The sequence below is a fragment of the Notothenia rossii genome (assembly GCF_949606895.1).
Source record: "Notothenia rossii genome assembly, chromosome: 5".
Classification (NCBI taxonomy): Eukaryota; Metazoa; Chordata; class Actinopteri; order Perciformes; family Nototheniidae; genus Notothenia; species Notothenia rossii.
The window spans coordinates 54,360,265-54,484,175 of NC_136903.1; the positions used below are offsets into that span (position 1 = coordinate 54,360,265).

Here is a 123,911-nt window from a genome sequence, read left to right on the forward strand (position 1 = left end):
AATTATGAATTTTCAAAACCATCAATATCTCTTGTTTATTATCAATCAATAAAAACCCAAACAGTATAATAAGTTATCTGATTCATAATCTAACTCCCCTTCTTGGATTAAAATAACCTCTGCTGGGAGCAAGCAAGAACACTTTTCTATAATATGAAACTATTACCTTAACATTATTCCACAATCGCTCCATTTTTTATTATTATAGAACAATTGCATACCCTCTTTATTTCACCTGATCACATATTTTGTAATAAGAAGCAGTAATGGCATAGTGCTTGCTTTAATATTTGTACACTCACTTTGTCTTTTTTAGAGTTTACTCATACCAGAGATTCAATGGGAAGAGAGTGGATACACAAATGAGCATCATACCGGGGTCAATGTCCTTACGCTGAACTTCCCTCTCTCAGACCTTGAAATTATGCAACTGCAATACAACATTGATCCATTGGAAGAATCTGAATGTTTCTGAGTGGACATATATCTCAATACTGTCCAATACATTGAGAACTTAATTGAGCACCGATAGTTGTTACACATTTAACAACTATAGATTTCAGTTATTTGGCAATGATGGAAAGTTAATCATTTTATATTCACATAGCTTATGCTTGATTAAGTTAATCTCAATTGCATGATTAGACATTTTTCTTTTGACTTATAATTGGAAGAGAAATTAATGGAAGTGTTTTTAGAGATGCATTTTCAGTCAGGATCAAAAACCGTTTCAGAGCAACAGAATTCCATTCATTTTACACTCTGTACAAAATAAAAACATTGTAAAAGAACTATTCGGAGTGTACTGCTTTACTGTTCAAGGGATTGGGCATTGTTAAAGTGTAACAATGATAATGGACAAACAGTCTTTTTCCAAATGTCCTTTATTTATAAAACACGGTAGGTGTACCAACTGTAACCCTGTATCCTGTATCTCACACAGTGTATTGAATAGAGAGGCAAACCCTTCTCCAGAAAAATACAAAACAAACTGAGTCAGTGTGTAGCTACACAAGCCCAAAGCCTGAACTGATGGAACTGAGGGCCATCATCAAGTCCTGGTGGAACTTCTCAAAGGTTTGGTAGTGGCTTGGCAGCTTCAATTTTAGGAAGCAGGTGAGAGCCACTGGGTATTTTGAAGTAACAACCTCAACTTCAAGGTTTGTTGTGAGCAGCTCCCACCCGACCCAGAACTTCATGAGGTCACGCAGCACCTTCGGAGATGCTATGGGACAGAATTTGTTATGTATGCGATACCTCAAATTGAATTATATCAAAACTTAATTTGAGCAGTAAAACTTGAAGGAATATCAACGGTTAACCCATGCATAGATTTGTATTTCTACACCGATGTGTGTATATTATATTTCATCAGAACTGCCATCTCTTCAGCTGCACTACAGCTTTAGCAGTCATTACACTTAAGTAACTAGTTTAAAATAGAGATGTAATAAAATGTGTTACCTTCCTCTATGAATTGCCTCAAAAATCCAGTGACGAGACCGACTTTCTCCAATGGAACGGCGTCGTCCTCGTCCTCATCGCTGTCACTTTTGGGCTGTGGCCAGTGGATGTTCTGGATCACAGTCTATAGGGGATCAAATACAAACGTGTTCTTTGCTAAGATTGAAGCTCATGTTATATGCTACAGAATTATCTTAACATTGTAAAGCATTGATTTAAGATCTACACACCAGTTTAAGAGCCCCACAAATGAAATTGCATGATAGTGTTTGCAAACAAATCCCTTGAATAACATAAATCCAATAAAGAAAATGATACTTACTAGGGATGTCCCGATCACCTTTTTTTGCTCCCGATCAGATTCCGATCATTTGATTTTGACAATTTGCCGATACCAATTTTTCCCGATCCGATCTTTATGCAATGCATTAAGAGAAAAAAAAGCATTCAAGTTGTCCCTTAAGGTTATTTTTTTATTTAAATTTGATATTCTATCCAACATGGATATAGCTTCTTTTTTTCACAGCAGCATTGGATCAGTTCAGTTGTGCAGCATTGGATCAAAACAAAATAAAGCTTATCAGTACTCGTTAGCTTACTGCTACAATTAGACACTGCGCCCTGCCCACTCTTTTGCCAGATTTGAGAGAAATAAGCAACCAGGTCTATGAAAACAAGCCCCAAAGAAGCAACACATACATGATGTTGTTTAATTTGAAACAAAAACTAAGGCCTCAGGATGACTTTAAGACTTGAACATGGTAATTTTTGTTTTGTAACATTGAATACAAAAATAAAAAAATGTATTAAAAAAATCCGATCCCCGATTTTTTTGTCCCGATTCCGATCTTTTGAAAATCACGTGATCGGCTCCGATCCCCGATCCCGTGATCGGATCGGGACATCTCTAGTACTTACCTGTGAGTTCAGCTCGTCATTTTTCTCTCTTGGAAATAATATGGGGTGGACATCTGGCCTATTTGAAACAAGCGGCCAGATTCCCGTTTCTTTAAGGTCTTTGCGAATCTGCTTGATAGGCTGCCTAACACGGTGAAGTACCTACAAGTAAAAGGAACAATCAAACTGAGGCACTAATTCAAAAACACCACAGTAGCAGATACAAAGCAAACCTACTAATTACCTAAACATCGTATTGTTTAAATAAAAATGGTACAATATAAAATGATTACTGCATGGGAAAGAAGTTCCTGGAACAGCCAGTCATGATTGGTGGAGGTTGGAAGAGGGAGGTCCCAGGACAGGCAAAGATCAGTCACACTGGTGGTTTCTTGAGCAGTAAGTTGTGTATTCTTGAGCTAAAACAGAAGAAAAGAGGACATCATTTAAATGCATGCAAAATTGTGTACGGCAGTCTGCAAAAGTGGACAAAAAGCCTAAATCTGGAAAAATCTAAATGGGACACAAAAAAGCATTGGAAATCATTTCTAGCTAAAAAGCCCAGCCTTTACACATGAATGGAATCTTTTTCATAATGCACAAGATGACAAGTGTATGTAGCATTGTGGTGCAGTGGTGTATGACATGTCACTTTTTAACTAGGACACTCACAAAACCAATTGTTTCACGGTGGTCAAGATCATGACAGTCCAGCAGGGTAAGCGCTGATGCTGCAGTATCAGTGCTCCCACCAGTCAACAGAGTCACTAAAGGCTAGTGCTGGGGGGAAACGATTAATCGGGCGATTATTTCATCGATTAGTCGACTAATCTAACGATTATTTTTCTGTTGTTCAATTTATAAAAAACATAATGTATCTCAAATAAATACCAAAAAACATTACTTCATTCATGACATCTGCGCACCAGCTTACTTGCAGCCCTGGCCTGGACATTGCTTGGCTCCGTTAGTTGACATACATTGATACTATAAGCTGACTAACGTTAGTCTAATGTTATGTTTGACTCGTAAACGACCACAACATGAGTTAGCTCTCTGTGCAGTTTGTTCGTTCCGGTGTTACAGTACAAGTTGAGTCATGACAACTGGCGACATTCTATTATTTTCGTCATAGGAATCCGGGGCGTGTACATTGAGGACCCATTGTTGACTTACCAGGAAAGAAACATCGTTTGTCGTTTACGTTCATCTTTTGCTATATCTGCCTCCATAGGATCACTTTGATGCACATTCAGTACTCGTATGTGAGGTTGTGGGGGAGAGGTCGATATCGTGACGCTTACAGGGAGGTATCGAACATTACAAAGTAGGTGACTGTGTAGATGCCTGTTCAAAATATTGCAAACTTGAATAAATCATTTAAATTATATTATTTGTTTCCGACTTTCATTTGTTCATCGTTCTTAATGTGATGTATATTAGCTTTGATAGCTGTCCATACCTTCAGACAGCCTAAAAGTAAAACACAAGTTGTTTATTCACAAACGCTCATCGACATGACTGGATCACTCATGACAAGTTGTGATCAGCTCCGATTAAATTGTGATATCAATTCTGTAGCTATTCTCCAGGGAGCACGTTTTTTTGATGAAATACCTGTATCCCTCTCATCACAACAAGACTCTACACTCTGCAGGAAAAACAATTACATACATGAAAATAACCTTGATGCATGGGAATGAAACACACAAACTATCTTCCGTGGCTATGCTGATATGTCACAGTAACAGTCAACCACATCAAAGTAAGTCCAGCGGGGCAAACGTTGAATACATATAATACAGTAGTTCTATTATGCCTTTAAGCCTATACGTTTAACCCATAAGAACCCGGACCCATTTCTACTTTTGGGGAAATTAAGGGGAACGTCATTTAGACTAAATAGACACATTTCTGACAAGTAACCCCCCTAGTGTCAAATATCTGAAATGTGACATATATGTCACATTGGGCTTTAATCGTAAAGTAACGCTTATTTATAACTTCATTAATGAGGATGATGTTTTGGTTTACATTTGTTTGAACATACTTTCAATTGAATAATAAAGAATATGTTAACTAAATATAATTGAATCAGCTAAATTAACTGAGCAGATCATAATCATATTTGTAATTGTACATATATGTCACTCTGGGTTTACTGTGAATGTTTAGGGTTAATGTCCCGATGTGACACCAGTGTCACAGCAATATTTATGGCATTTGTTTCATATCAATTTCATCAAGAAATGTTTCTACAACATATGTATATGTAATCAGAATCAGAAAAGAGCCAAAGACAGCTTAATGTTTAACAAATGACATGTCATGTAAGCATTTTTATTCTTAAATGGCTTGAATGTTAGCTTTAGCAACAAAAAACATTTCCAAATGTAGCTAGTTCTGTCACATGTGTTAGCCTGGCACATGGACATCTTGGACATGTTGTTATGGGAACACAAAAGCAAATGACTTGGACCATGACCCACCAGACTGTTCAGTGTGTGTCACTTAGGGACTTCATGAGACAAAAAAGGCTAAAGTTGTATAAGGAACTTTCCAGAGCATTTAAAGTTCATGTGACACCTGTGTCTAAGCAATTATGTCTGCCTTCCGTGTTGCACCATGAGGACCCACTGATATAAAATGCTTAACTGTCTAAGTTGCAACCATGCACTTTTTGGAGGGCTAAGTGCCAGCTTGACATCTTTTTGGCTTCATTTATAGAAGGAAAGACAACAGTGATAGTTATGTTTCAGAATAACATTTATTGGAAATTGTTAGAACAATCTCCCTGGTCACCGGCTTGAGCTTGAGCCTAAGGATCCATGTATCTGTGATCCTCTCCAGAATGGAAGGAGTCATCACATACAGAGCATCAACTAGTTCCTGAACAGTGTCCTTCACATGCTGATATCCAAGAGAGGGAGTTCCACAGTCACAAGATGGAGGAATAGAAAGCAGTATTCAATGTTTACTTCAGATTAGCTCCACGTCAGAAATGAGCATGCTTGTCATATGTCTCTCTCCATAGAGGCTGAATCATCATGTTAATCACATAGCTATCATATGCCTCAAACAGTCCTGATGCTCTTCTAGGTAATCACACATCCTGTCATGTTCACAGCTACAGTTGATACCTTTGTTATCATGTTACCCTCATGTTGGAAGAGGACATTCAGGATTTTGCCAACAGAAATAATAAACTGTGTGTGTGTGTGTGTGTGTGTGTATATGTGTGTGTGTCTAAGAAGTGCAGCCTTTACAAAAGAAATCTGCATTGAGAGAGGGCTCCCCAACACAGTACGTGTGGTACCACATAGTGCACCCAGTGCACTCGATCTTAAAAATAAACAGAAAAACGACTTGTTAGAATATTGACAAACATTTTAACATCCCTCATCCAGAGTAAGCAGTAATCAAGTTGTTTACATTTCATTAAGCAAGCAATGTATAGTTTTAGATCTTAGCTGTTTTCCTTTCTGTTTAGAGTCCATGCTCAGAAGTTTCTTCAACTGCTTCAGTGTCATCCCATAGTGCAAAGGCATGCAAGTTTGGTGAATTAAAGTAAACATTTATAATATCTGTTATAGAGAATGTTCACCCAGTGCTGTAGAGGTAACCAATCCAGGGTGTATCCCAGTCCTCCAGCCAAATGTTGGTCAGGAAATAAATACAACTTCTTACCCATTGGTCAACCTTAGGCCCTATGCTATGTTCCCCACAGGCCCGACACAGCTCGGATAGGTCATCTGTAAAAAAAATATTAAGAAATACAGGCATTAAGGTATTGAAATGCCAAATAAGACACAATATTTATGTTTCCCCTGTCTAGTCCTGTATACCTGAGTTGTTCACCAGAGCCATTACCATCTTTAACCTCATTGAGGCCACTCCTTCCTGGTCCACTGGGTACTGGACCTGTTGTTTTTGCAGTATTTGCTCTGCAAGCTTAAAAGGTCTGTCATAAGTATCTTCATAATTTTTGTTAATTACAGATGGTTATATATACACACACACATTACTAAATGTTACCTTCAGAACCAACACACCGCAGCACGTAGAATCCATCTGTTTGGGATGATCGATTGTTGTGCAGGCCCATCTCCCAACTGAAGGTCTGTGTTTCCGGACCAGCGATCTACATAGGAAACAGATAGATTGGGTTTTGTATATAAGCCCAATTCAGATCCTTTTTTAAGTCAAGAAGAGCTGCATGTTCACACAGGACAATCTAATGGTATTCAAGTAAAACAGTAGTAATCAGGAACATGATTTATGTGGCTTTGTGTTGCTCCCTCTTAATATAATCAAAAATCCTGAATATGTCTAGTAAACACATTAGAGCTTATATTTTATTCACCTTGTTACATCTTTGCATCTGATTAATTGCTCTTCCGTGGCCCCCAATGGGTTCAAGAACAGGGACCTGTTCTCATTCAGATACATGATCTACGGAAGTGCAAAGAAATTATTAAAGTGTTGAGTGTTGAATAAATAAAAATGTCTTGACCCATTAACATTTTAGATTACTTACAATGAGGGTCCAGTGTGCCCCGTCACAGACAGCTCCGGCCGCCACCTCATGTTTTGACAAATCCAACTGAAAAATATTTGTACATACATCAGTACATACATATGTTCATATATACACTTATTTCTAGTACTCTACTCACCTTTCTTAAGCCTCCCTTGTGGGTTTCCTGCCAGAGGGAAGTCATTAGGTAGGAGTCCACAATGAAGACCCCAGCTTTGGCCCCAACCCATGCCAGATAGGCATTCACAATCTATGAATACACCAGTATCTTTTGAACCCATTTTCAGAATGATCAGTTTGCCTACTTACATTTTTCATATACAGTAGGCTTACCTCTCCCTCCAACTCCTCTCCCGGGGCCAAGACCAACAGATTTTGACTGTATATTTTGTATGGGCCATACTTGGCCCACAGTGTCTCTTATCTCCTCCCTGCCCATATGTCTCGGATTACTATAAAAAAAAGGCATGTTAGTTATTAATGAAATGCATACTTTAAGGTGTACTTTTTTTCAGTTTACTTACAAGTCTCTACATCAGAGGATGCTCCTCGTGCCTGGCACTCTGTTGTGGAGGTGGAGGTGGGTGTGGGTGTGGAGGTGGGTGTGGGTGTGGAGGGCAGTGGAGCAGCCAGAGGAGAAGGATCCAACACTTTTTGTAATTTAGCAGGGATCCTCTCCTCTGGCTGGACATAGTGTTTCAAATGATCAATGTTCACTCTCATTGTCTTTTTTCCTTTTTTTGTAGCAAGGTCCGCTACCTTCCCCTCAATTTTTAGGATCCTGAATGGTCCCAACATGTCTGCCTCTAGCTTTCCTCCTTTCCTCTGTTCCGACCTTTTGTTGCGTTTTAAAACGAAATCCCCCACTTGAAAATTGTCCACTTGCCCACCTTCTTTCCTCTTGCGGATCTTATCTTGGCTTTTTGCTATGTTACCTTTCACCCTCGCGAAAACTGCCTCCTGTTTTTTGAGTCCCTCGAAGACTTCCTCCATTTGCAACAAGTTGCTCACTTTCTCTTCCGTTATCTGCCACAGAAAAGCGTCAGAATGTTGAGAAAACATTGATGTTTGAAATAGTATGAATAATTAAAAAGGATGAGGACCTTATCAGATCTTACCTCATACTCCTTGGGCACCTCTGACGGGTACCTCGCCTCCCTCCCAAACATCAGAAAATAAGGACTGAACTTGGTGGTCAGCTGGGTTTTCGTTCTCAGACCAAACATCGTCCCTTGGAGGAGTTGGTCCCACCGTTTGGGCTCACCCTCCACCAGTTTGTTCAGGGACCTAAATTCAGATCAAGTACAAACACAAGCAGGTAGAACAGAAATTGGTTTCTAATATATGATAAAGCAGCTGATTTATTTACTTTTGTTGTATTTTTAGCTATCAATTCTGATTAGTTCATATAGGAACAGTAATGTTTGTTATTCTATGAACAAATATACCTTTGTATTGTGCCATTTAGTTTTTCCACCAAACCATTTGTTTGTGGGTGGTACGGCAAGCACAGGCTTCTTTTGATGGCCAGCTTCTCACAAAGGTTATAGTTGACCTTGAAGTGAACATTGGGACAAACAGGAAATACATTTGTTAGCACAGCAGTTACATAATGGGGAGTCATAATTCTTCACAGTAGTACCTTATTGCAAAATTCCCTGCCTTGATCTGTTAGCAGTCTTTTAGGTGCACCAAATTTGTAAAAGAAATCAAGAATACACTTGGTCACCTCATCTGCTGTTTTATTTTTAAGTGGGTATGCCTCTGCCCATTTGGTGAAATAATCAACCATTACACAAATGTACTGATTGCCACCATCGGTTACTGTGAGTTTACCCACTAGGTCCATGCCGACAAGCTCCAGAGGCTCTGTTACCTGAGATGAAAAAATTAACATGAGCATTGCAGTACATTACCTTTGGCATGTTTGAAAGCTGAAACTGTCTGCAAATGTGTCCTCTACTTCAATAGGATTGTACTCTTTCTTCTCCTTGATAGTGGCCCTCTTGGATTGGCACTGGGGACACGCAGCAATCTGAACAAAAAAACACACTATAAACCTTTATGTGTTGCACTTTTGTACCATAATGTGTAATTTACCTCATTATTTTGAACTCACCCACTTGCGGATGTCCTCCGTCATGCCAGGCCAATAGAACCGCTGAATGATGGCCAGATGAGTTTTCTCCATTCCAGCGTGTCCACCAATTAGGCTGCAGTGGAACTCTATGAAGAGCTCGTTGGCTTCTTCACTTGATAAGACCACTTTTGCAAGGTGCTCAGTCCTGTTTTTTTTCTTCCTGCATATGTAGTGCAGGTCTCCGTCTGGTATTGAAATGTCATAATTATACATGTATCAACAGTGTTATCAAAGCAGATGATGTTCTGAAGACCACATGTCTGAAATGGTTACCTTTAATCCTGAAGGACTCAGCTCTTCTTTTGATAGCAAACCTCTGTTTGTTAGTCAAGCCTTCAGGATATATATGGCGGATATGGAAATCCAACAGTTCTTTCACCATGTTTGCATCCATGGTTTGCTGGCCCTCTCTAATATTAAGCCCTACACAAATGCTGTCCCTCCAACACACACACAGGCAAACAACTACTCACTAAATTAACACACAACACACAAGGACAAACAAACAATCACATTCAGTACTCACGCACAATCGATCTTTCTCTGTCGAATCTCACTATTCTATCGCTATGTATCTGTCTCTCGCTCTAAATGTCTCTCTCGCTCTAACTCTAAATGTCTCTCTCGCTCTAACTCTAAATGTCTCTCTCGCTCTAAATGTCTCTCTCTAAATGTCTCTCTCGCTCTAAATGTCTCTCTCTAAATGTCTCTCTTGCTCTAACTCTAAATGTCTCTCTCGCTCTAAATGTCTCTCTCTCTAAATGTCTCTCTCGCTCTAAATGTCTCTCTCGCTATGTCTCTCGCTATATCTCTCTCGCTATCCTCATACATTTGTGTCATTTCCACCAGTTTATATAGCACTAGAGACAATCAAGGAGCAGATCACAGCTTGTCCCAGATGGTCAGCTGTGGCCAGCTGTAATCGATCCTGTGATGAACACGTGCTTCAGTTACAGTGTTGGGTGTAATGCGTTACAAAAGTAACGGAGTTACAGTAATGTATAACTGTTAGCTGTAACGAAGTAATGTAATGCATTACTAATAAAATGTGGGTAATATATTGCCCGTTACAATTCTCAGTAACGCAGTAACAACACATTTTAACCCGAAATTAAATGGTTTTATGTTTTTGAACCATTTACCAACATCGCAAGACATTCTGACACCAGAGAAAAATTGTTTACCCTTCAGGCTCATCAAGATCCAGGCTGTCGGATGTTCTTTTCCCCATGACTGCCTCACTGCACAAATATCCCGCTTATACACTAAACACACTACAGAGCCCATTCCGTGTTCCTGCTAGTATTTACTTCCTCTCTGCCTTCTTCTGGTGATTTATCTGACGTTCAGCGCTCCGTCTTTTAACCTCTTTTGCTTTCTCTTTCTTGATCCTCCTTAGCAACCTTCATTGTAGTCATCAACAGTGGTCTGTACTACTGTATTAACAACGTGTCACAGGTTCAATGAATCAGAATCGAGTATTCAACTAAGCCGTGTAATAAAAGTTGTGAGTAGCCTTAATGGCCTACACAGTTGTTATGCTATACCACATTGTCCTTCACTGGATGTATAATGAGCTGCACTTAACTACATTTTAGCATTTAAAATACTTAGCCATTCTTTTAAGGTTATTTTGGTAGAGTAACTCAAAAATAGGCTAATATAAAAGTAGTGTTAGTAATTACATTTCAGAGACAGTAATATTGTAATGTAACGTAGCCTATTACTTAAAAAAGACATTAGTAAGTAATGTACTGTCTTACATTTTGGAAGTAACTTGCCCAACACTGCAGATGATCCAGTCATCTCGATGTTGCTTTCGGGCTGTGAATAAACAACTTGTGTTTTACTTTTAGGCTATCAAAGCTACTATACATCACATTAAGAATGATGTACAAATGTTTTATATGTATTCAACGTGTGCCCCGCTGGACTTACTTTTATGTGGTTGACTGTTACTGTGACATATCAGCATAGCCACGGAAGATAGTTTGTGCGTTTCATTCCCATGCATCAAGGTTATTTTCATGTATGTAATTGTTTTTCCTGCACAGTGTAGAGTCTTGTTGTGATGAGAGGGATACAGGTATTTCATCAAAAAAACGCGCTCCCTGGAGAATAGCTACAGAATTGATATCACAATTTAATCGGAGCTGATCACAACTTGTCATGAGTGATCCAGTCATGTCGATGAGCGTTTGTGAATAAACAACTTGTGTTTTACTTTTAGGCTGTTTGAAGGTATGGACAGCTATCAAAGCTAATATACATCACATTAAGAACGATGAACAAATGAAAGTCGGAAACAAATAATATAATTTAAATGATTTATTCAAGTTTGCAATATTTTGAACAGGCATCCACACAGTCACCTACTTTGTAATGTTCGATACCTCCCTGTAAGCGTCACGATATCGACCTCTCCCCCACAACCTCACATACGAGTACTGAATGTGCATCAAAGTGATCCTATGGAGGCAGATATAGCAAAAGATGAACGTAAACGACAAACGATGTTTCTTTCCTGGTAAGTCAACAATGGGTCCTCAATGTACACGCCCCGGATTCCTATGACGAAAATAATAGAATGTCGCCAGTTGTCATGACTCAACTTGTACTGTAACACCGGCTTAGTAGCGGCTAGATAGCGGTGTTCTGCAGACGTAAACTAGCTATCATTCCATCCAACATTAAATGCTGACAAACGTTAACTAACACACAGCTGGCGCCGCTAGCTAGGTAGCTAACATTAACTACTAACCAACCAAGCACGAACAAACCGCACGGAGAGCTATAAGATAGTTAGCACTACCGCTCCACTTGCTTGGAACAGTCTACAGGCAAAATTGAAATTGAGCATTTTTATTTCTTTGAATGTATTTAAGGCATGTCTAAATGAAATGCTTTCTGACACTCTGGGTATTTGTAAATGTTGAATATGTAAATATGATATCCTCTGTTGTTTGTATGTTGTTTTTATGTTTCATGTGGAACTAAATGATGCAGGTCTCCCTTGTAAATGAGATCGATGATCTCAAGGGACTAATCTGTCTAAATAAAGGTTTGAAATGAAATGAAATGAAACTACCGAAGTGCACAGAACTCAAGCTGCACAACACACTAGGGCTGTTCCTATTTATGAATATGCTTTTATTTTGAAGGAGAGGTAGCGCTGTTGACAGGAAGTTGTTGTTGCTATGGATACAACGTGACAGAGATTAACGGAGAAAAGTAATATCTACATATAAAGACGGAGAAAGTAAACGATAAAGTTTATGGTTAAGTGTTAGCACCCCCCGAACAAGCTCTTACGTTGATATTGGAGATTTCAATCAATTCAATTTGAAAGACCTAGGGCGAGATGTTTTTGTTTGGGGGCTTTTTGCAGGGCTTCGTGCGCAATCCTGTGAGGAGGAGGTGGTAGCCGTTTCAGTCTCCATAGTGTTTAAAGTGCGATTGCGAACTGCTTGTTGTTGTTTTGGGTGACCCACGTGTGTGTGGCGATGCGTCGACGAGGAAATATGTCGTCGACGATATTTTGAAGTCGACGCGTCGACATCGTCGACGCATCGCTACAGTACTACTACAGGCACAATCGCTACAGCACTACTACAGGCACACTTAGTCCTGAGAAACCAAAGCCACCATGCAGGAAGAAATGGCCTATCACCCGACCTGCCATCTCAAACAGGTTGCTTTCCCGAAGCACAGCTGCTGCGGAGGGAACCCGATGTTCCATTTCCCCTTCAAAAAGGCTTGGAAGAGCTGCACAGCCTTAAGAAAAAAGGAGAAATAGTTTAGACACCATGTATTGCTATAACGTAATTTTTAGGTCAAGCTATATTGAGTGTTGGTTCAACTGTGAATATGCATGTTGTAATCTTTGTGGTTTTATTAAGATTTAGCTGCAAGTGGTTATTTCAATTGAAAGACAAATGGGGACATCCCACCTAAATTTATACTGAAGCCGATCTTCAGTTTCTGCATGGCCATTGACAAAACGTGTCGGTTGACACCTTGGCCGACTGCTGCATCCCCATTAAAAGACGACCTCATTTAGAAAAGTACAACCAACAAGATGATATTCAACATACACTTACCAAGAGACAACATGAATCATCCTTCAAGCTTTCAATACAATAAATGTAACTAGTTATTTCTTCCCTGGTCTAAGGGACATGAACTTAATCCTCAACATGCAAGTAAAAACAAACAAAAAGACAAAATTCGACCCAGATGACAACCTATAATGAAACATGAGAAGTTACACTATTTATTAATACCTCTCAGCCTGCACTTCAATGGAGCTTCCCAGTTAACATTGTTCATTTTAAACAATTAAATCAATGAACTCCGTTTCTTCTTCTGCGTCAAACAAGTCGATTGATAGAAAGAGGCGTGGACATTCATAGTTACGTTCCAGCAGTTCCTCTCTGAACAAGTGACATGCCTTCCGGGGGTCCACTTCATTGGCCCATGCTGAAAACGTAATTTGAAGGAAAAAAAAGTGGTTGGTACAATAAACTTCATAATATGTCAGCTTCAATTCTAAAATAGTACTTCATTTATTGTCTCATTTAGTAAGCCCTGTATTTTAAAGCAATATATTAAAAGGTAGTAACTTGAAATCAATTATCCTTTCCATATTACTGGATCAAACATGTAACAACATTCATTTTGGTGATCACTGCTATTTAAGTGTTTGTGAGTAGTCACTGTTTCAAACTACACCGCAGTGTAGTAATTGCAGTAATTGTTCTGAATAAATAACCTGCTGAAACTGTTGCTGGCAATCGTTGAACTGAAGGTCCTGGCATTTCCTCTGTCCTTGTCATACTGGCTGCATCGCTATGATGAGCAGGGTCCATTCTTGGAAAAGACAAAACAAAAAACCTACTCAAAGGAATGGAAAAGAGAGACTAGTGAGTGCCCTTTTTTTTTTTTACATATTTCTTCTTGCATATCAAACAAAGTAATTTAAATCAGATCCCTAATAAGTATTTTGGCTCTGTTATGATTTCTACATCTACATTTCTTAAAAATGCATCACATGCAGCTGCTATAGCTGTAACATTACAGCATTTTAAAACCCAAAAAAGGAACAAACACATTCACCAAACGATATCGTTATTAGGTTTGACACTTTGTATATGTTGTTCACCTCTCTCAAAACATGTCTATCTTCCATCTTTTGCTTGAACAAGTCAAAACATCTTACCCTTCACCACATGTGCTTGCATGAAATGAGAGGACATCAATCGGGTAAGATTCAAGACGTATAGGGCAAACCTGTAAAAAACATAAACAAATGTCAACACCTTTAAAACATATCACATTATTATAAGAAATGTTTTATGTTTAATAATTCTCTCTCTCAGATAAGTGATAGAGGAAACATAATTCTATGATAAAAAAATGAGTACATAGACACTGTGCAAAAAGTCAGTTTGGTGAAATGTGTTATACCCAACCTATATACACACCTGCAATCATACTGTCATTAATTACTGAAAACAATAAGGCTTTTATACTAAATTGCAAAGTAACTTTAACAGGAGAAGACAGCATCAACTACCTCTGACAATTCTCCCATCCCTGTGTTAGGTGGATTTGGCTGCTCAATCACTTCATCAAGAGAAGTCCCAGATTCACTCCCCTAAAAAACAAAAAAGGTACAGAGAATTGTTTCTAGACTTTGAAACAGTCATTTGAGCAAACTAAAACATTACATATTTATTTGAGAAATTAGAGAAATGTTTTAATAACAGCTTACAGTCAATATGTCATTACATTCCTCCACATGTAAAGGCAACAGCTGCAAAGGCATTTGACTGCCACATGTTATGCAGGTTGACTGTGGCATCTTTGCAAACTCTGCCGAGTCATAGGGTAGTGGTTCGGTAGAAAGTTGCTCCTGTAGTGGAATTACAAACACAATGTTTTTTCCGTTGTTGGACGCTGTTTTGAGGAGCCTTGTGGAGTACCCCTCGGAGTCAGTAGGAATTATGGACAGCTTTCGACGTCCACTACCACCTATTTTAAAATCAAAATAGGAACAACACAAGTGTGCTTTAAAACCACCTGACAGTACATACATTAATATTAGGGATATACGTAACACTTTGTCAGGCAAACTTTAGTACTGTTTTATATAACTTGAAGAAGTGATATGAATGGTAATTCAAAGTAGGGCGTCAGAAAACACATATGTGGGGCTTCTGAGTGTGAAAAACACAAAACAGCATTTTCACCAATGGAGATGAGAACAATATTACCTATATAAAACATCCAGCCTCCTTTTAATGTTTTCAGTTTTGGAAATTCTTCCTCAACCAAAGCCATAGTCTTTAAAACAAAGTGAAATAACATACAATATTCAGCAAGTGATACACATTTTAAATCTTTGAGAAATCTTCAATACTGTTTATATGATTACCTCACTGTGCAATAAGTTGTCCGGTAGATTTAGCATCCTCTTTCCAAGGCCAGCATGGGCAAGTGGTAGCTCTTCCGAGCCCTTAGGTGTAAACTGAATGGGTCCCGAAAGGACATATATATGAAAGTCCGTCCGTTTGACGATGCAAGGAGCCGGGGTGGGAAATCGTCTTTTGCCTCTTGGCTGATCAGTACTGAACATACTTGGAAATTGCCTGATGTTGGAATGACAAAAGGATCTGTGAGACATTATATTAAATGTATATTAAGATTGTTATATCATTTCCAAATCCTTGACTTGCGTTGATGGTTTTGTTAACATAGTTTGAACAAATTGTATGAATAAAAAGCGAAATCATAGTTAATATTCTGTCGGTACAAAAACAATCTTGACACTTAGCTTTATCTTACCAAAATATTTGTTTTGAAAACATTAATATGTTGTGTTAGGGACGTTTCAAGGCAAGGGGCTGCTAAAGGTTTTAAAAGCAGTAATGGGGATATAGAGGATACATACTATGGAAAAAAAATTAAAACATTAACTCAACATTACATTAGAGTAATGCGAGGGGTGGGATCAAATATCAGATGTTTACACATCTACGGGATTAAGCCACAGTTTGATCTTGAACTGTCAAATGTAAAAAAAAGTCTAAATCACCTTCTCATCGCCTGCCTCACCCTGACATCATTGTGGGTTTGGACGCTGTCTACCGCCCTGACTGCTACGCTGACCGGTGCACTCTCTGCTATGCTCACTTCTGGTGGAGTTGGAGTCGCAGACAGCTCCCTGGCTATTAATTGAACTAAAGCCTGTGCTGCTCCCTCGACCCGAGGCGTTACACCCTGTCGAACAGTCAATTAATTTTCTCTCACATTCACTTCACTGCAACATTTTACTTGGTAACAGAAGCACCTAATAAGAATCGGGGATCGTTAGACCAACCAACTCGTAAGATCGTTAGACAGACAACGCTAGCTAATGTTAGCTTATGGAGCTCAGCTACAACACAGTTAAGCAAACCAAAACAGTTCTATATAATTCTCGAATTAAACAACTAACAACTAAGCAAAACCAATCCTTCATAATTTAGGAGTATTTCATAATTTAAACATAACTTACACTTGGAGCGGGAGGCGCGCGACCACCAGACGCCATTTTACAGATGACCTCTGACCTGTCAGCTCCGGACTGCGCAAAAAGCGTAAATGAAGAGCTACGTCACGAACGCAAGAAATCCTACCCTCATGCCGGTGCGCTCATGTGATTGGCTCAGACTGGAGGAGACATCTGATTGGCTATAGATGAGAGAAATTACAAGACAATTACAAGTACGAATCGGGTGAGCGTCAGGGGAGTCTCAAAAAACCCACACACGAATGCACAGCGATCCATGCACAAAAAGTGGTTTTTGTGTTTGCAGGTTCAGGGGATTTAAATGGAAAACAAATATGTGTGGATCAAAAATACATATGTAAAACGTTTTTTTGTGTTTGGATATTATTTACATGTATATGAAACGGAACACATTTGTGTGTGCATTGAAAAACACAAGTGTGGATCCGGAAATACAAGTGTGAATCCTTTTGCAGATCATGAAATACAAGTGTGAATCCTTCTGTGTGCATGTGTGTATTATGAGACTGTTCTGATCCCATAACTCCCAGCCAACCCCCAGCTCCGCCACTGCACACGGCGACGAAACGGGTCGTATCCGCTACAGTTCTCTATCTTATAGACGGTTCGGCCACACAAGGCCGACAGGGAAACAGGGATAACGGGTCCCAAGGTGGGTAGATCTGCGGACGCAACGCTCTTGGGGGCCAAACGGTTCCGTGATTACGCCCTATACCAGGGGTCTGCAACCTTTTTAACCAAAAGAGCCATTTCGCCCCCTTTTCCACCAATTTTTTTTGTCTGGAGCCGCAAAACATATTTGATAGCTTGGTAGCTTGTAAAGTTGTATATATTGTTACATCATAGACAGAAACTACAGTTTTTTTGCATTTATTATTTATTAATTTATAGAAAACTGTTTTCTAATAATAAACAAATAACTCCTATAAGGAGAATCAAAAAAGATACACAGGCTAACTTTAAAAAAAATCTGCCTCTTCCTTCCGACTTCCTTACAGAGCCCCTCCTCCAACACACACAAACGCACACATGACCAATGAGGGCACGAGATAAGTTTGCGCACAGATGGAAGGCTGACAGGCAGGTAGGCCATCCAGTTATTTTAGCCGGGCCGACTAAAATGATTGGTCGTGCTTTTTACAGTGCTACGGCTTCCACAGATGATTTCTTTTATTGTCAACATCAGGATAACAAGAGCATTCCATGGAATATAACAAAAAGTGTTTCTGAAATAAATTACATACCCCATTGAATTATGACTGAAGATCGTCAGCTGTCCTCCTTTTCCGTACTTTTCCTCCAATACCTAAAGGCTGCAGCACCTTAACAACTTCTCTCCTAATATCAGACATCCCGGTAAGGCAGCATCGGTTGCTGTGAAAGCACAAAACTCTAACCAAGCAGAATTAAACCCTCTGTGTGCCTCCGATACTTTTATTTTCTTTGATTTATCCATAGTTTGCTCATCGAGCCGGGGGTCACACTTTTATAATTTTGTCCGGAAGAAACGTCACGAAAGTATTCATATAATCATATAATCCATTCTTATTGTGCATCCATGGGTCAAGTTAAAACTCAGGTAGTACTGAACACGTCACATGAACGTGCCGGGCAGCGTGGTCCCGTGGGTTAGATCAGCGTTCATAATGCAGAGGAAAATAACTCTCAGAATAACGTTATTAGCACATTTTACAACGTGAGGACCGAATGTTTTTATTAAGGGTTACACAAATGTTCTTACTGAGTAGTTTAAAAAAAAATCCAACGATTTACAGACGTCTCTTTCCCAATGTTAGTCAATGGGAAAAAGTATTTCCGGGACCAGCGACTGATACGGAAGCGTAGTACCGCCGTTTGGCCACAACAAATATTTTCCCTAGAGTCCGGCGCACTTCCTGGGGGCTTGGTGTGAACGCAAACCGAACCTTCTGAAAAATGAAACAATGTAACAAACTGTCGTCTGATGTGCACCAGAGAAGCGTTTTGCACCTAAATAAATAATTTAAATGAACCTTATTTTGACTTTGCCTCTTTTGTTGATATTTGTGGTTTATGCTACAATGTGCAACATTATGTGTAAAAAAAGGTTTGCCGAAATCAAATTGGATATATGGATATGTTACGGGTCCCAAAAGCTTGGGTACCACAGCAACAATAAATGATATCTGTAGAAAACAGAAAAGTGCAGCAGCAAGAATTATACACAGGATCCGGTTGATCGTCTGGATTGCTTCTGAGGAGGGGCGGAAGTGTCCCCCCTAAGATAACCCAGATGTCACCGCTCACCTGCCAAAGGTTCCACCTTGGCGCTACTTACTCTTACTGTTCCTCAAACAGTACAGATAAACCATAAAATGATATGAATGTCACCAAAATAAATACAGATAATGTTGGGCTTTTCAAGACAATAAATTCACTGTTTAGCAAAAATAAATAAAAGTAAATTCACAAATAATTGTACCGTTTTTGGGGTGTACCACAGATAAAAATGTTATTATTTCTTGATGATGGTGATCTTATGATTTTCCCATGGCTGCTTATCCTCCAGGACTTTTTCCAGGCTGCAAACAGAAGGAGATTGTTTTATGTTAGTTTAGTGGTTCTGTCCTGGAGAGATGATCATTTTACAAAATACAGTTACTCAAGTACATCTTCGATCTTAGCAAATCAGTTATGAGTCTTCAAACAAATCACGCTCAATTTAAGGCGGGGCCTTGAATATGACGCACACCTGCACACTTGCTAGCCTGCTCCATTCTTCGTTCTCCGAATGCCAGGAAGGATTCTTGCCTAGCCTCTGAAGGACCTGACTCGGAAGGACATGTCCAACCAAGGAAGCGTCCTCGACTTTGAGAAACAGCCCCGGGTGACACAGGGTGGACTATTTTGAGCTAATTGGGTCATTGGATTTCGCTCTTGAGGAAGTGTTATTGAAAATGCTGTGTCCTCCGAGCTCCGCCTTCACCTCAGCCATTTAGAATGTGGCACGCTCAGCAGCAGATTGATGCGCTGCAGAGGTTATGATTATGCGCGATCCCGCGGGGGAGAGGTCTGAGGATTTAAACATTAAACTAAATTATTATTATTTTAATATATTTATTATGCAACAACCGCGACCCGGCCCGCATCATCTTTGTTTTATCCAGAACTGAACCTGGAAAAAAGCATTTGAAAAAATACCACCCGCGAATCACTTTTTTTGCGGGTCACCCGACCCGATGCAGGACTCTGGTGTAGACTCCACTGTAGTTATTCTTCCTTGGAAGTCATTCATTGACGTTTCAATGGCCTGGATTGTCTCATCGTGCCTGATTATAGCTGTGTGGTTGGATGTTATTTGTGCTGTCAAGCTTCCAATTATACGCTCTTCCATGCCGGTGAGAAGTTTCTGTATGTCAGAGAGCGACAGCGCCTGGTTGCCGACCTCGCCATGTGCGGAGTTGTTGCTAGCTTGTGAAGCTAACTCACAGCCCTCCACGCCTCCGCCGTCGCTGTCATTGTTGTCGGTTTTCTTGGTCTTCCTCCCCATGACAAACCGCGTGCAGTCGACACCAAGTCAAAGTCACTCTTAGAAGCAGGCCTTGCAAGTTTAGATGGGAAATTAGCAGGGCAAATGACAAATAAATGTTAAAAGATGACATAGCTCTTTCGCCTAGCAGCTTACTCGTCATTCGCCAAACCGGACTCCCTGCAATTGGGCAATTTGTTGTTGTCGAATCAACCAATAATAATACTGCATAGTGGGAGCGTTTTCCAAATATGTTCTTATATAATAAAAAAAAATGTTTTGTATTTCCCGATGCTTTAGGCCCCCAATTCTGACCATTATGGAGGGGTTCGAAGATTGCATTTTTGTCAAGTGGTTACAAACGCAATTTTCTCTCGGCACAGACTGATTTATTGAGTTAGGGTTAGGGTTGTGCTGTATGCCAGTTACGTACAGAGACGGCTGGCAGATGGAACAACAGTAAACATTAATGTTATTTCTCCAACCAAATAACAGAACTCCGAAGGCTTCTTGTTCTGTTTATGTTTTTATGTTTCATGTGGAACCTACTTGAGCAGGTCTCCCTTGAAAAAGAGATCAATGATGTCAATGGGATACACCTGGATAAATAAAGGTTTGAAATTGAATGAAACCTAAGTGTCTGTAGGCTCTATTTGTTCTTTTCCTCTGCATCCGTTTAGTGTTTTGTATTCATTACAGCATTATTGGTGCATGCTCTGGGTTACATTATATCATTAGGTATATAAAGACTTCAATTATCTTCTTCTTCTATCCTGTCCATCTCTTTAACCACTTATCACATAGGTGACTAATTCCTCATTTATATATTTTTAAAATAATGTATTTAATTGTTTTAAAAGTAGTGTTTATTGCTGTTTGTTCTGTTCTCCTGGACACAAAAGGCGTTTTCACGGAATTACCCATTAGATCTAATAGCTGACACATTTGCACCACCCGACAGTTGACGGCTAAATATAGTGAAAATCAAAACCACATTGGTGTGTGAGAGACAGCCTTGTGTTGGCTGAGTTGGTCAACCGAAACTAGAACCACATGGACATTTAGTGAAATCTCAAACCAGCACAGACCTGAAGAAGAAGAGCAGCTTTCATACAGGATGAAAGAAAGCTGTTAATACATACAAGTGTGGAAAAATAAATGTTTTCCTTTTCTTGCTGACAGCAATGCAAAAAGAAACGTTGTGATAAATTGAGTGTGCTTCTTTAGAAGAAAGATAAATCAGCTTTAAATCTAAATATTTCTGATTGAGGATTATCTGTAAAATTAGGAAACGTTTAAAAACAGGGTACAGTGGGCTGTGTAACTGCATATCTTCAAGGTTGTAATGCTCCTGGTCAGTGGCGGCCGCCGCCCCCCTCTTCCCACATGTTTGATTGTCATTAAAAAAAATATATATATATATATATATATATATATATATATATTTTTTTTTTTAAATATATTTGTATTTTATTTTTAATGAACAAGGTCAATATTATATAGTATTAACTTATTCGTTATTCTCGCGTCCAGGAGAGAAGCTTTAAAAGTAAGAGACAATGGAGTCTCTGAGAAAGGTTCAAATGGGTACTTTAATTCAAATGGCGCGGTAATGTTACAAGCAGAGAAATGGTTCAGTGAGAGGGAGAAGGAAGCTGCAGCCTCCTCTCGCAGTCGCGGCAGTCCAGAAAGAGGCTCCACAAGGCTCCGTCACCTGACTATATATCTCATTTGGCTCCTCCTCTTCAATGGCGGCTGTGGCGTAATCTTCCGCCCTCCTTTCACCAATGTCCGATATCGCACATAACAGAGGATTTTGACATTGTACATTTGATACATAACTAAACACGCCTTTTCTCCTCCTTATCTCTTTCATGACTTTTCATTTAATACATTTTAACGGCTGCAATCGTTACTTTTCCCTAAAACCTGAAGTCAAGCTACTGTTGGTATTTCGGAGATCCCTTCCGGAATAGCTTTTCAAAAATAAACTTTAACCACAGGCGTAAGCTAACCGGAAGTATTTTCACAATAAAACAGTTATAAAAGTACTGGTGTTTAATCTATCTTATATCATCAAATATTGATTTTAATTTCTAACAATAGTTGGTAATAGTAAAATGTATAATCTACAATAAAATCTTGTTTAAAATTGTTTTACGATGTCTAAAGTTACTGATAAGTCACATGTTTCCTGCCTGGCCGCAGCGTGTATCATTACCCTCTCTCGTCTGGGCGGTAAGAAAGGAGCCCTCAGCCAGTGCAGCAGCAGACATTGCTGACTGTTGCTATGTGTAAACTATGCAGCCGAAACATAATTTCAGCCAATCCGCGTCGTCAGATCTGATGGTCACAGGGCGGCAATTTCAGCGCCCGATGCAGTCTGTGAGTTGTTTGGAATCGTATCCAAGGCGACGCTACAGTCAGTAGTAGGGATGGGAATTCCGGCTCTTCTTGGTGAGCCGGATCATTTGGCTCGGCTCACTAAGAAGAGCCGGCTCTTTAGGCTTCAGTTTACCACATATTATACCTTTTAATTAAATCAAATGTAGCCCTGTTTTGACTAATGAATGATTTATATGTGTACACATATATCACTTAAATTATGAAATACATCCTTTGTACTGAAGTATTCAAAAGTAAATATTACATGTTTAATATAAATAATTTGCTGTGGCCAAATGTTTTAATTGCATTTACAGACCCTTGTAACTCTCTGATACCACCCAATGAATGCACTGACTTGCTTGTAGAACTATACCTATAAAAACTATTTAAAAAAAGGGGCTACTGTATCGACATTTTTAAATTATATTTAAAGAAAAGGCCCTGACAAAACAGAAGGGCTCTATTTCAGTAACTATTAACAATAGAAAAAAAGACAGCAACAGCTGACATCAAATCTTTGCTCAGCCTAAGGATAAATATAAATAAATAACATAGTGAAAATAGATATATTGCAATGCTCAAAACAGCAGCATCCAACCGTCTCTAATCCTTGATATTACATGTCACTGCATGCATGCACGGAGCAGCTGTAGCACGGAGATCATCATATAATTCTGTCTTCTATTACTTAATTATTTTTTTTTAAAACGGCTCATTTACGGGCGCGAGCCGGCTCCCGTCGTTCCCTTAAAAGAGCCGGCTCTTCGTGACCGACACATCACTAGTCAGTAGTTGATGAGGATGGCTGCGTCTGCAGGTGGAGACTCCGGTGCTAGTGGATCGCCGGAGCTGTAGATTAACATTTACATGCTTATTGTAGTTGTAAGGGCAATGCCTGTAGCACCATGGAGCATATGTGTGGGCATGACCTGTATTTTACAGGAAAGGAGTGAGCAGAGGGTCAAGTTGTCGATTCTTGTTCAGTTTTCTGTTACTCCAGTCCTCACCCTCTCAGACTTTGAGTTGCGCGCGCTGCTAAAGAGACGCACTACCATGGAAACAAACAATGGTGTAGCTGTATTACAGTCTGAGTGGAAACAGTCGTGAGTAAATCTGATTTTGTCAGAAATCGGGAGAAATGCGGGAGAAATATGACCCCGGGAGGAAACCGGGAGAGGGCAATGAAATCGGGAGTCTCTCACAAAAATCGGGAGGGTTGGCAAGTATGACACACACACACACATAATGTTCGTATTCAGTCTCCTGATTTTAAATGGGAATTAAATCATTTGAGTGTTCCCAAAGCACCAGTGTTCTGCAGTTTGTGTGGGCCTACTGTACTGTTGCACAGTTTATACTGTAGAAACTATGTCCAGGACAAGGTATTTGGAAGTTTTGGAAGATAGCTAACCACACTGAAGATTATGGATTATCTCATATTTTTAAGCCTCAATTTGTCCTCCCCCCCCCCCACTTCTAACATTACCAGAAATCATAATTTAAAGGGTAATTTCTCAACATTTTCTTCCGGGGGAAAATCACCCCGGACCCCCCTAGTATGGTTTGGTCACCATTTCCATAGCCCCACCAAAAATATTTTCCACCAGGCACCACTGCTCCTGGTATCCTTTGGTTTCAGAACAAATGACAAAAGTGTCTGTGCTGTATCTAGAAACGGTTTTCTGGAAAGTTAACACCCCATGTAAACAGAGACAATGTTTCCAGCTTTTGTAGCTGTTCAGGTCTGAGAACAACAGCATATGTTAACGTGAAAGTGATCAATGAGCCACAAAGGCCTCAGACGTCTGCGAGAATTTACTATGTAATATATTTTTACATATACATTTAAGAGGTACTTTATAAAAAAATCACAAGTTTCAGGTGTGGGCAATATTCCATTATACTTTTTGAATGTATTGATTCAAAATGGACCACTGGCCCGATTGGCCCCCGGGCCGTAGTTTAGACACCCCTGATCTAAAGGGAGATGGGTGCACATCTATATATGTAGAACTTCCAACTGCGTACATCAAGGAAGATGTATGTTCGTAGGCCGATGCGTAAGGCAGCATCTCACCGGTTTCCTCGACAAAAAGCCACACTTATTTTTGCATTTGATATTGGATATTGCAAAAATATAAATGGTTTGTAGAGGATTTTCCTTGGTTTCGGCGTGATAACATGTTGTGTTGTTCCCAACAACTTCAGAAGTCTCATTTAGCCACCTGCAAGCACCCTCAGTCACCAGTGGGCTATATACTCAAGTATCGTTTGAAACAAAATGTGAAATCCTAATGAGCTTGTAAAAACCAAATACCCTATTTTCAATAACAAATCAATTTACAGGACAAACTAACTTTGAGAGAAGGAAGGGCAAGTTTCTTGCAGCACCATAAATAATCGCCCTCTCTGAAATAAGCTCTGATCAACAGAACTCTCCCTTCAGCGCCAAGAGTAGATGCAAAAGTCTACTCTTTTTTTAGCCATTTGAATAATAATAGGCGCTAATTCTCAGGCTTTCCTAATCCGTTTTCAGCGGCCTGAATCATTAATGTCAGAAGAACTTATTGCATTTTGAATTGGATATAATAATAGGCTTATTAAGCTTCAGGGAAAACAAGCTGTGGGGCTACTGTACATCATGAAACAAAGGCCAACCACAATGAGTAAATAGCTAAATATTGAGATGTCTTCATTTCTCAACAATTTGAAATCTGTTGAGACAAACTGGAGAGGATTAATTACTATGAATACTCTCAAGGGGCACATATACTGAAAGGTTGCTATATAAAGCCTCAGGACAAAAAAGATAACCATCATTTTTGAATTATGAAACGAGTGTGGACAATACATGGTTTAATTGTGACATCATCACGTGTCTAACTATTTGGCTTAGTGTGTTTCAAGGGAGAGGAAGTTTCATATGTTCAGAGTTGAAGAGAAAGCATTTTACTTAGGTTTCACATACAAATATGTAGAGTATAGTTTTTCTTGGATGATATTTAGTGCTATTGGATTACTGTATTTGCTGATGTTGCTGTGTCTGTTCTTTTTCTTGGTGTGTGTGTTTCATCAGTGCATTTTAAACTGAAGGAAACTTCTCTTCTGTTGATAGTTAAAGAGCCTGATGAGTAATTCCCTGCAGGGAGATTTCTACCAGTGACCCTGGTGACAAATACAAATCTACAGCACCTCTTTGTGTGGAGGGGTTAGCACAGCTCCTCCACTTAAACAATGATGGCATGTGGACAGGAAGGCAGTCATTTGATCATGTTGACTTATCTATTTCCTAACTTTGTGGTGCGTTTGATGTGTGCAATAGGCATGGGGGAAATGAGATGTCAGTGGAGTTTCGCTACAGTCAAGAATGTAGAGTAATGGTCGAGGTAGAAACATCTGGCACAAAGAAGGCCAAAAGATGTATCATTATTTTTATCGTTAAAGAATTACGTTTAATTCAGATTTAAACTATGTTTTTTGTTATTCATTGTAATTTATAAAAAATAAATAGATAGCAACAAAAATCTAAATAATTGCAACTATTTAACATTTTATTTAACAGTTTGTTCAGTGAGTCTAAAATCCAAAGATATAAAATGCCAAATGTTATATGTTTTTGAAAAGCAAGAACCTGAACATTTGAAGTATTCCCCCTTAATTACTAAGGTAGTTGAAGGAGCAATAGGGACATTGGTGGTACAATATTCCCTTTAATGACTTCTATAAGGTTAGATTTAACTTTATTGTCATCACAAAAACTAATATAAAAGATGTGAAAAGCTTAAGCATATACAGTATGAACAGTAATATTAATGTTGAATACATTCAACAGAGAGGCAGCAGGACATTTTAAGGAGTCGTGTTCATGGTATGGCGTCATAGACAAAAGAAGATATATTCTGTGTTCCAGGAGACAGATATAAGGTTTGACCACCCATGATGCCATGTTCCTTTCATCTTTACCGAGCAGGGCAATCATATCAGGGGTTGTACCTTGCTGTGAGAGCAAAGGGGGAATGAAAACAACCAAGGCAACTGAAGTGCAGTGGAGAGAGGCACAAGAACCCTGACATATGGATGTGTTTACCCACACATAGCAGGCCTGACTCTGGCTTCCATAAGACCCTCTTCAGCTGCACTGAAACTCAGCCATTAAAGGTTTCCAGCAGTAATGGTTTGCCCCGTTCCCTCTAACAATTGAACAACATGTATCAACCTTTTAGCCCACGTACTACGAACCATTTAACCGTAACAGCGCTCCTATAAATAAAGGATATATTGTCATATGTTCTTTTCTTTCTTGCATGCAGCTGTTGGCTTTCATATTTTTCATTAGAGTATAAAAAAATGTCTGCATAAACTTTAATCTCTTGTGAACATTAAACCTCCTTTGTTTTTGTTAAAGTGGACTCAGGCTCATGGTGAAGACATGATGAAGACTCAGACTCATGGTGAAGACTCGGTGTGTGTGTGTGTGTGTGTGTGTGTGTGTGTGTGTGTGTGTGTGTGTGTGTGTGTGTGTGTGTGTGTGTGTGTTGTGTGTGTGTGTGTGTGTGTGTGTGTGTGTGTGTGTGTGTGTGTGTGTGTGTGTGTGTGTGTGTGTGTGTGTGTGTGTGTGTGTGTGTGTGTGTGTGTGTGTGTGTGTGTGTGTGTGTGTGTGTGTGTGTGTGTGTGTGTGTGTGTGTGAAGCAGATGAAGTGCGTGGGAGTCCTGGTGTTCTGCCCTTTGTCAGTGTTGAAGCTGCAGCGTCTTATTAAAAAGCACTTTTAACTTCTAGTTGTCGCATAACAGCCTGTCAAAATAAGCAAAGGACTATGAACTAATAACTGTGTGTGTGTGTGTGTGTGTGTGTGTGTGTGTGTGTGTGTGTGTGTGTGTGTGTGTGTGTGTGTGTGTGTGTGTGTGTGTGTGTGTGTGTGTGTGTGTGTGTGTGTGTGTGTGTGTGTGTGTGTGTGTGTGTGTGTGTGTGTGTGTGTGTGTGTGATTCTGGTGGTCAGCTCTGAGTGCCACACACAGATAAGGATATATAGCAGAGTGTAAATATTTTGACACCACAATTCGTATTTAAAATAATCAAGGTATGGTTGAAGTAACGTTATACGTTTACATTTTTCAATGATTGAGACATTTTCTTTGCATGTTAATTAAACTTAAGGATAGCACCTTAAGATGAAGCAACTCATTTCCGAGGGGGTCCAACAGAACCAATGAGGCCAGAACCCATGAACAAGCATCAAAATAGAGCTTATTTATCCCCAAAAAATCCCCAGGAGTGTAGTCACCGTTTTCATAGACACATAGAAGCTTCAGACATTCACCAGTGGGGTACTACCTGATGTTTTGTTTTTTTGTCATGGAACAAAATGTGAACATCTGGTAGGATTGGCCCCCAGCCGGCCGAACATTTCACACTATGTCCTCCCCTCTGTATCCCCCTTTCAACTCTAACATCTCCAATAAAGGCGTTCTGGCCCAAAAAAAAAAATCATATCCTTAAATCATAACCTCGTAACCAAATATTTGGATCAGCCTTCAACAGGACACACAGATATACTCAAAAACTAAAGAGAAAAAAGAAAACAGGTTGCATATCCATTTAATTCCTAGGAGATAAGATTGAACGTGAAAGGCGAGTGTCAAAATGCATTACAGCCTAAATGCACAGAAAACGCTTTTATTGATCTGTAAGGCAACATATGTAAACTATAACAGATGAAATTGTTATCATATTTTTTGCACCTGCAAAACATATTTGGGGGGATTGTAACACAGATGAGGTTGAGGATGAAATCATGGACTTTATTAGCCTATAATTTTGCTGATAAAAATTAAAAGCACTTTGAACGTGACGTGACGGACACATTTTCGTATTAGTTTGAGAATTCGATAACGCAAACTTGGAGGGGTCATTTGCAGGTTTAGTTAGTAACAGATTACGTAATCAGGATAAAAAAAAAAAACTGTATTCCCTTACAGTTAATTAAATAAAGACGGAATTAATTTGAAACAGGGATTACTAGTAGGATTACAATGTTACTCAAAATTTGAAAGAGCATATAGTGTTTGTTGTAAAGGATCAGGGGCCTCATTTATAAAGCCTTGCGTAGGATTCACGTGGGAAGGTTGCTTACGTAGGACAAAGCAAATAAATACGCACAGATATTTTCCGGTTCATAAAACACTGCGTTTCCCTTTTATAAATCACAATCAACTCGAAATGCGGCGCAGCTTTTGCGGGCGTCGCGTAACGCCCATATTTGCCTATAAATAAACGCCCTGTATTAATACAGCTAAAAAAGACATTTCACACCGTGTCAGATTTTGGTTCTTTTGGGAAGGTCGAGACAAATCACATTGTTTGCTGAATGCAGTTTGAACCAGAGTAGCAGCATGAGTGGTCCGAAAAAAGTTAATGACAAAATACACATAACCTTCCTCAGGCTGCTGTGTGTCAGTGTGTTTGTGCCAGGGACAGGAGACCCCCCATGATGAGAAACTGTAAGAAAGTATCTGGGGATCCCTGCGGAGTGGAGTCAATTAATGTTTATTTTTTTATTTGGTGGTTTGTGTTCCAGCTGTGCGCAGCATCTCCACTGCAGCCTGTGCGTCTCAACCCCCCGCAGCAACTCTATATCCACCAGTTAAAGGAAATAAAATTAATGTGTTGTGTAATATCAGATGCCAAATCTACCAAATATATGGTGTTCTTAGTTTCCATACCTCCTGTGTTTTATGAGCGACTTAACAAGTCTTAGCAAACGGCATAAAACACGACTAAACATGATAGTAATAATAATAATAATAGATTAATTTTGTTAGCGCTTTTACAGGTGCTCAAAGACGTGGTGGTGCAGCAGGTCTGTGAGGTAGGGGGGGGGGGCTGGTTGTTGAGGGCTTTGTGAGTAATCAGGAGGACTTTGAAGTCGATTCTTTGACGGACGTGGAGCCAGTGGAGGTTCTGAACAGAGATGGGGTCGTTACTAAAAAAATCGTACATATTACTTTAAAAAAAAAAGTAATATATTACACTACTTTGTTACTATCTACATAAAGTAACTCGTTACTTTACTCGTTACTTTACTCGCCGAGCACGTAAGAACTGCGCATGCGTGAGTGGCAATAACTCTCCTTACCAGCAGGCGGCGGTAGTGTGTATTTGTCATTCAAAACAGGCAACAACCGGAAGACAGAGAAGAAGAACAGACTACGTGATATAAACAAACAACAAATAGCGTGTGTGTTAGCTTCCACTTAGCATGTGTTCTTTGCAGGTGCTTGTTGAGGTTTGACGTGGTGTTTACAGCAGTGGATAACAGCTTCTGGCTTGGACACAGTTTGCACCTCACCGTCACATTCCTGTTTATTCTTTGGACGAACACAAAATAATGGGCTCTCGACCCCTCGAAAGTTATCGCTGACTCAGCCATGTTTATGCAGCACTGCACGTGGAGATGTGGACGTGCAGATTACGTACATATATAAACCTGCGGCGGAAACCCCTCTTGTCTGTCAGTGTGATTATGACTGATTTTAGTAAGTAACGAATTAACGCGTGTAGGGGCAATGTTAGTAACTGTAGTGTGATTACTGAATTATAAAAGTAGCGCGTTACACTACTCCGTTACCGACAAAAGTAATATTATTACAGTAACGCGTTACATCCAACTCTGGTTCTGGAGGACGGGAGTGATGTGTATACATCCATGGGTACAACTTCAGATAAAAAAATGAACACATAATGAAATATGACCCCCGGTTTGATGATTGACAGGTCACAGAACGATGGGGGCTATCTACCCTTACTTAATTTAAAGTAATTCACACAGACTCTCTCCTCTTTGCTCTTCTCTCTGTGTGGAGCAGCAAGTTCAGCTGGCAGAACAAAGAGAAAAACAAACAATGGCATCAAATATTAGTAATATGTCGGGTAGCATTAGATTTATTTATTTTCTTCTCAGTGTACCAGAATGCGTAGTTTATATGTTAGTATTTCTAAAAATCTTCTGGGGGAGAATCCCCCCAGACCCCCTTCAGGGGTTGGGTTTTCAGCATGTGTGCCTTTTTATGTTATACAGTTCAGCTTTGATTATTTAAAAGCATACTTTAGTTCTGTGAAGGGATATGAGGGATCTATGCACTGTACTTCTCTTTATGCTGAAAAGCGTACGATATTACAGCACGATATTTTGTTGAATAGATTTGAGTGGTTCAAAATTCGGGTCGCGATTTATTGACAAAGGAAAAAGTGGGTCCCGAGGCCTGACCAGTTGACAACCACTGCCGTAGAGGATGCTATTGCAGTAGTCGAGTCGTGATGTGATGAATGAATGAATCAGGGTTTCAGCAGCAGAGGAGAAGAATGATAGACGGGCAATGTTTTTGAGGTGTAAAAAGGCGGTCCTGGTGATGTGATCGATATGGTAATTAAATGTGAGCTGACTGTCGAAGATGACTGAGGTTGCGGATGTGAGGGGGGGGGGATAGAGTGTTGCTGTTGTTGGGTACGTAATGGGGGGCCGATGATAATGATGTCTGATTTGGCACTGTTCAGTTGGAGATAGTTTGTTTGCATCCATGCTTTTATTTTTGAGAGACAGTTGGTGAGAGTGGAGTGTGTTGTGGGGCTGATGGTTTTTGTTGAGATATAAAGTCGGATGTCATCGGCGTAGCAGTGAAATTGAAGGTTGTGGCGACGAATGATTTTGCCAAGGGGGAGCATGTAGAGGATGAAGAGGAGGGGGTCAAGCACCGAACCCTGGGGGACGCCTTGGGACAGAGGAGCAGTGGAGGAGGTGCAGTTGTTGATGTTGATAAACTGATGTCTGTCAGTGAGATAGGATTTCAGCCTGGAGAGTGCAGTGTCGGTGATGTTGAGTGATGATTCGAGGAGGGACAGCAGGATGGCGTGGTTGATGGTGTCGAATGCTGCGGTGAGGTCGAGGAGGATGAGGATGTTAAGGTTGCCGGAGTCAGAGGAGAGGAGGAGGTTGTTTGTGATTTTCAGAAGACCTGTTTCTGTGCTGTGTTTTGATCGGAAACCGGATTGAAATGGCTCAAAGAGGTCCTTGGAGCTGAGGTGGGATTTTAGTTGTGAGGCAATGACACGTTCAAGTATTTCTGACAGAAAGGAGAGATTTGAGATGGGCCGGAAGTTGGACATGATGTCAGGTCTTTTGAGAATGGGAGTGACAGCAGCCAGTTTGAGAGAGGGGGGAACTGATCCAGATCTGAGGGAGGAATTAATGATGGTGGCGATGAGTTGGGAGATGGCAGGGAGGCTCTCTTTAACAAATGTGGAGGGCATTGGGTCAAGTGTGCAGGTGGAGCTAATTCCAGTCATGAAGTGGGACAGTTGCATGGGGGTCACAGGGGAGAAGTGGGACAGGGGCTGTGAGGTGAAGGGGGGGAGCTAGGAGGGGAGGTGGGGGGTGCTGATGAGGGGGTCAGATTACTGTAAATGTTGCTGATTTTGGTTTGGAAAAACGAGAGGAAGGAGTTGCACTGTTCGGTGGTGGAGGATGAGGTGGCGTTGTCTCAGGGTTTGAAAAGTTTGCTGATGGTGGAGAACAGACGCTTGGGGTTGCTGGAGCCAGACTGAATGAGTTGTGAGTAGCAATTAGACCGGGCTGCTTTGAGTGCGTTACTGTACTGCCCAAGCTAGTCTTTGTAGAGTTGAAGATGGACTGTTAGTGTGGTTTTCTTGTGTTGACGTTCTATCTCATATCCCAAGCTTATCAACAAGCTAATGTTGCAGCCAGCTGAAATGTTCTCCAGGTCACAAAGTCAACCTCACATGATGTGAGGTTGACTTTTTTCAAGCACAGTAAATGTTCTCTTCCCAGAGTATGATGGGATCAAAATGATGATTTAGTAGGCTACATGGTTTTAATAATACCTTTACTTTTCAATGTTTGCCATTTCAAACCATGAGCTGGTTTAAATAATATTTGCCTTGATTTACAATATGTTCTCATTTGTTTTATCAGTAGGCCTACAGTTTTGAAGCTTTTGTGCTTTTCTTTGCCATAGCCCATTTTGGACTATATGAAATATTTCAGGATTGCACTTTTAACTCACTTGAAATGTTCTCACTTGCTTGGTTTCAAAACATAACAAATGCCATAATCTGTTCATTGGGGACCATCAATGCTATTTTTCATTGCTGTTGCCGGCCACTATTGCTCATGTAAACCTACTACTGCTGCGCCCCCTGTAATCTCAGATGCACCCTGAGTCATTTTGTTCTGGAACTGGGCCTGTACATGGCCATATACTAAACAAACTACAGAGCCCATTCCGTGTCCTGTTATTGTTTACCTCTCTGCCTTCTTCTGGTGATTTATCTGACGTCCAGCGCTCCATCTTTTAACCTCTTTTCTTTTCTCTTTCTTGATCCTCCTTAGCAACCTTCATTATAGTCCTTGACAGCGGTCTGTACTGTATTAACAACGTGTCACATGTTAAGAATTTACAATCAGAATCGAGTATTCAACTAAGCCGTGTAATACAAGTTGTTAGTAGCCTTAAGGGCCTACACAGTTGTTATGCTATACCACATTGCCCTTCACTGGATGCATAATGAGCTGCACTAAACTACATTTTAGCATTTAAAATACATAGCCATTCTTTTGCGGTTATTTTGGTGAAAGTAACTAAAAACGAAAGTAGTGTAACTCATTACATTTCAGAGACAGTAATATTGTAATGTAACTTATTACTTTCAAAAGAGAGTAATAAGTAATATATTACATTTTGGAAGTAACTTGCCCAACACTGTGCACCAGTCAACAGCAGACTCAGATTTGCCAAATCGCAAAATAACCCTTTTTTTTGTGATCAACATTTTTTATTAAAGCAAAAGACACTGTGTAGCGGAGGTTCATGTAACGTTAGTTTAACGTGCTCGTGAAATGCAACAACTCTTCCGTTTCGCCAGTAGGATTTCTACGCTCTTGGTGCTGACTCATATGACTCAAATGACTCATATGATCCAGATCTCTTCAATGACTGACTCAGAAGACTCAGAGTCCATAAAAAGATCAGGATTTGCCATCTCTACAAAGAGCAAGAGGGAGCAAGAGGGAGCAATAGGGAGCAAGAGGGAGCAAGAGGGAGCAAGAGGGAGCAAGAGCGACACTGGCCCCCTCTTTATAAAAGGTTGCCCCGTGTGGTGAAAGTAATCAGGATAGATTACTTTAATATTTTTATATTCATATTAGGTTACTGATTGCACTTTTTTAACTTGTAATTGTTACGGAATACATTTTTAAAGTAATCTTCCCAACCCTAGATATTTGGTGTAAAGCTCCACCATATGAGGGAGAATAAATAAATAGCAGCTCATTAGATCCAAGCCTGTCCCAAGGTCTGCCTTCCATTTTCATTAAGGAGGATTGTTCTTATGTAACCAGATATAAGACATGGGCTTCACTCACTGACAGTTGTTCTGGAGAAGACGGGGGGATATAGGACGGCTGAGGCGTGAGCACGAGTGCCAGTTTGGCTGCAGATGTGGATCTGGTTCAGGCTCAGAGGGAGAGTAATGAGCTGTTCAAGAAGACTGTACAGACCTAGAGACTCATTAAAACTCCATCTGAGGGTTCACATCGCGGGACTCATTACAGCATCTCCACGCTCTCGCTGTGTCCCAATACAGGAGCCTCCACCAGGTTAGACTAACCTAGCTTAAGCTGACCTTTTCCTGGAAAGAAAAATACCAACAAAGTTAGAGACAAATGGCTCTGTTGGGCATTTGATAGAGATAAATAGATGATAAATGATCAACAATCTTCTGCCAATCGCCACTCTTCTGTGCCTGGACTCTGAAACCTTTTATCATCATTCAAACCTCATTGTTTCATCCTAACCTACAGGTGGATCTTTAGAGTTTAAGATAAATATATCAATTTTAAATGTTATTTATACAGCCCAATATCACAAATGTTACATTTGTCTCAGTGGACTTCTGTCAGGGTGAGTGAAGCAGGCAGGACCCAAATGCAGATTGAACAGAAAATAACTTTACTTGAAGGTTAGGTGACAAACAGAACACTAACCCGTGAACACAGTCACAGACAAACAAGGATCTAACAAAGACAGACAGAAAAAAAAGAACTTAAATACACACAGGACTAATCAAAGAAACAAGAGACAGGTGAGGAGGGAGGAGAAAACACAGGGGCACAAGGTGAACACAATCAGGAAAACAGGTAGGAGGGAAACACAACAGACAGGAAACCAAAGACAGATGTAGACAAGACAAAAAACAACGCAGACAGAAAACCAAAGACAGATCTAGACAAGACAAAAAACAACGCAGACAGAAAACCAAAGACAGATCTAGACAAGACAAAACACAACACAGACAGATCGTGACATTCCCCCCCCCCCCTCAAGGGACGGATCCCAGACGTCCTCAAAACAGCCCAGGGGCACAGCGGAGGACCCGGAAGGGGTCTCGGGCGGACGGCCCGGGGACAAGGCAGAGTTCATGGTGGGGCAAAGGCCACAGCGGACAAAGTCAGGGGGCCGGGCATGAGGGCGAAGGCAGCCGCTGGAAGAGTCAGGGGGCCGTCCCGAAGGCGAGGGCCGCGGATGGGGAACTCAGGGGGCCGGGCACAAGGACGGGCAGGAGCTGGTGGAACCCCTGGCAGGTCAGGCGTAGACGGGACCCTGGACGGAACATGGAATGGTGTCAGTGGGACCCACGACAGAGCCAGGGCAGATGTCAACCCCCAACGGGACAGGACATAGGGTTGGCAGGACCCCCGGCAGAAGAGCAGTCGGCGGGACCTCCAACGGGACAGGACATAGGGTTGGCAGGACCCCCGGCAGAAGAGTAGTCGGCGGGACCCCCAACGGGACAATACATAGAGTAGGGACTGGAGAGGGGACTTGAGATGGAACTGGAGCGGGAATTCGAGAGGGAACTCGAGAGGGGACTCGAGAGGGGACTCGAGAGGTGACTTGAGAGGAGACTTGAGACGGTCGGTTCGCCGACAGAACAAGGGGGGTTGGAGTCGGCCGGAATGCCGACAGGACTCGGGGAGCTGGCGTTGGCCGGTACGCCTACTGGACACAGGGAGCTGGCGTCGGCCGGAGAGCCAACAGGAGACGAGTACCCGAGAACGGCTCCTGAACAGGAGCAGGAAATGGGGAAGAAGCAGGGGTTGATTCCAGACGGAACACACCGAGACTTATGGTGTCAGGTTGGGAATTGGGAGGCAGGGGGCTAGCATGCCTGGGGCTAGCAGGCCGGGAATCACATGTCGAAAGGAAGTCCAAAATCCAGTCAGGTAAGAACTTCACTAAACATGGATCCACTGTTGCCACCTGGTGAGCCTCTGCCAGAGCAGCCTCTTTCTGCTGTACACTGGACGCTCACCTCCACCTACCATAGCAGCAAGCCAATGAAAAGGTAAAATTGAGTAAATTCACCTCAAATGGATCATCTGCTGGGTCCATTTCTTGTTAGATCCTCCTGTCAGGGTGAGTGGAGCAGGCAGGACACAAATGCAGATTGAACAGAAAATACCTTTATTTCAAGGTTAGGTGACAAACAGAACACTACCCCGTGAACACAGTCACAGACAAGCAAGGATCTAACAAAGACAGACAGAAAAAACAAAAATTAAATACACACAGGACTAATCAAGGAAACAAGAGACAGGTGAGGAGGGAGGAAAAAACACAGGGGCATCAGGTGAACACAATCAGGAAAACAGGTAGGAGGGAACAGCTAGGCGGGAACACACACAGACAGGAAACCAAAGACAGATCTAGACAAGACAAAACACAACGCAGACCGAAAACCAAAGACAGATCTAGACTAGACAAAACACAACACAGACAGATTGTGACAATTTCACAGTTTGTACAGAATATCAGTATGACAATACGACACCCTCTGTCCTTAGACCCTCACATCGTACAAGGAAAAACTTCCAGAGAAAACCCCACAGTTTAAAGGGGAAAATGGGAGAAACCTCAGGGAGAGCAACAGAGGAGGGATCCCTCTCCCAGGACGGATAGACGTGCAATAGATGCCGTGTGTAAATCGAAGAGATAATACATTTTACAGCGTAGGTAGACCAAATGTTTGGAAAGACCAAATGTTTGGATATGCATGTGTCTATGTGCAACTTTTCTTTTGCAAAACCACAAGCATGTAAAAGGAAGAAACAGTAAGGACTTGATTATATCCTGCAGTGGCTTTTTGGTTTTATTGGCCAGCTGCACACAAACACCTCACAAATATCACGTGGCTGAACCAAACATCTTGATTTTGTGAGTTTATGAGGATCACGCTTCATTAGAGAAACGACAATTAAATGAATTATAGCACACTCAAGGCTGCGAGGGTTTCGATAGATTTTTGGACTCAAAATCACCAGAGCCCTTGAAATTTGACAGATCTCCTCAGTTCTTTTATAAGACACTATCCTAAAATCTGGAATTCGGAGGATAAATCTTGCCGTGTGTCCCTGCCAAATAATTTTCGTGAAAGAAAATGTTTTGGAAGTAATGACCAGTCCATTTGATTTGGATTCTGCTGGAAAAATGGGCCGAGCACCTTAGCTCTTTGAGTCTTATTCAGTGTAATTATTTTTGTTTCGAGATAAGAGAAGCTTACTCAAACTAAATGTGCAATAAGTCAAGCTGATCATTTTCTATTCCAAGGATTTTACAGCTATTTTTCCTCTGGCCCTTTAAAGCAGATGTCCCCACTTTGTGTGGACTGTTAGATGTTGTGAGGTGGTTTCTGGGTAGGAAATAAACACAGAAACCATCACAGGGCTGGGTTTTCCTGCAGAATGCTGGGATTGGCTTGTTTGATTAAGAGATTCAAAATTCAAAGGCTTTATTGTTTAGTTTGATAGTAAGGCAATATGATGTCAAGACTAATTTGTTCAGCTCCATCATACACATCACTTGACCTTGCTCATTAACACTACATTTATGCTTTGGAAGCATAAATGTAATCGCCTTGAACTACAGCATGGTTACATGACTTCACGTCACCTTGCTAAACTCAAAGTGGTCACATTTAGCCTCTTGTTAGCAACCTTCATATTTAAGATGTGAACAAGCTTCAGATATCTAGAAGTAGCGTATTTACTAACATATTTTATTTCATAGAAAAAAAAACTTAAAACCTCTTAAGCTTGTTTTTACACAACCTTATCTCAGGCATTTACCAAAAAACATTTAAAAATCATGGCTTGAGCCGAGGAAACTGGAAAAGCTAAATCATTTCCTGGTTTCAGGATTGATTCCTGCACCACTCAGTACAGAGCAGAACTATCTCACATGTTGACACTCAATATTAGTATTACACAGAAATGCTTACATCATCACCAAGTTACGGAGCCCCTAAAGGGACATGAAAAAAAAAAAAGTCGGGATAACGGGTTGTTATGCGCACGAGAAAGTATTTTGTGAAAAAAAAAAGATAAAAAAGTCGGGATAACGGTTTAAGAGACATTAAAAAAAATATGACAAAAAAAATTAAGTCAGGATAACGGATTAGTTTCTCGTTCGCACGAGAATCTAATCCGTTATCCTGACTTTATTTGATTTTTTTGAGAAAGTTACCGGTGCGCCAAGGAGGAAGTGGAGCACACAGGAGACAACCATTTCATTGCAGACATTATTTTAGATATATTTCGAACTCCGACTTAATTTTATGGACATTTCGTCCAGGGGTGTAGAGCTATTTGTTTAAGCACCGGATTGGTAAAACAGGAGAGTCTGTAAACCAGTCTGCTTTGATCTATGAATTAATGTCCGTGACTCTCACAGTACCTGCTGCCAGCAGCTGGTTTATAGGGAAACAAACACTCAGAACACATGCACACGGAGCTGAGCAGAGCACAAACAGATTCACATCAATCATGCACCCTGGTGTGTGTGTGTGCGTGTGTGCGTGTGTGTGTGTGTGTGTGTGTGTGTGTGTGTGTGTGTGTGTGTGTGTGTGTGTGTGTGTGTGTGTGTGTGTGTGTGTGTGTGTGTGTGTGTGTGTGTGTGTGTGTGTGTGTGTGTGTGTGTGTGTGTGTGCAGTCTCTTAGGTCTATAATGTATTGCTTTTTATTTTTATTTTAGTGTAGGCAGTGCGTAAAGACTCTTTGCGCGCTGGTGCTGCTCTTCTCAGAGTCTGAGTTAAACATCCCGCCGCCTGCTGGAGTGAACGCAGGCTGCTACGTTTTTAAACATACCCCCCTTGCCGAAATGTCCTTAAAATTAAGTCTCAGTTCGAAATATATCTCGAATAATGTATGCACTGTCATTTCCCCACGTAAACATAACAGTCTGCAATGAAATGGTTGTCTCCTGTGTGCTACACTCCCTCGTTGGCGGGAGGGAGTATTTTAAAAAAAAAAAAATTCTCATTAAAAAAATATGAGAAAAAAAATCAGGGACAACGGATTAGTTTCTCTTTTTTTTTTTTTTCTTTTTTTTTTTTATGTCTCTTAAAGGTGGGGTAGGTAAGTTTGAGAAACCGGCTCAAGATACACTTGTTGTTATTCCATGGAATGCTCTTAACATCCCGATAGCAATGAATATCTTAAGTGCTTTGACAAAAAATCCATTAAAAAATTTCATCTGTGGACGCAGTAGTACTGTAAAAAGCACGACCAATCATTTTAGCAGGCCCGGCTAACTCCAAAATGACCTACCCCACCGTTAAGCTGTTATCCTGACTCTTTTTTTTTCTCTCTCTCTTTATTTTATTTTTTTCCATGTCCCTTTAGGGGTTCCGTACCAATGCCATCCATTCTTTGAAATATCACTCCAAAAAACTTGGAGAAGGATAACATGCTAGACCTCAGCAGACAGTTCACTTTCCTAAACGATAATTTGTTCTGCATTGGACCTGCAAGTGGTTAGTTTGGGTTGTATGTTTATTTCAACATCTGGGATTTTATTGCTTGAAGCTGAGGGACAATAAATGGTGATAATTGGTGAGGGTGGGTGTGGTGCTGGTAGGCCTACCATAAAAACCTGATGCCTCACTCAGTTTCAGCTCCAACTCCAGTGTGACTGCATGCCTTAAGAAGACATCCGAGTCCCTGTGAGAGCAGCATTAGTTTGAAAGGGTCTCATAAAGTGATGGTCATAAATCTTAATGGTTCATTATTTCTGCGTATGCATTGGTTTGTATTATAAAAAATAATTGCTCTAGACAGGGACCAGGAGGTTTTCTAAGGTAAATCAAGTCAGTCATTGAAGTAACATTGCAACATAATGTTTTTTTTATTTATGTCCTATATCATTATATTAAATTGTTGGAGCCTTTGAACAGCAGTTTTGTTTTTAATAATAATAACGAAAATATTGAGTTCAACAGGAAGGACTAGAAGCACCCTCAAGTGTTTGCTAATGAGAACTATAGTCAATAATAACAGTCAAATTGGAGGCAAACAAACGCAAGCTAGTATTTTATGTATACTCTTCATATGTCTCAGGACCACGACCATGGTATGGAGCTCAAACAGAAGAAGGACATTCTTTCAAAAGGCAATTAGAACTTTTTCTATGTTTTGTTAGAACTAAATAAATACAGACACTAATTGAAGGAATACACAATACTTTGGCACGGACCTTCCTCAATGTCTCGTAATGCTAGAATTCAAACAAAATAAGATTCTGAGATCTTCTGGTTTCGCTTCAGCCATTAATATCTCTGAATGTCCTGAAGAGATCTGCCAGGAGTTCTGGCTTCATAAAGATACTTTTCTAAATAAATATATTGTTTAATTTCTCTTCAAATGCTGTATCTGATGACATAATGCTGCTTTTGCATGAATAAATCCCTCCGCCTCTGTTGACGTCGTAACATTTATTTTTAAACTCGTATTTTGCAATCGGAGAAAATAATTGTAAATTATTTGAATGAGTTTAGCCTTTTACATTATGCGCTTTCCCCAGAAGACAGTAAAACTGCAACAAAGCTCCCCGTTAATATTGCACGTTGTCATTTAAGATGTTATGGTGTACTTAAGAGATTTGTGGTTTAGGTCTTCCAATATATCTTGTCTTCACAAATAGGTCCATCTGGTGATAAACCTGACTGGCAGCTGGTCCTCTTTCTCAAACTTCTTCCTCCCATTCTCTATTTATGCTATGAACCAAAGCGAATGAAAAATAACTTTTAAACTAACGCACTTTAGCTTTGACAGCTGTCTTTAAATTTCAGTGTGGTGGTTCTAAACGTGTGATAATGTACTGAAGTCGTCAGGAGTTTTGGCTTCATAAAGATAGCTCTGCACCGCCCATACAATGTTTATGTTTTCCGGGTGGTGGTGACCTGAAGGTCAGGTAAACAGGCTTTAGAGCAGGAGGTCGTCGTGTGCAAACTGAGCTTTTCCTCACGAAAAGGTCTCAGCCGTCAATAAACTGTAGACAATGAATACACATTTAAAAAAATGTGCCTTTATCAGTTGCTTTTGTTTTATTTCAGCCCACACGTGTATTTATTGTGGGTCAATGTGTGGTCAGAGGTAGAGTCTTACTAAATGTAAATTAAATAATATCAAACACATCTTATACCTCTGAAGGATCAAGGGTAACTTTGTGATTTTTTCAACCTGGATCCAAATTTGTCATGCTTTTGTGCAATGTAGACAATATATATCTTTTTTTTTCCCAAGGTATTTAGTTGTGTATATATATCTATATATATATATATATAGATATATATATATATATATATATATATATATATATATATATATATATATATATATATATATGATGGCAGCTGCTAAGCAGGGTGCAATATAATTGTGTTGTTCGACAATTCTGCAACGTCAATGTATTTTTACTAATCGTAAAGTCTGCCTTTGGACCAACATTTTTCATTAAACCAATCCTCTGTTTTCCGCAGGGTCTTTGGGCTTATCAAATGAGCGGGTAACATCCCTGTTATTCAACCTGGAACCTATTGTCGCTTTCTTTGTGACTGAAGGGAATAATGGGGATCCTATAGTTTTGGAATGAGTCCAGTGTTGAGCACCATCGCTGAACTGCAGCTGCTGAACAGGCTGCAATGTAACTTCTGCCGGCTAAATCCTCAATATCCGTCTAGGAAAAGTTCATTTTTGCTTCTGACAGGCTCCGATTTTTAGAATAAAAAATAAATAAATGTCTAAAGAGATAATGGAAAGAGCACTACATATAGTTAGTCTCTGACTTCACCCCTGGTCTGTTTGAAATTGTGTCACTTTTTTCTGGAAGAGGCCAAGGGAAACGTCTTTTAGTTGGAGAGAGGAGTTTGTTGTGTTCGAGTACAGAAAGTGTTGTCAAGTTTCTCTCAAACATTTCCAATGTCCCTACTGAATATTCAGCTGACTTTGACAATGTTGATACAATGCTAGATTACGGAACAACGATTATTTGAGACAAACTTGATCTAATCCAAGCAAGAGATAAAGAAAAATTTTCAATTGTTCCATAGACTCATTTTCATACTGTGTGTCAGATATTTATAAAAACAAAGAAGCACTTTGAGTGGGCGACACTGACGCTGCTGTATTAACCCGAGCGATTACATTGAGAAATTGCTCAATAATGAAACAGGAAGACAGGGGGAAGGTTACAGGCTATAAAAGATCAGGAGCAGAATTATTTATTCATCCCGGGGGAAATCCTGTTTTGCGGCACTGTCTCGATTTGAGAGTAAAATATGATAAAACATATCAAATATGCAATAAATAGAAATAAATATAATTAAAATAGTTGTATGAACCAAATAAAGTTCATTCAAAAATGTGCAACAAAAAGTTACAATTAAAAAAAGAAAAACATGTTTTATTTAAACATAAGTTCATGTGGTTTGCCCTAAATTATAAAACATGGGATTGTTTTTTCAATAATGTCAGAATAAAAAAAAAAATACACAATTTTAATGCTTAAAATAACACTTTGGTTAGATTTAGTTGCACGGTATGCAAACATAGTGAATATTCTACATCCCAGTGTGTGTGTGTGTGTGTGTATGTGTGTGTGTGTGTGTGTGTGTGTGTGTGTGTGTGTGTGTGTGTGTGTGTGTGTGTGTGTGTGTGTGTGTGTGTGTGTGTGTGTGTGTGTGTGTGTGTGTGTGTGTGTGAGAGAGTCTCTTGGGTCTTTAACATGTTGCTTTTGTTTTTTTTTAACAGTTAGCTCTACCCCTACCCCGGGGGGGGGACGACGACAGTGGAGAGTAACTGTAATCATCAGCTGAGCCCAGATGGTCCTGCGTGTTTGACCCACAAACTCAATGTGTTTTCTCCATACTCGCTGAATGCCAAATCCTCACAGGATTTCACATCCCTTCACTGACGGTGGTTTACTCACTTCTGGATTTTTTTCAAATTCAATTGAAAAAGCCATTCTCTAGCTGAGAGTATGTCCAGGCTCTTGTGGTAAACCATTAAATATACAACTTACTTTTTGTTTTGATCTCAGGCTTTGAGTCTGGGGTCATTTGCTGAACATCTTTTACATTTTTCATTACATTTTAATGAGATAATGTTATATTACCCAAAACCTTTATTTTTTACATTTACCCAACTTTAAAGAATTAAGGGCAGGTTGACATTTAAGGGTTAGTTGAAGGACCTTAATAAGGAGATTTAATGGATCCTGGTTTTATTGGGGGGTCTGTGTAGTTTATGGGGCAGCTGAAGCTTTCAGTAATCAGCTTTGATGTGTGTTCACCATCATTAAGGAAAATATGCAAGGAACTCTTATGTTGATTTATGTAAGGACTGTAATGCTCATCATAGAAATAAAAAGGTTTGATATATTTTTAAATCAGAGTATCACATTTAAAAATAAATACCAGAATTGATTTGACTTGTTTGAAGACTTCAAAAAGTCAGAAACTGCACTACTGCTAAAACAGATATTCTTTATGCACAAGTATGCAACATTTAAGATGTATTTTTTTAATCATTCAACTGATCAGTTGCAGTGACGGTGGTTTGGAATGGTGTTTCACGGCCTTTACATATAGGCCTACATATACATATTACATACATACTATACATATTTTAAAACGTGGTTCCAAAATAAAGAAAAAAGACAGATAAATATTTCAAGGATAAAGAGTGTTAGTTTGAGCCGGTTAGAAACCCACCACATGAGATCATGGCTGAAGTGCAGGATGTAAACGGCTCCCTGTACCCAGAGCTCTGTGATACGAGTGGTGAGTCCTTCACACAGACATGAGAAGATGTTTCTAAAGCTGCGGTTTCAGAGGGTTCATGCCGACCAAATATTTCTGACATTTGGACTGCAGTTCAATGTTTTGACTCATCACTTCCTGTGTGGAGAAGTCTCCCTCTCACACATTCTGATCAGAAAGCCACCCTGTGGTTTGGCTCCCGGGGCGCGGAGTCTGTGTTTGACTTTGAAAGTTGAAACTAAAGTTCAGGAAGCGGAGGGGCTTTACAGAAAACATTCCAACGGCACGGGTTCCACTCCAGCTCCGAACTATCAGACAATGCCTCCCTTCTGTCCCCCCATCAATAAAGGCACCCACAAATAAACGCAAAACGGTTGGATACATTTGTATTAATATTTTGTGACCATCATTTTGTATTTATTGTGTAGTATAGGCTTTAAAACAATATAAAGAGCATTGTTTACAGAGGACATTTAGTAAAAATACTATTAATAGCTATTCAAATTCATTATTGAAGAAAATAAATAAATGTTAAAACATATTTGCATGCTTATATATATATATATATATATATATATATATACACATATGTATATGTAACCCACATATATATATATATATATATATATAATTTAGTAAATGGTTGAACCTAGTAAGATAAGGCTAAAACAGCATTTAAAATATTGGGTAAAGAGATTAAATGTATTGAAAATGTAATTGATCAGTTGAATATTTGATAAATAAATGTTTGCATACTTCTACATTCACAAAATAAATGTCACGAGTGCAGGCTTCGTAAAGAAAATTGAAAAATATTTGGGTTTCATCGGGTCGGAATTGAACCCTCAAAACAGCTTCTCATGTTTGTGTGACCGTGTGTAATGTAATGTAATGTAATGTGTGACCGTGTGTAATGTAATGTAATGTGTGACCGTGTGTACCGTGTGTAATGTAATGTAATGTGTGACCGTGTGTAATGTAATGTGTGACCGTGTGTAATGTAATGTAATGTGTGACCGTGTATAATGTAATGTAATGTGTGACCGTGTATAATGTAATGTAATGAAATGTGTGACCGTGTGTAATGTAATGTGTGACCGTGTGTAATGTAATGTAATGTGTGACCGTGTATAATGTAATGTAATGAAATGTGTGACCGTGTGTAATGTAATGTAATGTGTGACCGTGTGCAATGTAATGTAATGTGTGACCGACTCATCAGTTAACACCACAGAGCTCGGTTACAGGGAGCTGCTACATCCTGCACCTTTTACCTTTGAAATCATTTTTAGACAAATAAGATTTTTCTCATAAATATGGGGCCACAATTATTTGATATTGACACACTGTCTCATTACACAATGGCAGTAAGCAGCATTTAAACCAAGAGCTAGAATTTATTGAAAATAAAAGATAATCGCTTAGTTGAATGATTTAATAAATAAATGGTTCATAATTTTTATCTTTGAAAGTGTATTGAAGCTTTTGTGACAAGTAGAATTAACTTTTTGTTTCTTTTATATTTTAACTTGTTACTTGTGAAACTCAATTTAAATAATTTAAGAATACATAAAAATATCTTCCTAAAAAAGCAAGCATGGCCCCTAAACATAACAGAGGAAAAGCTACCTTGCATGAAGATGAACTGATTTCTTACACACACACACACACACACATACACGCACGCACACACACACACACACACACACACACACACACACACACACACACACACGCATGCACGCACGCACGCACGCACGCACGCACACACACACACGCACGCACACGCACACACACACACACACGTAAAAACAGCCATTAAATAGAACCTTTTTCACTGGTTCATGTTGAACACACAAAGAAGAGGGGTCTGCTGGAGCTTCTTCACTCTGCGGTGCGTTCAGTGTCTCAGCGTTCCTCGTGAACCTCAGAGTCACACATGGAGTCTCTGTTCACACTGCTCTGAGCTCTTTATTTCCTCTCATGTGGAGATGTGATGGTTTCTGTCCAGGATCCTGCTGGAAGTCCCGGCTCTGACTGCATCATGCAGTGGCACAATACTATGTTAGGCCCTGAGACACTGAACCCCCCCTCCCTGATTAAGAGACAGCAGAGCAGGGTTATTTAACAATTGATGGTCTGATAGCGCTAATATAATGGCTTCCTCTGGCTGGTTCTCTTTGGCTCAGTTTCTCAGCGAGACAATTTACAATTTGCAATTCAAATAGGACTGAGTGCAGCCTGCAGCCGCTCTGCTGGAATACACTGACTTTGGATCGAACACTGATATACAAGATCATTCGACTTGAGGGTTGTATGCTCACAACTATGACTGGCTTTATCTACAAAATATAAGGCACTTTAATGCGATATTGGTATTTAAATGTTGTTTATTTTCAATAGCCCTGAACATACTTGTATATTGCATCCATATAGTGTTCTGTGTTTTTGTATATTTTGTTAGTAGGTTGGCCTATTAGTGCATTTCAACTGAACATGTTATACTTAAGCAATAGCTCACGGGGGTCGGGCCGAACCACGCCCCTTAGCTGTGATATAATGAGCATATACCACGGCCTGAAGTGAGCTATTGCTTTTATAAAACGGTTACGAAGTGTGGCAATATGAAAGAAAAATACACACTCTAATTTAAATAGTTTTTATTAGTAAATAATGATGTTCAAAATAAAATAGTCCCTCCGTTGCCTTCTGCACAAAACTAACAGCTAGCGAACATATTAGACAGAGAGCGTTGATCCATTATTTGGCTATTTATTTACATTCATTTGTATGTTGCCGTTTATTGTGCATCCACTGAAAACCTGTCCAGCATCAGTAGAATGGCTTACGTGGTCACTTGTATAGGTTGAGGTTGTTCTAGGCTGTTGCTTGGCGTGGCGAGAATATTGCTCCACTTTCTCCGGTCCCCGAGATTGGGCTTCCAGTAGCTCTGGAGAGAGCTTTCGCACCTGATGCCACTAACGGTCATAATTTCTCTGCTTTGTTTCAAGACCCGCATTAGAAAGCTTTTGAATAGGGGTACTTTTCCAGTTGGTCTACCTGCTCTTCACGTAGCTCTGCATGTCGTTGTTTAGGTGCTTTTTTTTTCTGGAGAAAGGCACTCCTCAATCCACTCCTCCATACTATAGTAAGACCCCCCCGGAGGTCGAAGTTAATCTTAAATGTTTCCATCTTATGCTTTGTAAGTTTGTTTCGTAACGGAAGAAATGTAAATATATTTATAAAACTAACAAGACAAATCAAGCAATCTGATTGGTCGATAGTGTTTTTGCGGACCTCTTTGATTACAGATTTAAAAACATCGTTGCTTGCTTTAAAAGTAGCACAGTTCATTATGTCAAACCTTGGAAAGTATCTAGATATCCCTGCCCTAATGCCAAAGGAACTGCACACTGAATATGTTTTGCAGTTTGATGTCTATGTCTGGACCGCTGCGTAAAAACGAGGTTTTCTGCCCCGTTACTTCTCCTGAGGAAGAAGAGGCCGAACTTAGAGAAAACACAGGCTATCATACTAAAAACATAGGAGGAGGTGTGTGCATGCTTCCCCCAGAGGGGTCTCCCATTGGGAGAGACCAACACATGGCCTGTCGTACCCAATCAGCGCGAGCCAGCTAGGAGACCCGGAAAACAAAAGTGTCTCTTCAGTTTGATGAAGAACAGACACCTTCGGTGTCCGGCACGACCCGACTCTGAATAACAAGTGTGTTTATCTTATCTTACATCTTGCAGCCAGCACACACACATTCTTCTATATGTTTCCCTGTCTGTGGCCACCTTCCCCCCTCAGGTTACCACACACAAGTTAAAAATATGTTTTAAGATATAGTTGTTATAGTTGGCTAAATATACGTAATACATGTAAATTACCTTCATATCAAATAATAACGAGGAAAACATTACCTTTGCTCTCAAGGAGTCCTAGAGATGCTTTTCAAATAGTCAAACTTTACACAGGCCCAGTATAGAGAACACACACTCATTTGTCCTGTAGCTTTTCCAGCCACTTGAGCTGTTATCTACACAAGAATATCCCCTCTGGGTGTAAATGAGTCTCACTCACAAAGATCATGAATACATCCAAATACAAAGTTTCACTTCTCCTATTTCCAGCTTCTTGTTACACCTATTGCTATTATTGATACAAAGTAATCAAACACACACATATATTTCAAGATACAGTATATAGACTTCCCTGATATTTTCACATGCTGTATCTAATGGAGAATGTCTCCTCCCCCAGCTCTTCTAGTCTCCTGCCATGCAGAACTGCTCTCTCTTCATACAGAGTAATAAAACATGTTTAAGCTAATTTCTCCACAATGTTTGTAGCAATTTAGTACCCACACATGAAAGAATAAACAGAGAAATCAAATAAAACACCAACACAGATATGGTTCATCAATAATCACACATATTTACTACAATAGACAGACTTCTTCCCTAAACGTCTTTCACGCACACACATTTTCACCCTTAACAGACGTTAATCGTTCTTGTAGCCTAAGGGCTTCTGTGAACTTCCTTTCACCTTGATGTCAACTTACTAGGAATGAATATATTTTATTGATAAGCTCAAAAAGACCTTTGTCTCGTTTACTGTGTGACCCAATTCTCAAGGCCTGCAGGATGTGCATCATTAAGTAACAAGAATTTAACTGTATTATCTGAGGAAAATGTATCTGGGAATTCCCCTGTTAATTGCAAGGACTATTGATAATTAACAGAGACTCAAGGGGCCTCTTCTTGGTATCTGCAAGGCAGAAGTCACTCAAGGCAGAAATCACAAGTTTAACACACATTCTATATAAGCTGACATTAAAATGAATATACCAGAAATACACTATATTAAACTTTCTGCCTCCCTCACTTGTCCGTTTTATAATGTGTAATTTATATATAGATGCAATATTATTTTAATATTGTTATAATGCTGCTGTAACAAAACAATTTCAAAATGTTGGATCAATAAACTATATTTAATCTGATCGCATCTAAGTCTTAAGTCGTAAAATAATATTAATAAATAATAAGTCACAAAACACTTTCATAAGGCAGAGTTGGAATTGTATCTTAAAGGTCTAAATATAAAAACGTACCAATAATGCAATACCTTTTCTGAACCCATAATGTAACATAGGACCACATTTGTTTATCTATTTTTTTTATTATAAAATAAAATGGAGCAACACATTAAATGATAAAAGTAGTATTCTATTGTAAACATGTTTTTATTTTGTGCCTGTGTTCTTGGCATGAAGGCAACATTTTTACTTTGTATGATTTCTTTGTACTATTCTCTCTGAACTACGTTATGGAATCTGCCGGATGAGTTGAGGTTGACTGTATTCAATGATTTACTTAAATAAAAATATTCCTTTAAAATAATTTTGCCGTAACTTGCCGTAAAGCTGAAATCTTTCGATGACAGCTATTCACTTTGAGCTCTAGATCTTTGGATCGGTGAGTGTGATGCCCGGCTCCTGCAGCGAGCTATCAGCGCTCTTTTTCCTTTTCTTCATCTCTTCCTGACACACAGGCTGAATATCTTCATCAGTCCATGTGTGTGCTGAAGCTTTCTGTTTTCTTTCTTCTTTCCTGTTTTACTTCTGTACGGTCAGCCCTGCGGAGGGAAGCTTCTGATTTGATTAAAGCCAAACAGATCTCTGTGTTGTTCTGGAAAAATAAACCGTCCTACATCATGATCTGAGTAACTTTAGGGGCTTTTGGAGCGAAGGCTACTTTCTAACCTTAGAATAAAAACACTTAAAAGGGAAATATGAAAGACAAGTAACTGGACAGGAGGTGAGAGCCAGAAAACAAAACATGTTTGAACACTCTGCATCATCTGATCCTTTTTGACCTGTTGGTAGCTTTTTATTTGGTAAATGAAACCTGCTGAATAATTCTGCAATATGTTTTCCATCACGTTGTTGTTGATGTGTCCTCAGAAGAGCCCTAAAGGGCCGTCAGTTTTCAGGGCCGTTTATCATCCGGACTCGACTGGACTTCTCCTGCTTTATATTCATCTGGAAAGGTAGACTCGACTTCATTTCATATTTTGGGTCAATATAAGTGAAACTGTAAAACGTAATTCCTGAACGAGACAGGCTTTGAATAAAATAATACTTTTCCAAAGTGCTGATTCTCTGTCTGTTACTTTAGATGACAATAAGGAGCCAGTCCCCACACCCCTCTGAGAGATATTTGGTGTAATCCAGGGGTCGGCAACCCGCGGCTCTCGAGCCACATGCGGCCCTTTAAGCCCTCTGCTCTGGCTCCCTTGAGCTTAGACAAAAATAAGAAGGAAATAAAATAAAAGTATTTGTAGGACTATTTATATTTTCTTGCATGGTTGAAAATGTTTCGTATCTTGTACTATTACACATAAATAAAAAACTAAACGGTTTTAATTAGGTCAACTAAAATATGCGTAACATCCTGCTACGGTCCCGCGCTAGCGCCTTTTCTTGCAGGAGAATAACCTGATCCCCGGCTCCATGAGCGAACTATGGATAAATCAAAGAAAAGAAAACTACCGGAGGAAAACAGGATTTTATTCTGCGTGGACAGAGTTATATGCTTTCACAGCAAGTGATGCTGGTTTACCGGTATGTTTGATATATAGAGAGAAGTTGTCAAAGGTGCTGCAGCCTTTACGTATGGAGGAGAAAAACGGAAGAGGAAGACAGCTGACGATCTTCAGTTATAATTCCATGGAGTATGCAATTTATTTCAGAAAACACTTTTTGTTATATTCCATGGAATGCTCTTTACATCCCGATAGCAATGAATATATTAAATGCTTACAATATTGACAATTGACAATAAATACATAAACAAATTAATTTCTGGAAGCCATAGCGCTGTAAAAAGCACGACCAATAATTTGAGCCGGCCCGGCTAAAATATCTGGATGGCCTACCTGCCTGTCAGCCTGTCAGCCTTCCATCTGTGCACAAACTTATCTCGTGCCCTCATTGGTCATGTGCGCATTCGTGTGTGTTGGAGGACGGACTCTGTAAGGAAGTCTGAAGGAAGAGGCAGATTTTTTCCGGTTGAGTATTTTCAAATTCTAGCGCACTCGAGCTGGTTTCTCCATTCTTACCTACCCTACCGTTAACTCTTTTTAGGGTGCAGCTACATGTTTTATTTATTTCAAAGTGGGTCCATTTTAATTATATTTGTTTTCCTTCAAATGTACAAAGTAAATAGGTAGGCCTGTGTATTATTTCTAATTCTCCTTATAGGAGTTCTTTGTTTCTTATTAGAGGTTAAGAGTTTTATATAATGTAATAAATAGCCAAATAAATGCAAAAAAAATGTAGTTTTTGTCTGATAAAACAATAAATCCAACTTTATAAGCTATCAAGCCATAAAATATGTTTTGCAGCTCCAGAAAAAAAATGTTTTGGGAAAAAGGAGCAAAATGGCTCTTTTGGTCAAAAAGGTTGCCGACCCCTGGTTTAACCCTTAGATGCATAAGTGGGTCTTTTTGGACCCGGTGGGGTGGTTTTCTTGAAGTATCTTTGTAATTACATTTTTTTCATCATTTCATATTCCAGCTATTCCTAAAAAAAAACATGTTTTGGATATCATGCCATTCACATTTTAAATGTACATGTTATATTAATTTTTTTTTTTTATCTTCTGGAGCAGAGAGGAGCTGTGGATTATTGTTATTGTTGTTATTGTACAGTAACAAAGTATGTGTATATTAAAAAAGTACAGTGTTACACTGTACTGTATTACTTGTACTCAAACTGTATTCCCTTCTTATCATGTAGCCCAGTGTTTTTCAAAGTGGGGGCCCCGACCCCCCGGGGGGTCCAGGGGGGTCACTCAAAGTTTGAGGGAAACAGGATGTTTTTTTTAAAAAGTTTAATTGTATTAATTTTTTTAGATGTTATTAATAACTGCATATCTATCAATCTATGTGTCCTTTGATGCCAATATTTTCATATATATATTTTTTTAATCACACGACCGCCCTTCAAGCCAATCAGAATCGAGCTGCCGCTACTGCGAGTGAAAATCTGCTCAGCTTTTGGAGCAAGTGAGAGCAAGTGAATGTTTCGCTCTGCAGCTGGATGAGAGCATGGATGTAGCAAATGTCACAGAATTGCTTGCATACATCAGATTTATTTCAGAAAACAACTTTGTTGAGGAAATATTATTTTGCAAAGCACTGGAAGGTAGGACCACATGAAGAGACATTTTCCAAGTTTTAGATCAGTACATCATCTCAAACGGACTTGACTGGTCTCGTTGTGTGGGTGTGTGTTCAGATGGGGCAGCGGCTATGACAGGCAAAGAAAGCGGAGTGACAGCTTTGATCAGGCAGAAGGCCCCAAATGTAGTGGCAACGCACTGCATGTTCCATCGGGAGGCACTTGTACACATCATTTTTTTTAAAATTGCAACAGGGGGGTCCCCGCCAGAGGATAATGCTATATGGGGGTCCTTGGCATGGCAAAGTTTGGAAACCCCTGATGTAGCCTACACTTCTTCCTTTCATTGATACATTTAAATCACCTGACTACAGCATATAACATACCTGCTGCAACACTGTGCTGCTGCTGCTTCTCTCTGCCTCATCCTCTATTGCTGGAGGCAGCTCCACCTCATCTTATCTCTGATATGAAAGTAATCGTGTTATGATCATATTGAGCTATTGGTGTGAGTCTAACATTAAACAAGCAATCTGCTTGTCATACATTACTGACGATACATTTTAAGAGGCAATTTGTTGAGTCACTGCCGCTAAATGCCGGTGGCATCAAGCTAGCAAGTCCTGCATTAGCCTCCCATCAACAGGTGTAGACAGAACATCCAATTATCCTGAGCTAATTTACTGAATAAACCAACTCACATCTCCTTTCTTTTTTTTCACCCAACTCATTAGACTATTCTTCTGCTGGCGTTTCATTGTTGTTTTCTGTCAAATTCAATACTGTAGTTCAAAACCGCGGTACCTGCTCACTATCTGTGAGCTATTTTTAGAATGCGCACGCTACGTTCGTTGTCGCGTTCGCGCGCGTCCACCTGGGCAGGTGTGTCCTTCTCCTGTGACGATAACGGCTTGAGGTTAAAAAATAATAATAAACAAATTTGAAACTGGGGGGGGACACAAACGGGCAGACAGCAGAACTCGGGGCAATAATGCAGATTTGTTTGACTTTTTTACACTTTGTTGTTTTCCTCCTTTCCTCCGCTCTTGTCTCTGATTGTGAGCGTGGGCATTCGTGTGTGTGTGTGCATTCGTGTGTGTGTGTGTTTGTGTGGGGGGGGGGGAGAGCGGAGGGAGAATGTGAATACGCAAAGCAGTGGACACTGAAACATGCACATACATTGGATAAATAACATAGGCGTTTAGTTTATTTAATAAAAGAGCATATACGGTGGCCGGCAGGTGCAAATGCGGAACAACGGACAAAAACACATACATAAGCAGGAAACAGCTGCAAATCCTGAAATGGAAAAAAAAACAACCTGAAAACAAACGCAACAAAAAAACGCTGCAAATACCAAAACGATATGCAAAGTCCAAAGCACGTACAAAATTCCAAAACACATACAAAAAAAAAACATTCCGGAAGTGCTCCAGGCCTCTAGGGGGCACGCTACGTGGAACAGATTGATGTCAGACCAGACATAGAAAGAACGAACAAGAGTGCTGCAAATTGAAGCCGGAGGAAACAAAGTTGATCAAAGTGGAAAAAGTCGATATATAAGAAGGTAAGTTTTGTTTTGATACAAAGAGCGTCATATTTACCCAGTTAGCTTGTTTGGTAAAAGAGTTTGCAAGTCAAGAGACAGCACTGTGCACCTAAATGTAGCTCTTGACATCATATAGATACATGGGCGTAATTTCCAGTGGGGACAGAGGGGACATGTCCCCCCCACTTTTCCAAATCCCGAATGTCTCCCCCCCGCTTTCAAATGTGTTTATTTTTAACCGCAGACTGCCCGTCATCGCCACGGAGGAGCTAAACACTGACAGCCTGCCTCTGTGGCTGCGCGCGCATGCGACTAGGAACGTTGCGTGCATAAACTATAAATAGCCCAATGAATGATGATCAGGTAGCCTACTGCGGTTGTGACAGAAAAAAACAATGACACGCCAACAGCAACAGCAGATTAGTGCTTGGGTGAAAAGAAAGAAAGGAGATGTGAGTTGGTTGATTCAGTCAATTAGCTCAGGATAATCATATTTTCTATGTACACCTGTTGATGTTCGGCTAATGCCGGATTTGCTAGCTTGATGCTGCCTACCGGGCGGCATTTACCGGCAGTTACTCTCTACACACAGCGGCTCCGCTGCCCGTTAAACAGCTTCGTCTTTATCAATCTATCTTATGTTCTTCTTTCTCCAACAATTAATGAAGGTTATTAAGCGTTTTAGCTCATTTGTTGTTAATATTGACCGCCATTTGCTCAATGAAGAAAACAAGCCTCCCTGTCAGTGTTCTCAGGCTGTCCTCACATCCCCGGGCGGACTGTGGGACAGAATCGGAGGAGTAGAGACAGGGACGGTTCTAGGGGGGGGGGCAACAGGAGCCAGTGCCCCCCCTCCAAAAAAATGTTTACAATATTACGATTTATTGGAACTAAAGCAAATCAGAGACCAGGATGTACAGTATATATTAAACTGTTCATTGCCTTATATAAAAGAAAATACTGTTTATGTTTTTAAATTAAATTGTCACTTAAAGTTACTAAGACAAATACTCCAACTGAAAACAAAGGGCTGTAACTTAAATTTACTAAAAACAAATACCTTTACAAAAAACAATAGTAATTACTGTATTTTATGTTTATTTTACACAGTTTTTACACTGTCTTTATCATGTTAACCCACTTTTATTGTGCCCCTCTCCTCAAATAACTTGCCCCATCCTATTTTTATACACTTTTATTAATGATTAATTTATTACAGTTGGCTACACAAACCACACACATGTCACTAATTTATAAATGTACTGTTTTTAAATGAAAATTGTCACTTTTTGAATAGTGTTGGATTCACACTAGTCTGGCTCCGGCCTTGACTTGGTCTCGCCCTGCCGTAGTCGTGGTCTTGGTCTTGACCTCTTAAGGTCTTGGTCTTGCCGGTCTTGGTGTTGTCTTGGTCTTAGTTGAGGTGGTCTTTATTACAACAATACCAATGGCTCAATATGATTATAACAACATTGCTTTCATAGCAGAGATCAGATGAGGTGGAGCTGCCTCAAGACACGGAGGGTGAGGCAGATAGAAGCAGCAGCAGCACAGAGTTGCAACAGGTATGTTAAGTGCTGTAGTCAGGTGATTTCAATTTGAGATGAGAGGAAGAAGTGTATAAGAAATGAATACAGTATGAATAACATTTAAAGTGTTGTAATGTAAAGCAGAACAAATACTTAGTTGCTCACAAGACTGAGTGCACTACTAGTAATAATACAACCAACATGATTTCCCAGCATTGTTCTATACATTTTTGTGTCATGCTTTCATATCAGAGATCAGATGAGCTGGAGGGGCTTCAAGACAGAGAGGGTGAGACAGGAAGAAGCAGTTTAGAGTTGCAGGTAAGTGCTGTATAAAGGGTCAGGTTATTTGGTATTTTCAACGATGTCTCATGTCAGCAACAGGCTAGCATATTGTCATATTTTATAGGAGAGACCTGAGGAGACAAACATAAGGAGAGAAGTGCAGGCAGGCAAGCAGAAAGCTGAACCAAACCATGTTGACCCAAAGCTTATTCTAGTGCAGCAGCTTATCAACAAAACGTTACGATTCCAAGAAAAGTGTTACCGTGAATTTCCGTGGCTCCACTAAAGTCCAGGAGTCAATGGAATCTCTGGAATGTTTTTTCTGTGCTCAAGCTTTTGGGCACGGAAGATCAAATTTGGCCAAGAATGCAGATCCAACCTTTTGCACAACTGGTTTCCGAAACTGGAAAAAGGCAATTCAAAAATGTGCAGAACATGTCCAAAGCAATGCACACAAAGTTGCTGTCACTACCCACTGCCAACAAACTACACCAGTTGATGTCCAGCTTTCTTCAGCCAAAGCTGCGCAGCAACAGGAATCAAGACGGTGTCTATTAAAAATTGTGAGCTCTGTACAGCTCTTAGCACGCCAGGGAGATTTGTCAGGAGTTTATCCTTGCGAATGAGTACAGGAAGGATGTGTTTGGTTCTTTTAGCTGAGAAGAGCAGAGAGGACAGTAAAGGACACATGGAGAGATGGGATTGAAGGGATAGATTGAGGACGATGAAACATTTTCTTTATATTAAAAGTTTGATAATCTGTTGTTTGTCTTAAACCTTCGACCTAAGCCATTATATTACATTTTTCTATTTCTTTTTACCTGTTTTTGGTTCGTCTGGTCATATTTTGAATCATTTGTTGTATGACCATAAATAAAAGAAGAAGAAAAAACAAAGTGGAAATTGAATCTCACATTATTTTTATTTTAATCACACAAAAATTAATTCTGAAAATGTTTGACTTTGTGAAATTATTATCTTCCGTGTTGGCTATCGGCCCCAATATTAAACAATTAAGAAAGTAAGACAGCTTTTCCTTATACATATTTTAGTATTTTTCTTTCTGGCAGAATTTATCTTTATGGCCAACTACATTTTTGCCTGTATTTTTTATCACCATAGTCCCTAAATGTTTGTAGAAATGCAGGAAATGGGATTCATATCGAGAGGTTTTATTGCGGAGAACCCCCAGACCCCCTGTTTTGTGTCCCCCCGACTTCTCAAACCAAAGTTACACCCCTGTATACTAGATATATTATAGGTGCAGAGAGGAGTTGGTTTATTGTGCCCCAATGTAAATCCTAATGTGAGAGTTAAAGGACGGTCAACAATATAATGTACCTTGGTCAGTTTGGATTTATCGTGGCATCTATTCTTAATTCAAGTGAATTTATTTTATTTCAGTCAGTCATTTGTGTGTATGCAGGTGTGGGACATTCCAAATGTTCCAAAAGTGAGCACTCCACAAATGGACAACAGTTTGCCAGGGTAAAATAAAACATTGTCAACATATTATTTTGTGCCACAAGAAGCAGAATGTTTGTTGTTTACCTTTATCAGACTTCTCAGGCACCCACAACCAGCGTCTGATCGGGTAAGACTAATTAAAAATGGAATTATTTGATATTATATATTATTTGAATTTGTGAACATGAAATCAATAAATACCTTGTGTGCACTTATTTCCTGTGTAAAAATAGGATAGAGCACCAACCCCATTCCACGAAGAGGTCCAGTCTGCCCCGGGTCAGAACAACTTCTATAGGTAAACGAGGTTGACACTTGCATCGCGACACAGTTGTTTGCTGTGTATCTTTATTTTACATTTGTTTGTTTGTATAGCCTCCAATCACAGTGGGTAACATTTCCAGGAAGCAGAACAATTATACTTTCATACATTTCCAAATGACACCTACAACATCTTACATCTTAGTGAAGACGATACAAAAAACACCCACAAATATTTTTAAAATATCAGATATTGTTTGTTGCATCCATTTCAAATGTTTACAAGGATTGTGCAGGAGTATGACAAAAGTACTGTTGTCAGTTTAGAACCCAATGTATTAGAAAAAAACAGGAATAGGATCGACATCCATTTGTAAATATGACTGTCATGCATATATTATGTATTTGAAAATAATGATTCAACTGTCTTCTCACTGCAGCAACTACACAAATGTGTATGCACTTATCATTATTGATAGCCAGTCTGAGCCAGAAGACAAAATGGAGCAAAGGTATTAATTGTTACTATTACCACTTAATTTTTCTATTCTATACTGTAAATCTTATTACTAGCTTCATCATTTAATATTACAATACATCACTTTGTCTTTCCCAGCACAGAATACCTGACTGCGGAGGACATTGTTGCAGAACTCTCTGCAAAAAGAACAAATACATCTTGCAGCAGGTTCAATATTAAAAGAGCCAATGTGTGGGATGGAGCAATCCGTGGCTTCAAAGGTGCCTCATTCGATCCCTCTCATGAGATGTCAGTTAAGTTCACTGATGATGAGGGACACACTTAGGATGGAGTGGACACTGGTGGTCCCAAGCGTGAGTTCCTGACCCTCCTTATGGAATGCCTGAGAATGTGAAGAAAACATCACGTCAGCAACTGTTTGTGCCCCATGGCGGTGTGACTTTCCCAGCCGCTCACTGTCTCAAAATCTGATTCTAAATGTATAATGTTCTCTATAAAGATAGAACTAATACACAATTATGAATGTATAATATAAGCTGTTTTGTGTATTTAATGCATTGGTCTACAATTTAATGATGGCTTCTACATATTTCACATAAACAGACAATGAAAAAATGTGTCCTTCATGCTGATAACTAGTGTGCATCTGCCAATTAGTATTTTAAACAGAGTAGTGTGTTGACTCCTTATTTCTTGCATTTGAAACAGATACAACACAAAAAAGTGAACTTACTGTTGTGTACAACTTCTGCCAAAAACTGTACATGTTTGCCACAGGAGCCACAGAACACTTGAACTGTGCCCAGATGTTGGTCACAGAAAGGACAAAACATGGCAGCCTGAAAACACATACATTTATGTAGTAAATCCATTTAATCAAGTCAATCAAAAACACATAGTCTAAATAGTGGTGAGCTAAATAAATAGAAAGATACATCATGTTTACTGTTGAATCTGTGTTTTGTCTCTCTCTCTCCTTGAATGTCTTCTCTATATTTGTTCCTGAGCATGTCTAATGCACACTACTATCCTGTCATTACTTTGTCCCTCTTTACATTTTGTCACTTCTCTCTCTCTCTTTCTCTCTCAATTCAATTCAATAGCTTTATTAGCATGACCATAGTTACAGATGTAGCACTGAATTTCAGACTCCAGCTTACAGCTTCCTGCCTACGACCTGCCAAAGACCAGTATAGAGGAATGTTAAGCCCTCCCACTATTTTCCAAGAGGGCGTTGCCAGATTTTCAATTTCAGGTTTTAACCAGGAGATGGCGCTTCATTCACAAATACAGAAAGACAAGTTTCATGGACTTTCAGTTGTGTTTTGAAGAGCATTTGAACACCAATATTTTAGATCAACTAAAGTATATCTAATCTTGTAATTCAATAATATATAGTCTTTATATATTAAATAATCATAATTATAATGTAAATGTTTACATTACACTTCTTTATTTGTTATGCTCATACTTTAACCTTTACAATCGTTTGCTTTAATATGCAGTATATTTTTTGTATATTTTTGTGTTTGCTTCCTCCTGCTCCCTTTCGGACACATACTGTATGATTTATTATTATTAATTAGGGCCGGGACTTTAACGCGTTAATTAAGATGAATTAATTACACAAAAATTAACACGTTAAAAAAATTAACGCATTTTAATCGCACTTATTTTTGCACCGCGGAACGTTTCTCACTGGATGAGTTTCAGGGGTACCGATTATACTGGAGCACCAACTAACGTTCATGACTTCAGACAAAAACAAACCACAGTGAACAATAGTCAAACGTGAACGAAGAAGCTGATGAGACCGCTTTGAGACTGGTGCACACACTCTCCTGTCCTGCCAGGCGACACGCCCGTTCTAAGCCGTGTCCCTCACTCCTAACATCCCAAGCATCCCCAAAAAGTGTATTATGTTGTTACATCTCAGATGTTATGTTTCAGTTGTGCTCTGTCTATGTTCAGTGATGCAAACTTGTCACCTTTCGGCGAAATTCGCCGTTTTGAATCCAAAATAAGTCGTTTGTGTGATTCATGTAGATCTGCAATAAAAATAGGTTTGGGGTATGGGGGGGTCTGGGACCCGGAGTAATCTGCGGCCGTGAGCTGTTATGTGCCATCATTACACGCATGGTGTTCTTTTTTTATATATTATAATGAAGTACGAGCTGTGTGCTCGAGTCTTCCTTCCTGTCGGCTCTGCTCATGGATGTATAATAAGGCTCTGCTGCTCAGAGATGATGGTCTCACTTCAGCAGCTACATTACCTACGGGTGCGTTCGTTAATATTAACTGTGCGTCCGGAGTCACTGTGGCACAGACTGGACCACTGGTGAACAGCTGTTAGAACGGGCCGTTCAGGTGTTCAGAGCAGAGCTCCCTGTCGGAGCGGCAGAGCGTGATGTGAACTGAAAAGTTTTTCTGTGGCAATACTATTTAAGGAATCGTTGAGCTAGCTAGCTAGCATACATTGTCACTATCTGCTAACATTAGCTTTAGCCTTCTATTTCTAATAGTTTTCTTCATAGGCTATAAACAGAGGTGGTATAAGTATATATATATATATATATATATATTGTACTTGAGTAAAAGTAGAAATACTCAGATCTTGTACTTGAGTAAAAGTAGAAGTACTCAGGTCTTGTACTTGAGTAAAAGTAGAAGCACACAGATCTTGTACTAGAGCAGGGATGGGCAACTTTGATGGTGGTGGGGGCCACATCATTGATGTACTGGCCACCAGGGGGCCGCAGATTCACTTGGAACACACACACACAAAAATTCCATGTGTTGTATGTAATTATTAACAAATATACTAAGTCTGACATCTTCATTGACATTTTACAATCAAAGGGAACATCCCCAAAAATTGGAACATCCTCTAATAAGCTCACTAAACAAATATCAGTTCACAGAAATGTTATTTCATTTTTACAAGTGGCATGTTTCAGTGATGCAAATTAGTCGCTTTTCGGCGCCTCCCGCTTTTTTAACGCTGATTTGGGTGACTTGTGTAATTCCTGGAGAACCGAAGAGTTTTCATTTTGGGGGGGGTCCGTCAGTCCGTCCGTCCGACTGACGGACGGACAGCTTCTCACTTCAAAAAAGAAGAAGAAATCTCGATCGCAAAATAATTAAACAAGCGAGTGCCTGTTTTTCCTGGCCAAGGACAGGTTCATTGAACACAACACGAGCGTAACGTGTCTTCACCATAGGTCTTCACGTAGTTATGTCTCGTCTGGAAGGTGTAACGGAGAGCATCGGAACGCTGCTCCAGCTCTTCAAATATTGCAGTACCCATAAGGAGCCGTACACATGCCGCAGTGTTTGCGAGGCTGTGTCTTTAGTTGTAAGCACAGTGGCGATCTGTTGTTATTAGCATCTGGTTAGCTAGCTATGCTAACGAATTTAAAGAGCTTTTCTACAACCAGGTGGAAGAGAGCTCTCTCCTGAGAGGCTCAAATAACCTCAGCTCAGTGAGGTTAAGGCACACCTTGATATGATCATTATAGTTATTAATGAGACATTAGAGACTCAATTATTAACAGGTATAAAATACTATATGACAGTAACAAAAAAAAGTTGTTAAAAATAACAACAATAGAGTTTGAAAGGGGAGTGATTTTTAAAATATCCCAAAAGAAAAATCTGTCATTGTCAGATGGTATATTACGCTGTTTTTTTTCTGCTTCGAATAGTTCTCTCTTTTTTCACCATAGCTGTGTTTGCATCACTGATTTTTGTATTGAACAGTTTATTAAACAGTGGAATAAAACTATTTTAAACTATTGGAAAGCACGGAAAATGTGTGTGTATTGAGATTAACCATTAAGATGACATACACATGAAGTCATAAACACTAACCCAGACATTAGTTGTCTAACTTGAACCTAAAACACTTGTAGCCAGTCTCTGCATTCCCCTTATTCCACAATAAGGGGAATGTCAACACAGACACCTGTCAGATCGCACTCTGCTGTTCCTCAGCACCACTCCCCCTCCCTCCCGCTGAAATTATGAATGAAAAGCGTAGTAATCATAGATAACACGGCAGGGTCCGTGACAGTTTGTTTTCATCTGATTTCAAATAAACAAAGTCTTGGTTTTAAGAATATTAAACTTGTTTCGCCAAATTCAGATGATAAAAACAACTTTTAAGCTTGTAAAGGCATAATTACAAGAGGCAACTTAACGTCACAGCAGGCATAACAACAGCTGGTGTTTCTTGTGAGGGTTTCCCCGGGAAACAAACACAATACACACAAATGCGTCACAGATTATTTCGCGGTATTTGAAATCATATACGCAGCTCGCGACGTAACTAGGAGTCTAGTGGACGGTATCAGTACTACAAGTAAAACTTTTTTATTTTTTTATTTTTTTATTTTATTAATTACTTTGGTTATAAATTAATCTGAGGGCTGCAAAAAGAGGAGGTAGGGGCCGCATGCGGCCCGCGGACCGCCATTTGCCCATCCCTGTACTAGAATAAAAGTAGAAGTACTCAAATCTTGTACTTGAGTAAAAGTAGAAGCACTCAGGTCTTGTACTTGAGTAAAAGTAGAAGCACACAGATCTTGTACTAGAGTAAAAGTAGAAGTACTCAGGTCTTGTACTTGCAGAGGCGCGGGAAGGTATTTTGAGTGGGGGTGCTGAGGTGCTGGACTCCAGTGAACACTATTACGGGCAATATAGAGCACGCACAAAAAAGCTCCCCACACGCAAACACACAGTAAACCCGCGACTGTTACAATGAAGGCTCGATAATCAGCTCACGGCATATAGGCAAGGGTAAAGTGCTATTTTTTACGAGTGGGGAGCGGACCTCACCTCAAAGTAGAAAAGCATCAATCTGGTGCACTTTGAGAGCAACATTAAGAGATCTATGGATACATCTCTCAACACCCAGATGAAACACAACTGTAAGCAGATGTTCTTTTTCTTTATGGATATTTTACAAATCACTCCCCTTTCAAACTGTATTCTTGTTTTACTGCCATATAGTATTTCATAACTGTTTTTCCTTTATTCTCTTATTTTTTTTATAACTATAATGATCATATGAAGGTGTGCCGCGGAAATAATCTTTTGAATAATATAATATTTGACTAAAGTTAACTATATAAACACTCAGAGAGTCCTTTAGCTCACCTGAGCCTCTCAGTCTGAGAGGAGAGCTCTCCTCCAGCTTGTTGTGGAACAAACAGCTCCGTATGTCCGTTAGTGCAGCTAGCTAACCAGATGCTAACAACACGTTCCCTGCTGCTGGCACCGGTCCCTCTCTCTCTCCCCCTCTCTCACACACACTAAATGCGCTATTTCCGCACACACACAGAGCCGCGAGCTTGAATGACACAAGCACACTTTTATTTCCATGCAACTCTCTGATTGGTCTGGTGTCTTGCCTCTGTTGCATTCACTGAACACGGGAAATTACAGTCCTGCCGTCCTTTCTAGTGTCTTGATGAGGTACACGTAAAACACGGTTAATGTATTATATTATTGAGGTAGAATTGTCCGGGGCTACAGAAAAAACATTCGGGGCAGGCTAAAATATTATTTTACCAACAATGTGGAATTTATTGGCTACATATTACACAGATTATGCACAGCGGGAGCAGCAATAACCGTCAAATAATAATTCAGACAGGGGAGCTCCGCACCCCCTGCCTGCCGCTAGGGGGTGCTGCAGCGCCCTCAGCACCCCCCTTCCCGCGCCCATGTGTACTTGAGTAAAAGTAGAAGTACTCACATCTTGTAGTTGAGTAAAAGTAATAGTCCCAGAGTGTAGGAATACTCTGTTACAGTAAAAGTCCTGCATTCAAAATGTTCCTCAAGTAAAAGTAGAAAAGTATTATCATCAAAATATAGTGAAAGTAGCGACAGTAAAAGTAGTCATTGTGCAGATTGGTCCATTTCAGAATAATAGATATTATATGTTTTATAATGATTGATCATGAAAGTGTTCTCAAAGCTGGTAAAGGTGCAGCTAGTTTGAATGACTTTGTATACTGCAGGGTAGCTTGTGGATTTACTCCAGGTGGAACTAAAGTCGGAATTAACACTTGATTATATTTCACATCATTCATCCACATCTGTAAAGTAACTAAAGCTATTACATACATGGAGTGGAGGAAAACTACAGCATGTACCTCTGAACTGTAGTGGAGTAGAAGAACAAAGTAGCAAAACATTGAAATACTTAAATAAAGTAGAAGTATCTCAAAATTGTGCCCAAGTATAGTACTTGTTGAGTTTATGAACTTAGTTACTTTACACCATGTGGCTATAAAGATAAAAAGACTTAAGCCTTGCACAGATGCATGAAAATACATTTTCAAAATGCTCAACAGTGCTGCCAAAATTATAAACTGACTGCTACACAATTTAAAATAAATGCTTTTATATATTTCTATGAGATGTGACTCTTTGGCGTTTCTGTTATTATTAACACTGCTGCTTTAGTTGTTCTGACTGCTAAAATCCTCTGTTATTCTGTGGGGTGGGGGAGCCGGGGGCTCGGATCCTTGTCACCTTTTTCATACCTGATGAGTTTGCATCCCTGTATGTTAAAAAGCCTCAGTCCCCTTAATTCATGTAATAAAAACACCTCAGGTCAGTAACACTCAAAGCTAAATGTGCAATACCATGTTCAGCTATGTTACTATTTATAATGTTATTGTTGTTACATCAGAAGATGTACATATTGGAATGATTTCTTAACTTACAGTAGGCTATTTTTTACAATGTGTGTTGGAAGGATTTATTAAATTACAATGAATATTGTCATTGTTGAAGGCTTTTAGAGAAGGGTGAACTATAAGCCTGAATTACATAACATGTTATACCTAAAAACATAAAAGCCACAATAAATACATCACAATTATTCTAGTTATTTTTACCTCCCGTATTGCTTTCAACCCACCAGCTTTTATGGTGTTGTTACGTCACTAACTGTAAGCTTGTCACATACAGTCTATGGTCACTCAGAGTAACCTAACGTTAATTTAGCTGCTGGAGAAGAAAGATCAGGGGGGAGGGGGGGAGAGAGCTGTGGTTGATGGGCCATTAGTTGTGTAAATACACAGCTGAGAGCTGCCGTTTCATTCAGACTGTTTAAAAAACGGTAACAACCGACTATTTTTCTTAGCGGATAAATGTCAATTTAAATCAATACATACAACTATTTTTTAAATCAATAAAAAAAAAATCTAAATCCATAAAAGCATTTAAATTAATATTGGGAGTCATGTCGTTACTTTGTTGAGAATGTGGCCATGTAATAAGCGGGATAATTTGCAGCGACTTGTTCCTTATGGGGAAAATAACACCCTTCATCCAGATGAGGATCCCTCCGCTATGCTTTGGGATCCTGATCGACCGACGAAGCTACATTAAAATATACATATTTTTGGTGAATTACTGAGTTTAGGCACGTTAATAACGTTTTAATGAAGTTGAATACAGTATATTCATATGTGTCTGTGATTTCATGTCAATTCGGCGAACATAAACATAAATGATCGTGGTGAAGATGATGATTAAATTAGGATTACAAATCGAGAGCCGGGCTGCATTTCCTCCCGTTCGTTTTTTTCGAATAACAACATTATTTTGTTAAATAACCACATGGTGATGTTTTGTAAATGATTAGATGTCTCTTATTTAGCACAGAGTATGATATCCGTGACATATGGATCTTAACAAAGTTCCGCTGTACATCCAGCGTACTGTATCTGACTTTATTTCACATGAGCTCCAGTGTGGAACCCCACTGCACCCCCTGGTGGATCAATGATCCATTGCAGCTGGCTTCATTATAATTACATTTATCTATCACGGGGGCGGTCTCAAGTCAAGCTGGAGGTTTTCCCTTGAGCAAGGGCAGATCACGTACCAATCACGGCCCTCGCGTTTCAAACTGTCTGAAATGAATCGCTACATCTGTACAGCCAATTGCTAAGGCTCTGTATAGTTGCAACATCTATACACATATACATACATATAAAGAAACTGCTAATAATTCAAATGTCCTTTTTCCGCGGTACTCACTGTGGCCCGGATTATTTGCCTGCACTTGATTTGTCATCTCTTTTAACAATGTTCTTCCCTCACTTTATCTTCTCTTCACGTGAAGCTCTCCTCTCCTCAGCTGGTGTAATAGTTAGGCACGCTAAAGCTAGTTATATTAATTACGGCTGTCAAACGATTACAAATGTTAATCAGATTAATCACAGCTTAAAAATGTTTTAATCATGATTAATCACCATTCGAACTATGTCCAAAATATGCCATTTCTTTATGTATATTGTTGTGGGAATGGAAAGATAAATGAAAGAAACGCAGATATATCCATTTAACATACAGTATGTATGTTTATTATAACATTTTCTGTGTGTCAAAATGAAAGACAGCCCACACACCTTTCAATCATCAAACCGTGGGGTCATAATTCATTACGTGTTGATTTCTATCAACGGGGGAGTACTTCAGGAAAGTCGACGGGGGGGGGGGGCTAGTGGAGTACTTTGTGACCACAGAGTGTGAACGTTGTGATCAGCTGTTTTAGCGCAGTTCTCCGGTGAACGAGGGAAGTCTCCCTCCGCAGCCGGTTGGCGTAGTTTTGGCACAATTCCGTTGTACAGACCGACGTTAACAGCAGCAGTCTGTGCACACGGAGACTGACTCTGTCGTCCGGTGATCTAACCGCCTTCTCGAAAAGCTTCACAAGTACGTCGGATACGCAAATGCGCTTTTTGACACAAGTGACGGTACGCATTTCAGATTACGCACATAACCTGCGTACCAGTTATGTGCACCCCTGTACTACACGTACTACACTACAGCAAAAGTATTCTCCGTCGAGACTTCCTGCAACAACACCACGCCGTTATCTTGATTCTGATTGGCCAGAAGACATTATCAAAGATGTTCTATTGAGAAGACGATCACTACGTGACAAAAGTTTTCAAAACCGTTTCTGGTCTTCGGTATTTCCAGACAAGTGGCTACTGAAATCAATCTTACTAACTGCTGTCTGTGCAATCCTCGGCGCGAGTTGGCGGACTTTATTTTGCTTACTTTAACATCATTTTTCATGGTGGGGCTAAGCCATTTCTTGATACGGGTGTAGCCTACCCCAGCCATACCCTGGCACTGCCACTGATGGGATGTATGGGGCGGGCCATTCTGCACATGCCTTAAATGCGTTAAATATTTTAACGCAATTAATTCAAAAAATTAATTACCGCCGTTAACGCGATAATTTTGACAGCATTAATATAAATATGACGCTCTATGTATAAAAACAAAACTTACCTTCTTATATCTTTCTTAACTTAAATGAACTTTCTTTCCTCCCGATTTCTAGCACTCTTGTTCGTTCTCTCTATGTCTGGCGCGCCCTCTAGAGGCCTGGAGCACTTGCCGAACGTTTTTTTTTTGTATGTGTTTTGGGATTTGTAAGTGCTTAGGACTTTGAATATTGTTTTGGTAATTGCAGCGTTTTTTTGTTGCGTTTGTTTTTGGGGTTTGTGTGTGGTATTTAGTTTGCATCATTTCTGTAAATGCAGCGTTTTTCTGTTGTATTTTTTTTCAGGGTTTGTTTGTTTTTCATTTCATTATTTGCAGGTGTTTCCTGCTTATGTATGCGTTTTGGGCCGTTGTTCCGCGTTTGCACCTGCCGGCCACCGTAGGTGTTCAATGTGAAAAGTGACCGTAGATGTATTACTTCAGTTGCAATTTGGTGCTATTTTATTTTAACAAAAAAAAACACCTTGAATTTCAGGCAAGACAATGGTAGGGGAAACACTGTAATATACATTTTAATAAATTGTAGTTTTTGTATTACTACCCTAAGCTTCCATATGTGGGTCAAAAATGACCCGCATGCACTTTCTATGGAATCCTCTGGGAACCTTTGATTCTTATCACCTGTGGCTGTCAGGAATACATTCACTGTGGACCACACAGACTACATCACAAGTGACACCTCTCAGGAAGATTATTTTACACGGCAAGATCTGATACCTGTCAGTATAATAATAATAATAATAAATTATATTTGTATAGGGCTTTTCAAGGACTCAAAATCGCTTTACACTATAAGGGAAGGTTAGGGGGGGGGGGGCTGGGGCTATGAGTAGACAGAGAAGAGATGAGTTTTGAAAAGGGACTGGAATACTGTGAGGTTCTCAGAATAGCGGAGATCCTGGGGGAGGGGAGTCCAGATCCTGGGAGCTGCCACTGAAAAGACTCGGTCCCCAAAGCTGCCTAGTTTGGACTTGGGGGGACAGCAGACCGGCTGAGGTGGATCTGAGGGACCGCGGGGGTTGGTAGGGGGTGAGAAGACCAGTGAGATAGGGGGTGGGGGGGGTCAGATGGTGGAGGCTATAGGTGGGGGCCAGTGTTTTGTAGTTGATGCGTTGGGAGTCGGGAAGCCAATGAAGGTCTTTGAGGACTGGTGTGATGTGGGGCCATGATCTGGAGTGTGTCAGGAGTCGGGCTGCTACAGTTTTCTACAATTTGGAGTCTATCGAGTGACGGGGAGTGGATGCTGTAGAGAAGTGAGTTACAGTAGTCAAGGTGGGGGTTACCTTGGTTGGTGATTGGCTAAGGGTTACGTCGTTATGACATCGTTATGACATCATAAAGAGGCCAAAATCTGATCAGCTCATCTTCAGACAGGGTTTTATAGAAATGGATCAGGACAAAAAGAGAGAGAATCTTTTTTCCTGAAAGTTTCAGAGTCTCTTTCCACAGAGGGGTCACATGTTTATGTAGAAGAGACATGAAGAAGAGGGGACACATGTTGATGTAGAAGAGACATGGAGAAGAGGGGACACATGCTGATATAGAAGAGACATGGAGAAGAGGGGACACATGTTGATGTAGAAGAGACATGTAGAAGAGGGGACACATGTTGATGTAGAAGAGACATGTAGAAGAGGGGACACATGTTGATGTAGAAGAGACATGAAGAAGAGGGGACACATGTTGATGTAGAAGAGACATGAAGAAGAGGGGACACATGTTGGTGTAGAAGAGACATGGAGAAGAGGGGACATATGCTGATGCAGAAGAGACATGAAGAAGAGGGGACACATGTTGATGTAGAGGAGACATGGAGAAGAGGGGACACATGCTGATGTAGAAGAGACATGGAGACGAGGGGACACATGTTGATGCGGAAGAGACATGAAGAAGAGGAGACACATGTTGATGTAGAAGAGACATGAAGAAGAGGGGACAAATGTTGATGTAGAAGAGACATGAAGAAGTGGATTTTGCATAATAGGTGATCTTTAATGTACTGATTTGATGTTGTACCTAGTAATAGATATTGCTGACTCACTCATATACTGCTTATAATGTTCACCTGTGGTTCCTCTTCAGTCAAAACATGTACTTTATTATATGTAACAATTTAGAAATTTTATTTTTGTCATCTTCATTGTGTTTGAACTGACCCAGCTGTTATTTCTATGCTGTTTATTTTTTATGTTAAAGATTCCGGACATAATCTACTCAGATTATTTTTTATTGTTTTAGTTTTTCTCTGATTCCACCTTTTGGACATGTACAAAATATACTACATGATACACTACTACTCCTATGTTTTATTATTCACTGGATTCCGTTGTAAAGTCCCATCAACTAGAGCAGATGGTGTGTTTATAATATTGCTGTACTAATACAAACATATACAAAATAAAATATGTTTAAAATAAAGGCTCTGGCCTAACATGAGAGGCATTGAGCTGTGCAGATCGTTATTTGATTTTCAAAGCATTTAAGGAATTCATCACTGGAATTTAGACTAATTAAATGCATAAAGGCAACATTTAGCTAATAATTGGATAAATGAATTCAGAAGTTTAACATGATGGCATTGTTTGCTCTGTTCAGTCAGGTTAGTTGTGTGTAGTGTGTAGTGTGAAATGAAATATTGTGTGAAGACTTTTCAGACAGGACCAATAATACATTAAGCTACTCGTATACGTGCGTGCAGAGAAGAGGTATACTGTCACTATTATTTGAATGAATAATCAACTGCTGATTTTAGTAGTCAGAAATCATTCAAATGTGTAACTCAAACCATGCCTTTCATGTGAAGCCTTTTGTTCTTTGATGAGTTGCCCATGACTCCGGTTGAATAGATTATGGATCTCAGTGGAAGAAAGTCCTGGTTAATTAAAAGTAAAAACAAACTCAAATGAAACGCCCTTTTTACTCCATTTGATTCAACTTTGTTTGAGTCAACACCTGCAGGAATTCATGATGGACTGTAGTAACAGCATGCTGTAATAAGTGTGTTATGACAAACAGAGCGGGGTCGGTTGAGATGATGCAACAAAGCTTTCATGATATTCCTATTTTCAGACCCTCGCTGTTGCTTTACATTAATTCATCTCTCCCTCAAAATGTGACTTATTGCCTCTTAGGTCTGACCCTGCTGACCAAATCTATCAAAAATGTACAGTTTATCCTACGATTATATCCATCCATCTTCTCCCGCTTATCCGTGGTCGGGTCGCGGAGGTAGCAGTTCCAGCAGAGAGCCCCAAACTTTATTTTCCCTGGCCACATCAACCAGCTCTGACTGGAGGATCCCAAGGTGCTCCCAGGCCAGCGAAGAGATATAATCCCTCCCCTTGGTCTCCAGCTGGACGTGCCTGGAACACCTCCCTAGGGAGGCGCCCAGGTGGCATCCTTACTAGGTGCCTGAACCACCTCAACTGGCTCCTTTCGACGCGAAGGAGGAGCGGTTCAACTCTGAGTCCCTCCCAGATGACTAAGGGAGCCACCCTGCGGAGAAAACCCATCTCGGCCTCTTGTATCCGCGATCTCGTTCTTTCGGTCATGACCCATCCTTCATGACCATAGGTGAGGGTAGGAACGAATATGGCCCGGTAGACAGAGAGCTTTGCCTTCTGGCTCAGCTCTCTTTTCGTCACAACGGTGCGGTAAAGCGACTGCAGTACCGCTCCCACTGCTCCGATTTTCCGGCCCATCTCATGCTCCATTGTTCCCTTACTCGAGAACAAGACCCTGAGATACTTGAACTCCTTCACTTGGGGTAAGGACTCATTCCCTACTTGGAGTGGACAGTCCATCGGTTTCCTGCTGAGAACCATGGCCTCAGATTTGAGGTGCTGATCCTCATCCCAGCCGCTTCACACTTGGTTGAGAACCGATCCAGTGAGTGCTGAAGGTTGCAGACCTATGAAGCCATTAGAACCACATCATCTGCAAAAAGCAGTGGTGCAATCCTTAGTCCACCGAACTGCAGACCCCCTCCCCCACGACTACGCCTCAAAATCCGATCCATGTATATTACAAACAGAATTGGAGACAAAGCGCAGCCCTGGCGGAGGCCAACCCTCACCGGAAATGAGTCCGACTTACTGCCGAGGACCCGGACACAGCTCTCGCTTTGGGAGTACAGAGATTGGATGGCCCTGAGTAGAGACCCCCTCACCCCATACTCCTGCTGCACCTCCCAAAGTAACTCCCTGGGAACTCTGTCATACGCCTTTTCCAAGTCTACAAAACACATGTAGAACGGATAAGCGTACTCCCAGGCCCCCCTCCAGGATCCTTGCGAGAGTAAAAAGCTGATCCGTCGTTCCACGACCAGGACGGAATCCGCATTGTTCCTCCTCAATCTGAGGTTCGACAATCTGCCTGACCCTCCTTTCGAATACCTTAGAGCAGCGGTTTTCAAAGTGTGAGGCGCGCCTCCCCTGGGGGGCGCCAGAGAGCTTCAGGGGAGGCGCAGCATGAGACACAAAAGAACGAGAAAAAGACGAGTAAAGTGACACTTGCCCACTTGTGGCTTTCTGTGGAGACCGAGTTGCCCCACCTCGCCAAAAAGGCTGTAAAAGTGCTCATTCCCTTCACCTCCACCTACCTGTGTGAGTGCAGGTTTTCCGCATTGACTTTGATCAAAAGCAAGTACCGGTAAAGGCTGCAGCCAGAGTATGATCATCAAAGACGCAGACTCATTGTTCCCACTAAAGTAGGGGTGAGTGTAATAAGGAGGCAAGGTTGACGTTCAGTGTGTTGCCGGGAGCATATAAGGATTTATCCACCATGTTGAAAATGTTAAAAAAAATATGCCTTGAGAACACAGCGTGCGGAAATATACGGGTCATGCTGCAGCTAGATGTGCCTGTCCTCTGTAAGAAGGTGTTGGCGACTGACATGCAAGGAAGAACGGCTGTCCACAGGCTGTTCCAACTTTAACAACTGTATTAACTTCCAGGGTAGTGAATTCAACATGCAATTGTAATTGGGTGTGTGGTATATTTTCATGCACGGACACGCATGTTCCACAACACACAAACTGAACAACACTCAATTTTCCGATCACTACCAGTGTCCTTGCGATCTTGTTATAATAACAAGTGCACGTTACTGATGCAATATGGTTGAGACCATTCGGGCTTATTCTTGAGGGGTGCAAGGAATAGTCCAAGTAGTGGGGGAGTTTTATACAATATGTTTAAAACATAAAAATAAAAAGGTTTTAAAAAGTTATTGTTTAATGTTTTAAGGAGGTGACGCTACTCAGCCAATCAAATCGGTGCAGTCAGCACGATAGATTCAAACACACACACACAGAGACGAGACAAGAGGAGAGAAACAGTCGGAGTAATTTCAAATGGCGGAAGGTAGACAGCGAAAACAGAACATTTAATTCCATTTTCTCTAACCGGACCTCTTTGAAATGCAATTGAATACCCCTGCATTATAGCAACAACAACAATAATAATAATAATAATAATAATAACAGCAATAATAATTGGGAGGGGGGGCGCGGCTGTTCTTATGTTCTCTGAGGGGAGGCTCACCTACCCACACTTTGAAAACCCCTGCCTTAGAGTAAACTTTCCCGGGGAGGCTGAGTAGTTTGATGTCTCTGTAATTGGCACACACCCTCTGATCCCCCTTTTTGAAAAGGGGAACCACCACCCCGGTCTGCCACTCCTTCGGTACTGTTTCCGACTTCCACGCAACGTTGATGAGACATGTCAACCATGACAGTCCCTCAACACCCACAGCCTTCAGCATTTCTGGGCGGATCTCATCCACCCCCGGGGCTTTGCCACTGTGGAGTTGTTTGACTACCTCTCCCCGGGAGATTGGTGTTGATCCCCCGTCATACTCCAGCTCTGCCTCTAACATAGAGGGTGGAGTTGTCGGGTTCAGGAGTTCCTCAAAGTGTTCCTTCCAACGCCCTAACACTCCATCAGTTGAGGTCAACAACGTCCCATCCTTACTGTACACAGCTTGGATGGTTGCCTGCTTCCCCCTCCTGAGGTGTCGGACAGTTTTCCAGAACAACTTTGGTGCCGCCCGAAAGTCCTTTTCCATGTCTTCTCCGAACTTCTCCCACACCCCACGGCCGAGGCTGCTGCCCTTCGGGCCTGTCGGTACCTTGCCACTGCCTCGGGAGTCCCCCGGGATAACAAATCCCTGAAGGCCTCCTTCTTCAGTCGAACGGCTTACCTGACCACCGGTGTCCACCAGGAGGTTCGAGGGTTACCGCCCTTTGAGGCGCCTAAGACCTTGAGACCACAGCTCCCCGCCGCGGCTTCGGCAATAGAGGCTTTGAACACCGACCACTCTGGTTCAATGTCCCAAACCTTGACAGGATTGCCCGAAAAGCTCCACCGGAGGTGTGAGTTGAAGGCCTCCTGAACTTGGCCCTCCTCCAGACATTCCCAGTTCACCCGAACTACACGTTTGGGCTTACCAGGTCTATCCAGAGGCTTCCCCCGCCACTCGACCCAACTCACCACCAGATGGTGATCAGTTGACAACTCCGCCCCTCTCTTTACCCGAGTGTCTAAAACATACGGCCTCAGGTCCGATGATACGATAACGAAATCGATCATGGACCTTCTGCCTAGGGCACTCTGGTACCACGTACACTTATGAGCATCCTTATGTTCAAACATGGTGTTTGTTATGGCCAATCCATGACTAGCACAGAAGTCCACTAACAAACCACCACTCCGGTTCAGATCAGGGGGGCCGGGCCGTTCCTCCCGATCACACCCCTCCAAGTGTCTCCATCATTGCCCACATGTGCGTTGAAGTCTCCCAGCAAGATTAAAGAGTCCCCTTCAGGAGCCCCATACAGGACACTTTCCAGGGTCTCCAAGAAGGCTGTATACTCTGAACTGCTGTTTGGTGCATAAGCACACACAACAGTCAGAGTTTTCCCCCCCATAACCCGCAGGCGTAGGGAGGCGACCCTCTCGTCCACTGGGGTAAACTCCAACAACGAAGCACCCAACCGGGGACTTGTGAGTATCCCCACACCCGCCCCGCGCCTCACACCTTGAGCAACTCCGGAGAAGAATAGAGTCCAACACCTATCCAGAAGTAAGGTTCCAGAGCCCACGCTGTGCGTAGAGGTGAGCCCAACCATATCCAACTGGTAACGCTCCACCTCCCGCACAAGCTCCGGCTCCTTCCCCCCCAGAGAGGTGACGTTCCACGTCCCCAAAGCCAGCTTCTTATGCCTGGGTTTGGTCGAGACCCTCTGCTTTCACTGCCACCCTTCTGGCAGTGCACCCGACCCCATCGCTGTTTCCCGTTGGTGGTGGGCCCTCGGGACGGAGAAGCAGAGTTGTTGCCCACGTTGCCTTTTCGGGCTGTGTCCGGCCGGGCTCCGTGGCATTCCGGCCACCAGACGCTCGCCGACGAGTCCTCCTTCTGGGCCTGGCTCCAGAAGGAGCTTCCTCCGGGCCCCGTATCCTCACTTCCTGTGTCTTCTTTCATAAGGTCTTTTCAAGGTCTTTTGAACCAATCTTAGTCTGGCCCCTTGCCTGAGACCAATTTGCCATGGGAGACCCTACCAGGAACACAAGGTTCCAGACAACACAGCCCCCAGGTTCATCAGGGCACACAAACCTCTCTACCATGGTAAGGTGCTGGTTCTTCAGAGAGGTATAAATACTAGCATCTTTATATTAATGTTGAGCACCCTGAAGAAAAGACGGAAAGTGATGACTAGGGTTGGGTACCGAGAACCGGTTCCGATTCGGAACCGGTTCCAACATTTCGATTCCAACGGCATCATTTAGACATGTGAATTTCGGTTCCGCTTTTCGATGCCTGAGGAAATGTTTCTCGCCGCTCTCCGTAGCCTACTGTATGACTGCGGCGGGGCGGGAAATGTAGCGTTGTACCTACACTTCCTACAGCTTAACCTGAGACAAGGTCCGGCCCGTCGCACTGGCGTTAGTTCGCCTAGGGTGCCAGATCTGTGGAGGCACTGCACTGACAGCTCTGGGACGGAAAAAAATGTTTTGACTGTTGGTGCTCATCCTAATTTTCGGCCTTGATGTAACAACATTCATAATTAAGTAAATGTAACACCCTTTTCATCCCGGTTACACTTTTCATTTGTCCTGATGGGCGCTGTAAGTGATGACAATGGGGGATGTTGGCTTATCTGGCACCCGCAGCTCACAGCCAAAGTGCGAGTGAGCCTGGGTGCGAGCGAGGGAGAAAGGGAGGGTGCACCAGTACCAGCGCTGTTGTTATTAGCATCTGGTGCTGCCTGCTCTAACGGATATTAGAAGAAGATGTTTCTACAATGATGTGGAGGGAGAGTCCTCTCAAGTCAGACTGAGAGGCTGATAACTACAGCTCAGTAAGGTAAAGGACTCTGAGTGTTTCGATAGTTAACTTTAGTCTAAGTTATCTCAGTGGGTCTCAAACGTTTTAACCACAATTTATGTAAACACATATTTCCAAGGCACTCCTTCATAATTATTGGGATAAAACAGGTTTGAAATCATTCCAATGTATACTATAGGACAGTAAACCAGACATATCGTTTTAAACTGGAGATAAAAAAATATGCATAAATAAAATAGTAAAATAAGATATGAATGAACAACAAAAATAAAATACGTTACAGATTGAAGCCTTTTACTTACTGTGTGTGTGTGTGTGTGTGTGTGTGTGTGTGTGTGTGTGTGTGTGTGTGTGTGTGTGTGTGTGTGAGAGAGAGAGAGAGAGTGTGATTAAAATAGCCCCATTGCTTTTACAATAAATAAACATTGAATGTGTTTAATTGAATAGGAAAGGGGTTTAACGTTAGTGGCAGGTTGTGTGTGAGAGAGAATAAATAAGACAGCCCAATATTTAAAAAAAAATCTATTCTTTTTCGCAACTTTCCGCATATTTTGCAACTTCCCACAATTTCACCGCATAAAATCACATAAAAACCCTCCATGTTTAATCGCATAATCAAGGATTTTAACCCGCATAATCAAGGATTTTTGCCCGCGTTTTTCAGGAGGGTCTAGATAGGGACGAGCTGGAAAGACATGCACGTAGGAGCACGTATGTTTTTGCGACTCCCCAGTCTTCCCACTCCCAGGAAAGTCAATTAAACGGTGCAAAAATCTAATGAGTAGTTTTAATAACTTCCGATGTGAATAATGCCAAAACAATAAACTAAATATAATAAAACAATGGACAATTTAAAACAGCCAGATCTTTAGATATAACACATGGTGTTGGGAGAGGAAGAGGTGGATAGAGGTGGATGCAGAGTGACTGACAGACAGCAGTTTAAATAGCAGAGATGTCATCAGGTGGACCAATCAGGAAGCACACACACACACACACACACACACACACACACACACACACACACACACACACACACACACACACACACACACACACACACACACACACACACACACACACACACACACACACACACACACACACACACACACACACACACACACACACACACACACACACACACACACACACACACACACACACACACACACACACACACACACACACACACACACACACACACACACACACACACAGGTGAGCAGAGAGATCTCAGAGAAAGATAGGTTCTTCCTCACATTTTAAATGGACTGCATTGACAGAGTGCTTTTTTTCTAGTCTTTTACAAATGTAACTGTAATTTGATGACGTCGTTTTTATACTATACTGTAAGGGAATACAGTTATTTTGTTGTATCACAATCAAGTAATCCCGTTAGATGTAATACGTTTCTTCCCTAGCCTGCCCATCTATCTCCTGTTCCAGATTCATTTACCAATTACAGCTACAGGGCCGCTAAAGTTTTACCGTCTTCAATAGATTTATCCTCACAACACCATTTATTCAACATACAACATCATCAATTTATCCGTTTAAATATATTTTATTTTAGCTACAAAAAGGTCAAATGTGAGCTCATGTTGGATCACAGGTCAAAGCTCGCTCCAGCTCACCTCCGTCCTATCAGCAGATGTTCAGAATGGTTCAGGAGAGGATTTGAAGAGTTGATATCTTCATCAGATCTGCTGCTCCCACATTTGCTTCCTGTTTTCTCCCCTAACTCGATTTCTGTAATGGGCTGGGAGCTGGTTGTGCTGCTGTCAGATGTTATGAGCTATTCAGCCGGCGGCCAACCAGCAGCTTCCTCTCCAGAACCCCTGGTTGGCCGCTGAAACATGAGAGCGCCATCCACTGCCACCAGAGGTGTTTCCTTACAGTTCAATGATTCAACAAAGCCACATGCTGGTTATGCTGTTTTACTGACTGATTGGTTGGGATGTAAATAAAACTGAACGTTTCCCCTTTTTCCCCACAAATCCTGCCATCACCTCGGACTCTTCAGACAGGAAACTGTGTTAGAGGACATTAAGGATGCATTAAAGCAACCTTATATCACTTTTCCCTTAAAAACCTTTCTTTTTGCATTTGGATGCTAGACGGACTTGTGAGAGGGAGAAAGATTTCTTTCAGACAGCTCTTGTAATGTAATACAACCTAGCTTTGGGTTTTCCAACGTTCTGAATCTAATTGCAAATGCCTGTAGCCTTCACTTCTCTTTTCTTGCGCTGAGTCGCTCAAGAGGAGGATGTAGGAAAGGAATCAAGGATGTACAAACCAAGACATGATAACAGCCAATATGGTCGATCTCAAGATACTTATTTTTCATTTCTTCGCTTCTCGGTCTCACTGGAAGTTGAATTTTCTGCGCCATCTTGAGGAGGGTCTCATGGCGCTTATTTGTGCCGGAGGAGCGAGGAGCGATAACCGAGGAACCACCGGACCATCCTTCAATGGTGTTGTACAGTGTGTAGGTGTGTGTGGTACAGTGTGTAGGTGTGCGTGGTACAGTGTGTAGGAGTGTGTCGTACAGTGTGTAGGTGTGTGTGTGGTACAGTGTGTAGGTATGTGTCGTACAGTGTGTAGGTGTGTGTGTGGTACAGTGTGTAGGTGTGTGTCGTACAGTGTGTAGGTGTGTGTATGGTACAGTGTGTAGGTGTGTTGTACAGTGTGTAGGTGTGTGTTGTACAGTGTGTAGGTGTTTGTTCAGTGAATAGTATGAGAGGCCGTCTAGCTCACAACTCATACTTGGTCTTACAAACAATATCAGAATCTCACACATACACAATTAAACTATTTTATACATATTACTAAACACTTTTATACGCACAATCATACTCTCTTTCACACACTTTTGTCTGGGCCATAAATCAAAGTTACTTACATCCCAAACTGTACTTTCTTAGAAACACTATTATTCCCACTTACATACAACATCATACTACAATATAATACTCTAGTAGTGTATGCAAGATGGAAAACTTTGTGTGGGAGAGAGAATGATAGTGTATGTGAGACAGGAATTGTAGTATGCATGAGGGTATAGTAGTGTGTGTGAGAGAGAATGATAGTGTATGTGAAAGACAATGCAGGGTTGCGGTCGAATAGTCAGTTTCTCTTAGGAACCTTCCTAACGGAGTGAAATGACCCGGAAGTCCCTCAGTGGCAGCCATGATAAGAGCTGTTCGAATTCTCTACATGATAGGAAAGGCGGTTTCAAACTTCCTTTATAACCCCCTTTAGCTAAGGAACCACTGGACCTCCCTTACGAAAGGAAAGGAGAAAATGCTGCCCCACAATGCCTTGCGGCCACAACATTTGCTGTCACACAACATTCGGCCATACATGGAAACAACCGATTATGACCGAGAAATAATATCATGAAAGTTACTGTACTTATTAAGCATTTTAAAACATATGTGGTAACTTGCCAAAGTGCTTTGTTTTGAAAGTTCATCAGTATTATAATCAAAAAGAGAAATATGAACGTTAGTTTTTACTGAAATTATCAAATAAAGTCAACATTTCACTGAGCTGTGTGGGGTTTGTTCAACTTTTAAAAGATGTTTGAATGGTGATGTACACAGTGATAGGTGTTACGGTACGTCCACACAGCAGCTTTGAAAAAATCTTGGAGCTGGGCGTGTCTGAGAGCTTGGGGATTTTTTGCGAGCAACGCAACCAACAACCAATCACATGAATCTCCCGCCCCCGACATACAAAGCAAAAAACCCCGGGGATTTTATGCGAGCAATATATATATATATATATATATTAGGGCTGGGACTCGATTAAAAAAATTAATCTAATTAATTCAAGGTTTTGTAATTAATTAATCGAAATTAATCGCATTTTTAATCACATATAAATATTTGACCTGAGAACAGTGAGAAGATGTCAATAAAGTGTGCCGTCACACAGAGGTAATTTGAATTGCTTACCGAGGTCCAATGATCCCCAGTCAGGGCAACACATTCGGCTTTCTCCAATAAATTCTCTTTATCTTCCTTTTCATTGTCATAAAGCTGCTGGATTCTTTTTGTCACTGTCTTTCTGCATGGCAGCTCATATGTTGTGTCAGACGATGCAATCTGTAGTACCTTTTGCAGCCCCTTATCTTCTACCACTCTAAGTGGTCTACAGTCGAGTGCAATCCAGTGAGCTGGTTATTTTTTCAGACGTGGACTTAGTTATCCTGGCCCTGAAACCAGTCATCTGGTTGAGTGTGGGTTGGGTGTGGGTCATACTTGTCAACCCTCCCGATTTTCGCGGGAGACTCCCGATTTCATTGCCCTCTCCCGGTTTCCTCCCGGGGTCATATTTCTCCCGCATTTCTCCCGATTTCTGACAAAATCAGATTTACACACGACTGTTTCCAATCGGACTTGAATACAGCTAAACCATTGTTTGGTTTCCATGGTAACACTTCTCTTTAGTAGCGCGCACAACTCAAAGTCTGAGAGGGTGAGGCAGATATTCACAGAATATGAGAACAAGAATCGACAACTACTCTACTCTCTGCTCACTCCTTTCCTGTAAAATGCAGGTCCAGTCCACACATATGCTCCGTCAAGGACGGTGCTACAGGCTGCAAGGCAGTGCACTTACAACTACAATAAGCATGTTAATGTTAATCTAGCAGCTCCGGCGATCCACTAGCACCCCCCCCCCCCCAATGTTGCATTTTGAAATGCTCCCGATTTCTGAGGGCAACTATGGTGTGGGTCCTTGTACTCGGAGTCGGGCTAACGTCCACGCTAGCTTCCACGCTAGCTGCTATATGTTTTGCATTGAGGTGATACTTGAGGCTTGATGTGCTGAGGTGATATGCAAATTCCTTTTTGCATAATTTGCATACAACCGTGCTCTTATCGACGCTTCCATCCGTGCGTTTTTTTAACAAAATGTCCCATCCACGGGGCCAACCAAAGCGGTCTCCTCAGCTTCTTCGTTCATGTTTGACTATTGTTCACTGTGGTTTGTTGTTGTCTGAAGTCATGAACGTTAGTTGGTGCTCCAGTATAATCGGTACGCCTGAAACTCATCCAGTGAGAAACGTTCCGCAGGGCAAAAATAAGTGCGATTAAAATGCGTTAATTTTTTTAACGCGTTAATGTTTGTGTAATTAATTAATCTTAATTAACGCGTTAAAGTCCCGGCCCTAATATATATATATATATATATACAGATGGAGCGATTCATTTCGGACAGTTTGAAAGGCGAGGGCCGTGATTGGTACGTGATCTGCCCTCGCTCAAGGGAAAACCTCCAGCTTGACTTGAGACCGCCCCCGTGATAGATAAATGTATTTATAATGAAGCCAGCTGCAATGGATCATTGATCCACCAGGAGGTGCAGTGGGGTTCCACACTGGAGCTCATGTGAAATAAAGTCAGATACAGTACGTTGGATGTACAGCGGAACTTTGTTAAGATCCATATGTCACGGATATCATACTCTGTGCTAAATAAGAGACATGTAATCATTTACAAAACATCAACACGTTGTTATTTAACAAAATAATGTTGTTATTCGAAAAAAACGAACGGGAGGAAATGCAGCCCGGCTCTCGATTTTTAATCCTAATTTAAACATCATCTTCACCACGATCATTTATGTTTATGTTCGCCGAATTGACATGAAATCACAGACACATATGAATATACTGTATTCAACTTCATTTAAACTTTATTAACGTGCCTAAACTCAGTAATTCACCAAAAATATGTATATTTTAATGGAGTTTCGTCGGTCGATCAGGATCCCAAAGTGTAGCGGAGGGATCCTCATCTGGATGAAGGGTGTTATTTTCCCCATAAAGAACAAGTTGCTGCAAATTATCCCGCTTATTACATGGCCACATTCTCAACAAAGTAACGACATGACTCCCAATATTAATTGAAATGCTTTTATGGATTTAGAAAATGTTTTTATTGATTTAAAAAATAGTTGTATGTATTGATTTAAATTCACATGCATCCGCTAAGAAAAATAGTCCGTTGTTACAGTTTTTTAAACAGTCTGAATGAAACGGCAGCTCTCAGCTGTGTATTTACACAACTAATGGCCCATCAACCACAGCTCTCTCCCCCCCTCCCCCCCTGATCTTTCTTCTCCAGCAGCTAAATTAACAGTAGGTTACTCTGAGTGACCATAGACTGTATGTGACAAGCTTACAGTTAGTGACGTAACAACACCATAAAAGCTGGTGGGTTGAAAGCAATACGGGAGGTAAAAATAACTAGAATAATTGTGATTTATTTATTGTGGCTTTTATGTTTTTAGGTATAAAATGTTATGTAATTCAGGGTTATAGTTCACCCTTCTCTAAAAGCCTTCAACAATGACAATATTCATTGTAATTTAATAAATCCTTCCAACACACATTGTAAAAAATAGCCTACTGTAAGTTAAGAAATCATTTCAGTATGTACATCTTCTGATGTAACAACAACAACATTATAAATAGTAACATAGCTGAACATGGTATTGCACATTTAGCTTTGAGTGTTACTGACCTGAGATGTTTTTATTACATGAATTAAGGTGACTGAGGCTTTTTAACATACAGGGATGCAAACTCATCAGGTATGAAAAAGGTGACAAGGATCCGAGCCCCCGGCTCCCCCACCCCACGGAATGACAGAGGATTTTAGCAGTCAGAACAACTAAAGCAGCAGTGTTAATAATAACAGAAACGCCAAAGAGTCACATAATAGAAATATATAAAAGCATTTATTTCAAATTGTGGAGCAGTCAGTTTATAATTTTGGCAGCACTGTTGAGCATTTTGAAAATGTATTTTCAGGCCTCTGTGCAAGGCTTAAGTCTTTCTATCTTTATAGCCACATGGTGTAAAGTAACTAAGTTCATAAACTCAACAAGTACTATACTTGGGCACAATTTTGAGATACTTGTACTTTATTTAAGTATTTCAATGTTTTGCTACTTTGTTCTTCTACTCCACTACAGTTCAGAGGTACATGGTGTACTTTGACTCCACTACATGTATTTAATACCTTTAGTTACTTCACAGATCTAGATTAATTAAGTGAAATATAATCAAGTGTTAAATCAGACTTTAGTTCCACCTGGAGTAAATCCACAAGCTACCCTGCAGTATACAAAGTCATTCAAACTAGCTGCACCTTTAGCAGCTTTGAGAACACTTTCATGATCAATCATTATAAAACATATCATATTTATTATTCTGAAATGGACCAATCTGCACAATGACTACTTTTACTGTCGCTACTTTCACTATATTTTGATAATAATACTTTTCTACTTCAGGAACATTTTGAATGCAGGACTTTTACTGTAACAGAGTATTCCTACACTCTGGGACTATTACTTTTACTCAAGTACAAGATCTGAGTACTTCTACTTTTACTCAAGTACAATATATATACTTATACCACCTCTGTTTATAGCCTATGAAAAAAACTATTAGAAATAGAAGGCTAAAGCTAACGTTAGCAGATAGTGAAAATGTATGCTAGCTAGCTAGCTCAACGATTCCTTAAATAATATTGCCACAGAAAAACTTTTCAGTTCACATCACGCTCTGCCGCTCCGACAGGGAGCTCTGCTCTGAACACCTGAACGGCCCCGTTCTAACAGCTGTTCACCAGCGGTCCAGTCTGTGCCACAGTGACTCCGGACGCACAGTTAATATTAACGAACGCACCCGTAGGTAATGTAGCTGCTGAAGCTAGACCATCATCTCGGAGCAGCAGAGCCTTATTATACATCCATGAGCAGAGCCGACAGGCAGGAAGACTCGAGCGCACAGCTCGTACTTCATTATAATATATAAAAAAAGAACACCATGCGTGTAATGATGGCACATAACAGCTCACGGCCGCAGATTACTCCGGGTCCCAGCCCCCCCCATACCCCAAAAATATTTGTATTGCAGATCTACATGAATCACACAAACGACTTATTTTGGATTCAAAACGGCGAATTTCGCCGAAAGGTGACAAGTTTGCATCACTGAACATAGACAGAGCACAACTGAAACATAACATCTGAAACGATGTAACAACATAATACACTTGTGGGGATGCTTGGGATGTGAGGAGTGACACGGCTTAGAACGGGCGTGTCGCCTGGCAGGACAGGAGAGTGTGTGCACCAGTCTGCCTTGATCTATGAATTCATGTCCGTGACACTCACTGCTGCCCACAGCTGTTTTATAGAAGGAAATTCCTTCACTTCATGAAAGTTTTTTAACCACACACACCTCTACACACACATGATGGGTGTTATTTTCCCCATAAGGAACAAGTCGCTGCAAATTATCCTGCTTATTACACGGCCAAATTCTCAACAAAGTAACGACATGACTCCCAATATTAATTGAAATGCTTTTATGGATTTAGAAAATGTTTTTATTGATTTAAAAAATAGTTGTATGTATTGATTTAAAAAATTGTTGTATGTATTGATTTAAATTGACATGCATCCGCTAAGAAAAATAGTTCGTTGTTACATTTTTTTAAACAGTCTGAATGAAACGGCAGCACTCAGCTGTGTATTTACACAACTAATGGCCCATCAACCACAGCTCTCTCCCCCCCTCCCCCCTTGATCTTTCTTCTCCAGCAGCTAAATTAACGGTAGGTTACTCTGAGTGACAAGCTTACAGTTAGACACAACACTGTCATTGCAAGTGACCCTCAGTTAGTTGACTTTTATGTTCAACTGCTAAATTCGTTACTGATAAAAAAGAGCTTCTACTGTACCTAATTACCTTAACACTAGAACCGCCAGAGGTTTTTGTATAGGCCTACCTAAACCTGTCAAATCCCGCTATTGGAATGCAATTTTTAACAACATAGGGTGCTACATAACACACTTTCAGGAAAAGTCACGGACTGGGAGACTTTAATATTTTATTGAAAAAAAGTTACATTGCGCACACACAACACACATCACACAAATTGACCCGATTGGCGGTTCTAGTATTAAATAAACTCACTAATTAATGAAACCAGTTCAATACGCATTATTCTTATTCTTATCATTCTTTATGAGCGCAGAAATAGTCTTAAAATCAGATCTGTTTTTTAAATGAAATCTGAGGGCAGGCAGTTAGCTCTGATTACCTATGACAAATGCGCCGCACCTAATCGCTGGCCATTCAGCCACAGACACTGTTCGAAATGGGGGGGAGCTAGGAGGAGCTTGGCTCCCCCGAAGAGGGAGGGAGCTCCCCTGAAGGCTGACTTTGAGATAAATAGGGGGAGCCCAAAACAGTCGTGCATATTTGTGTCACACAGATTAGAAATGTTGAGTTTCTGTAAATAACAGTTCTTGAAATAAATAATAGTTATTGTTCATTACAGTTTCTGAATATTTGTTTTATATTTGTGATTATGTCTGGGTGTTGCCATCTGTACGTGGCGGCGCTGCATTCTTACTTACGTTGCTATGATTATGGCGGTGATGCCGGCGCGGTATTTGAAATGTTCATATTGATATTTTTTTAACTCTGGCTGTGTAATAAAAAAATATGGCAAAACGAAAACAGCCAAGCGTCACAGCTTTTGGATTCACAAGCAAAGAAGCGAAGGAGTCTAAAAATGACAATGTGAACGGAAAACAACTTTTAGTTGGCCGGCTGTAAGCGGCGTTAGGGTCAAGTTTGACAGCTCCACACCGAGGGAGAGGCCTGCCGATGCGGAGCCTGAAGAGGCTTCAACAACGGCCACATCCGCCGGCATAGTGACACCGTCTGTATTAGTAGAAGAGTGTTTTTATAGCAATTGATCGCATCCGCGCTGCTGCGCCAGTCAACAGAGCGTGCGTGTGACATATTTAGTAGCAGGATGTGCTCTGAAAAATAGGGCTCCCCGAAAGCAAATGGGTAATTCGAAAACTGACAGAGCTCCCTCTATACAAATCAAACTGTAGAAGGTGTGAAAGCACCTATTGTTTTAAATAATGGTCGGAATGTGACCTGTGAGCCTTCTGAATTACCGTGGGACAGCACATTCTAAACTAAAATGTTCAATCAATAAAGTAACATCTTATCTTATCTTAATAATATCTTCATATTAATAATAATAATAAATCATACAGTATGTGTCCGAAAGGGAGCAGGAGGAAGCAAACACAAAAATATACTGCATATGAAAGCAAACGATTGTAAAGGTTAAAGTATGAGCATAACAAATAAAGAAGTGTAATGTAAACATTTACATTATAATTATGATTATTTAATATATAAAGACTATATATTATTGAATTACAAGATTAGATATACTTTAGTTCACATGTGTCAAACTCAAGGCCCGCGGGCCGAATCCGGCCCGTCTACAATTTTGATCAGGCCCGCATATCAATTTATATCATCAATACAATGTGGCCCGCTTAAATGTATGATACTGTTCTGGCGGCACGAAGAGCCTACGCCGTAAGCTACGCAAATTACGTTGTTGGTACCTGATTGGCACAGGCAGAATGCTCTCAATTCCTATGGCCAATTGCGGAGCCTACGTAGCAGCCAACACAGAAGCATTAACGGTCTGCTAGCCCGCACCTGTTAGCTAGTAACACAGAGAATGTCAAAAAAAAGGAAGATTGACGTTGAAGGGAGGCTATTTCAAGAGAGGTGGGAGATAGAATACTTCTTTACTGAGTATAAAGAGAGGCCTGTGTGTCTTATTTGCAATGAGACAAAAGCCGTGTTCAAAGAATATAATTTGCGTCGTCATTTTGAGACGGCCCACCAGCAGCAATATGCCACCATGGACAGGGAACAGAGGCTTCAGAAAGTCACGGAGCTCAAAAAAGGCAGGCAACAACAGCAAAATATGTTTCATAGGGCCAAATCTTTAACAGATGGAGCTGTAAAGGCAAGTTTCATCATAGCAGAGGAAATCGCTAAATCAGGGAAGCCATTCACCGAGGGGGACTTTCTAAAAAACTGTATGCTTAAAGTTTGTGACATTGTCTGCCCCGCCAATAAACAAAACTTTGCCAATGTCAGTCTGACAAGAAATACCATAGCCAGCCGTGTGGATGAGCTTTCTGACGATTTGCAATCACAGCTCAAAGATAAAGCAAAAGAATTTGTAAACTACTCAATTGCTGTGGATGAAAGTACGGATATATCAGACACGGCTCAGCTGGCGATTTACATCCGCGGAGTGGATGCACAGTTGTCTGTTACTGAGGAGCTTTTGGACTTAAAACCGATGCACGGAACAACCACCGGCGAGGATATTTTCAAAAAGGTGGATGAGTGCATCAGTGGAACCGGCTTACCATGGAATACACTTGTGGGGCTGACGACCGATGGGGCGCCTGCTATGTGTGGGCAAAGGAGTGGACTGGTAGCAAAGGTGCGAGAGAAGATGAAGGAGACGGGAGGAGAGCTGACTGCTTACCACTGCATTATTCATCAGGAGGCCCTGTGTGGAAAAGTGCTAGGTATGGAACATGTCATGACAGTGGTTACGAAAACGGTGAATTTCATCCGAGCACGGGGCTTGAACCACCGCCAATTCAGGGCACTTTTGGAGGAGAGAAATTCGGAGTATGAAGATGTGCCATACCACACAGAAGTACGCTGGTTAAGCCGTGGCAAGGTGTTGCACAGATTTTATGAGGTGCGCGAGGATATTGCTAGTTTCATGGCTATGAAGGGGAAAGCTGTCCCCGAGCTGGCCGATGAAAAGTGGATACATGACTTGGCTTTTATGTGTGACATAACGCACCATCTCAACGCACTGAATGTGAAACTGCAGGGACGCAAACAGCTGATCACGGACATGCGCGATGCAGTGAAAGCCTTTCGGACAAAACTGCGATTGTGGGAGAACCAAATGCAGCAGGGAAACTATGTTCACTTCCCGACCTGTCAGTCTGTTGCAGACAACCTCAACACTGCTTTCCCGAATGAGAGATGCGCAGAAAAACTGAAAACACTCGAAGCCGAATTCGAAAGGCGATTTTCCGACTTTGAGACCCAGAAATTCAGGTTTGACCTTTTTACAAATCCATTTTCAGTTGATGTGGAAAGCGCCCCAGATAACTTACAGTTAGAACTAATAGAACTACAATGCAATGGGCCACTAAAGGCCAAGTTTGACTCTGTTGGGGCAGGTGAGTTTGCTACATTCATCCCAAGCACAATGCCACAGCTCCGCCTTCTGTGTGCCCGTGTCCTGAGCATGTTCGGGAGCACATATTTGTGTGAGCAGATGTTCTCTCTGATGAAGATCAACAAGTCTTCTCACAGATCCCGACTCACAGACAAACACCTTGGCTCCATTCTGAAAGTGGCTACAGCTCAGGACTTTCAGCCAAGAATAGATGAACTTGCATCAAAGAAAAGATGTCAGGTGTCTGGTGGCTTAAAATAGCATGCCAATATTGATGTGTCAAATCTGGGAAATTAGCTGCATGTGAGTTTTCCTTGACTGAAAAGTTTATTTGTACGTTTGTTGACATTTATGTGCACCTGGTTGCAAATCAGAAGGCTACAGTTTATATGGGACGTGTTAACAATATGATCAAAGATCTGTTACTGTTACTTTTTTGCTTACTATTTAGTGTCCCACACAACCATATTCAGGACTTTAAAACAAGCCTTTTGAGAGTTGTAGAATGTGGGCAAGATCATTCACTATTCATTATTTAGCTTTTACATCAGGCCATACCTTTTTATATAATGTCCCAAATAACCTTTTTTTAAATAGTCCTATTCAGGCCTGTGAAAGAGGTTGCTCTGAGTTGGCTGCCTACCAGTTCAAATGTATTCAGAAGGCATTGTTTTGCTTGACTAAATGCTATGATGCTAAGAAATTTTGTTTTTTGTCGACTTAGTTTGGGCATTATGTTGACCAACTAATGTGAAAAGGCTCTATATATTTATATATATATAAATGTACATATGGTACTGGTCTGTGAATTAGGTTAAATGTGTGTTTTGCTTGACAGTGAGGTTAGTATGTAAATGTTGGGGGTTTTATTTGCAGCTGATGTTATGCCAATGGGACAGACTGCAAGGGACAACATGTTGAGATGTGTTTTACTTTTATACAATGTTCCACACAACCATTTAATTGTTGTATCAAGGCTTGTGATATCTGTTGAAATGTGGGACAACGTTCAATATTTGTCCTTTTATATTAGGTTGATTTGTGTTTGTTTATTATTCAACACAACAATGTTTTCATATTGTTGTCATATTCAGGCCTGTGCAACAGGTTCTGAGTTGAATGTATGCTAGCCAGAAAGCATTATTTTGCTTTACCAAATGCTATGATTGCCAAGCAATGTGTTTAAATATATATGGGAAGGCTATATAGTACATACAACAATACATTGAAAGATATGTTTTTATGTTGTTTATTGAATAAAAAAGGCATGTCAGTAAAGCATATGTCCGGCCCTTAATGTGATTCCAATTTCACAGAGTGGCCCTTTGTGAAAATGAGTTTGACACCCCTGCTTTAGTTGATCTAAAATATTGATGTGTTAAAATGCTCTTCAAAACACAACTGAAAGTCCATGAAACTTGTCTTTCTGTATTTGTAAATGAAGCGCCATCTCCTGGTTAAAACCTGAAATTGAAAATCTGGCAACGCCCTCTTGGAAAATAGTGGGAGGGCTTAACATTCCTCTATACTAGTCTTTGGCTGGTGGTAGGCAGGAAGCTGTAAGATGGAGTCCGAAATTCAGTGCTCCATCTGTATATATATATATATACTCTCCAAACAGGCGAAAACCTACCAGTTTCACCCACTGTCTGTGCCACCTCCCTCCATGCCTGGTTCCTCCGGTTTGTATCCCGGTAAATAGTTCTGGTCGTAAAGAACCGGGTGATTTGCTACCGTAACTTCTCGTTTGGAATATGAGGAAATGAATTGCGGTCTGGCTCTCCCAGCTTGCACGCGGTTTGATTGGCTAGCGCTTGTACTGTCAGATTTGCATAAACGGGATTTGATTGGCTGACGCTTCCAGCTCAGCTTCAAAAGTTGAACATTGCTCAACTTGTGAATCCTGAAAATCCTGGAAATCTTCGCTTTACTTCCCCACAATGCAGTTCGGCGAAAAGCGAGGAAAGAGACGTCACCCCCATTCAAAGTCAATGGGCAGAGAAGCGTTGGAAGACTTTTTTAAAGCTGCTGTGTGGACGTACCTTTAAGGACTAACGTTTATAATAAATACATTTGTATTGATTTTAAGATATTTTCATACAATCATACGTATTGGGATCATTTGTATTAATGTGGACCGGAGGGAGAGGGTGACGAGAATAAATTTCCCATTCCTTTTTTATTTTAATTCCAACTTTGGTCATGAAGAATATGTTTCTCTGTTGTCCACGTTAATAAAGCATAAAACAACAGCATCAGAGCACGGTGCAGAGTCTCTAGATGAGTTTACAGTTAGTCCCTCGTTCTTATTAAAGATCCATGTTGTAGCCCGCTGTATAGAAAACTGTAATTTCCATAGTTTCCCCACAGCAGCAAACGCACATTTATGACGTCCGCTGGCGCATCAGAAACACGTCGGATAGTGAAAGTGCAGTCGGATTCTCTAAAGTACCGCAGTCTCTTCTCCTAAGTCCTTTTGAATTCTCCTATCGACTATCCCTTAATCCCGTGACGTTTCACTCAGAGGTCAAGGAATAGGAGATAGGGTTCCAGGGGTATTCAACTAAAATTTAACGAGGTCCAGTTAGAGAAAATCTCCCCATGCAAAGGTCCGGAACATCAAAATGTCTAACTTGCTTTATGAATTAGTTTGATATATATTGAAGTAGCCTGTAGCTTTATCATCGTCTGCATGTAATCAACAACTGCCTGCCAATCAAGGAACTATACAGATACACAGTAAAATACTGTGGATATGTGTAATGTTCCTCTCGGGCTGCATTCAAAAATAAAATAGAGAAAATAAATAAAATAGCTTTTGAAAATGTGTGCATCTCAAAAGTGCTTAATTTTAGAAAAATAAAATAAAGTGTAGCAGCAGCTTGAGTTTCCCTTTTTCTTTGATAACCGTTTCACATTACATTGCATTTAGCTTACGCTTTTATCCAAAGCGACTTACAATAAATGCATTCGACCAACAAAATACAAACTTGAAGAAAACAGAATCATATAAGTACATCAGGTTTCATAGAGCTAAAACATTTCAAGTGCTACTCAACTGGCTTTAGATAAGCCAGTCCTTTATTAGTATATAAGCGCTTTGTTAATAATTCTATCGCTCGAAGTGGAGTCGAAAGAGATGAGTTTTCAGTCTGCACCGGAAGATGTGCAAGCTATCTGCTGTCCTGATTTCAATGGGGAGCTCATTCCACCATTTTGGAGCCAGGATAGCAAACCCACGTGTTTTTGCTGATGGGAACTTGGGTCCCCCTCGCAGTGCGGGTGCAGCGAGCTGTTTGGCTGATGCAGAGCGGAGTGCACGCGCTGGGGTGTACCGTTTAACTATGTCCTGGATGTAGGAAGGGCCAGATCCATTCGCTGCATGGTACGCAAGGACCAGTGTCTTGAAGTGAATTCTAGCAGTTACCGGAAGCCAGTGAAGGGAGCGGAAGAGCGGCGTGGTGTGGGAGAATTTAGGAAGGTTGAAGACCAGACGAGCCGCTGCATTCTGGATGAGCTGCAGAGGTCGGATGGCACATGCAGGTAGACCAGCCAGGAGGGAGTTGTAGTAGTCTAGGCGTGAGATGACAAGAGTCTGGACCAGAACCTGCGTTGCTTTCTGGGTCAGCTGGGGACGTATTCTCCTGATGTTGTAAAGCGTGTATCTGCAGCAGTGGGTTGTAGCAGCGATGTTTGCAGTGAAGGACAGTTTGTTATCTAGGGTCACACCTAGATTCCTTGCAGTCTGAGTCGGGGAAACAACAGAGGTGCCGATGTTGATTGTTAGGTCAAGAGTGGGACAATATTTTCCCGGAAGGAAAAGCAGTTCAGTCTTGTCAAGGTTGAGCTTGAGGTGGTGAGTAGACATCCACAGAGAGATGTCTGCTAGGCAAGCAGAGATGCGTGCGACGACCTGGGTCTCTGAGCGGGGAAAGGACAGAATTAATTGGGTGTCGTCAGCGTAGCAATGGCATGAAAAACCATGCGGGCTAATGACAGACCCGAGCGAGTTTGTGTACAGGGAGAAGAGGAGGGGACCGAGAACAGAGCCCTGAGGGACCCCTGTAGTTAATTGACAAGGGTCGGACTCCGACCCTCTCCAAGTAACCCTGTAGGTGCGGTCTTTGAGGTATGAGGTGAGGAGGGAAAGTGCAGAGCCTGAAACTCCAAGTTCTTGGAGAGTGCGAAGGAGGATCTAATGATTCACCGTGTTGAATGCAGCAGACAGGTCCAAAAGGATGATGACAGAGGAGAGGGAGGCTGCTTTAGCCGTGTGCAGTTCCTCAGTGACAGCAAGGAGAGCAGTTTCTGTTGAGTGAACTGCCTTGAAACCAGACTGGTGCGGATCAAGAAGGTTGTTCTGATGGAGATAACAGGAGAGTTGTTTAAAGACAGCGCGTTCAAGTGTTTTAGACAGGAACGGGAGGAGAGAGACAGGCCTGTAGTTTATAACATCAGACGGGTTGAGAGTGGGTTTCTTTAGGAGAGGGTTTACTCTTGCCTCCTTGAGACTGTTTGGAAAGTGACCAGAAGTTAGAGAAGTGTTGATGAAATGGGTGAGAAATGGTAGAATATCAGGAGCGATAGTCTGAAGGAGGTTTGAGGGGATAGGGTCCAGAGGACAGGTGGTAGGACGGGCAGAGGTAACGAGGGTAAGAACCTCACTTGGAGAGAGAGGGGAGAAGGAGGTCAGTGTGTGGGTGAAGGGAGGGTCTGGCGACCCAGCGGTGAGTAAAGGTGAGTCAGAAAAAGAAGAGCGAATATCATCAACCTTTTCTTCAAAGTGGTTAACAAAGTCGCTTGACAGAAGGGAGGAGGGGGAAGGGGCTTTGGGGGGGTCCAAGAGGGTGGAGAAGATAGAAAATAGTTTTTTGGGATTGGAATAGGAAGATTGGATCTTATCTTGAAAGAAAGTGCTTTTTGCCTGAGAGATCGAAGCAGAGAAAGAGGAGAGGAGAGCCTGATAGGTTAGGAGGTCGCCATGGTGTTTGGATTTCCACCGTTTCCACTCTGCTGCCCGAAGGATGGTTCTATTAGCACGCAGTGCGTCATTTAGCCAGGGAGCAGGAGGGGACTGACGAGCCTGCCGAGATGTGAGAGGACAGAGAGTCCAGAGAGGATGAGAGAGTAGAGAGGAGTGTTTCTGCTGCAGAGTTTGGAGGCAGGAGTTGGAACGAGTCAGAGGAAGGGAGGGCTGAGAGCACCGATGAGGCAAGGGTAGAGGGGGAGAGGGAACGAAGGTTGCGGCGGACAGGTGCAGAATTAGAAGAGATTAGTTTGTTATGTTTGGAAAGGGGTAGAGATAATGAAATGAAGAAGTGATCGGATGTGTGGAGCGGGTTTACAGAGAGGTTAGAAGTAGAGCAGTTCCTTGAGAATATGAGATCAAGGACATTGCCAGCGTTATGAGTTGTTGGGGATGGAGACAGTAAGAAAGCAAAGGTGGTTAAAAGAGATGTTAGTTCAGATATCTTCCCTGTCTGGAGGTTGAAGTCTCCGAGAAGTACAGCGGGAGGGCCAGTTTCAGGGATGTGTTTGAGGAGATTATCTAATTCCTCCAAGAAGTCCCCCAAGGCGCCTGGTGGGCGGTAGAGAACAACAATGGTTAATTGTATAGGATGGGTTACTGTGACGGCATGGAATTCAAAGGTGGACGGAGTGAAGTTAGGTAGCTTGAAGAGGGAAAAGCTCCAGATGGGAGAGAGCAGGAGACCAGTGCCACCTCCTCTGCCAGAGGGTCTGGGTGTATGGGAGAAGGAATATGCTGTGGAGAGAGCTGCTGGGGTGGATGTGTTGGATGGAGTAATCCAGATCTCAGTGAGAGCAAGGAAATCCAGAGACTGCAGGGAAGCGTAGCCAGAGATGAAGTCAGCCTTAGGAACAGCTGACTGGCAGTTCCACAGGCCCCCTGAAATGAGATGTTGGATCTCAGTGGAGCATGTGGGATAGACGAGAGCAGGCCGGTTATATCGATTAGGACAGGCGTTTTCAACGTGTGGGTAGGTTAGCCTCCCCTCAGAGAACATAAGAACAGCCGCGCCCCCCCTCCCAATTATTATTGCTGTTATTATTATTATTATTATTATTATTATTATTATTATTGTTGTTGCTATAATGCAGGGGTATTCAATTGCATTTCAAAGAGGTCCAGTAAGAGAAAATGTAATTAAATGCTCTGTTTTCGCTGTCTACCTTCCGCCATTTGAAATTACTCCGACTGTTTCTCTCCTCTTGTCTCGTCTCTGTGTGTTTGAATCTATCGTGCTGACTGCACTGATTTGATTGGCTGAGTAGCGTAACCTCCTTAAAACATTAAAAAATAACTTTTTTAAACCTTTTTATTTTAATGTTTTAAACATATTGTATAAAACTCCCCCACTACTTGGACTATTCCCTGCACCCCTCTAGAATAAGCCTGAATGGTCTCAACCATATTGCATCAGTAACGTGCACTTTTTATTATAACAACATCACAAGGACACTGGTAGCGATCGGAAAATTGAGTGTTGTTCAGTTTGTGTGTTGTGGAACATGCGTGTCCGTGCATGAAAATATACCACACACCCAATTACAATTGCATGTTCAATTCACTACCCTGGAAGTTAATACAGTTGTTAAAGTTGGAACAGCCTGTGGACAGCCGTTCTTCCTTGCATGTCAGTCGCCGACACCTTCTTACAGAGGACAGGCACATCTAGCTGCAGCACGACCCGTATATTTCCGCACGCCGTGTTCTCAAGACATATTTTTTTTACATTTTCAACATGGTGGATAAATCCTTATATGCTCCCGGCAACACACTGAACGTCAACTTTCCCTCCTTATTACACTCACCCCTACTTTAGTGGGAACAATGAGTCTGCGTCTTTGATGCACAGAGGAATAAACGCAGATCATCCTCTGGCTGCAGCCTTGACCAGTACTTGCTTTTGATCAAAGTCAATGCGGAAAACCTGCACTCACACAGGTAGGTGAAGGGAATGAGCACTTTTACAGCCTTTTTGGCGAGGTGGGGGAACTCGGTCTCCACAGACAGCCACAAGTGGGTAAGTGTCACTTTACTCGTCTTTTTCTCGTTCTTTTGTGTCTCACGCTGCGCCTCCCCTGAAGCTCTCTTGCGACCCCCAGGGGAGGCACGCCTCACACTTTGAAAACCGGTGGATTAGGAGATACATCGGGCCAGTGATAGTTGCAGGAATGGAGAAAACACACATGATTATAGCATGAGGGGCTAACAAACCAAATAAAATAAATCAAAAGAAAACACCGGCGATACTTAGCTCAATCTGAGTAGGATTTGCCTCCTCTTTGCCTCCCTCGTGACTCTAATGTCTTCGTCTGTCTGACGCTGGAGGAAAGTTACCTAAAATGAACACCTGATTGCTGATTTCTCACAGCTGTGAGGCCACGCCCCTTTAATTAGTTAACTCTCTGCAGCTGGTGGCTCTCAAAGGAAATCGAGACTGCCTCCCTCCTGAGTTGTTATTGTATTTTCAGTGGCACAAAGGTTTTACAATTAAATTAAAGCCTAAGTTATAAAGTTATGAGTTTAACCCTTAACACAGTTACACCTACTCAATAAAGCTCTTAGTATTCTACAAATGTTTAAATCAAAGTTAACCCTAGCAAATGAGTTGTCCCAAGTTTCTGACAGATACTGTAGTGGTTTTGAGATTTAAAATCACAATTTCAATCAGATCAACTACAGAGCATTTATACAGAGTACACACACTGAAACAGAGAAGTCTAAAAACATAATGTCACTCACACAATTCTAGAAGTCACCAGTTATCCTGTCAAAATCGAGTTGCACACATCATGACTTAACAGTTTCAGACGACTGTAGAACAATATCAGTCTTCACACATCATAACAATTGAACAGTTTTAAAGTTTCTCTTTCTTTTCCTCTTATATTGCATTCCCTCACTTACTTTTTTTTAATTCAGTGCGAGAATTGAGCTGGAGCTTGTCCTGCCAGGAGTTTGTAAATCTGGGCTGAAATGGTGTCAGGGCCATTCTCATACACACATGCAGGTGCTCTTTGGTTAGCCTCGGTTAGCCTGCCCTGGAACAATATTTAGTTGTAATGTTGATCCTGGTGTACTGATCACAGTGTTTCCCCTAGGTTTACTGCCTTGGCAGGGTGCTCGGGGGGGGGGGGGGGGGGGGGGGGGAATTTGAACTTTAAAAAAAAAAGATTTTTATCCTCTGGAGCAGAGAGAAGCTGAGGATTATTGTTATTACATTAAAAAGTAATAAAGTACAGTGTTACACTGTACTGTATTACTTTTATTCAAACTGTATTCCCTTCTTATCATGTAGCCTACACTTCTTCCTTTCATTGATACATTTAAATCACCTAACATAACATACCTGCTGCAACCCTGTGCTGCTGCTGCTTCTCTCTGCCTCATCCTCTATTGCTGGAGGCAGCTCCACCTCATCTGATCTCTGATATGAAAGAAATCGTGTTCAGTAGCGTGGCGTGGGGAAAAAATTAGGGGAAGCCAATAATACGTCCTTTCTTTTGGGGTGGGGGGGGTGTGGTGGTCAATGTAATAACGTAACCAGATGAGTGATTACAGCGCCCGGTATCATTTTACACACATTTGTATCATACAGATGCAGGACTTACACACGCCTGTTATCTGACCGACAGGTCCGCACGCACTCTCCAGCCGAAACTCTAATAAGCATTCATTCACAAACTAAATCAGGAGACCTTTAACGTTTTACGTCCGGTTCGCTCCTTTGTTCCTCGCTGTAAACGGCTCCAGTTTGGGCATTGGCCTGTCATCAGATTGTATTTGTTGTTGCTGCTGCAGCGGAAGTTTAGTCCAATTATTTTTGATTAAATACTCCAAATCTCCACCCTCCATAATTGCACTTGCTTCAGTTGCTTGCTACTTTCTAACGGCGGTGTAAGTGGTGCAGTGACGCTATCTATTTTCTATCGATTAGATTTATCATTCGAAAATTATAAAAGTAGGGTAGACATGTGGATATTATCCGACTGAACAAAACGTGCATTTACCTAACAGGTTCGTTTTCCACTGACCTTTTTTCGAGCTATTTTCCAAAATCCTATCCTATCCCATTGCTTTTTTGTCGAGGGAAACCGGGCGCAGCTTACTTCCGCTTTTTGGGACGCGTCACTGCACCACTAAATTGATGCGATTTGATTGGATTTTGAGGCAAGGGAAGCCAGCCGCCTCTGGCTTCCCTTGGCATGGCCCTGACCAATCACAGGTTGGCAGGAACATGACGTGAGCCTCATCTGATTGGTCAATCCCTCCATTTTTTTTCACCAAGGGAAGCAAATTTCGGCTGGCCTCCTCTCGCAACAGAGAGTGCAATCTACTGTTTCACCATAACATCTAGAGGGGCGCTGTTTCAATATTTGTAAAATACTCAATGAGAATGGGGGAGAGACGGGCCGGCAGCAACACACAACAAAGAATTTCCGAAACTAAACGAAGTGTTTTTATTTATTTATTAAAATTATAACTACAATCCGAAAAAACAGGGGAAGCCTGGCTTCCCTTGGCCTCCAGGAGAAAACGCCACTGATCGTGTTATGATCATATTGAGCAATTGGTGTGAGTCTAACATTAAACAAGCAGTCTGCTTGTAATACATTGCTGACGATACATTTTAAGAGGCAATTTGTTGATTCACTGCCGCTAAATGCCGGTAGCGTCAAGCTAGCAAATCCTGCATTAGCCTCACATCAACAGACAGAACATCCAATTATCCTGAGCTAATTTACTGAATAAACCAACTCACATCTCCTGGCGTTTCATTGTTGTTTTCTGTCCAATTCAATACTGTAGTTCAAAACAGCGGTACCTGCTCACCATCTGTGAACTATTTTTAGAATGCGCACGCTACGTTCGTTGTCGCGTTCGCGCACGTCCACCTGGGCAGACTGTGTTAGTCCTCCCGTGACGATAACGGCTCAAGGTTAAAAAAAAAAAAAACGAATTTGAACTGGGGGGGGGGGTGCACAAACGGGCAGACAGCAGAGCTCGGGGCAATAATGCAGATTTGTTTGACTTTTTTACACTTTGTTGTTCTCCTCCTTTCCTCCGCTCTTATCTTTGATTGTGAGTGTGTTTATTCGTGTGTGTGTGTGGGGGGGAGGGGAGCGGAGCGTATATATATATATACACATATATGTATATGTATGTATATATATATATATATATATATATATATATATATATATATATACACATGTATATATATATATAACAAATAGGGCTGTCAAGTTAACGCGTTAATAACGCGTTAAAGCAAAACAACATTTACGCCACTAATTATTTTAACGCGATTAACGCATGTGTATTTTTTGTCATCAGCCACCCCGTAGTTTCAGAGCACATCAAGTTTAAAATACCATCTACAAGCTGATGCTGACAGCCCCGCTCCTGCCGTCCGCTTGCGGAGCTTCAGGATACTGAAATCTGTATTTTTTTCCTTCTAATTTTTTATTCTTTACAAAATAACACACAGTTATTTACTCAACAATAACACATAATTATCCTTGTTTTTATTTATTGGTTTATTTCCATAATCTCGTGATTTTTTTACGTCCGACAGGAACTGAATTTCAAAATAAAAATAACCGGAAACAGACGTAGGCCTCTAGGAGTTTAGGATGGCAGAAGACACTACTACCCATAATCCCCAGCTATCGTTTAGGACTACAGTCCCCGTGATTAATCTTCAAACTCTGGGATTGGATGTTGGAGTGGCAGTGCGCCAAGGATAGCCTAACGCCAAATTGCTGTTTTGAAATGGAACGAAAACACGCCAGACTATCCAAAACTGGAATCGAACGCCCCTCCCCCCCCCCCCCCCCCCCAGAACTACACATGCTGGCTATTGTGTTTCGCTAAATGTTCTATGGGACATCTCTACTGAACGTTTTCGTTTTTCCCACAATTAGAAGTTGCCATAACATTGGTGTTATCAAATGTAAAACATATAATTAATACATGGGTGAAAATCGCTTGTGTCCATAATGCGCAGCATTAATATATACCCACATGACAGCTCATTGTTACTTTGTAATTCTACTCCACTACTATACAGAGGTTAACCTGGTATTTTTACTCCACTACACTTATTTGAGTTACTTTGCAGATTCTGATAAATGATGTGAAATATAAACAACCCTTCAATCAGACTTTAGTTACACCTGAGTAAAATTCATGGAAGGTGATTGTCAAGTGCCAACAATCAGGAGAGATATTTGATAGTTGGTGCTTGAGAAGACTAAACATTTATCTGCAATTGACATGAATGGAAAAAAGTAATAAAGTATATTCATTACTCGTTATTCTCTACTAATAGTTCATTAAAGATTGTATAATGGCTATTTTGCATATCCCTTTCAACATTTTCAAAGGTTATTGACATACAACACAACTACGGTGTAGTTATGCAATGAATGAAAATCTAGGGTCACAGGTTCCTCAACAGCGCATTACAAGACATCTATCAATATGTGTACCTCCACCATTAAACTGTCATATTCTGCACATTTCTTATAAGAGTATAATTCATATGTATAATATCAGTTAAAATATGTGCTTCAACATAGTTAACATTGCAGGAAAGCAATATATTAGACGTTAAGTACTTTGTCAAGGTTAATATTTATCTGTAGATCACAGACCTTCTACTTTCCCCTATGAAAGTATGTACTCTTAATATTTTTGAAATCGAATATAACACATAAAAACAATAATTCAATAATGTGCTTTAACCACTGGGTACACACAAGGTACACACAGCCATTATAACTTTGTATTATTATGTAGGACACTTATGTTATGTATGTACAACATCTGAAGATGTGTAGTTTTATTCATGTTTTCACATAATTTTACAGCATATTGCTATATTATTTCAGAATGTTGCGACCTGGCTCAAAAGGCCACAACAAAAAGGAGACACAACATGTCAACGGGTAGAAAAGGATTTTTATTAAAGAAAGTAATTCAAATTAGCCAAATTCATAGAGTGCAACAAAGTGGAGCAACTGAGAAAACCCGTACTTCATACTCAACCAAAACCTAGGTGTCTGCAGGGGAAAACAGAGTGCGAACAGAGAGGAGCAGAGAGGCTTTAAAGACCTGCAGGACACCAAACCCAGGTGTCCTGAGTTATTGCAATCAATGCAGCAAGTGCAGCTGTTACGTTCCCTACTGGGCTAGGGGAACCAAAGGGAATCCACACGACCAGAGTGGAATTGGTAATAATTATAGGTGGTTTTATTACAATATGAGATAACAAAAGGCAGGCAAGCAGCCTGAACGAACAAATAATGCCAAACGGATGTTCTAACCATCAACAAAAAGAGAACTCCAAAAGAGAGTTATAGGGCTTATCCAGAGTAATATTTAAAGGGAAAAACAAAACCTCACGTTAACCGTGGTACCAATGAAATGAGACAGACTGCACACACACAGCTGTAGCTGATCAACAGGTGCTAATTACCTGGGTCTAAGCTGTTACACGTTTCACAAATCCTAAATGCTGTTCAACAGGAGCTAAGCTACCTGGGTCTAAGCTAGTGATGGCAGTTTGACACTGAAGCTTCGAACGGAGCTTCAACCCTGGACTTCCTATTCCATAGAAGCAGTGCTTCGAAGCTTGCTTCAAATCACGTGACATGTGACGTCCGAACCAGCAACTGCTTCATTTCCTGAATGAATCAACTCACTGGTTCGCCGTCCAATCAGGGGATTCAATGCACTGCCTCGTCTCGATTCTGACAGGTGACAGGTTGAAACAGTTTCACATTTGAGCGCTTCAACACTTTATAACCACTCTAAACAATGCGCAATGTGTGGGTTGTTGTCGTAGTTTGCATTGTTGCTGTTGAGTTGTTGTTGGCATTGTATTTTAATTGGATCATTATAGAGCAAGCCAGGAAGATAAATAGGTCGTTCTGGCTCGTGAAACACTTCGAAATGTGGAGAAGTTGTGAACAAAAAGACAATGAGTAATATAAAAACACTTGGTCTACTTGGTTGATGGTCTAAGGAATTGATAGCCCAGTGGATAGAGCCGGCGGCTAGGATGCGGCGATATCCTCCGCGCAGCTGGTTCAAAGCTCGGTTAAACTTGTAATCATTGCTTTTCAACTTTAATACTTTAATAACTGATAAAAGGCCCTCTCCGCCCAAAAAATGTCAAGCACTCTCGAGTCTCTTCTCAATAACCCAATAAACACTATTATCAATCTTTAATTGCAAATAGAACATGATATTCAGTCTTAGTGTGTGTGTGTGTGTGTGTGTGTATCGAATATTTTTCAAGGCAAAGATGCGTTAAACCCACTTTAGCCTTGCACTTCGCCAGGAGAGGTCGCTGTAACTGAAGCTTCGAGAAATGAACCTATTTCCGACACAATTGTCCAAGTGGTTCGACGCTTCATTCAAAGCTTCAATTTGCCATCACTAGTCTAAGCTGTTACACGTTACCACACACTACTTAGCACTCTGCTAAGCAGTCTAACTAAGTACAGAAGGTTTTAGAAGGTTTACGAACACAAAAAATAGCGTGACTAGAGGCGACTGTCTACAACACAGAGCCTCCAGAATGGTCTTCGTTCCCAGCCTTTGTACTCCTCCCCCCAGAAGAGGGCGGAGATTGGATGACGTCTTATCCAATCAGATGTGGCGAGGGCGGGACGACCAATGGCATCGGAGGAACTGCGCAGCTCATGCGCGCGCACACACACACACACACACACACACACACACACACACACACACACACACACACACACACACACACACACACACACACACACACACACACACACACACACACACACACACACACACACACACACACACACACACACACACACACACACACACACACACACACACACACACACACACACACACACACACACACACACACACTTACACACACACACTTAACAGCCCAGGAAGGCAGCGGCTGTAACAGCAGCACAGACAGCACAGACAGCACGGCCACACCCTCTCCACTGATGAACCCACAGGGGCATCACACAGACTCAGTATTTACATTTTTATATTCAAAGGAAATCAGTAATATCTTTAAAAACGGCAAGTCCTTTTATATCAGCTTTGCACCGTTATGGTGTAAATATGACCAATCTATGAATTCGATCAAATGTAAAAGTCAGCCGAATTACTATTGATACTGCGAGGAGACGTATTGTGTGAAGAGAAATTGAAGATGTTGTTTAATTGTTGATATATTTATGATCCACGTCAAGTATTCAGTTTCGGTGGCATGTCTTCCAGTTTTTCCAAAGGTCTTCTCATCAGGGCTCTATAAATAAAGAACTACGGCAGATCTGTAATATGTAATGCAGCCGAACCGTGTATTACAATGCCGTTATGTGATGACTTTCAAAGAGAAAAGCAAGAACACTCGGAATTAAGTATTATTTTAAAATGTTTTTCCGATTTCATATCATATCAAGACCAAATCCCAACATGCATTGCGGCTAAAACATCCAATCGGCGAGCTTAAACCATAGCTGAGGATCTTGGGTAATCGCTCGAAATGCCTACATCTGTTTCCGTTTTTTTTTATTTTGAAATTCCGTTCCTGACGGACGCAAAAAAAAGCCAGAGATTATGGAACTAAACAAATAAATAAAAACAAGGATAATTGTGTGTTATTGGTGAGTAAATAACAGTGTATTTTTGAAAAGAATAACAAATTAGAAGGGAAAAAAGATTTCAAAAATACAGATTTCAGTATTCTGAGGCTCTGAGCCCCATTTATTTTCCTCACAGACGGCAGCAAAAGTCAGAAATTATACGATTTAAAATAAAAGCAATAATTGTGGCTTGCTATTGAGTAAGAACATGTTTTTATGAACCAGACAGCTTCCGGTCTTCCTATAACATGTAATGCCGTGAGACTACCAATAGAAATACATTGCTTTTAAAATTGTGCTGTGCAACACGAAAAAAAGGGGGAAATCGTGTTGGTGAACACGAAATGCCATGAGACTGGGTTGTGTCTATACACACACACACACACACACACACACACACACACACACACACACACACACACACACACACACACACACACACACACACACACACACACACACACACACACACACACACACACACACACACACACACACACACACACACACACACACACACACACACACACACACACACACACACACACACACACACACACACACACACACACACACGTATTATTTTTATTGTATGAGAGAGGTTCCAGGTTGAATTGAGGCGGATATTTGTAATGTTCAGAGGTTATTATGTTTAATATTCATGAGAATATTTGTCATTGATCAAATGATAATAAACAAACATTTGCATAAAGCATATTTGTCCACTCATATGTTGATAAGAGTATTAAAAACTTGAAAAATATCCCTCTAAGGAACATTTAGAACAGATAAAAAATGTGCGATTAATTTGCGATTAACTATTTTAATCGACTGACAGCCCCAGTTACAATAAACATTCATACATAGGCCTATATGTTAAATGGATATACCCGCCTTCTTTCATATATCTTTCCATTCCCACAACAATATACATAAAGAAATGGCATATTTTGGACATAGTTTGAATGGTGATTAATCATGATTAATTCATTTTTAAGCTGTGATCAATCTGATTAAAAAATGTAATCGTTTGACAGCCCTAATAACAAATTGACGTGCTTAATGTGCTTAATGTGTACGGGGTGGAACAGACTGCGTGATATAAACAAACAACAAATAGCTAAATTTACATTTCCATGTGATGCTTTTATCCGAGGCGACTCACAATAGGTAAATGAAAAGCGGTAGACAGTATCTCATTTACTTAGACACTGTACTTAAGGACAATCTTGAGGTACTTGAGACTAATTGTCACGGCCCAAACTGTGTCCCTGTGTGTCCCCTCGGTACAAACCGAGGAATGATTACAGACAATAGTGTGTATATTCATGACGGGTGGTTCATTTGTGTTTTTAAGACACTAGAAAATCACGAGAGGCACACAGAGGCAGTCGCAATTTTTACAGGCTCCCACTACCTGTTAGCATCTGGCATCTGTTAGCATCTAGCTCTCCTGCTTACAAACATTTAGCCATCCCTGCTTATAAAACATATTGACGCAGTTTGGCATTGGTGCATGGGACAGTAATAGCCCTAAACCTTTCATACTCAAGAATGCCATCAAAACGCCCTGAGGATGATGTGCTACTTCAAAGAGCAAATAAACAGATAACAGACCTTAAGGAGGATATCCGACGGCTTTCTGACAAGCTGAAAGAAAATGAGTCTCGTGTCTGGTCTCATGGAGGTAGCATCGGTGCAGTCTAAACAGTTTGCCTCGTTCAGTGCAACTATCCATGACACAGTTCTGTGGGATCCTTCCACCTGTCCGCGGCCTTCCGACTGCTCCACACCTGGCCACCAGCAGTCGTGGTTTGAAGTGGTGCGCAAGAGCTTTTTGAATGGGGTAAGTTCACCGCCTCGCCTGTGCCTTCGGAACCGCTTTGCGGCCCTGTCCGAAAATCCGGTCAATCCAGTTGATGCTCCCGCGGCACTGACCCGTCCAGATGATCCAACCCGTCCAGCTGGTGCCCCCGCGGCGCTGGCCCGTCCAGATGATCCGGCCCGTCCAGATAATCCGGCCCGTCCAGTTGATGCTCCCGCGGCATCGACCCGTCCAGATCTGCACCCTGCCGCCTCTGCAACTTCTGCACCGGCAGCTGACAGCATTTGTGCTGCTTCCCAGGCCACTGTGGAGTCAACTCGGCGTCCCTCATCCCGCGACCACCTCTTCACGTCGTAGACTCCTCAAAGAGGCCGTGCTGAGACACTCTGGAAGTGTTTTGGGCCCTGAGCCGGCAAGAAAATCCCTCCGAGCCCAGCTGTTTCTGCTCGGTCACCACATCCTCAATCACCGGCACCCCCTCGTCCCCTGTTCTCCCCCACCACATTAATAATCGGGGATTCCATAATCAGAAAAAAATCTGGCGGTGAGTTACTAGGTCTGCATACTACCACCTGAAGAATATATCAAGGATTAAAAAACTAATGTCGCAACAGGATACAGAAAAACTTGTCCATGCTTTTATTTTCAGTAGACTCGACTACTGCAATTGCATATTCACAGGGCTCACTAAAAAATCTATCAGAAAGCTGCAGCTGATTCAGAACGCTGGAACACTAGAAAAGTGGATCACATCACCCAGGTTCTGAGATCATTACACTGGCTTCCAGTAGGCCTACAGCAAATAAAATTGATTTTAAAATACTACTGCTAGTTTTTAAATCACTAAATGGCTTAGCCTGTTAAACCCCGAGCCTGTTTTTCAGGTTTCAGGATCGAAAATGACATTCCCAGAACAAATGACCATATCTTCCCTTCTAAAAGGGTTAAATTGATAATCTTTTTTCTCAAAGTAATGATAAACCTTTCAGTTGGATGTAGAAAAGTCAGATTCAATATAGATGTTTTTTATTTTAAAAGAAAATTCAGATTGAACATGGTAAAAAACTGTAAATTATAGTGTCCGTCCAAAGAATATTTTGTATTTATAGTGAAAACTAACCTTGGATGATGGGTTAGTAGACTAAAAGCTTTAGGAATCCAAAGTACAATATATAATAAGTACCCTGTATCAAGATTGATGCAAAACAAGTGATATTTGACCTTTTTAGACAGATTTAGCAAAAAAAAACCTCTTCTGGGGCCATTTGGGTGGATTTTTCATATCTCTGGCTCCCCTTGCTGGATTATGACATGTGACATCTCTTTCTAACCGTCAGAGCCAATGGAATCGAGGGGAACTCCCACATAGTCCTTATTTGGTCATGTGTGTGTATTAGTGGCTACCATTAGCAGCTAACTTTTGCTCTGCGATTTTTAAATAAAAATGGAATTATGGATTATAAATAATTCAAATTATTGCCCAGAAACTTTATCAACCTATGGATTAACCGATCCAGCCGCGTTTTTTCTCGTTTTAATGCCATTGAACACGTCTTTTGATCAGATTAACAGCTATGGTGAGACGATCTCCCTAGAAGCTACGTAAAGGTACGTGTTGTGATGTCTGTGTTTGCTTCCCCTGTCGCAAGTTCGGATCACTCAGTGATGATACTATATACCTAAATAATCTGTGGAACCTCAGCTTTAATCAGATATCTTGTATGTGCAGCTACAATAAGTAATAAGGGTACTTTTGCGCCAGTAGATCACCGGAGCTGTTAGATTAACATTAACATGCTTATTGTAGGAAAGGAGTGAGCAGAGGGTGGAGTTGTAGATTCTTGTTCAGTTTTCTGTGGCTATCTTCCTCACCCTCTCTCAGACTTTCAGTTGTGTGCGCTGCTAAACAGACGCACTACTATGGAAACCAAACAATGGTGTAGCTGTATTAACACTAGAACCGCCAGAGATTTTTTATACCTAAAACCGCCACCGGGGTCAAATTGACCCAGCATTAGAATGCATTGAATTTCAAAGTAAAAGTATTGCTTTTAAAAGAAAAATGGTCCTATGGTATTGGTATTTTGACGAGCAATTTTGTTAAATTGTATCGTTTATTAATGGTACAACATAGCGTTTCGTGAGGCGGTTGTTGTTGTTGGGTGAAAAGCAAACAGCTGTTTGCTGAGGAGCGCAGCGCGAGCAGTCTCCCGTGAGCGCGCTCCTTCACTACAGACTGTCGCTATCAATCTATCTATCTATCTATCTCTCTCTCTCTCAATCTATCTCTCAATCTATAAGGAACCGCAGTAGACAAAAAGGCGTTGCTATAGCAACTAGTCATGTTTGTTTACGCGCAAAATCAATAGCGCGAAAAGGGGTGGGGTCAATATGACCCACTTGGCGGAAATAGGTATACTCTGTCTTCAATCTGACTTCATATTGACAATTTTTAACCACATAGGGTGCTACATAACACACTCTCAGGAAAAGTCACGGACTGGGAGACTTTAATATGTTATTGAAAAAAAGTTACATACAATAAAAAAAAACAGCTCTGGGTCAAATTGACCCGATTGGCGGTTCTAGTGTCCGAGTGGAAACAGTCTTGAGTAAATCTGATTTTGTCAGAAATCGGGAGAAATGCAGGAGAAATATGGCCCCGGGAGGAAACCGTGAAAGGGCAGTGAAATCGGGAGTCTCCCGCGAAAATCGGGAGGGTTGGCAAGTATGGCTGGGGGTGGCCGTGGCCACTCCCAGCCACCCCCCAGCTCCGCCACTGCCAAGATGAAATGCCAAGTATCGGCTTGAACTAGCACCACAGAGCAGGAAACTGAGTTTCAATGGATGTTTCCTTCTGCACTTTTTCTCTCACGACAACAGGGCATGTTTGTTTTTTTCTTTGAGGGAAATCGTTTTTTTTAAGCTGTTGTTGGCCTGTGTAAAAATGTAATCATAAGAAATGACTCCGGAAAAGCTGCAGATAGAGCCATAAGAAATTAATGCAACTGATTATTTAATGTTTAATGTTGTTTTTATAGGCAATAATTTAAGCTTTGTTAGTTCCAGGTTTAATATGTGCAATAAGTTCATTTCAATAAGTTCTGCAATAAACATTGAACCAGTCCGGCCCTCGACTAGTACCCATTTTTTTATTTTGGCCCACTGTGTATTTGAGTTTGACAGCCCTGGTCTATGGGTTTACCTGGTAGGGCCTCAGACATTGAATACAGCAGTTGGAGGAGTTTAGTACTGCAACAAAAAAAAAAGATAAGGAAGCTGAACCACAATCTATTGTATCTAAAAGGCTTTTCTCATTTTGTTTATGTCAAATCTTAACCTGCACACATTCTAGTTACTAAAGCTGTTAAATAGATTTGATTGAGAAAAGTATAGGGTAGCATGAATTAACTAACGGTCAAGGCGTAGCAGGGTGGAGATTCTCACGGAAGGCTGATATTTGTCTTACCCACAAACTTTATTTGAGATTTTTCTGTTAAGGCGTGTATCTTAAAGGTCATTTTATAATAGTTCCATTAGAAACCGAGCTTTAATGCATCATACAGTATGTAATTAAACACAAGCTGCAAACTGCATAACCTGAGCCACCCTCAATCCTTTCACAACAGCCCGTCACCTCTGAGAAATGTTCAAGTTTTTCCCACAGAAGGCGGGGGAGCTGATGGGAATAATTAAATATTTTGTCATATGCTCTACCTAGAAGAATGTGAGGGATTCACACTTTACCTTCTTTACTACAGTAAAGAAGGAATTTTTTTATTTTTAACAGCGCCACTTCAATTTGACAACATACATTTGCAGATTAAAAGAGGGACTACACTCTATATTATTGTTGTTTTGCTTCTCACATAATTTCTTGACAGCATATTGAAGTAATAAAGGATATTTTTACATGATGCCTGCATTTCAATTCATTCAGATTAAGGGGCCTTATTGTGCTTTTTGGGCTTTCCTGTATTGTGTTATAGAGATGTTGGTACATGAAAATGGTCTGCAAATGCTCAAATCCCTGTGTTCCCTCAAGAGGGAGTTTGTTTACTTTCGTAACATAGTGACACCACTATTTAACTCCAACGCATCTATTGGCTACTGCTGCCACACATTGTACGTGATAGGCTAAGAGGTTGACCAATCACAACAGAGCCGGCCAGCTAACCAATCAGAGCAGACTGGGCTCTGGTTTCAGACAGAGGGTGAAAAGAAGTGCTGCAGCAGAGGCAGTATGAGCAAAATAAAGAGCTTTTTGAACATTAGAGTATGGAGACATGCCATAGTAGAGAAGCAAAGTAGCCTACTAATAAAAACCAGAAAATAAGCAGTTTTGAAAAATAGGGCCCTTTTAAACAATCCAACAATATCTCAAAGACAGGGCCATTTTTGTTATTCTACTTTGATACCTTGGTACATTTGTCTGGGCATAGGAAGTTAAATATTTTTTCTTACAGTTACAGCTTCTCTCAAGTCATGATTTTCCAGAGAACTGGTGGCATACACCAAGCTTGAACCACGATGTATTGTACTCATGTTAGCACGCCATACAGAAACCCACACATACTGACTTTAGTTGGCATGTCTTCATCTGTGAAACTGAAATGTGAAAATATTCTTCACATCCTTCTGCAGTAGTACGGCTGAATGTTACCAGGGGTCATAGGATCATTCAACCTCAGACACCCATATATTAGCATTAGGTTCCTAATAGAGACTATCATGTTATTAGTATGTTACCTGTTTTGGTAAAGAAAATATGATCAAATCCCTTAATGTCTTACCTTTTATTTACCTTACATTCCGTACACATTAAAATCTGATGGCAAATGCAATGGATTATTTTCCTGATTAGGGGTCCTAAAGTAAAAATAAAATAAAAACTACAATATAAATGTAAGGAGAGTCAACTCATAATATTTCCAGACCTGGACAATAACAGAAAACAGTGTTTATATTACTTTTAAATGTGACTACATTTTAGCTGAGGATAAGTCATTTGTCGCTGGATATGTTGAAGGGGCATGTCAAAATTCGATGCTATTGGATCGCCGGAGCTGTATTAGATTAACATGCTTATTGTAGTGGTAAGTGCACTGCCTTGCAGCCTGTAGCACCATCCTTGATGGAGCATATGTGTGGGCTGGAAAGGCGTGAGCAGAGGGTAGAGTTGTCGATTCTTGTTCTGTTTTCTGTGACTATCTTCCTCACCCTCTCAGACTTTTAGTTGCGCGCGCTACTAAAGAGACGTGCTACCATGGAAACCAAACAGTGGTGTAGCTGTATGAAAGTCAGAGAGTGGAAACAGTCCTGAGTAAATCTGATTTTGTCAGAAATGCGGGAGAAATATGACCCCGGGAGGGAACCGGGAGAGGGCAATGCAATCGGGAGTCTCCCGCGAAAATCGGGAGGGTTAGCAAGTATGAGTATTGTTGGAGCAAACACCACAGTGGTGGTGGCTTAAAGCCCACCTCTGCTCCGCGCCGTCCGTTAGATGAGCCTGGTCACATTAATAAGAGAAGGAGTTCAAAACACCGGCATAAAAGTTATAACAATAATCTGATTTTAATGGTAAAAAAACACACAATACGAAATACAGAGTACTCTGGACTTCCAGTTCTACTGCCGTGCGATACAGGTATCGGGACCAGCCAGTCAGAAACAGGAAGCCCCGTGGATGACTAAACATCAGTATACATAGACAGATTTGGAGGCAGTCGATTTCACTCCTAGGCGAATCAGAGTTCTGGGAAAAATGTATTTTACTTCTGAACAGAGCGTGAGAGCTTCGGACAGAGTCAATCTTTTATTTTGCACCTGAATTCACTCCTTTACTTTCCCAAGGAATATTTCACACAAACTATTCTTTCCCAGACAATAAAACATTGTACACAGATATATTGGTGCCCAGAAAGGACCTTGAAAAGAATATGTGTGTGTGCTGATATCTAGGTCAGTGAGTGAGAAGGTTATATATATATATAGGATTACTTGAAAACAGTCCCCAATAATACATGTTTACTTCAAAACAGTTCAAAATAATACATGTTTACTTTAAACAGTTTAGAACAAACAAGTTAACTTTAATCTTTAATCCCTCTTTTGATCTCACCTCACGAGATCAATTTATACACAGCATTTGAAACATAACCACTGTCATTCTTTTCTACTGTGTCTGTCCCCCAACATTTATCTAAATCCCTCAGAAGCTGGGATTTAGAGCACTTTAAACCTTTAGGAACAGTCCACCATAACAACTTCTTATGACAGTGGAGGGAGACCAAAATATGTAAAAATGTGTCCTTGTCGGCTAAGTCAACGTGTTCGTCCTCCTCCGACGCATAAGCCAACAAGGGCTTTTGGTACGAAGGGGAAGGGGCAGCTTTTCCCTCAAAAAATGGGTTATTAAAACAAAGTCTCTCAAAAATGGGTTTTTAAAACAAAGTTCCACACCGGCTATATCAACCTGTTTCAGCGGAAAGTGGAGTCCCCTGTGCCGTCTTGGCTTGCCGTGTCTTTGTCCCCCCAGCCCGTTGACGGCGGCTTCTGGGCTGCCTGCTAGAGAGATGTCTTCTGGATCCTCCTCCTCCGGTCCACTGATGGCAGCTTCCTAGTCGTCTGCTGTAGGGATGTCCTCGAGGTCCTTTTCCTCCGGTCCGTTTATGGCCGCTTCCGAGTCGACCTCCTTGACGATAGCCAGGTCCGTCATGATGTCGTCCAAGGTCCTAGCCGGAGGATTCCCCGCCGCACACTGGCTCCAGTGGTACCAGCTGTCCCTCTTTCCTCCTAGGCGGACGGCATGAGAGGTCCGCTGGATCACTCTGTAGGGGCCGGAGAACCTGGGGTTGAGCCACTTAGGCCTGATGACCTTCAGCCAGACGAACTCCGCTGTGTCGGCCTCGGGGTCCCCCTTTGGCGTCAGCAACCTGTGTGGAGAAATCTGATACCCACCCCTCAAGCCTACGCTCAGGGCTCCTGGGCCCCCAGGTGTTTGACCCACTACTGCGTAGGCCGCTTGGAGCCTGTTGGTGGGGTGTCTTAACACAAGAGCCGTCTGTGAACAGGTTTTCTAGATTAATTGTAGACCTCCTATCTGCCAGTGCAGCTTCAGAATCCTAATACTTGGCCTGTGTCAACAAAATAAACCCCACCATCTTTAGGTGAACTAAATAAAATCCTTGTAATCTTTCTCAAATCTAAATATAATATGAACTGCTAATGTTTCTGGTAAAGAAACACACTAATGTTATGGATTCAAAAACAACTAAAATCATGATGATGATAAAGTGAATAATTTCCTGGTGATACTGCTTCTACCTTTCAGTGCTTAGATATTATCAATAGAATACAGAAATCCAACATACTGTCATCAAATGTCTTTCTATTATGAATTTAAATTAAATATACATCCCCATAATGACCTAAACAGTCAAGTCTATGGCTTTTAATTCTTTACCAGGCTAGTTACAAGATGTTGTCTAAATTAAATTCTGTCTCATTACATTACTATGTTTTAACTTAACTGTAATATGTTCTTTCTACATTTCAAACCTCAGTTACTCTAATACCTGTTGAAATATTACAAAATTGTTTCATTATCACAGGTCAACTTCTTCAGTACTCTATTCTGGAATGACATCTCTCACAGTAGCCCCTTGGCCACTAATTCTGTATCTGTGTTACGTGTTATAATTCAATCAATATTAGAAAACATGTCAACATTCACCAAACAGTATCTTATCCCCAGATATGGAGCAGGTTAAATCTAAAACTGTCAATCAATGGTCAGATTGAACATCTGAGTTGGAGCGGCAGGTTCCTTCCAGTCCCTAAATGAAAATCCCACACTCCCCCTTTTTACACATGAACTCATGTGTAACAAAATCCTGTATGGGAAGAAAACCTTCAGGTAACCAGTGGTTATAAGAAAATACCAAACATTATTCACACATTTACATCCATTATTTTCCACAGTAAACACTCCAGTGAAAATAAGTGTTTATCTCCCTCTTGCAGTCCTAAAAGAAACAGAATCTTTAGATTTTAGTTTGAGCTTCACATTTGCAAACCGCCAACTCCTGTGGGAGTAAAATAACATCAAGGAGATTAGAAACGGGTCACATGTGCCGTTTTCCAATTTTGTGGAACTGCAGGAAACCTCTCGTTTCCCACAGAGCCCCAGAATAATGTGTTAGTTCAAAAACATGCTTGGTTAGTCATTGTTTTAAATCATGCAGTTGCACTGATCACATGCAGACATACGTTCACACTCACTCTGTCAGGTTGTAAAGTCAAGTTTGGTCAGCCCCAGAGTCTGTCATTGATAGTGCTTTTCTCAAGTCACACTGTCAGTCAGGGTCAAAGGTCATTTGGTCTCAGTCTTTTTGGCCATGTGTCATGCTCTGCAGAGACTTTGATATTTCAGCATAGGCCAATATCATTTGTCTACAAAAATCAGTCATATATGGAGCGCCATCATTTATTACTTCGTGATTACAACTTTAATTGTCAGATATTTCTAACTTGTCATCGGGACGGCTGCTTCACACATTTCCTGAAATTTGTTAGCCAAAAATGTAACTTCCTTAGTACTACTACTACTGTTTATTGACACCTAATCTATATTAAAATGTCTAATAGATCTATTTCAGAAACTTGTGCACATAACTATTATCTTGAGTCAAACCATTACTAGGATCTGTGTAGCTCTGCACCTCATAGCTCATTATACTCGTTTATCTTCAATTCTGGTCTACTTAAAAAACAATGTAATACTCTTTAGCAGTGTGTGGAACCCTGGGTGTCCGAACATGCAACAATTACTCCTTCCTTCATCAGGGATTCAAAAACAGAAGTAATTTCATCAATGGTTTGTAGTTGAATTTTAGGAATTGTCACCTATAGTAGGCACGTCTTTACCTTCTAACATCTCTAAGTATCAGGTCAACACTAATTAAATGGATGTCCATTCGAAAGGGGAGAAGCATGTCTTTCAAACTCATAAAATGATGCCTTGCACTCCCTGTAAAGCTGCAAGTAAGACCTAAAAACCACAGCAGGATGGGTTCAGTGACCCCACATTCCTTCCAATGATATGGCTTTTTCAAAATCAAATGTGCTGTTTCTACTTTTACTCCATTTTAAACGCTACATTCTGGACTACAAACAACAGTTATTTTCCCCTAAAAAGCTCTTCTATTGTAATATATGTCACAATGGTGAAACTAATACCTCATAATGTTACATCAGGATGTTAAACTAAGCTTTAGCCAAATCAATCATTATTACTGTTTCAGATCTAACTGGAGGTTGAACAAACAAAACCTTTTTTGTTTACATCATGCAAACCACTACCACATTTTCCAATTGCAGCATCAGCCTTGTTACTCTAAAATTACTTCTTAAATAGAAATATGAGAAATGGAACGAATATTTAATCTTCAGAAATGTTCTTAACAAATGTCTATCTAGTGAATAGGCAACATGTTTCAAAAATGTCAGATGTCTAAAAAAATTATCCTAAAATCTCCTTAAATATCAAAGTCCAAAGCTAGACCTCAGGTGAACAGTTTTTGTAATCGACCATTTAATCTAAAAACAAAACAAAACTGGACTTGTGTTCTTGTTATTTGTTCTTCAAAATACATCAGTGAATACCTTGTGAAGTATTCACAATATAACTAACTCTCTCTAGGATGTGAAATCCCTATTTATGTTTAGTTAACAATGGTATAACCACCGCACGTTTTACCCATAGCTAGTTTCTATGTCAACATTATTATGTGTGACATAATAATCAGATGTCTTGTTTGCTAAACAAGAATATTAAACTTTAACCCACTATTTTCCAAGAAGGCGTTGCCAGATTTTCAATTTCAGGTTTTAACCAGGAGATGGCGCTTCATTCACAAATACAGAAAGACAAGTTTCATGGACTTTCAGTTGTGTTTTGAAGAGCATTTGAACACATCAATATTTTAGATCAATTAAAGTATATCTAATCCTGTAATTCAATAATATATAGTCTTTATATATTAAATAATCATAATTATAATGTAAATGTTTACATTACACTTCTTTATTTGTTATGCTCATACTTTAACCTTTACAATCGTTTGCTTTAATATGCAGTATATTTTTTGTATATTTTTGTGTTTGCTTCCTCCTGCTCCCTTTCGGACACATACTGTATGATTTATTATTATTATTAATATGAAGATATTATTAAGATAAGATAAGATGTTACTTTATTGATTGAACATTTTAGTTTAGAATGTGTTGTCCCACGGTAATTCAGAAGGCTCACAGGTCACATTCCGACCATTATTTAAAACAATAGGTCCTTTCACACCGTCTACAGTTTGATTTGTATAGAGGGAGCTCTGTCAGTTTTCGAATTACCCATTTGCTTTCGGGGAGCCCTATTTTTCAGAGCACATCCTGCTACTAAATATGTCACACGCACGCTCTGTTGACTGGCGCAGCAGCGCGGATGTGATCAATTGCTATAAAAACTCTCTTCTACTAATACAGACGGTGTCACTATGCCGGCGGATGTGGCCGTTGTTGAAGCCTCTTCAGGCTCCGCATCGGCAGGCCTCTCCCTCGGTGTGGAGCTGTCAAGCTCGACCTTAACGCCGCTTACAGCCGGCCAACTAAAAGTTGTTTTCCGTTCACGTTGTCATTTTTAGACTCCTTCGCTTCTTTGCTTGTGAATCCAAAAGTTGTGACGCTTGGCTGTTTTCGTTTTGCCATATTTTTTATTACAAAGCCAGAGTTAAAAAAATATCAATATGAACATTTCAAATACCGCGCCGGCATCACCGCCATAACCATAGCAACGTAAGTAAGAATGCAGCGCCGCCACGTACAGATGGCAACACCCAGACATATTCACAAATATAAAACAAATATTCAGAAACTGTAATGAACAATAACTATTATTTATTTCAAGAACTGTTATTTACAGAAACTCAACATTTCTAATCTGTGTGACACAAATATGGACGATTGTTTTGGGCTCCCCCTATTTATCTCAAAGTCAGCCTTCAGGGAAGCTCCCTCCCTCTTCGGGGGAGCCAAGCTCCCCCTAGCTCCCCCCCCATTTCGAACAGTGTCTGTGGCTGAATGGCCAGCGATTAGGTGCGGCACATTTATCATAGGTGATCAGAGCTAACTGCCTGCCGTCAGATTTCATTTAAAAAACAGATCTGATTTTAAGACTATTTCTGCGCTCATAAAGAATGATAAGAATAAGAATAATGCGTATTGAACTGGTTTCATTAATTAGTGAGTTTATTTAACACTAGAACCGCCAATCGGGTCAATTTGTGTGATGTGTGTTTTGTGTGTGCAATGTAACTTTTTTTCAATAAAATATTAAAGTCTCCCAGTCCGTGACTTTTCCTAACAGTGTGTTATGTAGCACCCTATGTTGTTAAAAATGGCATTCTAAGAGTGGGATTTGACGGGTTTAGGTAGGCCTATACAAAAACCTCTGGCGGTTTTAGTGTTAAGGTAATTAGGTACAGTAGAAGCCCTTTTTTATCAGTAACGAATTTAGCAGTTGAACATAAAAGTCAACTAACTGAGGGTCACTTGCAATGACAGTGTTGTGTCTAACTGTAAGCTTGTCACTCAGAGTAACCTACCGTTAATTTAGCTGCTGGAGAAGAAAGATTAAGGGGGGAGGGGGGGGAGAGCTGTGGTTGATGGGCCATTAGTTGTGTAAATACACAGCTGAGAGCTGCCGTTTCATTCAGACTGTTTAAAAAACGGTAACAACGGACTATTTTTCTTAGCGGATGCATGTCAATTTAAATCAATACATACAACTATTTTTTAAATCAATACATACAACTATTTTTTAAATCAATAAAAACATTTTCTAAATCCATAAAAGCATTTAAATTAATATTGGGAGTCATGTCGTTACTTTGTTGAGAATGTGGCCATGTAATAAGCGGGATAATTTGCAGCGACTTGTTCCTTATGGGGAAAATAACACCCGTCATGTGTGTGTAGAGGTGTGTGGTTAAAACACTTTCATGAAGTGAAGGAATTTCCTTCTATAAAACAGCTGTGGGCAGCAGTGAGTGTCACGGACATGAATTCATAGATCAAGGCAGACTGGTGCACACACTCTCCTGTCCTGCCAGGCGACACGCCCGTTCTAAGCCGTGTCCCTCACTCCTCACATCCCAAGCATCCCCAAAAAGTGTATTATGTTGTTACATCGTTTCAGATGTTATGTTTCAGTTGTGCTCTGTCTCTGTTCAGTGATGCAAACTTGTCACCTTTCGGCGAAATTCGCCATTTTTAATCCAAAATAAGTCGTTTGTGTGATTCATGTAGATCTGCAATAAAAATATTTTTGGGGTATGGGGGGGTCTGGGACCCGGAGTAATCTGCGGCCGTGAGCTGTTATGTGCCATCATGACACGCATGGTGTTCTTTTTTTATATATTATAATGAAGTATGAGCTGTGTGCTCCAGTCTTCCTGCCTGTCGGCTCTGCTCATGGTGGATGTATAATAAGGCTCTGCTGCTCCGAGATGATGGTCTAGCTTCAGAAGCTACATTACCTACGGGTGCGTTCGTTAATATTAACTGTGCGTCCGGAGTCACTGTGGCACAGACTGGACCGCTGGTGAACAGCTGTTAGAACGGGGTGTTCAGAGCAGAGCTCCCTGTCGGAGCGGCAGAGCGTGATGTGAACTGAAAAGTTTTTCTGTGGCAATATTATTTAAGGAACCGTTGAGCTAGCTAGCTAGCATACATTGTCACTATCTGCTAACGTTAGCTTTAGCCTTCTATTTCTAATAGTTTTTTTCATAGGCTATAAACAGAGGTGGTATAAGTATATATATATATTGTACTTGAGTAAAAGTAGAAGCACTCAGATCTTGTACTAGAATAAAAGTAGAAGTACTCAGATCTTGTACTTGAGTAAAAGTAGAAGTACTCAGATCTTGTACTAGAGTAAAAGTAAAAGTACTCAGATCTTGTACTTGAGTAAAAGTAATAGTCCCAGAGTGTAGGAATACTCTGTTACAGTAAAAGTCCTGCATTCAAAATGTTCCTCAAGTAAAAGTAGAAAAGTATTATCATCAAAATATAGTGAAAGTAGCGACAGTAAAAGTAGTCATTGTGCAGATTGGTCCATTTCAGAATAATAGATATTATATGTTTTATAATGATTGATCATGAAAGTGTTCTCAAAGCTGCTAAAGGTGCAGCTAGTTTGAATGACTTTGTATACTGCAGGGTAGCTTGTGGATTTACTCCAGGTGGAACTAAAGTCTGATTTAACACTTGATTATATTTCACATCATTCATCCACATCTGTAAAGTAACTAAAGCTATTACATACATGGAGTGGAGGAAAACTACAGCATGTACCTCTGAACTGTAGTGGAGTAGAAGAACAAAGTAGCAAAACATTGAAATACTTAAATAAAGTACAAGTATCTCAAAATTGTGCCCAAGTATAGTACTTGTTGAGTTTATGAACTTAGTTACTTTACACCATGTGGCTATAAAGATAGAAAGACTAAGCCTTGTACAGAGGCATGAAAATACATTTTCAAAATGCTCAACAGTGCTGCCAAAATTATAAACTGACTGCTCCACAATTTGAAATAAATGCTTTTATATATTTCTATTAGATGTGACTCTTTGGCGTTTCTGTTATTATTAACACTGCTGCTTTAGTTGTTCTGACTGCTAAAATCCTCTGTTATTCCGTGGGGTGGGGGAGCCGGGGGCTCGGATCCTTGTCACCTTTTTCATACCTGATGAGTTTGCATCCCTGTATGTTAAAAAGCCTCAGTCACCTTAATTCATGTAATAAAAACATCTCAGGTCAGTAACACTCAAAGCTAAATGTGCAATACCATGTTCAGCTATTTTACTATTTATAATGTTATTGTTGTTACATCAGAAGATGTACATATTGGAATGATTTCTTAACTTACAGTAGGCTATTTTTTACAATGTGTGTTGGAAGGATTTATTAAATTACAATGAATATTGTCATTGTTGAAGGCTTTTAGAAAAGGGTGAACTATAAGCCTGAATTACATAACATTTTATACCTAAAAACTTAAAAGCCACAATAAATAAATCACAATTATTCTAGTTATTTTTACCTCCCGTATTGCTTTCAACCCACCAGCTTTTATGGTGTTGTTACGTCACTAACTGTAAGCTTGTCACATACAGTCTATGGTCACTCAGAGTAACCTACTGTTAATTTAGCTGCTGGAGAAGAAAGATCAGGGGGGGAGGGGGGGATGGGGGGAGAGAGCTGTGGTTGATGGGCCATTAGTTGTGTAAATACACAGCTGAGAGCTGCCGTTTCATTCAGACTGTTTAAAAAACGGCAACAACGGACTATTTTTGTTGGCGGATGCATGTCAATTTAAATCAATACATAACTATTTTTTAAATCAATAAAAACATTTTCTAAATCCATAAAAGCATTTAAATTAATATTGGGAGTCATGTCGTTACTTTGTTGAGAATGTGGCCATGTAATAAGCGGGATAATTTGCAGCGACTTGTTCCTTATGGGGAAAATAACACCCTTCATCCAGATGAGGATCCCTCCGCTACGCTTTGGGATCCTGGTCGACCGACGAAGCTCCATTACAATGTAAATATTTTTTGTGAATTACTGAGTTTAGGCACGTTAATAACGTTTTAATGAAGTTGAATACAGTATATTCATATGTGTCAATGATTTCATTTCAATTCGGCGAACATAAACATAAATGATCGTGGTGAAGATGATGATTAAATTAGGATTAAAAATCGAGAGCCGGGCTGCATTTCCTCCAAATGCGGAAATGTGGAACCCCACTGCACGCCCTGGTGGATCAATGATCCATTGCAGCTGGCTTCATTATAATTACATTTATCTATCACGGGGGCGGTTTCAAGTCAAGCTGGAGGTTTTCCCTTGAGCGAGGGCAGATCACGTACCAATCACGGCCCTTGCGTTTCAAACTGTCTGAAATGAATCGCTACATCTGTACACCACCCCCCGGGAAACTCTTGCACAATTATGCTGTAAAATCATTGCATCATTCCTTCAGAGTCTGAACAGTCTGAGACAAGCATGTCTCAAGATCTTGTCATAATGAGAAAGTCAATGATTAATTGTCCTCTGCAGCTGTAGTCAGTGGCAGGGTCCCCAAAAAGCTAGAACCGGCCCTGGTCAGTGGGCTTCAAGGAAACTCTCTCTGGCATTGGGATGAGGGAAAGAATCACTTGGCAGACACACGTTGTCCTCTGTACTGCAGAAATCCCCCCAAAACCGCAGTACCTCTTCACACCACTGTTGCCTTGACAACGAGGCACAAGCAAAATGTCAATACCTCCTCAAAGATGCGTTCACTGTTCTTCTGTTTGCAGTGAGCAACTCTTCACCAACACACTGATTCAGAGAAACCAAAAGGTGGTGCACATCTATCCAATGCTGCTGTAATCACAGCAAATCAGCTACTGAGAAAAATTCAATTTAAATCTATCTTTGAAAACGGGTTACAAAATAACTGAGTGTCTATATGGTCAGGAATGCCGAAACATGTAAACGTTAAAATAAACTAAAGGTGATAGTTTACCCAGATTCTTCACTTCACAAAAATAGTAAAACTACACTGTAAAATGTCTTTTCTAGTTGAGATCCTGCTTTAGAAGTCTAGTCAGGAAAATAAAATAAACATCATCTTGAAAATCTTCTAAAATATGAAACCCAAAAGGTATTAATTCTCCACCGTGATCCATTTCTACATCAAAGTCCATAAAAACTGATGATTTATTTCAAAAACATGAAGGATGACAATTCTCCTAAAACACTATTCTCTTTACTCCAGTACTAAGTTGGATGAGCAAAACAAGGAAACTGTCCCTAACCACTATAGATTAATCTTTTATCTACTTGGTTATTCTATTCACTTTCAAATTGTCCACCCAAGTTATGTTACAAGCATGGTGAGGTTGTAACAGAATACACAAATAACTGTATTCAATCCGCGCCGTATTTGAAAACTGTAATGAATTAAAAATCAATGTTTAACGACGTAATATAAGTTAAATATATTGTTAAGCTAATTACTGTTTTATTGTGAAGGCATCTCTGGTGAACAGCGGCCTGTGGCTTTTATTTTGAAAGGCCGTTCCGGAAATACACTCCGTACTATGAACAGTGAGTTTTGACTTCTAGAAACACGGAAAGTTATGATAATAATCGTTCTAATGCATTAAATAATCTCATGAAAGAGACAAGGAGGGGACAAAGCGTGTGGAAGTAAGCAATGAACTGAAAATGCCACCAATCCTCTGTTTTAACGTGATGGCGGACATTGAAAACCGAAGCGGGCATACAGCACCCCTGTCATACAAACACCTTCTAACTGACAAACGTTCAAAAACCCTTCTGCTTATCACTTACTACTTTTTGTTTTATTCATAACCTAAAAATACAATTGTGGTGAATAGCTTGCGTTTTCCTACTTTAAACAACCATCAAATGAGAGTCCCTATTGTATGATAAATACTACTCCCCAATAACATTTATAATATATATATATTTCTTACAGTGAGTTCGTTATTTCATGTCTAACAAATTCTCCTCTGTCTATGTCTAATCTAGCTGGAATCCACTATTATATTACATTTTTATAGACATTAATCTTTCTATGTACGTCATATAGGCTACTCAGTGAACCACTTTTTACTTTCCCTTAACGTTACTGTATGTAATATAATTTTTTCCTTGAAATATAATTAAGTACAATCCTTAGTTAATGACAAATACCATGAAATTCACAATGTAATGCAATGGTACCAATCAGTTCTCAAAACCTCTCATCAAAACCACAATGTGACGTCTGTATCCTACAAAACTATGCTAAAAACAACAAATTATAGTTTCTTATTTATTTCAATATATCTACTACATCAAATCAAACATTGATCTATTAATTTTCAATGTATTCACTCCAACTTCAGATCACTCGATCTTTCACTCCTTCCATGATTGACTTCGTATCTATTTATCTGACTAGGTTGATATGTGTTCACTCGTATTTATTAATATACTGGACAATTCTTGTCGTTACTCTTAATGTCCTTAATTCAAACGTGCACACAGCATATGGTTATACACCCTGTTCGCCTCCAGAGGGCAGCATCTGACCACGAATGAGCTTCCTCTGTCTGGTGAAGCTCAGCTCTGCACACTTTGTCTCCACTCAGCTCTACTTTTGCTCTTTCCTCTCAATTATTACACAGATTTGACATAAAAAATCACACAAGTCTACAGAGTTTCCCCAGCGAGTCAGCCGTGCAGGACTAGACTACCTCACGGGGTCCTCGCTGGTCCACTTCTTAGCCTAAAGTCTACAGAGTTTCCCCAGCGAGTCAGCCGTGCAGGACTACTACCTCACGGGGTCCTCGCTGGTCCACTTTACTTTCTTTAGTGAGTTAAGGTACGGGACTTAACTACCCGACTCTTACAAACACCTAATAATCTTATAACTGTCTTGGTGCCTTAGGTCCGGACTGTTCTACCTGACTCTAAGCACCTTCTACAGTATGTATTGTATTTTGTTTTTACCGTGACTAAGAACACTGAGAACGCCGCTGACAACTGTACAATTTTGTAGCAAAGCCAAATCACAGATTTTGGTAATCAACAGGTATTTGTTTTTACCTTTGTATAGGACGCCCTGGTGTAGTTGTCAGTGGTGTCCAGGTGTCCTCCCCTGGACTGAATTCCATCCGCTGGCTGTCGGTAGTCCTTCTAGAGACCAGCACTCATCACGTCAGGAGTCACCAAAATTGTTGGAGCAAACACCACAGTGGTGGTGGCTTAAAGCCCACCTCTGCTCCGCGCCGTCCGTTAGATGAGCCTGGTCACATTAATAAGAGAAGGAGTTCAAAACACCAGCATAAAAGTTATAACAATAATCTGATTTTAATGTTAAAAAAACACACAATACGAAATACAGAGTACTCTGGACTTCCAGTTCAACTGCCGTGCGATCCAGATATCGGGACCAGCCAGTCAGGAACAGGAAGCCCCGTGGATGACTAAACATCAGTATACATAGACAGATTTGGAGGCAGTCGATTTCACTCCTAAGCGAATCAGAGTTCTGGGAAAAATGTATTTTACTTCTGAACAGAGCGTGAGAGCTTCGGACAGAGTCAATCTTTTATCTTGCACCTGAATTCACTCCTTTACTTTCCCAAGGAATATTTCACACTAACTGTTCTTTCCCTGACAATCCAACATTGTACACAGATATATTGGTCCCCAAAAAGGACCTTGAAAATAATGTGTGTGTGCTGATATCTAGGTCAGTGAGTGAGAAGGTTATATATATATAGGATTACTTGAAAACAGTCCCCAATAATACATGTTTACTTCAAAACAGTTCAAAAATAATACATGTTTACTTTAAACAGTTTAGAACAAACAAATTAACTTTAATCTTTAGTATGCCTAGAATGTATTCTGTAGCTGCTGTGTTTATTTATTTAATTTATTTCATTACTAGGACTGTCTTAGGGAAGATGGCATTTAGATGCGCAGCTCCACTGTCTTGGAATAGTCTGCAATTGAAATGGAAACTGAGCCATCTGGTGCCATTACATGTTTTTAAAACTCGGTTGGATGCTACTCAATCGGAAGCTGTTGGTACCTGCTCATGTGGATAGTTATGTAAATTGTAAACCCTGTATGCTGTATATGCAACACACTCTCACTCCATAATCGTCCAGGAGCGACGTTTGGTCAGGGTCCCGTGGCGTGCAGTTGTGACGCTCCTAGGCTCCTTCAGCTTCATAAAGGGACGCAAATAGCTTTCAACTGATTGCAATGTATTCCCATCTGCGGAGGGATTTGACGCTCATGGAAGCACGGCATTCGTTTGTGTCGGCTGCCCTTAAAGGCAATGTGAGCGTCCATTCCCATTGGATAACGGAGAATTGTACACCCGGAAGTAAGTATTCCCCTTACTGTCGATTGATTTTACAGTGATATCTGCACTACTCATCGACTAAAAAACACCAGATTATCCTTGTTAATTACACAACATTGAATGGTTCAAATTGTGTGCAATGCTTTTGTATTTTTCCACTTCGATTCGGAGAAACAAATATTTTTTCGGAGTAAAGGATGGCAGAAGACACTACACTACCCAGAATCCCCAGCTATCGTTTAGGACTACACCATGTGCTCTGTTTGACAAACCCGTGATTAGTTCTCAAGCTCTGTAATTGGTTGATCTCCAACAGCATTCCATATGAAAAAAAAAATACTTTATTCAGCAGTGCTTGCTTTACTCTTTGAAAGTCATCACATGAATGCATTGTAATAAATGGTTCGGCTGCATTAAATATATTACACATCTGTCGTAGTTCTTTATTTTTATTTATCTACAGAGATTGAGCTCAGAATAGACCGGAAACTATTCTTTTACCGTTCAGTTTTAATTTCACAATAAAGTTAGTAGTACTATTTTGTTTTGATATTATTGTTTTTTATTAACTACTAGACCGCTGGGTCATGTTAAAACCATCTTTTCTGTGTTGCTGTGGGTTTTTTCCATCGCTTTTGTGTTACAAATATCGAAACAATAACTAAATATATCCGTCGTAAACTAAACCAGAAACAGCAGTATATTTTATTTTGTTAACACTGTAAACTTGACAGCTTTTTAACCCAAACCACCCGGTAAAAGCACGTTATTACACGTTTAGAGTAATGCAATGCAGGTAGATTGTGTTATTTTTTAATGACTGTTTAAAATGCCTTTTTCTTAATGTCTTTTATTATTATTAACTACTTGTTACTTGTTGCTAGGGACGCTGCTATCGATATTGTGTTTCGCAACATGTTCTCTATCTATGGCACGTCTCTACTGGGAGTTTTAGTTTTAAAAGACGTTTTCGTATTTCCCATAATAAGAAGTTGCCAGTATACTGTGTACATCCCTCGAGGTTTAGGGGATAGGAAACACTCAAATTTAAAACATATAATTAATAAATGGGTGAAAATTGCTATATATATATATACCCACATGCCAGCTAAGGTCAGAAGAGCTTTATTTAACAGCTGGTATTATGTTTGTGACCCCTCCTGTTG

General features: G+C 40.7%; 2 protein-coding genes and 2 long non-coding RNA genes across 14 annotated transcripts; all 4 read right to left on the reverse strand.

Annotated features, from left to right (window-relative positions):
• Window positions 1-888: 888 nt before the first annotated feature.
• On the reverse strand, window positions 889-104,623 carry LOC307038571 (uncharacterized protein). Of its 6 annotated transcripts, XM_079680073.1 has the most exons (5): window positions 103,537-104,623; window positions 2,655-2,780; window positions 2,383-2,523; window positions 1,465-1,588; window positions 889-1,225 (listed from the first exon to the last, which is right to left on the reverse strand). In XM_079680073.1, the coding sequence occupies exons 1-5, from the start codon at window positions 104,026-104,028 to the stop codon at window positions 1,008-1,010; spliced, it is 1,101 nt and encodes a 366-aa protein (XP_079536199.1). In that variant the 5' UTR covers window positions 104,029-104,623; the 3' UTR covers window positions 889-1,007. The 6 variants fall into 6 exon arrangements, 1 of the variants encoding a protein (XP_079536199.1); XR_013808030.1 differs by lacking the exon at window positions 103,537-104,623 and adding an exon at window positions 3,034-4,037 and having other exon boundaries at window positions 1,787-2,780; XR_013808031.1 differs by lacking the exon at window positions 103,537-104,623 and adding exons at window positions 3,034-3,141; window positions 3,296-4,035 and having other exon boundaries at window positions 1,465-2,780.
• On the reverse strand, window positions 12,128-16,661 carry LOC307041562 (uncharacterized protein). Of its 6 annotated transcripts, XR_013808793.1 has the most exons (10): window positions 16,597-16,655; window positions 16,135-16,319; window positions 15,475-15,688; window positions 15,314-15,383; window positions 14,812-15,071; window positions 14,614-14,694; window positions 14,257-14,327; window positions 13,810-13,931; window positions 12,989-13,517; window positions 12,128-12,812 (listed from the first exon to the last, which is right to left on the reverse strand). XR_013808793.1 is itself a non-coding variant. In XM_079685030.1 (9 exons), the coding sequence occupies exons 1-9, from the start codon at window positions 16,630-16,632 to the stop codon at window positions 13,369-13,371; spliced, it is 1,164 nt and encodes a 387-aa protein (XP_079541156.1). In that variant the 5' UTR covers window positions 16,633-16,655; the 3' UTR covers window positions 12,128-13,368. The 6 variants fall into 6 exon arrangements, 3 of the variants coding, with proteins under 3 accessions (XP_079541156.1, XP_079541155.1, XP_079541154.1); XM_079685030.1 differs by having other exon boundaries at window positions 12,128-13,517; window positions 13,810-13,907; XM_079685029.1 differs by having other exon boundaries at window positions 12,128-13,517.
• LOC307038581 lies at window positions 57,011-63,095 on the reverse strand. Its single transcript, XR_013808035.1, has 3 exons — window positions 62,594-63,095; window positions 58,170-58,275; window positions 57,011-57,818 (listed from the first exon to the last, which is right to left on the reverse strand). It is a non-coding gene; the product is annotated as an uncharacterized lncRNA (long non-coding RNA).
• Window positions 104,624-109,295: 4,672 nt separating the features above from the next.
• Window positions 109,296-121,825, reverse strand: LOC307041756. Its single transcript, XR_013808882.1, has 2 exons — window positions 121,757-121,825; window positions 109,296-121,671 (listed from the first exon to the last, which is right to left on the reverse strand). It is a non-coding gene; the product is annotated as an uncharacterized lncRNA (long non-coding RNA).
• Between the last annotated feature and the right edge of the window lie 2,086 nt (window positions 121,826-123,911).

Excerpts from the sequence above, each read along its gene's own strand:
- LOC307041562 (XM_079685029.1), bottom strand. The coding sequence starts at position 16,632 with ATGGCGTCTGGTGGTCGCGCGCCTCCCGCTCCAAGT. Across the intron at positions 16,320-16,596 it reads GCGCGCCTCCCGCTCCAAGT|GGTGTAACGCCTCGGGTCGA; the intron begins GTAAGTTATGTT and ends ACTGTTCGACAG. Across the intron at positions 15,072-15,313 it reads AGGCTGGATGTTTTATATAG|GTGGTAGTGGACGTCGAAAG; the intron begins GTAATATTGTTC and ends ATTTTAAAATAG.
- LOC307038571 (XM_079680073.1), bottom strand. The coding sequence starts at position 104,028 with ATGCTGTCAGCTGCCGGTGCAGAAGTTGCAGAGGCGGCAGGGTGCAGA. Across the intron at positions 2,781-103,536 it reads CGTCGGATATCCTCCTTAAG|CTCAAGAATACACAACTTAC; the intron begins GTCTGTTATCTG and ends CTTCTGTTTTAG. Across the intron at positions 2,524-2,654 it reads AGGAACTTCTTTCCCATGCA|GTACTTCACCGTGTTAGGCA; the intron begins GTAATCATTTTA and ends TTTTACTTGTAG.